This window comes from Ammospiza nelsoni, chromosome 3 (genome assembly GCF_027579445.1).
Source record: "Ammospiza nelsoni isolate bAmmNel1 chromosome 3, bAmmNel1.pri, whole genome shotgun sequence".
NCBI lineage: Eukaryota > Metazoa > Chordata > Aves > Passeriformes > Passerellidae > Ammospiza > Ammospiza nelsoni.
Window position 1 is genome coordinate 17107130 of NC_080635.1, and position 144179 is coordinate 17251308.

At 39.4% G+C, this 144179-nt stretch overlaps 6 protein-coding genes and 1 long non-coding RNA gene across 11 annotated transcripts; 3 read left to right on the plus strand and 4 right to left on the minus strand.

The window, feature by feature from the left end:
- Positions 1-10644: 10644 nt before the first annotated feature.
- On the minus strand, positions 10645-24118 carry C1D (C1D nuclear receptor corepressor). Of its 2 annotated transcripts, none has more exons than XM_059469493.1 (5): positions 23906-24118; positions 15977-16123; positions 14613-14679; positions 14073-14128; positions 10645-11287 (listed from the first exon to the last, which is right to left on the minus strand). In XM_059469493.1, the coding sequence occupies exons 2-5, from the start codon at positions 16115-16117 to the stop codon at positions 11111-11113; spliced, it is 441 nt and encodes a 146-aa protein (XP_059325476.1). In that variant the 5' UTR covers positions 16118-16123; positions 23906-24118; the 3' UTR covers positions 10645-11110. The 2 variants fall into 2 exon arrangements, with proteins under 2 accessions (XP_059325476.1, XP_059325477.1); XM_059469494.1 differs by lacking the exon at positions 23906-24118 and adding an exon at positions 20869-20886.
- Positions 24119-34822: 10704 nt separating this feature from the next.
- Positions 34823-41815, minus strand: DNAAF10 (dynein axonemal assembly factor 10). Of its 2 annotated transcripts, none has more exons than XM_059469155.1 (8): positions 41588-41815; positions 40528-40628; positions 39317-39447; positions 38755-38856; positions 37896-38011; positions 37423-37557; positions 36451-36548; positions 34823-35722 (listed from the first exon to the last, which is right to left on the minus strand). In XM_059469155.1, the coding sequence occupies exons 1-8, from the start codon at positions 41777-41779 to the stop codon at positions 35515-35517; spliced, it is 1083 nt and encodes a 360-aa protein (XP_059325138.1). In that variant the 5' UTR covers positions 41780-41815; the 3' UTR covers positions 34823-35514. The 2 variants fall into 2 exon arrangements, with proteins under 2 accessions (XP_059325138.1, XP_059325139.1); XM_059469156.1 differs by lacking the exon at positions 41588-41815 and adding an exon at positions 40761-40999.
- Positions 41782-47455, plus strand: PNO1 (partner of NOB1 homolog). The gene is made up of 7 exons (XM_059469157.1): positions 41782-42048; positions 42131-42280; positions 43887-43970; positions 45471-45531; positions 46014-46131; positions 46649-46719; positions 47170-47455. The coding sequence occupies exons 1-7, from the start codon at positions 41875-41877 to the stop codon at positions 47235-47237; spliced, it is 726 nt and encodes a 241-aa protein (XP_059325140.1). The 5' UTR covers positions 41782-41874; the 3' UTR covers positions 47238-47455.
- A 1382-nt stretch (positions 47456-48837) lies between these two features.
- Positions 48838-87524, minus strand: PPP3R1 (protein phosphatase 3 regulatory subunit B, alpha). Of its 3 annotated transcripts, XM_059469559.1 has the most exons (7): positions 66406-68327; positions 66279-66303; positions 64071-64110; positions 54760-54936; positions 53322-53381; positions 52405-52589; positions 48838-50991 (listed from the first exon to the last, which is right to left on the minus strand). In XM_059469559.1, exons 3-7 carry the CDS (start codon positions 64081-64083, stop codon positions 50944-50946), a joined length of 483 nt encoding a protein of 160 aa, XP_059325542.1. In that variant the 5' UTR covers positions 64084-64110; positions 66279-66303; positions 66406-68327; the 3' UTR covers positions 48838-50943. The 3 variants fall into 3 exon arrangements, with proteins under 3 accessions (XP_059325542.1, XP_059325539.1, XP_059325541.1); XM_059469556.1 differs by lacking the exons at positions 66279-66303; positions 66406-68327 and adding an exon at positions 87291-87524; XM_059469558.1 differs by having other exon boundaries at positions 66279-68327.
- Positions 86740-107153, plus strand: LOC132071789 (uncharacterized). Its single transcript, XR_009418197.1, has 2 exons — positions 86740-86925; positions 106544-107153. It is a non-coding gene; the product is annotated as an uncharacterized LOC132071789 (long non-coding RNA).
- Positions 107154-112028: 4875 nt separating this feature from the next.
- On the minus strand, positions 112029-121382 carry CNRIP1 (cannabinoid receptor interacting protein 1). Its single transcript, XM_059468928.1, has 3 exons — positions 121138-121382; positions 120314-120458; positions 112029-115745 (listed from the first exon to the last, which is right to left on the minus strand). Exons 1-3 carry the CDS (start codon positions 121314-121316, stop codon positions 115581-115583), a joined length of 489 nt encoding a protein of 162 aa, XP_059324911.1. The 5' UTR covers positions 121317-121382; the 3' UTR covers positions 112029-115580.
- A 7927-nt stretch (positions 121383-129309) lies between these two features.
- On the plus strand, positions 129310-143205 carry PLEK (pleckstrin). The gene is made up of 9 exons (XM_059469235.1): positions 129310-129425; positions 129973-130128; positions 135161-135342; positions 136358-136449; positions 137260-137444; positions 138680-138784; positions 140426-140509; positions 141163-141232; positions 142070-143205. The coding sequence occupies exons 1-9, from the start codon at positions 129378-129380 to the stop codon at positions 142207-142209; spliced, it is 1062 nt and encodes a 353-aa protein (XP_059325218.1). The 5' UTR covers positions 129310-129377; the 3' UTR covers positions 142210-143205.
- The last annotated feature ends 974 nt before the right edge of the window (positions 143206-144179 follow it).

Here is a 144179-nt window from a genome sequence, read left to right on the forward strand (position 1 = left end):
TTACCTGCCCTTTTAGGGAAATGCAGGGAAAAGAGTTTACATATTCTTTTCCCAGTCCTTTTCTCTGCCACTGGCTGGAATACAAGCCCAGGAGGTTTGTTTGCTGCTGCTTGAGAAGAGTTTGAGGAGTTAAAAAGGGTTAGGTCTCTGCACCTGTAAATAACATTGCAAAGTCACGAGCTGGCAAATGGCTGTTCCCCTTTGGCAATTTGCCTCATTAAAAAAAAAAATTAATTTTTAATATCCTCCCTTCTTACAATCATTCACGACAATGGGCACAACCCAGTGCTGACTGAAGTTTTGCGCCTCCTTAAGCCAAAGTCACTGGGAAATTTGCTTGGGACTTGAGATCAGAGTGCTAGTATGGTATTTTCAGCACCTACAGACAGGTTTCTACCAGTTGTAGTCCTACTCCCTCCATCACAATGCAAACCTATGAATAACAAAGATTGTAATGGATCAAAACCAGAAAAAATCAAGTCAGTTGGAGCAAAACTGGGTTTTCAATTTAAAATAAAGCAGTAGTTACAAACAGGAACAAATGGCTTGTAAGTTGCACATGGGCACATTTTGGTTTGAAATAAGAAAGCTATCACTAAACCAACAGCTTCAGGAATACAGTTATGGAACAACTTTCTGGGGGCCAATAAACCTAATTAGTTAGGGATGTTGACAGGATTTTTTAACAGAACTGGGCAACTCTAATGAAGTGCAGAAACCATGGTTGCCTAATGGAGGACTTCATGGGCCTGTCTTAAAATCCATCTTAGTTGTTACACTGATGCCCTTTAGGGTGACACTCAGGAGTGTTATAAGCAGAACAAGTCTAGACACATCATTTAAGAAGAAAAGGGAGGAGGAGAAAGAGTAAAAGCTCTTTTTTTCTCAATGGATTTGCATAAGAGTGTTTTTCCCTCTAAAAAGACGTAAGAAAAACCAAAAAATAAAAAAGGGCTAAAGAGTTTGGCAGATTCATTCTTTACAGGGTTTCTTCTGGAAGCTGAGTATTTTGCATTCACTCTCCAAGATTCAAACAGGGAACCCATCTTGGAATTCAGCCAGAATAATCTTATACCAATAGGTTGATTCAGGAACAAAATCTTCAAAGGGACTCCAACTGCTAAAATTCTGGACTTAAAAAGAGAAAAACCTATGTGCAGATAACTACATGGGTAAGTGGGCTGTGACTGAACCCAAAGGACTTGATTTTGCATTCCTCCTAAACTCGGTGGGCAAACTTGGGCAGGAGAAGTGAATCACCAGAAGGTTTGCCCATGGAATGTAAAACAGAACTCAAGCTCTATTGCCCTCATCAGGATTTCACAACCACATAACACCAGTGATTTCATTAGAGTCATACCTGGTTTATTAAAAACCAGAATCAAATTTTAGGTTTAAGGAAACCCTTAAAATAAGTCATTATTAATATCTTAATATTTTTATGGCATAAATCCACAGGAATCAGTTAGGCTACCCAGGATTTATACAGAGGTATAAGTTAAAGCAAGATTTCAAACTTAACATAGAAGTTTCTTGGACCTGTGCTGCGCTTATTTGCAAGTTTAGGCACAGGCATGAAAATAATTAGTGACTAGATGCTAAGCAGAGAAAAAACCCCATGAAAATTAGACCTTGCCTCAAAAAGAGTTTCCAGGACAAAGTCTTAAAAAAAAAAAAAAAAAAAAAGGTAAAAAAGGTATTTGGGGCTACCATTACAAGAAGAACATCTGTTTTTGCTGGCCAAGCCCTTGATCATCTTTTCCCATCCAGTGGGAAAGACACAGCTTTAATCTGGAGAGGGACAGATGTGCTCACCTCAAACACGCCCAGTGTGACGCATCAGGCCAGCAGTAACCACTGAACACAAGGCAACACCTGCTTAGCCCTTCTGATAAAATCATTCCTTCCCAAAGAAATGCAAAACCTTTAGAGCCCCCAGAGCACCAGCTGGGGTCCTGTTCTCCAGTCTGCAGTGGAGAAAAGCTGCCCTTTTCCACTCAATATTTGCCATATGTCAGGATCCTGAGAATAAAGGACCTAATCTACTTCTTGCTTAAACCACTGTAAATCAGGAGCAAAGCTATCCACATTAGCAGCCTTCCATGAGTATAAAACAGGTGAAAGTAGAAACAGGTCTATATACTCAGCTGAATTTAGAAGTCACTGTATTACTTTCCAGTTTTGCAGAGATTACATTACATTATGTGTGTACATAAACACACACATATACACACACCATCTTTAAAACCTCTCCAGGAAATCAGGCAAACTAAGCAGAACATACGGAAATTTAACTGGTTGCTCATAAAAGCTGCTAATATCTGCCAAAGTCAGAAGACATGGAGCTGTCTGCTACACGGGCTTGTTATAAAAAGGAAAGGTAAAAAAACCCAGCATTTTAAACTAGACTACCCGATGGGTGGAGCAGCAGTTTCACTTTTCTCAGAAATGCTGTATTTTTGCATTTTTAAAGACTTTCAGAGCTTGGTTTTGGGGGTTGGTTGGTTTTGTTGTGGGTTTTTCTTCTTTCCTTTTTTTTTTTTTTTTTTTTTTTTTTTTTGTTTGGGGCGGGGGCGGCGGCGGGGCGGTCTGTATGGGGTCTTTTTTTTCCCCCCACAGAACAGCGGGAGGAGATTTCTGTGACCAAAGCACTTCTCGCCGCTGCCTCTTTGATGCTCCTTTGCTGCCACCACGTGGGAAAGAAACGGGGTGGCAAAAACGTGCCGAAAGCGCCTGGAGCTGAGGCCAAAGGGCTCGTTCTGCTCATTCTGCTGTCCCAGCTATTCTCTCAGCCTCCGGGGTTACCTGCAGGGATGGGCAGGTGACCAGGGTCACCGCCGGCAATGCCACCCCGAGCAGCCTCCACTGCACTCCATTCACAGGAGAAACTGGGGACACAGAAAAGGAGACTGTCACAATAACAAATACATGATAGCACCACACAGCACCTCTAATAGACACTGTAAGGAAGGGACTCCTCAGGGATTAAATGTATTTCCTCTGTAACGAGTCCCCACTTTGCTGCTCCTCCACTAAGGGATGCAGGTGTGCTTAATGTAGATATTAATGCAAGGAAAAGCAGATGTTTTACTGGCACTTATTCTTGTAGAGGAAATAAGGTACTGGTCAACAAGTGCTGGGAAGTAAACAGCATATGAGAGGACTGCTCAGGTGAGGGGAGGTGCCCCTAAGGTAGCACCACTAACCTCTTCTGCTGATGAGATGGATAAAGAGGTTAAAGGAACAAACATCTGCTTCACTGTATCGTGAACAGATGATTTTGGGGCTGTCCATACTAGAGGGGTGCATAGGACACTGTGGAGGCTGCTGAGGGAGACAGATGAAGATTCTCTCAATGAGTCCAGCAGTTCATATTGGTTTCCAGTGATGTTCACTGTTCACTTTTGCTTTTAACTTAAACTAATTTAACATACTGTAAGATATTCTCCCCATCTTGTTTTTGTAGTAATTACTGTCTTTCAGGTAACACCACACAGACAAGCTCAAAGAGCAGAGAGATGTGAGGAGCCCTGAAGAATTTCTGGCAGTATTTCTTTCATTCAAACTAATTTCAGAGGCAGACGTAGAGCCACACAGTTGAATTATGTTGAAAGTAAATATACGAAAGGCAGCTGAAAGACTGTAAAAGAGATTAAATGGCCTTTAAGCACTAGCATAATTAAACATGAGAATTTGCCCGCCTTCTCTGTTGTGCCATAATCAAACTGGAAAAAAAAAAAAAAAACAACTTATGACTTACACAAGTAAGTTAAACTACTAAAATGACGAAGTACAAGATACACTAGATAGAGAAAAATTACAAACTTTTAAGCTCATGATTGACTGTTTCATTTTCTAGGTGCTTTTCAAAACCTAAGCTCTGTGCTCTGCAGTTATGTCAAAAAAATATTCAGATATTTTAGCAGTGTGGAGGTCACAAATGTGTTAACACACACACACTGCCTGCAAAGTCACAGTAGGTAATGCCAGCTGAGAATCAGCTTTCAGATTTTTGTTGGTTTTTTCCCTGTCGTTGGTGGAATGCTTGAGTAGGGTAAATCATTATTAATCTTTGCCAGCTGAGGTACTGACTGCCGAAGCTCCTGAAGCCAGCCAGCTACCCTGTGCAGACTTTGTCTTAAATGACTTAGAACCTCAAATTCTCTTTGGACCAGATGAACTTACCATTATGCATTAACTGAAGGCTTGGCTGAATTATAACTTACCTTTTTGCCATGAGAATCTAAGCACCAGATAATTATGCAAGTCAGAAGTCACTGTAGCTAATATTAGAATCTGACCTTTTGCATTCTGAAAACTTGTGCAAGAGAATCCATGGGTAAAATCTGGTCCTTAATTTTTCTCATAGTACAACCTCACCCAGGTGGCAAAAGACAAACAAAACAAAACAATAAGGTTTCTCCAAGCCTATTTTCTTCCTGTTAAATTGTGTAAGTGGGTAAAACGTGTGCAAAGTGCATAAGTCTCAGTCTGGGCAGTTTGCCCTGGTTTGGGGGAAAAGTACAGGTACACCTAGAAATTCCAACCTATGCCCAGAAGTTATTCACTTACCTACAAAGGTCTTCTGTGTAATTCTATATATAAGGGATGAGGTCGAATTCTTAGTCTTTAATGATCTGAGTATCTTCCAAAAATTAGGATAATTCATTCTACACATCACAAGAACATCTATTAAAAAGAATACTTTAAATGGACTAGTCTTCATTTTACCAGCTCAAGCAAGGAGCAGCTCCCACAGCTTCAAAAAATAAACGCACCTCCTTTTACAAAACAAAAAAACAAACTCAGTATGACAACTGTAACCCTTCTCTATGCTCTGAGACGAGACAAAATCAAACTTTCAGATTTTTAATACATTCAACACACTTAAACAGTGAAAAGAGGCATCCTTACCACTTAGGGAGATGCCACATGTGAGTTAATTCCACCTTAGTTTAACTGGTACAAAACTAAATCCCAGCATGATCATAATGTAAATCAATTAGATACATATAAGAGTATCTGTGGTCTACATTAAGTATTTTAAAATCTGAAATAAATAAAGCTACATTAAAACAACACCATTAAAAATGGCAAAGTTTTACTAGAGCTGCAATTCTTCAAATATACTATATTACAGAGCCCTGTCATCATTTGAGATATAGTGAACTTTAATTTTCAAGCCCATATTCCTCCCTCAGCAATTTGTGGCTTCAGAACTGTGCCGTGAGCTTCTCGTGCATGGCAAAACCAGAACATGAGCAGACTAAGGGCCAGCACCTACCAAGCAGTTTGTGAGGTTTCCCAGAGCCCTTATTTGGATAAATTTTCACTAAGTTAACTTTTCTTTTTAATCTCCTAACAACGCATTTCGAATTTTCACCTCAGTGAAGGAGAGTTACAATCTTCAGAAAAACTTACTTGGAAGTTTTAAGCTGACATTCCAATGGGGCCTGCACTTTATGTACCATGTTCTTCAGCAACTGTAAGAACTACTCAACCTTCCTGGCTTTTGGGGAATTCACTCATGGCAGAGACCAAACACGAAAAAGTCCAATACAAGTAGTTAAAAGCTGGCACAATTACAGACATCTGGGAACATATTACCATAAGAAGTTGAGGCACTGTGTGGGAGTACAAATAGTAAGCCCTGTATACACTAAAAGGTAAACAAAGCTTAACAAATACTGTCAAAGCAGGGAGGGAGTTTAACAGACAAATCAATTTCACTGAAAGTAAATACCTTAGTGCTGGTTTTGTTACACAAAGACATTCATACCTACATAAATCCAAATTCTCAGTTCTTTTGTACTGGATTTTTGCTACTGTGACCTTAATGAAATCAAGAGCTAAACTGACTTAAAGCAAACAGAATTAAGCTTGTGATGTTATACAGAGTCTCCAACAAGCATTTCAGTACATGCACTTTGTATTGTTGAACACGGAACTTCCAGACAACCAAGTGATCTATAACACACAGGTGAATGTGTAAAGTGTACATCGTCAGACAGCAGCACATCATGTGATTAACTGCCTTAAGGAATTGCTCTCTCCATGGAAACTTCACAGGAGAAAATGTTTTGTCTTGTGTCTGACTGGGGAGTAGGTCTGTCAGCCCAGCGCAACAAATTTAAAAAATTGCTTATGCTATCCAACTTGTCAGTGTTTGTTACCAGGCATTTCTCCTTCTCACCTTTCAATAATGGAGACAGAAATTTTGTTACTTTAAACAATGACTTATTTGTTCTCATGGGGGCAAAAAACCACTCAGGTGACAACGAAAAAAAGCATTCCAGAAAACAAATGCTATACCATATTCACAGAAATATCCACACCATGTGAGAGAATATCAAAGAGTAATTTTTCACTTGCAGAACTCAGCAGTTGCTCATTTACTTTAATAACAGACTCTGCTGCCAAACTGCAGCTAAGAACTTACCCCTAGAATTAGTGCTCTAATAAGGTACATTTGCAACCACATTTGAGTTTTATTTCCTTCCTGTCTCTTCTGGATCATTGTTATGCAAGATATAGCACCATAAATTGGAGGTGATCCTTCACTTAACAATTATTTTGTGGTTCATGTACTCTCTGGATATGCTCTCTAGGTACCTTTGACACCAAGGCAGTCTTGATGTAAAGTTGGAACAATATAGAGCCGAATTAAATCCATTTTCTATCACTTAGACTTTAAATTTTTCCACGGAATGTGTCCATACTAGACTCAGAAGAAGCCTCTTGGCAATACTGAATTATCATACTGAATTACTTCCATCAATTTGCTGGAGCTGCCAAATTGAAATGATACATGTCAAGGCAACCCTACACTGAAAAGCAAAAGATAGCCTCTTAAATGTTCCATTTATAAAACTTTCTATTCACAGTCAAATTTACTATCCCTTCTGAAATATATCACTTTACAAATTGATACCTTGCCATTACAATATTTCCATGCCATATTCACTCAGCTTAGTAATAAAAACAAGCTTTTGCTCTTTCCCCTTTGGTATAGCTGATGAAAATGGTGCAGTTCAAGGTCTCCTTCTTAGATCACCAGCACTAAATATTCCATAGATCTGTAATCTTCTGCTACAGGAAAGGTTAAAAGTCAGCAAAAATATACACTGTTGGTTTTATCAATGAAATATTACAAGTGTATCCCACTGGAAAGCAGAAATTGAAGGAAAAAAACCCAAACAATCACTAATGCTAAGATGCTAATAGTGCTCTACAAAACAAAAGCATTCATGTGGACTTTCTGAAACTTTGTGTAAGAAATACTAATCAAAGCAGATTTGGAGAAAGAAAATTACACTGTCCCACCGCAGAACATACATACATTTTTTAACAAATATGTATCATGTGTGATTCTAAAATGACAAATTGTATTTATTTTCTGTAACTGATGTAGCTTAACACTTTTTTTTTAGTCACTAGCAAGTGAATGTCTAATAAAGAGAAATAACAAACTAATAATGCCCTGTTTTGACATCTTTACATCTCAGTTTATGAGAAACTAATAACATGTGTACATTTGGGGTGCAATGACTTTCAATTACTTTGCCACTTCTAAGTTAGAAATCTCGTGCCACAGGAGCCACTTCTACCAATGCAACTCTACCCATGTTTCCAGTTACAGACTAGAGTTTCCTGTTGATGACTCCCAAAAGCTGATATAAATCTTGATCTAGGTAACCAAGGTCTCTCCCTCTAGTGCTGCAGAAACAGGTCACCATCACTTCCTGGGCAATGTACGTAGTTTACTATGAAAACTAGGATTTCCCTTTACATTTGTAATATTCCCAGCCCTGCAGTTAAAAACTGAGTATCAGTCTACCCTCTTAAACCCAAGAAAGTTCCTAATCCTGAAAGAATTTTGTTTGCTTAGCTTTTATTATTCTAGATAAATATGTTTGAGGAGATTTTCAATATAACTGCAACACTGACAGTTTTTGACAAAGCTCTATGCTAGCATTGATTTTCAAAGCCAGGAAAAATAAGATGACTTAATAAAAAAACAACTCTTAGGAATGCAGCTCTCCAGGAATAAAAATACTGAAGGAGTAGAAATGAGGCTCATTGATATGCTGACTTCCCAAGTCATATGGCAAGCAATTTAAGGCTGGAAATTGAAGCCCTAGGAAAATTCCCCCTTTGTTCACAGCCACAGTAAACTCTCTGTCAGATAAAGGTTTTCTAGGAGTAGATCTGTGGAAACATCACACAGCTCAGAGAACAACTCATTTCTCATGTCAGATAGTCATTTTGTTACAGTAAAAATCTCCTTAATTGCTAGGACAGTTAATGCCAAATTGCAATTTTTTATGTAATTATTTGCCACTAACTCAAGTGGGATTTAACACCTGGAGCTGCATTTTCACATCTCTTCTGAAATATATTTTTGCGAACTTGGAAAATTCCTCATGTGACCTGACACCAAATTCTAGTCCCAGCTGCTAACTTCATATGCCCTCACCAACCTCACCACTTCCTTGATGCAAAAAAAGAAAAGTTCCAAGAACTCATTAAATGTCTGAATCAAAACAAAATCTTTAACAAAGTAATCACTTCAATTATATAAAAACCACTTAGCATTCATAATCATGATTTCAAGCTTCTTTCAAATAGGGCTGTTCATGAATAATAAGCACAGGGTGAGGATTCTTCGTCTGTAGGGTATTTGTCTGTGTTGTGTCTAAAAACCAAAGCTGCAATCCACACCATTAACAGCTGTACTGAATGATGCAAGGCTTTAAAAAAAATTTACAAAATTGCACATGCTATATCTATTTAAACTGTCCTATTACAAATGTCAAATACCTGCATATAATTAATTATGCCAGATGGACTTCTACCTCAGTAAGTCTCAGCTAATAGCCTTGCATTACTCTTGTTTAAATATTTACCAATGAAACCTGTGTACTTTACAGGACAATGAATTATGATCCCTTTCAGAAATTATCCTTTTAAAACAAAACCAATAATTGAAGCTTAAGAGGAAAATAATGTAATGGAAACGTCCTCCAATCCCCCTTTAATTAACAGCAGTGCACATAAGTACAAGCTGAGCTGCTCATTTCCTCAAGACAATGCCTCTCAAAGCAGAAGATGCTATCTCCCAGAAAATTTCTACATTAAAGTGCTCTGGTTTGTGCTACTTCAGACCACTACTATCCTCCAATCGTCTTCCCCACTAGTCCAAAGAACACCTGACCTTTTTTCTTTTTTTTAGATCAGTGGGTTTGTAATTAACATTTTGAACCTCATGCTTTGTACATGCAGACCTCAACACTCACACCTAGTCCCTAAGTCTATTTAAAACAGTCTAACACTGCCATCTGCAGTGTCAGATTGAAAGGGGTACAAGACAGGGCACATAGCCTTCCAAGCAAATACCATCCAGACCTATTTAGAAGAACTGCTTCACATAAATGTGTTACTTTTGGTTAAGGACACACTTTGGGTCTTTCAAATTTTAAACCTTAACTAAATAAAACAAATCAAAAAAACAAAACAAAACAGAAAAAAAAAAAAAAAAAAAAAAAAAAAAAACAAAAACAAAAACAACTCTCCCAACGCTCTTATTTTTTTGGACTCCAAGTCCAATAGCTCCTTCATTTGACACAACCATGACATCAACCTGAAGAAACAAAGCACCGTCATTTTAGTTTTTTATAGGCTTTTGACATGTATACTCACATAAGCAGTCCTGTGGATCTGAGGCAGCAAGGTTGGGTACCCACATCTAAATAGTTCTCTTGTTAGATGGATTGAAGGCATTGCTATTTACCTGAAGAGCTTACTGTAAACAAAAATATGTAAATTCTTACCAGTCACTAAAAAAGTTTCTAGACATGTAACGAGTTTAATAAACTCGTCAATGCATTGAATTTTTTCCTTTCAAATGTGTATTTTTAGATAACAATTAGGGAAAAACCTTCATTTTAATAATTAATTCAGTTTAGTTCACACTCTGCATTGCCTGCTGCAGTACAATGCCAAGGACAACAACCATCCACTGAACATCATTCAGCTTGCAATACCAAAGCTTCATTCTTATCATTTTATACTAACAACAATTCCCAAACACTTGAATGAACTGCTACCCATACTGCAATTTTTGAGCTAAATCTTCTATTTTTCCTTTGTAATTGTTAATTCCTTGCTAATTGTTAAATAGCTTTTGGGCAGATAATCGAGCTTTGCATTGCAGCATATTGAAAACTGAACCCACCTAACACCCACTCTTCCTGAACAACTAATCTTCACATTTTGAGGAAAAATACAGCATTTCCAAGATGGAGCAGTAGTTTTTATTGCACCAGAGGATGCTTTCCCTAATGAAGACTTGAGAAACACCAATAGATGGCCACACTCTTACCACCCCAGAGCACATTTCTCCCAGCATTAGCACTAAGGGAGGAGCGCTGCAGCCAAAATTCCATCAAGCTCCTGCAAGTGCTGTTTCCTAATAGCCATTCCCATCCTGCTCCTTTCCTTTGGACCCCACAAACTGCCTTAGGGGATATGTAACTTTTCCACTGACTAGACACAGGGGCTTAGAGGAGAATCCAGGGTGTTTGCTTGTGGCCCTTGAAGCCCTGCTTTCTCAGAGGCAACAGAAGTAAGGAAATATTGCACACCTTCAAGTTGAAAAGAGTTTAATACAGTGAATAAACCTTACAAAACTCTAAAAAGAAGGCATTTCACACAATGCTCTTTCATTAATACCACAGACTGGATAGCAGTGTTTGAAATTTTTTAATATTGAGGAGATTGAGGACATATAAAAAAGCGTCAATAAATCACTTAAAAAATTGAATTCATAGGCATTATAAACAAAACATCACTAGTATTTATTACCAGCAAGTATATGTCAGGTTATTATCATGTGAGTAATGAAATGTCCAATGTGCATCAAATGGCACTTTTAGATACACATTAAATGTGATCACCACAGTGACAAATGTTCTGGACAAAATACAATCCTGTAGAATTTGTAAGTATAAATTAATCTGTTATACAGCCCTTCTATGAGATGCATGCAGTATGCAAAACATTTCCAAGTAAGTTCTAGGTGTCCGCAATTCTTATGAGGGGAAAAAAAGATTTAGTCCCTTTGTCTCTTTTTTCCTTTAGCAGGAGTTTTGGAAATATGTTCATTTTCTGCCTTTGGTTCCCAGAGTGCATTTTTTACAAATCTAGAAGCAGCTCCTTTATCGAGTTTGGATGCCTTTTTCTTGTCTGCTATTTCTTTGACCTTGTTCATGTATGTTCTTATTCTCTCCTAGGGAGAAAAAAAAAAGGGAAAGTATTTCAAACCATTCTCCCAAGACTGCTGCTAAAATGAATCAATGAGTAGAAGTTCTCCACACTGTACACTTCTAGAACTATAATACCTAGAAGAATAGTATTGCTTAAATAAATATAACAAGCCCTTTGCAAACTTGAGACTTTCCTTTAGCATGTTTTCCATCACAGGAACCTACCCCACCATCTGCATGACACCCACTATAACAGGAACACAAAGTCCTACAGAGATGCAGACTCTGCATCTAATTTGCAGAGATATGGGAACTGTCCTTGCAAGCAAAGTTAGAAAATAAAATAATGAACTCAGTTTGGAGTTTGACCTACATAAAGATGCCAAAATAATATTTAGGTATTTGACATATTTATGGATGCATTATCTCTTCTGTCCACAAAAAAAAAAAAAGTCAGCAAGTCCACCAAAGCTAAAAAGGCATCTTACACAAAATCAAAGATGGTACAAGCATCACACATGCCTGTATCCCAGAAGTTTAGGGCTTAAGTTCCTGAAATGGTCAAGAGGTCTTATTAAAGAACTTATTTAGGGCAACCTCATGAATTTCCAGCCATATTAGAAGTTCATTTTATGGCCATAAATAACAATACAGGCTATTTCCAGGGAAAATGGCATGCCTATATGACATATGTCAGCCTATCAGTTATTTGGTGTTTATGAGGGGTTTTTTTGACCAAACCACAACTTGGACTCAGCCCCCCAGAAGTATACCCTCCCAGCTTAACAATCTCATTTATGTGCCTACTCATCCTCATCTGCTCCTGGAACAAATTAAGAAAATTACTTTGAGAGGGTAGTAAGCAGCTTTAAGATGGGAATCCCCCTCTGATAAGTGCCTGCTTCTCTTCACTTACAGTAACTCTGCAAAATATTTAACAATTTGGTTTACAGATTTCAGTTCTACATATTTAGCCTAATATAGCCTTTAACTGTAGGGCCTTTGGATGTTATAGTCATACAAACAACAGTAATATATATACGCACATATATGTGGTGCTTTGATACCTGAATTATGAATGTGGATTAACAGAATATGTGTGGATATTGCCAAAATAAATTTTGATATTTTTCACATTTCTCACAGCCATTGCCACCTCTTTGAATCTGGAACAAAAGTTACAAGACTTACACTACAGAACTGATTTTCAACTCTTCAGTGATCATTTTAAGCTACTGTCAAAAACTTGGCCACTCCCTCTGTATCAAAAACACAGCTTTAACAAGGAGGGCTTTACAGGGTCTGAAATCATGATCAGACATAATATTTCTTTGGTGACTGAGATGGCTAATGAGAACAGATGGCAAACCTACATGCATTAACATGGGAAAAAGGAGCTGGAAAATGTCAACTTCACAAAAGAAATTAATTCTGACAGCCTGAGTGTGAGTCTTATTAATACAGTTTGAATACCTGTATGTACACAAGGACAGCAATTCTACAAACAAAATAATCATGACAGAACAGTCTTTTTTAATTCCTTTTCCACATAAATAAGAATATCACAATGTCTTTGGAAGGAAGAAATGTGCATTCATTCAACCTTCATACTTGCAAAAGGAGAAGAGACCTGAGTAACAAACTAGGCTATGAAAATATTCAATCTTTCTTCAGAGCTAAAACAGCAGTTGTGAAGCAAAATACAAACATAAAATACCCACAGCAGAAGAGATAAAAGTTCATAGTATCACTAAATTAACACGATATTCAAACACTACATAATATAGGAGGAACAAAAACTGACACAAAGCTCACAAAGTATTAACTGATGCATTTTTTAATATGATACAGTCTAGATTACTGAAAACCTCACCAATTTTAAAATAGAAGTATTCTTGTTATTCAGGCCAGCTTTCCGCACTTCTAGTCCTCTCTCCCATTCCAATGGTAACGTAAGGATTACATTTAAGCTAACTATTTTACATCTGCTGAGATTTAATATTTTCATTTATTCAGGAATTAAAATGAGTAGTGAGAAGTTTTGATTTCTGTTTTTTCTTCAGGCTAAATGATTCAAGTTTTTAAGTCAGCAGAATTTTCAAGATAGCTGGCTTTCTATGCTGTAGTCATGCATCTAAATGGAATATGAAGACAAAACTAAAGATTTATTATAGGTCATAAATATGTCACTAGTGCAGAATTACTGGACAATACACATACAACTGGTGCCAAAAAAGCTTTTAGCTTTGTTGCAGAACTGGATTCTTTACTGCTGAGAAAATGCATTATTGGAGGGCTTGGAAGGGGGAGGGGGCACTTTCCCGTCTTCACTAGTAAATCAACCACATTGTACTTTTGGAGTCATACAAAAGTAGGAAAAGGCAGCCTCAGAGATTAACATGATTCCAAGTATTTATAAGAAAAAAAAATGCCATACTGGAAGTTATAAATTATTATCAGGTCTGTAACACTTTTCCATTTAACAGACACAAGTGAAAAGCTGCTCTGCACAGAATCCAATTCTCGACCAAAGGTGGAAAAAAAGAAAAGATTATATCATTCATCATCCTTTTCTAATTTCAGCAGACTTACAACTTTACTTTAAACAGTACTGATTAAGAGCAAAAAAAATTACTTTCCTAATTTAAGGAGCCCAGCACGGCATAGAAGTAGTTATGTAACACCATGTAGCACATGCACGCTCTTAAAGCACTGCATCATTTTTAAATGTAGATATAAACATTTTTAAACTTCCATTTAGGCTAACCATCCTACACAGGCAGGACACATGCAGTGTAAGCAACTCACCAGCTCTTGTTTCACTGGATGTTCCTTTGGATTGATTCCCTGGGTAGCCAAGTATACTACAAGAAAAAAAAACAAGCTTGTTTTGAAACTGAAAGCTATCTATGACTGAAGACCCTATCAAGCAGTCACATAGGAAAACCAAGACTTCCAGATAAAAAAAATCAATAATAAGAATTGTTAACAGTGTCATTAAGTATCTGACAAACTATTATTAATAAATATTGCAGCTAAAATACCCCCAACAACTAAAATGGTTAAAATTTAACAACTAAAATGGTTAAACTTTCAGTCCTTTAAAGAACAGAAAAGGCTGCCACAAAGGAACCAGAAACATTCTCACGCACATACAAAATTAGCTTTTCTAAATATAGATTTTTGATTCAAAATTTCAACATCATTTACCCTATGGATGGCAATAATGTGGGTCCTCAGGGTTTTTAATTATTTGGCTATGAGATATGATTATTTAGTGTTTGTGGCTGTCTAGATGTTTGAATGCTAATCATAAATACTATGTTTTTCTTTACACCACATACTTACCCCAGAACATAGAATTTAATGTGTATACCGAAACCAGATCCAGCTTTGCTTGCTCAAGAGGATCTAACTAGAATGAAAAAAAAACCCACTATATTTGAAGATTTTTTAGCAAGATATGCACAGATTGTGGTAATGTGGACATTTTATAATTGCAAATGTATTAATAAAAGAATACACACTGAAGGACCATGTTTTTGCATCACAAGTTCACTGAGACTGTGTTTATGCCTTATTTCCATGCCATCATAGGACCATTTATTCTCTTCTCTCCAAGTATTCATGTAATTCTCCCAGTCTGAAGTTAAATGTCACAGTCCCATCCACCAAAAGCACAATCCCTTAGCATGTAGCTCTTAAGACTACTGCTCCCATAGTCAGAAATTAAGTCCCCGTTTTTTCCACAGAAACTTAATTCAAAATAGTTGTTGCTATCAATGGAAGGGGAAAAAAAAGTTTAAAAGTTGCTGAAACACAAACATCAATATACAATCAATGAACGTTAACATGACACATGGCAGACTGTCTTCAACGCATGCCAGAATACTTATGGATATAAAGCAAAGGAAGGATAAAGGTAATGAAAGGTTTTTTGTTTCCCTTAACTGTCTAAGTCAATTTATTATTTTAGTCCTACACGACTTCCAGAAACTCTGATAATATCATTGTAGAGCTCACTAGTTCTAACATGGATACTGTCAAAATATCTGTGTTGTCAAGACCATTTTCTTCATAATTTATTTGTGTAAGAAATCCTCACAGGATAAAGAAGTTCCCTCATGTGTTGCCTTTTTCTTGCCCTACAGAAATAAATTACACATTAGGCTGTAAATGTTGTAAGACAGAGATGCTTATATGAAATTCTCAGGCACTACCTTGCTCTAATAAAAAGCCACATTTTGCAGACTTATAGCATAGCTAGAGGAGACAGCTCAGGTTCTGCAAGTCTAGACTTCTGGAATCAGATCAATTCTCACTTCTGCCAGTTCACCTTCATATCCAGCTGGGTACACCAGTTCCATTCAGTTTGCTGTGAAGAAGTCTCAATCAAAAAATGTGAATGACCTCTCCATTATGGACGAGCATGTTAAGGAAGGTCAGGAATAAGCTATAATGTCCCTGAGCTAAATGTCTCACTGGTAAAGTTATCACTTAGCAGCTTGGAAGAACGTGTGTTGCATTGTTGAGCTGTTAGACCATCTGGATTTCTCAGAAACGTAAGGACTTAACAGTAAGTGTCAAGTGTAGGAGTGTCATTTTTTTATTTCTCAGTGCAGTGGCTGGCCTAACAGAACCTTTTATTTCAGTTCAGGCTCTCAAGTATTTGTGTGTTAACAAGGAAAAGTTTCAAAAGGAAGATAACTTACCTTTTGCAAAAGGTCACTCCTAGAAACTGACATCATTGTCTTCAGCATCTCATCTACAGAACCAAGGGACTTTTCAAATGCTGTGAGATAATCATGAATTTCAGTGGGGTATTCTTCCATGTTATTATCATCTTGTGACATTTCCACCTGGAAAGTGGAAACAAAAATAATAATCCTTTTCATTAAGTACCTACAGACTGTAGGTACTTAAAAGACTGCAATTTACAACACAAAGCATTAGCATTCATTCATTAAACATTACAAGAAATGCCTACATGTGAAGAGTTCTTGCAGATAATCACAGAATCACAGAAATTCAAGGCTGGAAGAGACCTGTAAGATCATCAAGTCCAACCCATGTTCTAACAATTCAACTAGATCATGGCAGCAAGTGCCACATCCAGTCTTTTTTTGAACTCTTCGAGGGATGATGACTCCACCACCACACTGGGTAGATGATTCCAGTATCTGACCACTCTTTCTGTAAAATACTTCTTTCTTAATTCTAACTTGCATCTCCCTTGACACAGCTTAAGACTGTGTCCTCTTGTTCTATCCGTTGTCGCCCGGAGAAAGAGACCGACCCCCAGCTCACCACAGCCACCCTTCAGGAAGTTGTAGAGAGTGATGAGGTCACCCCTGAGTCTCCTTTTCTCCAGGCTGAACAACCCCAGCTCCCTCAGTCGCTCTTCGTATGGCTTGTGCTCCAAGCCCCTTACTAGTCTCATTGCTCTCCTCTGGACACGCTCAAGCAACTCAACGTCCCTCCTAAAGTGAGGGGCCCAGAACTGGACGCAATACTCCAGGTGAGGCCTCACCAGTGCTGAGTACAGGGGAAGAATGACCTCCCTGCTCCTGCTGGCCACACCATTCCTGATACTGGCCAGGATGGCATTGGCCCTCTTGGCTACCTGGGCACGCTGCTGGCTCATGTTCAGCCAACTGTCAACCAGCACCCCCAGGTCCCTTTCCACCTGAGCACTGTCCAGCCACACCGTTCCTAGCTTATATCGGTGCAGGGGGTTATTGTGGCCGAAGTGCAATACTCGGCACTTGGACTTCTTGAAGTTCATCCCATTTGATTCTGCCCATGCATCCAACCGTTCCAAATCTCTCTGTAGAGCCCTACGTCCCTCTAGCAGATCTACACATGTTCCCAATTTAGTGTCATCTGCAAATTTGCTAATAAAAGACTCTAAACCCTCGTCCATGTGCCAGCAGCAACACTGTAAAAGGTTCTGCAATTTCAGGGATATCTCCTAACTCCTGTGCAAAATGGCATGACGGAGCATTACAATTCACACGACTTTACTGCCTATATTTGCAACGGTCCTAAAACAGTATTTAGCTTTTATAATCTGTGATAGAAAGAAATTATTTGCATGTTTAAAAGAGGTGTTCTATAAATCACACTATATAAAGAACTACACCAAGCAGCACGCAGGACACCAGGAAAAACAAAACCAAAACTATCTAACTAACAAAATAAACCCCCAAACTACAAACCAAACCAATGGGGATACAGTCTGTCTTCGGAAGAGACATTACTTCAGCACCGGTTACGTCATGGTCAGCTCATTTAGGAGCAGATCCAAAAAATCCCCAATATAACTCTACCTGTAACAAAGCTGAGTTGATTTTGGGATTTCAGAATACTCTTCCAATCTTGTCAACACATCAGTGCAACTAGGAAATAAGATGTGAAAAATCCCAAAGCACCCTTTTTTTGCTCCCAGAATTCACAGTAATGGTATGGCTACTGCCAAGCCATCTGCCTGCTAGTTTATAATCAGTATCTTTAATTCCTCTCATATCATAAATCAGGGATTATATCTTGGGGAGTCAATGCTACTTAGAGCTATGTTATTTTCTACAACATCTACTGAGCAACAACTTTTTGAATGTTCTAAGGAAAAAACAGAAGAAATACGTAATTTTCCTGCCTTTTTGGTGAGCTGAATCAAGAAAAGTGGGAGCACCTGGATCACTGCAGCCTTTTCTTAGACTCAGCGTGATAATCCCACCCTCCAGGTGCTGAGTACAGAGGGAGGGAACAGAAATCAAAGAGACTGCACTTTATCTATGAACACCAAGCCACCCAGTCAGTACAAACAGCAAAGAGCTGTCACATCACTGCAGTTTTAGATAAGGATTTGATCTTTCCCTGGCAAGAGCATAGGATGTGCGAGAGAGGTTTATTTTTATTTATATTGTCTCTTGGACGTCAAAAAGGAAGACGATTGGGAGAAAAAATGGCGTGAAGCTACTCAAGCTTGCCTGCAACTTCAGTTTTAACCACACCACGTGATTTCAGAAATATGATCAGGCAGTTAACAAGCCCAGCTGCACTGCTATTGTTTGCACAGTTAAGAATTATAACCCTACTCAGCTGCATGACTGCTCATCCTGCTCAGAGCTGGTTTTCACACTGAGTACAGAATCACAATGCCAACCATGCTAAAGGTCCCCTCCCCACCCCAGCATGTAACCCACACACCAAACACGTAAGTATTACTTCTGTCAGCTGTGGCAGACCCAAGGAAGAGAGCTGAGCTGGATCCACAAGATGCTGCCCACAGAAAAGCAACATACCAATACAATTATTTCTGACATTCACAATAACACTTCTTGTGTTTCATTCTACTCTACTGAACACCTGCTTTATAATCTGCCATGTTAGGTTGATTAAAAGGGTTCAGAAACAATGTTTGTTATTAACTTTTGGTCATATAATACAGCATTAAAAACCCCTCAAAACTACAAAAGAAACTATATTTTCCTGATTGTTAGTACAGCCAAGTTTGGTTAGAAGGTGTCTGTCAACACATGTTACCTACACTTACACAAACAGGGAGAGGGGTAATCCAATCCAACAATCACTTACAGATCTTTCCATCACTGCAATACTTATCCTACTATGGTCTTGATTTGACAGGCAGGCATGAACACAGTGATAAATTCCAACTTCTCTCTCTCCCTTAATCAGTGTATCCAGCACCAGCAAGAATAAAAAAGAGAACTAACAAGAGCCTATAGCAAGTATGTGTTACCAAAATTAACTGGAGCTGGTTTACTAGGATAAGCAGTCACATATTTGAAATTCTTTTCAGTATACCAAGGTAGAATTAAGGAATAAGACAGAAGAATAGGAACATAGAAGGAAAAGATAACAAATACAGTCTGAAATACATTTTGTTATCATTGCTGTCTCATGAACCAGAAAAAATTATGTTTATCCTCATATTTACTGAATATTTACTCGACATGATTAGCCAGGAAAGGGAAAAATCTGTCTTGGTTTGAAAGGCAGGTGTCTGCCAAGGAAGGCAGGAACCTCCCTTGGAATGGAAAAATAAGACCCACTTCCCTCCAAATTATTATAAATTTGAAATTAAGGGGATGTCAGGCAAACATATGGGAAAGGAATAATAGACCTTTACTAGTATGTATGCGGATAAGAAGGCAAACAAAAACAACAATGGCAGAACACAAAAACCCGAAACAACCGCTAACACAACCGCAGCCTCTCCCGGCTGCCGGACACTTTCCCTTCAGTGCAGTTCCGGCCACAGCCGCCAGGGGCGCTGGTGGCTCCCGGCCGGGCACGGGAGCTCAGCCGCGTTTCCCTCACGTGGTAATGGCGGGCGGGCGGGATGGCGAAGTGGGCTGCAGCAGGAACCTCGGAGCGGCGGCTGGGACTGTAGAGGCAGGCACACCCGGGAGCAAAAGAAAATGTAACGGAAAACCCCGCAGCTTTAGCAGGAGCTTCGGGGGGTCGGGTGGACACAGGGTGCTAGGTAAGAGTGTAGCAGAAAAAGCCCGAGGCAGTGTCAGAAAACGGAGAGTCTGGGCAGCAGCAGCCGCACGCAGGCGGGGAGACGCGCCCTCCGGGAAGGGGGAGAGGGTCGGTTCCGGGTTTTCCCCTGAGCTACCCCAGTAGATTGTGAAGGTCCTTTCCAGCCGGATCGGGTGTTAATTAGGTCCCAGTGTTCATCAGCAGCTGCTCTTACGAGCAAAGGCTCACCTGCGGTAGGAGAATCAGTGGGAGGACAAAAGCTCTGTAGTCGCTGCAAATCCTCCGGGCAGCAACCACAGACCGCTGTTCCTCTGTCCCTCCTCCGATGCCGAGAGGGAGAGCCGGGGCGAAGCCCAGCCCCTCACGGCCCAGCCAGAATCTCACCTTATCTCCTCTTCATATTTGTGTCTTTTCTGTGGTTCATTAATAATGTCTCATCTTCTGCAGACTTGATAAAAACAACTACACAAGTGACAATCAAAAGCAGTTTGCTGTAGTGTTAACATGGCTATTAATCTAAGATACCTTCATATGGCATTTAACTTGGTTGTATTTTAAATAAAAACAAACAGAATACAGATGGTTGTGGACAATACTACTAGCAAACTGTAGTCAGTTTTCAGGTGGCTTTTATGAATAATCTTTTAATATATCTAGAGGTGATTTAACACAAGTCTTAGAAAGCAATTGCCAGCTGGCTTAAAAAGCAAAACCAAACTTCCCTCCCTGCTCACACTCCTCTCTGCCCCCAGCAAAGCCCTGACACACTGAAAGATATAAACTCTAATTAGGCCATAAGTACCTCTGTAAGAGATTTTGCTGAAGATACATGGTGAACATAGTAGAAGCTACATGCATCTGTCAACATGGTAATAAGAAACCACTTAAGCAGAAAATGCTCAGTGTTAGCATCATGCACGTGATTTTCAACTGGAATTAAAACTGCAAGTTTGGGATAAAAATAGTGTAATTTAAATATTTTGTAACATGCAAACAGAAGACAAAAAGCGATTTAGCATTCTGCTAAATATTGCAATTCACTCATCATGTTAATTCTTGCGTATTCCTTAAACACTAAAAGGCCTTTTCTTCATACTTAGCTCAGATCCTTTATTTTTTCAGATTTTTCACCTAATAAAAATCAGATTAGGTAATTAGATTATTTCTTCTTTTCATGGATATTTACTGATTGCATAGAGGAAAAAAACAAACTAGAGAAAACAAAACCAAACCCAAAACCTTTCAGTCAGGACACATAAAACTGTTCTCAAATTCAAAATAAACTCATGAACGTCATCGATATGATAAACCATCTCTGTCAGCTCCTGAAAACTGGCACTGTCCTCCCTCTGTGAGTTCTGACTCACAACCTGCAGTGAATGCAGCTGATGTGCAAGTGCAGCAAAGTGTAACTTCTCCTCTAACACTGTAGTTTACCCCTGTGGCTGTAGGGCAACAGAACAATGAGCGTTTTAAAGTTACCAGAGATGAGAATTAAGTTATTTGGCCACAAACCTCCTTAGGGCAGAGAAATCCATGTTTGCAAAGTTCTGAGTACAAGAGGCTCTAATCTGTGACAGACACGTATCATTGCTGATAATAAATAATTACTTGCCCACTAGTCATCACTCTGCCCACAGGCCTGCTTTGCTTTGTCCTTGCAACCCTGCTTTGTGCAGCTGGAGAGCAAATCTAGTACAATTAGAGAACTCTTGCAATGCAAACTCACAGTTCTGTTTGCAAGAAAGATTTCCATTGCAAAAGTAAAAAAGCCTACAATGAAATATCATGTATACACTAGTAGGCTTATCTTGATCCCCTTAAAAATATCCCAGCTCAAGCCACGGTATTTAAGTGGGGCATAATTTGCACTGTAGTACAACTGGTAAACAGCCCTCAAGAAATCCCTGCCTTCAAATCCAGGCTCCAGCCACCAAAAAATCCTGCACAGAGCCATCCTACAAAACAGCTCACACTTCAGCTTCTGCAGATTTGCAAGGTTTATTCTAATCTGTTTTAAAAGATTAAAATTTTAAGGAAGAGAATAGTATTATAGGCTCATTTACACTTTAGCCAATAGTGGATATCCTATGGGAAAACAGCTTGGATTAAACATCCCTCATTCACCACAGCCCCATTTATATCCACTCATGTAAAACACTTCAACTCCATCTGCACAATTCATAAACCACTTTTACTCTCTGTAATCAATTGTCCCAAATTCCACATCTTGGATGACACAGTGGTTTCTTTTTATGAACAAATCCAATATAACCTGCTTCTTGTTCAGCTCCAACCCATCAGTACACCCAGCATAAGTACAATAACAAAAACAGCTTTCTTCAGGTATGTGCAGAACACTTCTTCATGAGAGGTTTTCATAAAAGCTCCCATACTCAGATATGCTGCCACACTTCGGTTCATGTTCACTCTAAAGTGATACTAAATTTGTGTCTCTAGACTGGTCTTTAAAACATATCCTTGTCCTGGCACTGAACCTACCAGGAACTTCTTGGGCAGCAAAAGACTGTCTCCTTGGACAAATCAGTTTACACACAGTGGGGACAACAATCAATAATGAATACTTCTGTCCTACCAAATTTCCAGCCAACAGGAAATTACCTGCCTGCAGTTTGCACCTCCTGTATACTTGTAAACTATGGAGAGTTTACTACTTCTCAAACCTGCTGCCACTCTCCACTGATATCAGCACCATGAATATGAATATCCAGAATTAAAGCCGAGAGGTTTTTCCAATCCTTTTAAACTGCTGACCTAGTTTCCTTTAGCCACTGGTTCCACAATACATGTAAAAGCACTTCCCTTTACTAGAATGCAGTTTTCTGTATTTGCAATCTGTACCATTCTGAACAGCAATTCAAAATGTATTTTTGACTGGTTCTTATTTGGCTGTGCTATTATTTTTATTTGGCTGTTCACTATTAGAAGCATGTTTACCCATTTTTTGGTTCAATATAATTTAGTAATTGTGAGATGTTTGTGTTCTTAGCATCAATTTTACTGATGCGGGAAAAAAAACATCTACCTGGAGCTATGGTGGCCAGTCTATTCTGGTGTACTGTTTATTTATTTAGAGAAAAAGCAGATCACAAATGAAAAAACTATGCTAAAAATCTTAGGCCACTTCAAAGAAAAAGGCACTTATCATAAAGGTTTGTGTAACTTGCATGCTGCTTTTGTGACATGAAGCCTGAAAATTCTACCAATTCCAAGTTTCTCACACTCTGGAGAAGAGCCTTGGGTCAAGTGTTTTCTCATTTCCTTACCAATGGTCATACTGCCACAGGACTACAATAGCTAGGTATTTTAGATTTGAAGTGGTTTTTTATACTTTTAAAACCAAGAAACGTGCCAGACACATTCCAGTGTTGATTCTAAAATCCAGTTCTTCCATTTTTGTTTGTCTCAAAATGAGGCCTTTTAATTGGCAGCATTTAAAGTTTAATTTGCTAGTGGAAATCCATTCCACAATGCTGGCAGCAACTAAGCTTGTGGTCAGAAAGCTGTGACAAAGTGTAAGGAAGGGGACATTTTGACCTTAGCAGCAACATAAGAGCTACAGAAATTTCATTACAAGGTACTCATAACTTTAAATACTACCTGCCCTTCGTTAGGTGCTGCTTAACTGTGCTCACGGCCGGTATATGCATGCTGTACTTTCTCTTTGAAAAACTTGGCTAAGCTCTCAAGACTCCTCAAGTTGCAACACTATTTTCCCAATTTTTAACAGGAATGTAACCGTTTACTGCCTACAGAACGTCCATCCTCAAAAAATGCAAAAAAAGCCTGCACGTACACCTAAGCAAGTCGTAAACATGTCGTATATAAAACATTCAAGGCCAGGCCGGTTGGAGCTCTAAGCCCCCTCGCCTAGTGGAAGGTGTCCCTGTCCATAGCAGAGGGGTTGGAACGACACGATCTTTAAAATCCCTTCCACCCCAAACCACGCTGATTCCATACGCCGCGTTTGTAACGCCCACAGCGCACGCACACCCTCCGACAGCACGTTCCCCCGTCCCCAAGGCCTCGGGAAAGGCCTGAAGCCACAGGAAGGGACACGGCAAAGGCCCGAAGCCTCACGAAGGGGCACAGCCGGGGGTGGCCGCGCTTACCTGCGGGCGGGCGGGCGAGCAGCGCGTGCGGCTCCCGGGCACAGCGACGGCGGGGCGGGAGCGCGCCCGCCACCGGCGGTGACGTCAGGGAGCGCAGCGGGATGCGGAAGCGGCGCTGTGGCGAGGCAGCCTTAAGGGGAAACGATTCCAATCTCGTTAGTGCGCTTGGTCGGAAGGGAGCCAGGCAATTGGGCCCGCAAACAACCAGAAAATTTGATTAGGAAGTCATGGACTCGTCATAGGAGTTGGTGTAAGTTAGTCCCTGGCATGCACGGAAAACGCACGGCAGGGGGTTTTGCAGAAAGGGGAAGGGGCACAGGGAAGAGAGAAAGGAGGAGAAGAATTAAAGGGGGAAGAGACAGAAAGAGAGAGGGAAAGGGAAAGGGATCCAGCTAATGTTCAGGGCAGGGATACCTTTTTATGGATAGGTTTCCCTGCCCTGAAGACTCGTTTCTCTCTTTCTATGTAAATTAGTTCTCATGCAGTCTGTTCTATCAAGGGTCTTGATCCCTCCTACAGCCCATGCCCGTCTTGGCCTCATTCCTCTGCTTGCATTGTGGTTTATTGTGCTCATCTCCAAGAACTTAAGCAAGGATGTTTGTCTGAGAAAAGTGGTACCCTACCTCCTCATGGCCCCCTTCTCCAGTCATAACTTGTTCTTCTTCACGGTGTGTTAATACCAACAGTCTTTTGCTATTACGAAGAATTCATGTCTGATGGGATTCCTGTCTGATTCATTGGTTCCACAGCCATCCAGTTATACATTGGACCCTTATCTTCTGGGATTCTACAGTGGGAAGGGAGATGCTCTTTTAAAGCAGAAACATGCTTTCCAGCAGCTGGCTCCTCTGAGTGGAGAAGGTAAACAGCCAGCATGACATATCTCCAGCTGTTCCCAAGCTCTTGCAGTTGCTTCCTGGAAAAAAGGAGACACAAACTGTGTGTAGAGATGGTCTCCTAAAGCCAGAGATTGCATGGAGTCATCCCAGGGGGTCGGCACTGGTTCCTGCCTGACACTGCACATCTTCACCTCACCCTCAAGTGAGAGTTGGTTTCCAGTTGTGTTATTTGCTGTGTTTTCCACTGTGTTTCTCCACTAGTCCAGACAAGGCTACCACAGGGATTGGAAAGACAGAGCACCTCTTCTACAAGGGAATTGGTTCAGCCTGGAAAAGTGGCTTAGGGGTGATCTATTTGCTGCCTCCAGTTCCTGAAGGGAACCCACAAGAAAGAGCGGGACATTTTACAAGGGCATGTGATGACAGGACAAGAGGGAATGTATCCAAAGCAAGTGTGGTTTTAGATTAGGTATTAGGAAAAAAATTCTTGACTGTGAGGGTGGTGAGGCACTGGAGCAGGTTGTCCAGAGAAGTGAATGTCCCATCCCTTGAAGTGTTCCAGGCCAGGCTGCAGGGGCTCTAAGCAGCCTGGTCCAGTGGAATGTATCCCTGCCAGTGGCAGGGATTGGAACTAGAGGAACCCTAAGGTCCCTTCCAACCCAAGCTATTCTAGGATTCTATAAGATTTCAGCAAATAAATCTGGGTTCAAAATGCAGTGGATTAATATTTCTCCACTGCAAGAGCTCACTGACTGGAAGATTGTACCAACACATCTGTGGCTCCAAAAGATAAGATCCGCATTTTACAGGTTTACATTCTGATAAATAGTAAAGCAGAAGTCAGTATCTGCATCAACAGTATTGCCATTACTTGCCAAAGACCTCTTAGGTTTTGAAGCCTATCCCCTCCAAGATAAGATTGCTGGAGTCCTTCATCATAGTTAAGAGGGCCTCCTCTCAGTAGGTTACCGGGAGCCTGCATGTGGCTGACTAAGGTTTGGCTGGTTGCTTGAGGGAAATGTGCTGAGCTGGCTTGCTCAGCAACAGAGTATCTAGAGAAAGAGAAAAACAGGTCCTGTCTGGAGAAGGACCAGTTCAAGGCTGGGGAAAGTAGAGCTATATCTCTAGGGGAAACAGGAGTAGAACTTGGGGATCTTACCTAGCTCCAGTGCACTTCCCTGCACCTTCAATACTTAAAAAAATACCACAAAAGTGAGCTTCCTTTTAATAAGCTGGTTTACATCATCTAAGTGCTATGCTATGTTAATTCTAATTAGATCAGTGTGTACTGCAAATGAGAGTCTTTCTCCCTAGTCCCAGTAGGAAGCATATCTAAAAATCTTCAGATGACATTTTTACTTGTTTACATCTTGCCTCCTTTTCCTGAAAGAGATTTGAAAGTTTAACTTCTCAGTTTCAATCAAAAGTGGCTGCATATGTGTATTATAAAAGCAGAAAACACAGGGATTATTTAAGAGCCTTTCAGCCATATGTGGGACACGTACAGGTGGTAGAATCACTGGGGTAGAGAATGGTATCCCTACTGTGTGCAAATATTTTGTTGTAATAATAAAATTTTTTCACTGCATTTTCGTAGACATTTCTTATTTTCAAAAAACACAGTCTTAATTATTTCCTCATGCTCATTTTTACTAGTACAAATACAAAATTATGCACTGTAAATAAAAGGGAATTTAGGAGAGTTTTCTTTAAAAAATATTCAGAAATGGAACAGTCTGAAGGGTAACAGAGAATTAGCAAGACCTGCACTCCTAAATAGAATAATACTTTGCAATTCAAGTATGCCAAATGTGTACAAGGAGGTTAGAACACTTAACATATGTTTAGTTCATTCGTACCTCAGTATTCACATGTCACAGACCAGGAAATACAGAGAGGGGATTTGATTGATAGACTAATTGATTTGCCAAATATTAGGTAGAAATTGTTGCCAGAGTCTTATTTCCTAAACACAATATTTTGTTTCAATTACAAGATCAAAGGGAAATGCAACACGTGCTGATCAATGTTCAGATTCAGCCAACTCTGTTTGTAGAAGATTGTAACCATGTAGAGCATTAATGCAGTACAGATTGTGCTCTGTATTCCCTGGTCATACAGTGTGGCTCTGTCTCCTTCTACTGGTTTACATTTGTTGTAGATTTGCTGCTACTGGCTCTGGACAGATTTAGACTTTTGTTCAGTTAATGGAGTTCCTCCACTGAGTGCCTACACTGAGTGCCAAGTCTTAGAATTTCTTGAGCCAATTCACTCAGGAGATTATTAGGTATAAAGCATTCATTTTCTGCTTAAAGTGGCTGCACTGCTTGTTTGGTTTTCTGGAGCAGTGAGTGAGGAGTTAAGAATCCACATTTATCCCAGCCAAAATCTGACTGAGATACAGCTCATATAATGCAAATGGTTTATGCTGGTGCCACTCTGAAAATATATTATTATTTTATATATGGATATCTATAGACAAGTCTATCCACAAAAAGCTGTACTGGCATCTGGTACTTAATGGAAACCATTTCATTTGAGAGGCCTATGAATGATTATTGACTTTTCTCAATCATTCCTGAAACAAGATCAAACAACCCTGAATATTTTTGCCGAAGCAGTCAAAGTGACAAGCATCTTTAAAATAATTACTGCATTATTATGATGCATCTCATCCACTGTACATACAACATAATGATTCCTGCAAAGTCTATGTTCTTTGTGGAGCAAAGTGGAGGCCAAATCCTGTAGTCTTGGCCTCACTGGAATCACTATACAGCCTGGGTCATGCAAAGAACCAGAGCCTGACATACAGACCAGCCATAGCAACTCCATCTCCCTGAAAGAACGCCACTGAAAAAGCTGTGGGAGATGTCATGCAGAAGACAATGTAAATGAAAAAATTTAGCCTATATTCTTCTGCTGTGAATCTGGTGTGAATATAACAAAGATTACTAGAAGCTACTTGTAACAAAAAGGTTAATAAACGTTTGGCAGGATAAAAATACAGACTCTAAAATCAGACTAAAAATTTGGCAAGCAGACCAGTTTGGGAGATTGTCGAAGGAAGGGGACCAGGACACCAGATGGTTCATCACAGGTCCGGTTTATTGAAGAAAGCATCAAACACTTATACAGCAAATAATAAGCTTATGAATATTCTGTAAGCCAAGCAATCTATTGGTTAAACTATACCATTAACTCTTCCTCATTCCTTAGGGCCTACGTTCTCTACTTCTCACGTCTCGCTGTCTATTTCTTTATCATACTCCGCTAGGCCCAAGGACATGTTATCTTTGCAGGTGCAAGATTTAGAATTAGCTACGGCTTTGTACTTTTCCAGTCTCTAGTCAGCTAAAATCCCAACAGGAGATGTTCATGTGTCTAGTACACATGTGTCTGAAGAGCACCTTGGGTCTTTTGGAACAGACATTTTGTTATTGTGAGGCCCACTTCTTGGCAGTGTAATCTAATGAATTAGCAATCTAATGAATTTGCAGTGTAATCTAATAAATCTGCAATCCGATGTGTGGGCAGACAGCAAGTTACCAGAAGAGGGTGTAGCAGGAATAAACTGAAGCACAAACATCCATCTGCTTGCCAGTGTCGCCTGACGTGCACTTGTTCCTTGGTGGATGAAGGGTGAGTACCCAATGTTTCCTCTGGTAAATCAGAAGACAGACATTTCTAAAAGGACAGTGACAGGCAGCTACCTGGCTCAATGCCCTGTTTGTGGGAAATTGTCTCTGCCTGAATTCTGCTGAGACCAGATGTATGCAGGGAGGGAGGGCACAGTTAGAGATTTTACAGTGATTTATTACGATGCACATGGTGAGACCAGAGAGACCAAGGTATCTATCTGGTTGCCAGATTTGTTTTTCTTACTTGCTAGATGGGGTGAGAAGGGGAAGAGAGTCTTGAGGCTAACCCACATTTTCAGCAAATAAAAATCCTATAGTGGTGACATTAGCACAGTGGAAAAGAAATGTAACCTCCAAAATTTTCCATGTTCTGTTACACTTTGCTGAACTTAGGGGCAGCATGTGTGGCAGCCGGAGCCCAAGTGAACTTAGACTCACCTTTCAGTTAAAATGCTCTGGAAGTGCCTTTTTTCTGCACTCAGATTGAATTAGAATGGCTTTAAACCTACTGAACACAGACTCTTTTCTCTTTTGAAAACATAAGATTTCTAATCAAAATACAGAATACAGATGCAAAAGTACACAGAAAGAAGGAAACTGAGATTGATGTATCTTTGGTTTAGGGAGGAAAAATAATATAATTCAATAAGACTAGCTTAAGCCCCCTAATTACAGCGTTTTTAGCACAACAGATAGGGAGTATGAGATCTACACTAAGATAGTGCTAGTTGGTACAGATCAAAAGAGCTTGTGTTCATGCCAGCTAGATTAAATTACAGGATGTGGTGAAGTACTGGGTTACTTTACACACAAAGGCTTATTTACTGAATGTATATATATATATATATATATATTAGCTTCAATACATTTCTATATGGAAACTGTAAAAATAAATTGAAAGCAATCTATCATGTGTAGAATATTTGTTCTGATACTATTCTAAGATTGCATTTCTTCCAATTAGTATGTAAAACTGTAATTTTTTTACACTATCTCTCTTTTACTAAGATTGGAAGCAAATTGTATTAGAAATTGAGGTTTATTTTTAAATGCATTAGAATTCCACCTGTCTCACTTGTTAGCTTTTGTGCCTAAATCCAATATAATCATGTATTTTATACTCTCTTTTAGCAGAAAGCCTAAGACAACTTTAGGAGTAAATTAAACTTAGGGCCCAAATTGTAGTTGTCATTTTAAAGTGTTTTTTAATATTTATTTAATATTTAATATTTATATGCACATGCCCCCTGAAGAAGCAGGATAGAAGTCTTTGGCCTAATCCAGTGTGGCTGCTGCTATGTTCCTTATGCACTCTGCAACAGCAGGATGTGGGAGGAAGGGAAAACACTGCTGGATATAAAGATGCCACAAGCCTGTGCTATCACAGTCTTCTGCAAGGCAGGAGTGACTGTCCCTCACATCTGCTGAACAGGCCACAAAGTCCTGCCTGGTTGAGCTGCGCTAGAAAGAAACAAGGAGAGTGTCTGTCATCTCTGCAGGAAGACTGATGACCTAAAAATGAAAGGTTTAGCATGGGAGGCAACTGAACTGGTTTCATTAGCTGCATCTACCTGAATTTTGCCAGTGGTGAGTTTTACTGTAAGTAGACACTCCAAAAGCAACTGGGACTTAGGGAGTTAACCAGAAATTTACTTGAAGGAAAGGGTAGTTTCAGCTGCAAGGCTGTAACAGTCAATCTAATAGGGAGCAACTGCTACAATGTAATCTGGTGAACAGGCTGAGCTACTATTTCTGATCCACTGTCACATGAAAAGGTCCCATCATGTCTCAATTGCTGTGCAGTTCTGTGGGTTTTTACTGCTCTTCTGCAACCCACACGTCCTCTCACTTCAGAATGTTTTCAATGTTTCATAACCTTAAAATTACAAGCAACCTAGGAGAGCTTGCTTGTGCTTATTTATGCTGCTGATGGACTTTTCATAGTGATGAAAAATATTCAGCTTCACTGTCATTCTGAAGAACCATATAATCATACCACTGTTTAGAAAGGAATCCTTAGGAAAGGCCATCAAGTTAACCCAGGACTGCGAAGTCCACCACTAAACCATGTTTTTAAGTGCCACATCTACATGGTCCTTTTAAATACCACTAGGGATGGTGACTTCACCATTTCCCTGGGCAGGCTTTTCCAAAGCTTGATTACCATGTCTTCACCACAGCAAAGAAAGTTTTCCAAATATCCACTCTGAATCTTTCCTGGCACAAGTTGAGGCCATTTCCTTATCCTGTTGCTTGTTACCGAGAATATCCAAACCCTCATCTGGCTACAATCTCCTTTCAGAGCAATAAGGTCTCCCTTGGGCCTTCTTTTCTCCAGAGCTGGGGCTAGACAACCCCAGCTCCTTCAGCTGCTTCTTGTAAGACTTGTGGTCTTCTACTCAGGACTGAGGCAAACAAGGCAATAAGTACCTCAGCCTTTACTTTCATCCTTTGTCACTGTGTTTCCTCTGGCATCCAATAAAGGATGGAGATTCTCCTTAGCCCTCCATTTGTTGCTAATTTATTTAAGAAGGATTTTTTTATTGTGTGGTAGTTGACAGGTAAAGTTACATTTGGGCTTTGGCCCTTCTAATTTTCTCCCACCATAAAACTTCGTGACATTCTTGTCCTCCTGAGTTTCCTGCCCCTTCTTCCACAGGTCATAAACTCTTTTTTTCCCAAGGTCTAGCCAACACTCTTTGTTGAGCTGCACACTTCAGGAACCTTCTCAACTATTTTCTCTCTGCTATATTTCTAGAAGACATCTGTTAAGTTGAAGTCCCCCACAAGAACAAGGACTAGCAATTGTGAAATGCTCAGCTGCGTAGAGTCTTTCATCTGCCTCTTCACCCTGAATGGATGATCTCTAATAGATTTCCACCAAGTTATCTGACTTGTTGGCCTACCCCCCTGTTTTTCACCTATAAAGGCTCAACCTTTCTGTCACCATCATTAGGCTCTAGAAAATCAAAACACTCCTTAACATACATAGCTACTCCAGAAGGAAGTCAGGGTGTGAAGCAGAGAGTGTCAGCCTTGGATGGCCGCCTGCACATTGAGAAGAGTGGAAAGAGACATTGTTCTGGGAAGGGAACCTCAATCCATACATTCTGCACAGGCTATTTTTACTGCTAGGCATAACAGAAGAGGGAACTTACATGTGTCCTTACATGGTTTTGCACCTCAGCTCCCTCTGCAAATCCCCAGACATGGAGATGGTGACAGAAGATTTAACTAAGATCACGGAGGCAGGGGAGTACAGGCAGGAGAAGGGGAGATCTCTTGGAAAGAGAGAAAATTACTCTTTGAAGAGAAATCTGTCCCAGAGGTTGTAGTTGTACTAAGCTAAACATCAGTGGGCTCACTCTTTGGCTCAGAGACTGACTGATTGATAAAATGTGGGCCCATACTGTGAAATTGAGCTAGTCTCCAAAGCAGGGCTGCCACACACATATTGCCTATTAGAAGCAGCTCCTGCTCATGCTATAGTCCTGAATCATACCAACAAAGTACTGGGCCAGTTGGCCCAGATCAACCATGTAAGAATGTAATACTGAAGAATACTATTGGGAAGAGATGCCCTGCTGTGATCACCTTTCCTGCAGGATCCTGCAAGAATTTCGTGACAATTGTCTTTTTGGTGGCTGAGGAGGAAAGAGACCAGAATGTGGGGCAGCTACTCAGTGCCCTTGAGACTCTGGATACTCTTGCAGCCATCAGGAAACATTAATCCAGTGTCCTCTGTGGGTCAATGTTGTGTAACTCCCATGGCAAGCTGTGCTGTGGAAATCAGGTGCTCCCAAAAAGGCCAGAAGGAATGGAAACATGTCACAGCCAAGGCTAGAACTGGTCACCATCACCAAGTCGCCGCATAGCTCTGGCCCAGATCCACAGAAATCCCATCTGGTCTTTCCTCTGGGCTGAACCTGCACTGCCAGAGGCAGTCCCACAGCCATGCTTGGTGCTGCACTCCAAGTGCAGCTCTTGGCTCCTGCCTGAGTAAACAGCTGCCCTTGCCCAATGTACTGGGATTTGAGTTTGGTACTACACAATATTTGGCATGTATAAAGGCTTTAAATACATGCTAGATCTACAGACTGTGGTCTGAACATTTTTGAGGAGTGGGCAGTTCTGTTTAAAGTGAATGCTACTGAAAATTCTACAGTAACAGCATCACGAGCAAGAAAATGCAGGATTAATAATGGGGTAAAAAAAGCAGTAAATCAGTGTATTTTCCTGCTGCTTTGTCAATACCAACTTTAGACAACCTCATTACAGAGTTGAAAATGCAGGCCACAAGCCTCTTACAGATCAGTCAGCTTAACCAAAAATCCCTCTCTGCTATCAGATCTATTTGAAAGCAATAATTTGGAGAAGATGAATCTAACTGTATGGACAAGCTGTGTCTGCTGTCTCTGAAGGAATCACTGAAGAGCATGTCTTTCTTTCTTACTTTCTTTTTCTGTGCAATTTCCAATCTTCCTTCTTTGTACCAATTCCATGATGTCCCTAAAAGAATGAGTGGCTGTGAAAAGATGAGAGCTACAGCATTGTAGCTTCCCATACAGGGTTACAACTTGCCTTACATTGCTTAAAATTTGGTCCAAGTCATGCCTCAACTGTAAATTACCTTTATTTTTTTTGTGATGAAAACTATATATTGTATGCAAATACTGACTCCATGCATGGAAACCTTGGAGGGCTGTAATCTCCAAGGACCTGTATAAATTGTGAAATTCAAAAGAACTATACTGGTGTGAAACAGAAGACCCAAACCTGATTGATGAGGATTTGGGCAGCATCTCATTAAAAACCCACAAAGCACAAACCCAAAAGTGTGTAATATGTCCCTGTACATGGGCTGCAGTCATGCCTGTAAACAGATTTTTTCTTCCATGAGCACACAGGGGTGGTTTGCACAGGAAACAAGCGAGAGCTGCCAGGCAGATACACTTGGTAAATGCAGTCACTCCAAATTTGGGAGCACATTCCATTTCTTGGCCTTGGGCGAGGCAGGGGTTTTCCAGAGCACTCCTCGGAGCTGCGTCAGAGAGCATTTGGTCTGGGCATGACATCTCAGATGCATTATGATTTTATTTAGAACACACTTCAGCTCTGCAGGCTGCAGAGGCAAGGTGCCACACTTCAGCAAGAAGGGGAAGGACTATAAATAGAGCAGGCTGGGCTGCCACAGGCAGCTTTTTCTGGTTTAGCCTCGAAGAAGCAGAAATCCAATCTGCTGAGGAGATGATGCACAGTACAGGCACAAGCAACAGCTCTTCTCTCCAGACAGTAATTGTCTTTCATTTTGCAGGTACACAGGTACAGCCACTTACCTTTAAGGAACAAGGACACACCACCTTCCATCTGTGCTTTCCTCCAGCTCTCAGTTTTTTGCAACCTCCTTATATGCAAATTGTCATGTTTTCATGAAACTATGTGTTCCCCTCATGAGTAGAGGGGAACACATTCCTTCTTTTACAAAACAAGGAATAAAATTAATCTCAAAATTAAGTGCACAGAGGTAACATACATTTTAGATTTTTGAGGCCTATGGAGCTTTAAGAATTGTTGTTTAATAGCTCTTGCTCTAAGTTGTATCCAACTAGGAGATCTCCCCAGAATTGTTTGAATAAAAAAGGGACATTTTTGCTGCAGGACAAGTACATAAAAATAGCACCAAGAGCCCAGTCCTATGCTCAGGAGATTTTGTTTTCCCTTGCAGGTACCTACACTGAGAGTTTTTTCTTCCCTCACTCTGTGGTTGATTTAGTTACTGTTAAAGAGAGAAAACTTACTTCTACCTATTTCCACAGCCTTTCACACCTTTCAGTGAGTATATTTCATTTACAGCACAAAGCTAATGGAAGCCGTCTTTGAACAGTGCATTTTAGACCCAAAGCACTTGAATTCTTTGAATTCCACACCCCCAAAGCTGCAGCCAAGAGTACAGAGTAATAGTTCCCTCTTGCTGGAATGCACCCTAAGAAGGACAACATTTGAAATAATTTCAGAATATGCTCTCAATATTACACCACACACAAAAGGAGATGGGATTACTTGGGTCAAAAAAATCAGATACTAAATATTACACTTAAAAGCAAACCATCAAGTCTTAGGGAAGACAAATGAATCTCATAAATCTTGGTCTTCCACAAAATATTTAGCCTACATTGCCTGTGTTTTCATCCCTGCTGGCCCTTGCTAAATATGAAATACAAGAACCTAAGTTTGTAGAGGAGAGTATCAGTGACCTACTAAAACCAAGGACTTCCACAGACACACTTTACTTATGGTCTACTGTAATGTTCCTCCTGCCCACTCTCTGCTACAGAGGCATGAAGGATTTCTCCATTCCACAAAGTTTAGGTTTTATTAGCCTGTTAGGTTTTTCTATACATTACTTCTCTAAATCTCTGGATGTTCGAATAATATACTTTGTTCATATTAAGAAAACACTACACAATTTTATTTGTAGAATATCAAGTTGAAAACAGATATAAAAGCAACAGAACATATAAACTTAATAGGAAACCCAACTAAAATAATAAAACAGTGTATTTTACTTGATAGTTTAATTTCAGTATGATCTTCAATAAAAACTTTACTCCTTTAAACCTGAGTACTTTAGCCTTTGTTATAATTTCTCCATTGTAGTAAAGAATCCTAAGTCACTTTAACAAACATTCTAATTAATAAATCCAGTAACACAACAAGTTTCTGTAGTGGTTCCCACTGCATGAATGCACATGGACAACACTATATATAATAAAGCCAAAGCATTTAACAAGCATGAAGAGATTTGCAATATGAATAAACTGAACACAAATCCAAGTGAACTCTACAATTACAGAGTTGTGTTAACACAAAGGCACATTTTATTTTCATTGTAAATTCACATTTCTAGAAGGTTAAATTTTGTGCCCAGGCAACTTCAAGTCATGACAGCACAATCAGCCAAACAACTCTGATTGCACGTATCTGATTTTTCAATAGAAAAATCTGGCTTCTATTTCTTTAATCCAGTTTTATTAAAGAAGAAATTAAATTAGAAATAGAACGGCTCCCCCACCCATATTTACAGACTGCAAACTATATTGCTTTCTCATCAGAAATTCTAGTTTTCTTGTCAAATTTTGTTAAGCTTTGTAACTATCAGCACCCTCACAGTTTGGTCAAAAGCCCCACAGACACAAAGTCCCTTTTTGTCAGGGCTCCAGTCCAGGCTAGAGATGGGCTGTGTTGACAGAGTCACATTCTGCAAGAGACTAAGAGACCCTGCCACCCCCATCTCAGATCCTTCTGAATCTTTCTTCGAGCGCTGGGCTGGGTACTCACTGCCAATGAGAAAATTAAACAAAAACAGCTACTTAGAAATGTATTGATACAAACACATCATAATCCTCTTTATTTCCTGCTCTACAGATAAGGCAACTAAATGTCTTAAAAGTAATGAATAATCATATCCAGCTATATCTACACTGCATACTTCAGTAGACATTTCATGAAAGAAAAAAGGATGTGGGAAGTTTTGAATCCTGACACCCCTATCCTACAGATCTTCATTTTCTAACTGGTTGGCTTTTACCACAGCCAGAAAACTTTCATCACAACTATGCTTCTGAAACTTAATGCACCAAATTAATTGCATGTAGGACTATTAAATTATTTTTCCATGTAATGTAAGAAAATGTAAATATAAGAATGGTTAAGTCAAGGCTTTCAATATTTTTCTCAGATGTAACTGACACCATATTAGAATTTTAAGAAACTCATTTTTTTCCATTTTTCACCTTGTTAACCAAGGATATAATTAGATCTTCATTACATGAAGACAACAAGGGCAAGATTCACCTATGCTGTAACATTTTTTCAGGGATTAATTCAAGGTTCCAAATCAAGTACTGACACTGAAATCACCCTTTCTACTGCATTTGTAAGCAATAATTTTAACCACATATTATGAGGTTGGAAGCCGGACCCCACTCATCATTTTCAGGAAGATTCTTTCTTAAAACATTAAATGGTTTATTTCTTAGTCCTGGCTGGAGAAGTGATCACTTACTATTTCCAGAGATGAAGGCTCCCAGATCCTCCACTTGTCATAAATATATCTCTGTTTTGTGGCAAGTGCCGAACCTGCCAAATTGTAGATTTTTGTGCCTAACAAAAGGAAATCAGCATTGTACAGAAGTCATTTGGAGATGAACTTCATTGGAAAGGACGCAGAATCTTAAAAAAGAGATCACTTGTATGAAAAGAGGCCAGCCTTCCCATAGTGGATGGTTAATTTCACTGTATGATATCTCTTAAAATCATTACTGGAAGGGACTATATTACACTGTGCAAACAAAACACAGTCAACAACTCAAACCTCAGCCAGGGAACTAAGATCATTTGGCAACAGAAACCACTTCGGGAAAAACCCCAACACGTCCTCTGACTTAATGTATATCTGTCTGCAAACGTCCACTAGGAAAAGCTTAAATGCGCTAAATGAACAACAAATTCTATTTTCACATTTTATTACAAAATTATTTATAAATAAATAAGTTAAATTTATTGTTTTATTCTCAAAAAAAATTCTTTGATTCAGAATCAAGTACCTCCAACACCTTATCTGCTCTGAATGATAGTATAGAAAATACTAAGAGATACTAAGTTGAAACTCAGCCTTTTCTAAAAAAAGGAAGTCCTAAAGAACTTCACAATAAAAGCGCCTTTTCTTGAATTACCACCAGATCTTGTTCACTAAAAAAAACAACCAACCAAACAAAAAAACCCAAATAAAAACCCAAAAACAACAAAAAAAAAAAAAAAAAAAAAAAAAATCCACAAAAAACCAAACCAAAACAGAACCAAAAAAACCCCAACAAAACAACAAAAAACCCACCCAAAAAAGCAACACGAACCAAACAAAACAAAACAAAAAATTATGAAGTAACCTGGGCATTTCTTACATATTTGTACTACACCTGTAGTAATTTAGAATTTAGAAAGTTTGTCTCTTATTAAGAAATTCTCAGTCTCCCCATACCTTCTCTGAAACAGAAGCAAAACCTTTGGTTGGATGCTGAGTTCTCATATCAAAAACATGGAATTTTCCCTCAAGCGATGTGGCCACCAGCTTATTCATATTTATATCTTTTCTGTCAAACTCCACACTGCAAACCTGGATATAGAACAAGATAAATTCAGTCTTGTAATTTAGTCACTGTTAAAAAAAATGGGTGTTTTGTAATTTGTAAATATGTATTAATCATTGCTTAATTCCACAATAATATCATCATCAAACAGGAAATAAACATGTTGATCTGAAAACATTAATCCACTGAAAAATGTCCTCATCAAGAATGAGAGGGGTACAACATGCTGAACCTAAAGAAAATTATTCCTTGGTACACTCTCAGCAGAAACATCTTCTGGGTAAGTTTCACACAGACAGAGTTCTTTTAATTTTTCCATCCTACATAGGAGCTGGAATGAAAAACACTTTTGTGATTTCCTTACCCCATTCTTAATGTTGGTCTCCCATCGTAGTGACATGGTTTTTAAGTCAAACAATTTAATGTCCCCATTGTCATATCCGGCACATACAACACGTTCCTCTTGATTGTAAGCATTACCTGGACACAGAGAGAGAATTTACCAGAAAACACAAAACCTCTTTAGCCTGTAAATTTCGGAAGTTCCAGGCCTACAGTTTCAACTTCCATTTATACAACAACAAGAACAACAACAAGTTGTTGGGATATTAAGATGTCCTGAACCGGATGCTTTTCAAACCTGAAGGGTCTAGAAAAATCTTGTGTAGGACACAAGCAACTTTGCTCTCTCCAAAGAAAAATGCAGAGCTCACATCAACCATTGCTGTTTTCTTCAATTTGCTCTTAATTAATCAAGGGACTTCTCTTAAATTAACTGCTTCATGCTTGGTAGCTGCAGCTACACTACAACAGTGGTGAGCTCCCTGTACATGGCAACATTTACGCTCCTTCCAGACCACACAGCTAGATACACTATTTTTACATTTCTAGGCACATAAATAAAGCTTGCACAGCTTACCTGTGAAGCCACAGAATCATTAATCATTTATGTTGGAAAAGACCTTCAAGATGATCAAGTCCAACTACAAATGGTGACCAAAAGTGATTAGAGAATGAATCCAAAACCCATCTATCACAAACCCACAAAACTGGTTTATTTTGAAGAAAAAAACCCACACATAAATTTTCAAGTGTAGAAAAGTAAAACCTGCTACTTATACATCCATACAAAATAAAGTATTCCATAACATCCTGAAATATATTGACAATCATCAAAACACAGTCATGTGAGAGGGAGGAATGGTCATAGTCTGATCAATTACCAAATGCCACAGTCCAGCAGTCTCTTTTGCTCTCCCCCTGTAGAGGTTCCATATTAGCCACAGGAGTGTCCTTCTGCCTTGGGTCCCACACCTTCACAGTTCCTGGGAAAGACAATAGATTTTGTATTAGGAATACATTGTCATACTGTGTTCACCTTCCCAGGAAAGCCCTTTGCTTTTCATCTTAATCATTCAAAAGACAGGAGCAACTCTTTCAACTCTAGCAAGCCGCACTTTGTTTTGTCGACATAAGAAAGAACCACAGAACTACACAGAAACAGGGTGAAAGCATTTGTTAAAGATGTATTTTCTCTGGCTGATATTTTGCATTTATTATGGTTTGTGTTCCTTCTGTCTCATGCCCAGTGACAACAGTACCTTTTGCTTATCTGTGGCTTCTAGAAGAATTAGAGAAAATGGGTCCCAAGAAAGATTCAAAAGACAGTGTACAAAGAACTAGTTGCTACAGCTTGTAACTAGTTCAGATGGCAGACTATGCCCTGCCATCAAGGGCTTGCAGGCTCACACGAACTGGGAAGACTTGCAGAGTTCACTAACTCACCATCTCGACTGCCAGTCACAATTTCTGGTGCACCTTCCCCAATTCCTAAGCCACCTACACCATCTATACTGTTTATGATTTCCTTATGACCTTTCACAGAATACACTGGTATTTCAGGAGCTTCTAAATTCCTAGGCAAGAAAGAAAAAGAACAGAAAACATGGCATTTTTCCTTGACACTCAGGATTTGTATAAAAATGAAAGGAAACTTGAGCACAAATCATAAAAGCTCAGATTAACGGTGAGAACAAATATGGATATCACCACTAAGAACCATGAGTCTTTGTTTGATTTCTTTTTTGGCTACTGCTTTGGACTGCTCCAAAAGGTCTGGCTCTGTTCTGAACCTCCCTGTTTGTAAAGGCAGTTGTGAGATTCACCACAGCAACCACTCAGGACCAGTTTTACACGCTGGGCTCAAAAATGAATCACACTACAGATCAAGATACTACAAGTGTCTTTACTTTCAGTAGGTCCATAAAATAATTTGGCTCATTGATCCTCACCTAGCTCTGACTACTGCTAACTTCAGTAATAATAGGTGACCATTATTAATGCTAACTTCAGTAATAATAGGTGACTGTTGTATCCAGCCATGAGTTTCATGATTCTTTCCCACCAATTCCCATTCTTTGAGAATCCTTCAGAATTTTATTTTACATTTCAACTAGTAGCTGTCCATGTAATTCTTGCTATTCCAACAAGAACCAGTAGCTCCTTGACACAGGGCAATATAATAATGATAATAAAAAAATCCCCTTTTGACACTACTACTTTATTTGACCATAAATTTACCTAGACATTAATTACACCAATAATTCAGGGACATAGAGGAAGTATTTGAAATGTCAAGATTAAAAATATTTATTTAATCTGGACATGAAATTTAGGTTGAACACAACCTCTTGTTTGTACTTATGCATCCATTCAAAAGCCTTTATCAGAGGATAACCTCACAGAACTTTAACAGGTTTTTGTAGCTGCACACAGAAGATGGGAGTGAAGCAGCACTGAATTAAACACGGTGCAGAATTCTGTGTTGTTTCTACAAAACAGGCATGGTCCAAATACAATAGCCAGCGAAGCCTGCACCAGGTCCCAACCACACCTGGGCAGCATGGAGAGCATCTCATGCAAAATCCACAAACAGAAACCTCTGTTCAGACAGACATGGAAAATACCAAGTAAAAATGCTTCCAGAAAATGCTTACCATATGTTAAGGTTTCCATCGAAATCTCCTGTCGCTAAGTATCTTTGCTGCAGAGATGTAGCACCAAAAGTTCCACATTTTACAGGTTTGGGCTTTTCGATCTTTTAAAGAAAGGAAATGTCTGTGTCAGCACATGGAAAAGGCAAACACACCCGCAGGCCACACAGTTTTCAGGACTGCACAGGGGCAAGGGTCAGCAAAACACACATGGGATATTTGGTGCAAAATACTACCAAAATGTTATTGAAGGCAAGCTGCACTTTGAGTTTCATCCTTGTGCACAGAAAAGCAGAGGGCCGAGGTTACTGGTCTGGAAGAAAACACTCTGCTTGTGGCCTAGTGGGGCCTTATGCACCTGAGGAACTGCTAAGTCTCAGAAGAAGTGAACACTCAGAGGTCAATCTGAGAGAAAAAAACCAACCAAACAAAAAGCAAAAAACCAACCAACCAGCCAAAAAAACCCCAAAACCCAACCAACCAACCTCAAACCTCAACAACAAAACCAAAAACCAAAAACAAACAAACAAACGAAAAAACACTCCCAAAAAAGCTAAACACAGGCAGAAACCAGAAACCCATAACACAACACATGAAAACAACCTACAAAACACAGCAGTGAACAAAATCACAGAATCACAGCCTCAGTTAGGTTGAAAAAGACCTCTGAGATGGTCGAGTCCAACCTGTGACCGGCCACTACGTTGTCAACTAAACCATGGCACTGAGTGCCAAATCCGTCTTCCCTTAAACATCTCCAGGGACGGTGACTCCATCACCTCCCTGGGCAGCCCATTTCAACGTCTAATCACCCTTTCTGTGAGGAAATTCCTCCTAATGTCAAATCGAAACCTCAGCAGCTTAAGTTCTGTCAGCAGTTGCCTGGGAAAAGAGAGACTCTCACCCGGCTACAACCTTTCAGGGAATTGTGGTGAGCGTTTCTTATCAAGAAACGACGGGGTATCAGTGAATCAGCATATTTAACACGTAAATCAGCTCCTGTCTTTTATCCCCGGGCTCTGGACAAACGTCCCAGCAGCTGTTCCCGAGGGACCGTGCTCACCTCCCGCAGCACCTCCAGACGGGCTCCGTGCAGCTCGTACAGCTGGATGATGCCGGTGCCGCGGGCGGCGCTGCCCAGGCACATCAGGCGGGCGCTGCGGGGCACCCACTTGCAATCGAACACGGTGTAGCTTAGCGCCTGCTGGACGTGCGACACCACCTGCGGCCGCTCCAGACCCAGCACCGCCGACATCCCGCCCCGCTCCTTCCCCGGCCCCGGCGGCTGCGGCGGAAGCGCCCGGCGGCCCCTTCCGGCGAGAGCCGTACCACGTGTGCTCCGCGGCCAGCATGGAGACCGAGGCGGCCGCTAGCGGCGGCTTCACCAGCGTCGTGTCCCGGCGGAGCCGGAGGAAGCGGCGGGCGGGCGGCGAGGAGCCGGCGGCGGGAGCTGCCATGGACACGGCGGGACCGCGGCCCAGCAAGCGGCCGGCGTTCCCACCCGTGGCTGCCGAGGCGCTCGGGGTACGCGGGGTGCCGGGGAAATGCCGCTCCCGCATGTCCGCTGTCCCCCGCCTCACGGCCTGCTGCGTCTCGCCCCCGGCAGGTTGGGAAAGGTGAGCTGAGGAAGATCCCTGTGCCGGCCAACAGGTACACGCCGCTTAAGGAGAACTGGATGAAGATATTCACGCCCATTGTGGAGCATCTGCAGCTTCAAATCAGGTTCAACTTGAAAACGAGAAATGTTGAGATCAAGGTAAGGGGAGCAACTTCTTGGGCCTTCCCCGGTAAGAGAAGGTTGTGTGCAGACCTCATAGCACCTTCCAGTGTCTGAAGGGGCCTCCAAGGAAGCTGGAGAGGGTCTCTTTGTCAGGAACTGTAGTGACAGGACAAGGAGTTACATTTACAAATTGAAAGAAGGAAGATTTGGTTTGGATGTTGGGAAAGATTTTTTTACTGTGAGAGTAGTGAGACACTGGAAGTGGTTCCCCGGGGCTGCCCCAACCCGGGCAGTGTTCAAAGCAGGTTGGATAAGGCCTTGAGCAGCCTGGTTTAGTGACAGATGTCCCTTCCTGTGGCAGGGGGGTTGGCACTAGATGATCTTATGGTCCACTCCAACCCCTTACCGTTCTATGATTCTGCCTCCTGAAAAGCAGGGCCTCTTCTCATGGTTGTTCTTGGTCCACAGATTAAAGACTAGAGAAGTCGTAAATCCCATTTAATGCTTGGAAAAATGGAAACTGTGTGGTGTCACCTCCCCAGGGATCACATCTGGCAGTTGTTGCTTAGAACAAGTAATTACTGCAAGTAAAATCCAAAACTACAGATCCGTTCCAGAAGGAGCCAGCAGAAGCTGGGGGAGTTTTTGTAGGAGAAAATTATGTACTATAGAAAGTTAAGTACGTGAAGGAAGAATTTTCATCCATGTCTTAGATACAATTTTGTAATTCAGTGTTTTCCAGCTATTTAAGGTTACCAAATACTGACGTGAAAGTAAACAGTATCTTTTAAGGGGGCACTGAATCTCCTAATGCCTTTGTTTGTGGCAGACAGTAAGGGCCCATAGTTTAATAGCATGTGATTTTTCTTTAATGGATTGCAATGGAATACCTTAGGGCACAGACACCAGTATAAACCTGTAATTCTTGTAGATACTCATTCTTTATCCTTATTCCTCTTGAGGAATGTTCACACCAGGAATTTTTAAGGGCATATCTAAAGTTTTGACGTACAACTCACTGTATTAGCACCACTGACATGAGAGATCTTCCAATGTAATAGTGAAAATACAACAGGAATTTTGCTTCCTAACAATGAAATGTTATCACAAGTTTGATGGCAGGAATTGAAGAAAGGTGACAGAATTATCCCTTATTTACTTTATTTCCTAGAAATAACCTCAGGGGAAAGGTAGGGAGGAGCAGGAACTCCTGCAGTTTCACTCCATAACTGTGCAGGAGAAAACCCTGGGATTTTTAACACCACCTTTTGATATGAAATGATGTCTGGTGAAAAACAAGGTAGTTTTGTTCTTAATCAAGGTAATTTTATTTTGCCCATATCCATCATCAATATAAAACTTTGAAATTAATTTCATTCATCTGCTAAGGTATATTTAGAATATTGTCATTAGAATAACTCTCCTGCCATCACCATCCTTCTCTTTTTCCTGCTGTTTGCTGTTGCCATTTAGTTTGTGTTGTTTTTGGGTTTTCTCCACCAAAAGGGTTCTACTCAGTCAGTGGTGGTATGGATTTTCAGCAGCTTTTCTCTTCTCTCCCCTCCAAGTGCAGGCTGATCTTTAAAGTTCTGATCCTAACTTGCCTGGTCTTAATTTGCAAACATAACTTCTTGTCTTGCAGACTTGTCAAGAGACAAAGGATCTCAGTGCTCTGACAAAAGCAGCTGATTTTGTGAAAGCCTTTATACTTGGATTTCAAGTAGAGGTGAGTCTCCTAACAACCAGATTGAGAGATTGCTCCAGTTTACTGGTCTGTCCCTGGCCTCTGCAAATTACCATAAGAAATAAAGAGAAAAATCCTTAGGTGGTTTTCTAGAAATCATTGTTTTCTAGAAATTGTGACTGGAGTAGACATCCAGTTTCTTAAGATAATGCCGGATAAAAAAGTAGCTTACAAACAGCACATAAACAGAAAACATAGGTTGTGTGAGACAAGCATAAAGGAATAATCTCTCTCTGAGGTCCCCTGCACTGGTAGAGACTGCTCATTTTTCTTAAGCCCAAGCCAATAACCTCCAGTCTGTGCAAAACTCACAGAATCACAGAATTAACGAGGTCAGAAAAGACCTTTGAGATCATCAAGTCCATCCTATGACTTTATCAACTAAACCATGGCACTGAGTGCCACATCTAGTCATTTTTTAAACACCTCCAGGGATGGTGACTCTACCAGCTCCCTGGGAAGCCCATTCCAGTTCCCAATCACTCCTTCTGTGAAGTACTTATTCCTGATATCCAGCCTAAACTTCCCCTGGTGCAGCTTGAGACTGTGTTCTCTTGTCCTGTCCCTGGTTGCCTGGGAGGTGAGACCAACCCCACCTGGCTACACTCTCCTTTCAGGCAGTTGTACAGAGTGATAAGGTCTCCCCTGAGGCCTCCTTCTCTCCAGGCTGAGCCCCTCCAGCTCCCTCAACCACTTCTCGTAGGACTTTTGTTCCAGACCCTTCATCAGCCTTGCTGCTCTTCTCTGGGCACATTCGAGCATATGAAAGTCCTTCTTAAATTGGGGTGCCCAAAACAGTAGTGGACATAATAGTCAAGGTATGGCCTAACCAATGCAAAGTACAGGGGAAGAATGACTTCCCTGCTCCTGCTGGCCACACTGTTCCTGATCCAGGCCAGGATGCCATTTGCTTTCTTGGCCATGTCGGTACACTGCTGGCTTGTATTCAGCCCGCTGTCAGCTGAACCCCCAGGTTCCTTTCTACCTGGTTGCTGTTGTGGCCAAAGTGTAGGACCTGGCACATGGACTTACTAAACCCTGTATTAATGGATTTGGCCCATCTATCCAGCCTGTCCAGGTCCTTCTGCAGAGCCCTCCGAGCCTCCAGCAGATCACCAGTTGTGCTTGCAGCTTGGTGTCATCTGTGAATTTGCTAAAGGTGGACTCTCATCCAGATTATCAGTAGATACTAAATAGGACTGGGCCTGTTGGAGCAAACAAACCCACTTTTTTCAGTGTTGCAGGGGCTGCTCCTTGCTCTAGACCTGTACTGGATCCACTAGCCCTAGGGAGGCAGGGCTGAATGCAGGGACATCCAAGCCTGTGTAGGGTTCTCTAGATGGAAATATTTGTATTGCTGTTAAAAAAAAGTGGATTTAACTTTAGTTGTTATTTACTAGGTTGTGTGTATAAAGAGAACAGCAGCTTTCACTGTGTTACTGGAAAAAATAACTGCTGATAACAAATCTCCTGCTCTTTTAGGATGCCCTTGCTCTCATCAGATTAGATGATCTTTTTCTGGAGTCATTTGAAGTTACAGATGGTGAGTATTTTCTGATGCAGCATTCAAGAAGTCATGTATGCATCCTGCTACTATGGATTTAGTTTTTTCTTTCCCCCTGCTCCACTTTTATCGCTTGCCCTCATGGATCAGGAAAGTCAGAAACATCTAATTTTATGTAATACTGGGACTCCTTGGAGTCCCCTGTAGAGTAGGATCTAAACCTGATCTACTTTATTTCTACCAGTGTTAGCTTGGTGCACTTTGACTCCATTTCCTCAACATAAACTGCCTTTCTCTGCAGTTCTAAAGGAGACTTCTGTGAGCCAGAAACCCCATGTCAGCACTGGCTGCAGTGTGCACTACTAGTCAAAAAAAAACTGAAATCCAGATGGATCTGTGTTGACCAGTGAAGTTGGTTTTGTAGTACTTGGCACAAGTTGTTTCCAGCAACTTGACCAAGGAAAGTATTAACAGGAATACACACCACTGCTGTTACCCTGGTCATGCTATTCTCATTTCAGTCAAACCTTTGAAAGGAGATCATCTGTCAAGAGCAATAGGGAGAATAGCAGGAAAAGGTGGAAAAACCAAATTCACCATAGAAAATGTGACCAGGACACGCATCGTTCTTGCTGACACGTAAGTACAGACTGACTTCCTCCTAGGCAAAGCACAACCCCTCAGCTAATCCATGTCCTATGCCAGAAACAAAGATAACTTAAATTTTATGAAACTATAGAGTAGTAGTAAGAAAAAATATTTAAGAGACTATTTTAATGAATACAAATTATTTGACCTTTTATTATGAGAATGATGGTGTCACCAGCGCATCTAGAATTCAGTCACTCCCTACAGCATAAGAATTCCTTCTTATGAATAATCAAAGTTGAACTCACAAACACAGCAATGTTTTCCTCCTGAAGCTGCTACACTGTTAAATCTGCAAATGGTAAAATCTATTTTTAAAGGATTTAGAAGAGCACAAGTCTTATGTTGTAGGTTTTGTGGGTTTCGGTTGGGTTTTTTTTGTTTACAAGTGTAGAAAAGAAACTAGGACACTGATAAAAAATTCCACATTTATCTCTAACCTCCAGTTCTCCATTAACTGTGCAATCTCTTCAGTTACTGTTAACTACTGCTACTTTTCTTTCTACAGAAAAATTCATATTTTGGGATCTTTTCAGAACATTAAAATGGCACGAACAGCAATTTGCAATCTAATTTTAGGTAAGTCCTCTTATTTAATCTTCACTGCATATGAATCTTGCAGTTTGAGAAACTGCTTTATGGCTCTCACCCTCTTCCCTGTCTTGTCCACACCTATATTTGGAGTAAATAGCTTGCTGGCAGTTGGCTTGTTGCTCTTAAGAGAAAAATCTAGGGGAGAAGCAGGGAATCCAGGACTTGCTTTCTGGCTCCAAAACCCTCACCACATTGCAGAAAGATGTTCTGCATTTTGATTTAGCTACAGCATTCCCTAAACGGTCTCAAAAGCCAGAGGGAGCAACCCACTCAAAGCAGAACTTGAGCTCTGCACTTGCAGTAAGATGGTGACTGACCTTGCCCATCCTTCTCACCCTTTGGCTTAGTTCTCCACTTTTAACACAGCGTGAGCACAACACATCCATTTTTGTGACAGATTACATTTCTTGAGTAGATTTGTGCCTTCTTCTGCAGGAAGTCCTCCATCCAAAGTTTATGGCAATATTAGGGCAGTGGCCAGCAGAGCAGCTGAGAGGTTCTGAGCTGCACCACCGAGGACTGGGGCTGGAAGTCCAGGTTCCTGAACACAGGAGAAACTGAGAGCTACAGAAGCCATCAGTTTTCTGCTGGATTTCGAAGCCCAGAAGAAAACCACAACTGTTTGTGGAGTCTGATTGACTTTGGACATATGGTCTGATTTGAACACACCTAATGTTTCTGTCTAGTCATTAAAAGAGGTTTTAAACTGTCTGTATCAAAAGTCCATGATTTTACTTGAACAGCCTCAAACAAAAACCTGCTCCATTACAGATTTTCTGAATATCAGACTTAAAACGCTGCTTCTTCAGAAAGCCTTGGTGTTTAATGTTTCAAGCCTAAAGGAATTGGCAGAGTTATGCATTTATAAACACACATCATGGTTTAGTATCTTCCTGAAAGAAGAAGGAGTCAACTGGAATGCAGAGTCCAATGGCAGGCTGTCCACCGAGTGCTGCTGCTGAACAATGCATCACATGAAAAGAGTAAGATGAAGGGGTAAATAACACACTTGAACTGAATCCTGAATCTGCACACATATAGATTTCTTAATTCCTACAAATTATCTGTAAGGACAGCCTAGTGGAGCCAAGAGCCATGAGGTTAAGTATGTTCCAGTGTACCAGAGAACAAACAACTGTAAGGTCCTGTGTGTCTCCTTAAAATGCTACATAAGCAGCATAATGCAGTAAAAGTAGGGGGAGAAATTAAGAGTGACCACTCCAAGTAAGATTTAAAAATGAACCCTCTTCTCCTAAACCTGCCAGGCAACCTTCTGTAAAATGTCTTGCAAAATATATAAGTCAGGTTTGGGAATGAAAACAGAAATAAGATTATCAAACACACAAGCAAATTAAGTATTTAGGTCAATGTCCAAGTTTCCAGAATAGGGCCTTCAGTTGTGAATAGATTAAAGACTTGCTGGAGTACCTTGAGCACACACAGTTTAGCAGTCTGAGTGATACAGGGGACAGTGTGTGCATTCTGAGCAGCTCCAGGCACATGTACCTGCTCACTACATTTTCTGTTTCTTGGCTGCTTATGTCATTTATTTCAATTAGCTTCAAGATAAAGGAGAGTGATGCAAGAGCACACAAAACTGACATTTATCCTAAATTAGGTGCATACCTACACTGACCCAAAGCAGTAGAAGGGAGAGGGCAGCACACAGAAGGTCCAAACACCTGCACCCCAAAGAGCACAGCACAGAGCTGCTGTGAAGGGTATACCTGTGCAAGAAGGGCTGGTGTCATCAACACAAAGCTCAGACATTTTCTGAGACATGAACTGCCTTTTATTCTCCACCTACATTAATGTTAGGGGGGGGTTGGTTTGTTTTTAAAACCACTTTCCACAGGGATTTCAAACAAAGTAGGTTATCCACTTTGAACATTTAGCAAAGAGAACCAGATGTGCCATTAAACAACCTCAACATGTCTTGAAACACTGAAATGACCCCTGGTCGTTTTCAGCAGACTGCACCCTGTGGAGTTTTGTAGTAAATCTTAATAATCAAGGAGTGGACAAAAAATATGAACAGGTTTTCTTCAGAGCAAGGTGCAGAGCTGCTTTAAGGTGAACAGGAAAGGTACTGAGCAGCCCAGCTAAGGTTCAAATATTTTATTTTATATTCATACAGTATGAAGGTTCTTATAGTTCCCACAATATACGATGTAGCATGCAGAGGAAAAACTAAACATTCAACATAAATCTTTTTTCCCCACACAAACTGAAAAAAATCCTCATCCCTCCCCTTCCAGTCCCCCATAGGAAGTAACATTAGCACTAATTCCTATAATGCCAGCCAAGATATGCACAAGCAAGAAAAACTGAAAGCATTTGCTAAAATGTTTGTAACAAATACTTATGTACAAAAAATTCACAAAAAGACTAATTCCCCCCCTGAAGCAGAGCACATGGCAGTTGACACTGGAACAGATACAACCACTGGCTGGGATTATAAACCACGTACTGATCCAGAAGAAGAAAAAAGTTACATGTAGTGGAGATTTTTGTTTTGAACATTAACATTTACCAAAGTTTGGCAACATTATCTTTTTAATTATGCAAATTATGTAAACAAGAGGAACATTTCAAATCGATCTACATGCAAAACTTCATGTCATGCAAGGACACTAAGCACCTGGATTTCTCTCTTACAGACAGAGCCCATGATGTGCAGCACTCAGTTGAAGGAACAGCTATGGCAGACAGGTGCTTGATTGAAGAGGTTCAGACAACCTGCACTTTCCACCACTCATTATAAAACATTTTTTTTTAATAGAAAAACTACTATACAGGAAAGATGTACTGTCCTAAAAAATCTAGCAAATGTTTTTCTTCCAGCCAATAGTACCACTGCAGAAAAGGGAAGGGATGATATAAAGTTGTAAAACATGGCTCGCTACTTTTATGTCACACAAACAGATCAAGTTATGTTCCATTACAAATTATGATATGGACAAATTTAGAAAAGAAAAAAAATTCTCCAGGAAAAGGACTGGAGAACTGCAAGAGGTATAAATTTAGATAGTGTGAAGTTTTCCTCCTCTATGGCATACTTTAACAAGATTCCCCCCCTGTATGAATCATATGTACATATATATATATAAAATATTACCAGTTATTTAGCTACCTGTAGTATTTTTTAAATGCAAGGGGGGAAATTATCATGGGTGAAACAACAGAATTTAAGTGGCAAGAACATTTTATAATCTAAGTACTGTATAAAATAAGTAGATGGGAATCCTGCACAGTTATGTTGATCCTAATTTCATTAAGCTAAGCACAAGAGAAAATTGTATATGCATCTACCACCTTAAGCAGCTGTATCTAAATTGAACCCAGAACAGCAGAATTGTCTTGGCTTCAGACAGCTGTAACTGCTCCCAATTCCTAGGTGATGGAATCTAACAGCCATCAAAGCATTCCACAGTCACTATATGTACATGAGGACTACTTCTTGGCAGTAGCATTAAACTATATTCTCATATTAAGTAGAACAGAACTAAGTTATTTAGCAAAGAGACACGGTCCCTGGTAATATATTAACAGGTAAAAAGAAACTTAGTCTCCTGTGTTACAAAAAAAAGTAATTAAGGTGATTTAATAAGAAGCAATGCTTTGTCAGCCATTCAATATATAGAAACATCTGAACAGTCACAGGAAAAGAGTTGACCTAAGACCCAGTTAAAACTTTACATTCTTCTACTATATATATAAAACTGTGTGAAATAAAAGTAAGGATGTATATCCACATATTGAACTGTTAATATTCTGCTTGGCACTTTGTACTCTAGTTTTGTTTCTGAGTCAAGTATATTAAATTAAAGCCCACCTAGCTACTACATATAGAAAGCTACATATATATCTATATATAAATACACACACATATATATAGATAGATAGATATTTCCTTGTTATAAAAGATGAAGAAAAATAAATTAAAAAGCCAACCCCTTCCCTTTCTCCGCCACATTGATATGCTCTTTCCATCTTTGCTGTCCTTCAGACTTTAAAGTGCTACACTGAGTTATTGAGAGAATAAAAGTTCAATAACACTTAGTTGGCTTCATGAGGCTCATGTTGGAAAATGTGGCTTCACAGAGAAAAATACTTCCATTTAAATACACAGAGAGCATTGCTGGACGTCTCGAGCAGATCTTCAGAGATGGAGAAGAAAGCAAAAGTGTTGGGTGGTGCCCTACAGAGTCACACATCTACGACCATCTTTTTGTGGATATCTAGGCCTCCTACAACCTGGGAGAAAAAACAAGGTTCAGAAACACGAGAATTGAAAATTAGCAAAGTGCAAAGAACACATTCAATAGATGCACTGAGGTCAATCATAAAGGCAGTACTTCCCTGGCCGCTCCAAACTGATTTACATTTTACAAGTACTGTGAGAGATGAAATTAATTATATACAAACCAAGGTAGTTCAGTACAATCAGTACAATTTACATGCTCAAAGGCCTGAAAACCAGTGCAAATAACACCATTCTGGCATTCCTCTCTATCTCATATTATGACCTTGTATGTTTGTGCATGTTAAATAAAATGGTGACTTCTAAAACTGTAAAACTGTAAAACTGTGAACCTTCCCAGGAAAAAGAAAGTACTTTAGGAACAGCAGCAGGATTTCTGACAGAACACACACTCAGGAAAGAATTACCAGTTTTCACAGGTGTGTGATCCATGCAGAGCAGAAGGAAAAGGAAAGGTGCCATGTCAGAGAAACATTTTATAATGCAGGAACAAAATTCAAAGGCCAAATGGTATGTGCCAAAGGCAACAAATTAAAACTCATTTTTGTAGATACATGGCACCAGATTCAGAGAGGGTAAAATGCAAGAAAAAGAATAAGATGTAGAACTAAAAAGTGTCTTGTCATGAGGTCAACAAAAACTGAAGAAATTAAAAGTAAAGAAGAGGAAAATCCCTCAGTAGCACAAGGAAAGAAGTCTGGGCAGAAGCCCAAAGACAAAAGAAGAAGCTACATCACATTTGATGGATGGCTGGAAGATGACAGCCCAGTTCAAGAAATAAACAAGTAATGCAGTAATCCAGGCATTTGCAGGCTGCAGCTCTAACTTCTTTGCAGACAAAATGTTTTTTACATGATATCACAAAAATAATTGAACTTAAAAGAAAAATCCCCAAAATGAAAACAACAGAATCTTTTCACTTTAGTAGCTGGCAGCATGGCAGATTTCTACCACCCTCCCTCCCCCGCTTGTTTTTAGAACTCACATATTTTTTGAGTAAGAATTAGTTAAGTTTGAACTGAAGTTGTAAATTAAAAGATTAGGGAAAAAAAAGCAATGCCTAAACCATGCTATCAAGTGTATCTTCCTTAGTATACCATTTAAAAATCAATGTGTAAACACTCATTATTGCAATTTTTAAAGGATCAAGATTCAATGTGGCATTTACTTTTTTTGAGAAAAGAATTTAAAACTCCCTGTCAACTAATTAAACAAATATATCACATGGGTTAAAATCAACCCTTCCAAGTGTTAAATGCTACATTTAAACATTCTGTTCAGTAAACCTCTTAAGTTCATAAAATGCACCTTTTAACTTTTTACTCTTTTTCCAGAGTAGCACTTGAGAGGTTTTTTATTTTTCCTCTCTCTGTAAATGATTCAATTTTTCTTTAGAAGTTACTTACAGCACAAAATTCTTCAAAGGATATTCTTCCATCACCATCCTTATCTGCATTAATTATGGTTTTATCTACAATTTGCTGTAACTGAGTGTCTTTGAGATTGTTCCCAACCATCATCTTCAGGACCTGGAAGAGCTCTCCATTTGAGATATAGCCATCTTTGTCCATATCATAAATGCGAAAAGCAACTGTAGAAGTAAAAAAAAAAAATTAAACATAAATAAATCAACCATTTGGTAGCAACTGTGGTTGGAAAACAATATATACTCACTTTAGAAAACACCTGAAATTGTTCTAACACCAGCAGTAAAAGCATTCTGTGAACACCAAAAAAGAAAATATTCCCCACCACAAGTAAAGCACTCAGCCAGAAAAAAAATTACAACCTCCCAGGAAACAGATGACTCAAAATCCCATCTGGTCACTTTGCTGCAAACAACTTGTCATCAAGACTGAATTTATTTTTAAACATTTCAGTCTTAGTAATTTGGAAGCCACATCCGTAACTGAATCTGTCTCTTTTCTACTCCTAAAGCCAAGGTCTGGAGATGCAGTTCTGAAACAAGAATTTAATGCTTTCCTACTGTAATAGCCAATAATTGAGTATTATTCTTAGGCCCTGTAAGTTCACAGATCTATATAGCAAGCTGTTATTAAATGAACTCACTTTTTTAAAGAAACTGAAAGCAACTGAAAATTCTTCAGCAAGCAACCAACCTCCTCCAACCTTCCCAGCAGAAAAGAGTGCTACTAAATGTTCTCAACAAATAAAGGACAAAATGTGCAAAAAGCTTACAATCTACTTTTATTATTTTCCACTCTTTACAACAATTTGAATTTGCCAATTTCTTAATCTTAACTTACAAAAGTGTATTTCTGAGGATCAGAAATTTTTTGTTAAGGAAAATCAAAATACTTACACCTCAACTTCTGTTCTTTATCTCCTTTGACACTGAACTGGGAGACTCCTTCTATAAATTCTACACAATGCAAGGAAAACATGTATAAAAACCACATTTTTAATAAACAAGTCAACATTCAGAAAATTTTAGAAATTGTGAAAGCAATCTAATCTCTAAAATATTGCCTACTTTATGATACCTAAATGTCTGTGTACTTTGATATTTAATGTTCTTCAGTGGGAAGAACCCCAAATCCAATGCAACACTCACTAAACAGACTATGTCACACCAGCATTTAAATAATTTTGTTGCTGGACCTTCACAAGAACCTGACAGAAAACTAAGATCTTTACTAAAGTTACTCCAGTTGAGACTCCAAATGTACAACTCCTCTCAATACTAATTTCTCAATGTAAAGAATTACATTGAAACCGAAAACTGCATTTGAAGAAATTCTAAAATATTTTTCTATAAAAGAAAATTGGCTTTGCCAACTTCCTGTTCCCTTCCAAGAGGAACAACTCTTGATAACTGTTATTAATCACAGCTCAATGTCACAGAAAACATGACCATCATTGCTCATGACTATCTATTTTTTACAAGGGAATTTTGAATAGTTCCATGCAAAAATTACTACTTCTAATCAAAACTCAACATTCTGGTTATACTGTAGATATCCCTATAGACATTAAATAGGTTTTGTAGAGGTTACCAGCTCTTGTATATTAATATTTTATTTAAAATGTCAGTCTGTCAGTATAAATAAGATTTAAGTACTTTCTCCAATTAAAAAAAATGCAAGACTGATTGGCCTTCTTTAGTCATAAGAAATACTAAGTTTTACCTTGAACAGAAGTTACAAACATTATAATTTCAGACACTGTTTTAAGATGAACTGGCGAGGAAGATTTTAATCATGGCCCTTTTAATCATGAATATTTAAAATCATTGAGAAGTGTACTAAATCAAATCTTCTGTGTTGTTTGGATTTTTTTTTTCTTCAAGTGTCTAAGATCTACATAAAAATAACCCCATAAAAGAAATATCAACAGAAAAACCTGGGCTCCTTCCTATTTTCTAAATACTCCAAAGGAGAGATTTCATTTGGACAAATACAACTTATGCAGAAACACATCACTTAGCCTACCACAACTTTCTTCAGTCTCTCCTCAGCATCAAAATTAAGAGTCTAAATTGGTGTACTTTAAGAGATATTTAACAAGTAGTCCTCAGTCAGCCTGACCTTAAAAGCTATTACTAAACAACTTGGTCCTTTAAACATTTCACTCAGAAGTGCCCTAATGCAGAGAAACTAGTTTTACTGGTATTTAGTTCCACTAGGATTTAGCACCTTATTTTAACATATCTTCTCCTGTGTCAGATGAAGAAAAACCTGAATTCTAAAGCTCTAGGAATTCTGAAGTACCACCACCTATCACAGAACACTGTGCCTTACCTTTAAAATCCACTTCTCCATTGCCATCTGTGTCAAATATATCTATTACTCGCTGTACTAACGGGTTCTGTTGCAATTCAGGTAAAGACATGAACTCTTCCACGCTCAGAGAACCAGAGTTGTCCAAATCAAGCTTCTTAAATCTCTTTCCTAGTCTTTTTATCTCATCAGCATCAACTGAAATGAAAAACAACCCCATATTTACTCTCAGAAAGGCTTCAGTAAATCCTCTGCAGTTAAACACAAGGCACATTTCATTGCTTTCCTACAAGATTTTTCTCCTACTTTAACTATAAAACACCTATAACAATAACATGAAATTCTGAAGACAAACACAATTTTATTTTAAATAAGACTTACCTTTATTCCTCCCTGCACCTGCCATAATACAGTTATTAGCATTGTGACTCACTGAATACCACATGCTGACACAACATTTTGAAGGATTGAGGATGCTTAGCTAGTTACTTAGTCAGCTCTTACAAATACGAGATGTGAAGAATTTGAGGAAGAGACCAAGTGTTCTCTGAAGGAAACAGCATTATGTTTACACTGGACTAACATAGTATGTCAGAAAGACAATTATATTCAACTTATTAGCAAAACTAGTGCTTTTTCAGCACACTGAACATGAGATCTCCTGGGATTTGAGTCAAGTTAAGCAGGTTAACAGTCCTACTGGTAGCCAGTTAACTCTCACCTACTTAAAACACTCCTCTTACTGACCTAAGATCATTCTTCCTCTCCATCTCAGATGGGAAATAGACACACCTGTAGCCACAACTTGCATACAGCTTTTTTTTTTTTGTCCCAGAAATTAAAGTAGATTCAGGTTCTGCAGCAGCACCTCTCCATCTAATCTGTTCAAATTTATAGAGAATCTCAATTAAAGCATATACCCTAGTACCCTATTTTACACATCTGATTATGCCAAGAATAGACTAAACCTGTGAATCTATAAAAACAATTAAAAGCAATCATGTACTTTGCTACTGCTGAAAAGCTTGAAAATTTCTCCATAACAACCTGAAAATACCCTGTCAGCAGCCTCATTTACGAGATCCAAGTCTGTTCACATGTTGCTCACCCTTTTTAGCTACAAAGGAGCAACTGAGGTTCTTAGGAAGCCTAGAAGGGGCTCAGTACAGAGCAAACCACAGCAAACACACCCTGCAGAACCTAAGACTGCAAACTCGCCCTACCAACCTTCTCCTTAACATGTGCAGGTCCCTCAATATTTCTTAGCTCCATTTAGTAGTGTGTTTCCTCCAATAGTAATAGAAATTTTATCATATCTTCTACAAGGCACATACATCCACCTGATCCATTTCACATCACATCAGTACCTTCTTAGGCTTTTGTAAAAGTGCAGCATAAAATCAAACAGCTGAGTCTTCCAATACATAAGGTCAGCCAACCTGCAAAGCCTGATGTCTTGAAATTGTAGCTAACTCAGAGACCTAATCCTCTACCAACAGTAACCAACTACCACTTCAGTTTCTTGATATCCTTGTCAAAAACCAGAGAGACACAAATAGAGAGTCCTCAGGACTGCACTATTTCAGAATGAAAGACAGCCTGACAGAAGTCCAAAGGCACAAGATGATTTTATGCCATTCTGCAGTCTCAGTTACTGCTTGCAACTGCAGAGGCAAAGGGCAAAAACCAGTCTGCAGTCTCAGAATAATCTTCTCTTTGCTGTGCCAGAAAGGGACAGACCCGATTCTGTCTCTAGGGCTACAAAAGTGAGACTAAATATAATTCACTTTCCTCGGTTTCTAGTAAGCAGTGTGGTATTTCACACAATTAACCTCTCAACCGCATTGAAATATTCCTTTTACCCCAGTTTGTGCAGAAGCCTTGACCGTAACTGGAGCTGTGCCCTGAACAGCACAACAGCACAGCAGTGGCAGCAGTACATTGCACACCTACCCAGGAACTCCTCCAGATGACACAGAGGGAGACACAGCACCATACAGTAACCTGGATGTAGAACATCATCATGGGACTAGAAGAATACAGTATTAAAAAGGAATGGCAAAGCAGAGCTCCATGGGCCATTTTATGAGTTCCATCAGCACAAAATGCTGCTTCTCCCCAACACACTGAAAGGTATTTGCCAACTTTTGCTTCTGTGCACAGAAACTCTTTTCCCCCTCTTCCAGTCCCACCACTGGACAATCACTGGGCCCAACCCATTTTAATGCAGACAGCACATTTGGCAAGCTACAAATGTGGGAACTTCATTTTAGTGCAAGTTCTACTTCCAACTCCCATAGAAAGAGCTCATACCCTCAACAAAACTTCACAGCACAAGCATTTGAAAAAGCATAAAAATATTAAGGGTGACTTATCACACTATGAATGCACACTTATGTAAGCACATTTCCCCTTGTAAAATAAGTATGTGAACTGACATCATTTATACCTGTATTGCTTCACTTTAAAATAACTAAACAGCAAACTAAAAATATTGTCTATCGTGTATTTAACGCACTGTCAGCTTCTTACCAGATCAGTGGAATCACACTTCCAGTATTAATAGAAAGACTAATCGTTCCATTTTGATCAGTTCTAAAGCCTCCTAAACAACATGAAACACTTCATAGTTCTGCAACTTCACAAAATCACAATGTGATTTTAAGAAGCATTAACACAGCTGGATTTCTTCTCCCTTGCCACAAAAACTAATGAGTTAATGAACTACAAGTTCTATAACATTTCTAAGTAACATGTAAGAAGCTCCTAAGTACCAAAACACAGCAATGACATTTTCACAAATTAGGATAGAAACATGGAGCTGCTTGAAGCAGGACTACAGACCTCTGATCATTAGGTAACACCATTTTCTCACAACCCAGAGGTCACATTAAAGAAAGTCTTATTTCATTACTTCAGTTCCATTTCCTGGTTTGGGAGCTCAAGTCCATGCCATTTTTCCTCACGAATACACAAGCAAAGACTGAAAGTGACACCCAGAGTTCTGTCAATGTTCTGCTATGAAGTGGAGTTAATTAATTACCACATACACAAGTCACTCACACATGGCTACATAGCTTGAATTGGCACAAGCTGGCACAAAAGATTGTCTCTGCCATTGCTAAGAAATGTGCTAAGAAAACAAACTGTTGTCAGAAAGGTATTTTATCTCAAGTTATTGTATCTCTAGCAGAACTACCAATATGAACTATTAAAAAAAAACATTTTCTTGCAGCATTCAGAAACTGATCCACTGGACACATTGCTTGTATTACCAAGCAATGCTGCTCTGTCACCATCTGCTGGGCACAAGAACCACTGTTGGGTTAACTAGCCTCACATCTGCAGTTAACAAAGTCCTTACATTATAAAACTAACAAGCGTAAGAGAAGAAATTTTTGTTTTGTTTTAGAGATGGTGGACAAGGAGGTCAAGATTATGGATGATAAAGGTACGAATCAGATCACAGGAAGGGGAGGAGGTTGCAAAGGAATGTAAGAGTATTTCTCAACAATGTTAATGTTTTGCTGAACTGTAACAAAGCAACAGCTGCCACAATTATGAAATTAAGGATATTTGAAAAATGTTAATTACTCTTTGTCCACATATACACACATCTCATTGCATAGCCCATACCAGCTCAACTTCAATGCACAGTCCAGGTACAAATATCTGGCAGCAGTTTCTACTAGAAATGAGATTAAAATTTCTCATTCCAAACCTTGAAACATTCAAGCAAAGGGTTTCCCTGCAGTGGAGATCTGAGAGAGGTTTTTTCTTAACAGAAGTCAAAACAAATTAAAAAACAGTACTGAAAAAATATTGGCATCTCTGCCAAAAGCTGACCAAATAGCAAACTCTTCCTATATTCTGTTTCTGGCAATTGATACAGCACAAATGACAGTACTTGGAGGAGGAAATAATGAAAAAGCAAAGTAAATGCAGGGCCAAGAAAATTTTCTTTAATAGCTAATCAGCATATAAACCTCTGTTCCTAATGAACATATCTGGATAAACATGAGATCACTGTGCTCATAACGGACTGTATGAGAATCTAATTTCAGAATTACATTATTTTCCTTAAATATATTGCAGGCACCTCACCTACCATTAAATCCTTTCCACAAGCTTAATTTTAAAAAGTTGGAAAATTGTATTTCAGTAGTATCTTTGTCTTCATAGAATAGCTTTAAGAAATAAGAACACAAATATAAAATAAAGGATGAATACATCACAGTATAATATGCCTTAGATTGGCATATCTTCTGTCTATTCTTTCTTCACAAGTCCTCATTTCTGGTGACTCTCCCTGCCTATGCTGAATTTACCTAAAAACTACGCAGGTTTTCTGGAGCTTAATGTTTGTTTCTTGGTTATCCTTTGGATTTTTTAAAGGAAAACAGCATACATTTATGTATAACAGCAGATTTCAATAAGATCTTAGTAATTTTTTGCTTTATCTCCCAAAATGCACACACACAACAGTTTCTAAGATGGATGCTCCCCTTTTTTACAATGCCTGTATTTTCCTTGTCCTTATCAACAGACTTTCTTAAAATTCCACACAGCTCTCACTGAGAGAACAGAGCACTGAAATTAATTCTCAGTGTCTGAACAAAAAATATTACTTCGTGCCCACATAAACTCTCCTAAGTTCTGCTGGAAATGCAAGGCACAAGATAGTTCAGCTCAAGGGAAAGCTGAGCTGAAAGGACTGATGGTGGCAGTAGCAGACAGAATTTAAGAGCAGCTCAGGAGACCAGGCCAGATAAAAACACTAGGAACTCCTAGGAAGTCCAAGTTCATAGTAGTGTAAAAAGGGCGATACCACCACTAAGGAAAATCAGGACTGAGCTTTGTTTACACTGTTTGAAGCAGAGTTTGCCGGTAACTCATCACCACACTCCCAGCAACCCTGAGCATTCAGATCCAAATTAACCTTTTTTGTGCTATGCTCCCCAGCTGATAGGGGGCTCTGTGCTTCCCATGCTTTTCGGCAAACCAGACCATGTCCCCTCACCTTGGCACTGATGCCTGAGCTCACAAACTTACAAACTGGCTGGAAATAGTAACTGCTAAGTGCTTTTCTTTAAAATGCTTTATTGGCAGCCCTGCTCAAACATCAAATTCTGCACTGTTTTAAAACACTTAGAATTATTTATGTTTATTTCATAATCCATTCAGGATTTTGTTCCCCTTGTAATTAACATAAGGCAAGTGTTAAGTAGTTCTGGTACTAAGGATTTTTTTGTTAAAGAACTATCAGTACTTTCAAGACTCCTCTTCTATCCAAGTATTAAAATTCTTAGAGCCAACACCTGCTTCATCTCTTGAATTCATTTGCATACATCTAAAAATATGATGAAACAGGTTAAAATGCTTCCAAGAAACTACATGCAAATGCTTTGCCTCACTCCCATTTTATTGCAGGAGTCTTATCTCAGTTGCTCACTTTCTAATATGCTAATCCACACTGCTGAGTTCCTCACTTGTGCCCCTCAACACAGCAGTAGAGGATCATCCATTAGATTTTAAAACAATTCTGTTTCAAATTGTTATGCATGCAACTGATGCTCAGATAAGACTGTAAAAACTATTCAAGTGGCAACTCAAAAAACTTCATTAGAAGCCAACTGCAGTGTGCTTATCTTGAAAACAGTAATTTCAGAAAAAAAATTATATTTTCTACAGTTAACATCAAGGTACATAGCTAACTTTTTATTAATCTGAGAGCCAAAAGTAAAAAATGCCCTAAACTCACAGATTTCTGAAATTCACTACATTCAGTGATGCTTTAACAGGATAACTGCATATGCTTTAAGAAGCATGGTACATCCATTGCTGCAGAGCACACAGTACACACACAGGCATCTGCAAAGGGTACAGACCTTAGAAAAGCTGTACATCTCTCAGCAATTAGGTGCTGAGCACTTCTGAAATCTAAATGTTTACCCCTGTATTTAAAAGACTGGCTTTTCAGATACTCTTAGAATACTGGTTCAAAGATTTAACTAACAAAAGCCAGATCAGAGTGTGGTCACAGAGAGCCCTATTTCCCCTAACTTTTCAAACATGAAATCATTATAGACAAGAATATTGCAAAGGTATTAGGAAAAATTTTGCAAATCAAACATGTTCTGAAATGAATTTTAAATGTTTCCAGACTAATTTTCCCCCAGAAGAATGTATTGCAGAGATCTCAAAATAAAACAGACCTTCAGCAAAATTTGCACCTCTACCTACAGCCTCATCTGATTCACGAATATAACGTTTCAGAGTAGCAACCACGTCAGCCATTTCAGTTTTGGAGATCAGATTTCAAAAAGATGATACCCTTGAGAACACATTCAACCACTCATCTTGTATATGCTTACACACAGCTGGCCTAATCCTTTTTATGACTTCAGATGTGTCAATTACAATTTCCTAAGTTAGGAAAGAGATACTAGTCTTCTTAACTTAAAATCCAAACACACTACAAAAGAGTATTTATAAACTATTCTTTACTCTATTACAAAATGGTCCTCTCTACATCTTTTTGCAATAATAAAATTTTCTTATGGACAATTTGACAGATACTGGCTGACATCAAATTTTCATCATGGAAAGCAACGGTAGGTTTTCTGTAATTTCTGGCACAGCATAGCTGAGAAACAAAACCAAACCATTCTAAGGAGTTCACTCATTCACCCACTGAGAAGAACTAATGTTCTAAAATGAAAGGTTAAAAGAAGATGCTTGACTATCTAATGGTGAGCATCCTCTCTGTGGTAGCCTGAATTTGCTTCATGTAATTGCCTACTTTAACACAAAACTATTCTTATGAGACACCAAAGTAGCAACTGTAGCACCAAGCAGAGGTTATGACCCAATGTCTCCATGCAAACAGCATTAATACATTATTACTAATTGGCAATCTCCAAAAGGTGAAAATTCAAAATCTGTACGCCCTAGATTGCAAGGCAACATGTGTATTCTGTTTGCCATCTGTTAGAGGTGTGGCAGTTATCTTCTGTTAATTGGGCAGTTTTCTTTATCTCTTCCACAAACCAATCCTCTCTCCAGGGAGGTATCTGCTGTTAATGAGATATTGAGTGTCACGGCATGACTGATAAAAATTACAGCATCCCATTGTGAGATGCTCCACCCAGAGGGAGGAGCCAAGCATTCCTAACTGGATAGAATCTGAGATTTTGAGACACCAGAACAGCCTTTCCACTGGATTCCCAGAGGAACAGCTGCCTTTTCCACTGGATCTTCAGAAGACTATACCCTGCTACAGGATCACTGCTCCAACAGAACCACACCAGCCACTCCACGAGGACTGCTACCAACACCCTGACCAACAGGGTGTCAGGTCGTATTCTGATTCTGTCAGTGTTGTTTTGTACTACTGCATTGTTTCTTTTATTTTTTATTTTCTTCCTTAATAAAGAACTGTTATTCCTGCTTCCACATCTCTGCCTGAGAGCCCCCCTTAATTTCAAATTTGTAACAATTTGGAGGGAGGGGGTTTACAGTTTCCAGTTCAGGGGAGGCTCCTGAGTTCCTTAGCAGACACCTGTCTTTTCCAACCAAGACACTGTATCAGATGATCTTCAAAGAGATTGTCTGGCCTTGCCTTGAAAACTTTAGACCTGTAAGTAACAACTTCTGGAAGCAGGAGGGACATTTAACACTTAAAGAACAATGTGAACATCTACTTGCAAGCTTGCTTCCAGACATGCAGCTGTGCACACCCGTGCCCAAAACCCCTGGCTTTCAGAATACTGAGGCACTCAGGATCTTTAAGCACAGCACTATCATTGCAGTGGCTGGGCCCATCCAAGCAAAGGGACATTTTCCCGGTGTGTTGAGTTATGCTGCCCAGGATACAGCCAACCTTCTGCTGTGAGAAAGGCCATCAGAGCAGAACAACCTTTAATCATGGAAAACTTCACATTTGAACAACAGCAGCCTCAACATATCATTTAACCACAGAATATTATGCAAAAATCCTCAGTTTCTCTGCAATAAAAATGAGCAAAGAAGTGTAATAATAAACCTTTAGGCTGCCCATTGCTATCAATGATTATAGTTTGTCCTAGACTCAGAAGTTAAGGATGGCAACACACTGCTCTGACACTGACACGACTAGCTAAAAAAATAATTCTTCAGAAACCAGTTTGTCCATAACAAAACACTGACCAATGGAGCAGTAATGTAAGATTGAGAGACATATATGATTCAGGAAAACACTACTGAAGTCTTCATCAAGTACAAAACTCCAAACACGTATTTGCATTTAACAAAATATACAGAGAACATTATACAGCTATGCACTGCTGCGAATGATATTCCCAAGTGTTTGCAAACTTATGACTCAAATTAGAATCCATGTAGATGTTCCCATTAGGCACACAGGACTTGCAAAAATTACCAGGTAAAGTCTCATTTCTCTGAAAAAACGTATTTAGACAAAGATTTCTCCATGACCATTTATTTTCTATTACAGTTTGAGTTACAAGAGCCACAGGCCAGCACAAGCACATGACAAGCACTGAAAGGAATTTGAAAACATCTGATTCACCCAAGATAAGGAATTTTATCAAGTGGTTCAGAAGACACATACACATGTCTACACACACTTTAGGGCTGAAGAAAATCACTGAATAGAAAACGCAACTAAGAATAGGTACACTTAGCACAACACCACAAGGACATTTCACAAGACAACCATTTCTCTGGTCAGCTTCAGGCGAAAAGATCATCTGATACCTTGTCATTTTTACAGGGCAGACCAACCCCATGAGATGGAGCAACAAATTTCATTCTCACATAGCCAAAAGTAAGTAACACCAAGTGGGTTTTCACCTAACTGCTTGGCTGCACAAGAGGAAAAAAAGCTCATTTAGTCCCAAACCTCTCCTTTCCTCTGAAGGCACAAAGCCAGTTTAAGCAATATACTTCACTCCTAACACAGCACAGACTTCACCATGACTGATCCACACCCCTGAGGAACTGGCACAAGGACTGATGGAAAAGCCCTACTTGTCAAACTAAACTTCACCCTACAGACATCAAGACTATCATAAGGGTTTTTTTTTTTATATTCTGATGGAAGACTCGAAGAAAACCCTCAAACCTTTAAGTGATTTCTATTTTAAAGACAGACTAGGTTTTGACTCTACAATCTAACAGCAAAAGCTGTATTATTTCCAAAGGTAATTTTTAACATTTTACTCTTTTAGTTAATATATAAACTGCATAACATACATGAAAACTGTCCGTATCAATCCCCAAACAAAACTGACTTCTGTAACAATACAGAGTAGCAATTAAAAAAAACTTACAGTGCGAGCACATTTCCAAAGGGTAGCTTGCCTCATTTCCCTGAAACACAACAAGAAAAAAAGAACAAAGTTGCAATTACTCCCAGGTAAGCTTTAAGTAACTGTTTAAATTTCAGCACTGTAAGAATCTCTGGCAATACAAGTTACATTGTTATTTAAAAATAGATATTTCAGACCCAACAACCACAGACTGTGTTTTATTTGGACAGATCTATGTTACCAAAACATACAAAGAAATATAAAACCATTAAGAGGTCTCCTCAAATAAGAACTCCCATGAAAATGTCAGTTCACATAATTATGACAAGAACTTCAATCCCGTATTCTAAACTCAGAAAAACAAACCCACTACTTATATATTGAGCAAATGTTACTTTTCAAGTTAAAAATATTTAATTTCAAAACTTCACAAAACCTGCTTTACCATTTTATTTCATAAGCAGAAACAGACATGTCCTTATAAATTCCGATGACAAATCTTACTCAATTTGCATAAGACAACTGTTTTCTTCCCTGAACCACCTGCCCAATCCCCCCAAAAAAGATTCACACAGCAAGAATTATGCAAAAGAAGAATTTTACATGACCAGAAACTCAGACATAACAGCTTTACATTTAAATATTTCTGTAATGTACTATGTTAATATGTTCCTGCTTTGTAACTGAATGGTAAGTCAAAGTGAGACTTTAAATCCTTGCTACACAACAACTGAGTAACAGCACAAAAAACTTAAAACTTTGACAGTATCAACAATTTAAATGTACTCAAGGAAATCAGCATGAACTACTGCAATATGAATGCCAGAAAACACTTAAACTTGGTATGTTCCCCCAGATGCCCCACTTAGAGCCAGAGATCACAATGCACACATGCTTAATGACTTTTCTGAATCCATTAGCCAAGGAGCAGGCAGATAACTGAAGAGATGCATAACCATATTCAAAACAAATATTTTAAGGGAGTGTATTACACAACAAAACATATTTCAGATGAGTCTAAGATATTCTATTCAGCAGCATATTCTCTTATGGTGTGGAGCATAAGGGATTCCACAGTTGAGCATTTGCAAAGAAAGGCTCATCAAAATGATACAAAATCAAACAGAAATAGAGAGACTACTTGACAGAAGGGGAAAAAAAAAGAAAGAACTACGTTTAGCCTAAAAGCTAAAATGTGACTGCATTTCCTAATTAGAGCAGAAAGGAGCAGAACAAACATCTCATGAATCTAAACATGTCCAAGAGGAGACATGTTGTTGTTGTTGAGGGGAGTTGCTTGCATTTTTTTATCTCAGGAAGTTTTCACTTCGCTTATCATCCCCCACAGTCCACAGGCTCTCCTGGTTCTTTAAAAAACGTTCATGCATTTGCTTTCTAAGTAGGGCAGCAAAAGGTACAGCCTTAATGTCTTCTCCAATGTCTACTTAGAGCAAGACAAAGCAGCAGAACAGAAATGTAGATGAGAACAATCAGGCCATTATAACCTCAAAAGCACATTAGGGATGTTCTTCAGACAAACTAACTGCACTATGGCAGGGGATCCAGGAGAGCAGTGCCACATGGAAAATACTGCATGGAACCCAACCAAAGTCTCAGGATAAATAGCAAAGACCAAAATAGGTAGCAAAAGGCTAGTGTATGCATATGAATATAAAAAGGGTAGGGAATCTAAAATGGGAGAAAGCAGAATTTTGAAACAAGAAGAAACAGGAACCAGGGGATCCAGCTAGGCTGCTCAAGACACGAGGTCATGAAGAGGCAAGAAAAACACCAGACTGGAAGGCTGCAAATTAAAGGAGAAAGTTGAATTAAAACCAGTGCATTTATGCACATGCACACAAATATACAATCTTAACTACTATTGTTCTGAGCATTTACATCCTTGTTCAGGTCTTGGGAGAAAATTAATTTCTGGTACAGGCTACCAAAATCAATCTGCCTAAAGACACATAAAATGCTTCTGAAAACTAAGCAGGACAAAACAAAAAAAATGGGAGTAACTGTTTTCAGTTCATGAATTGAGTAAGTGTAATGTTTATAATGAACCTTACTATGCATTTAGATGCACATGCTAAGTCATAAGTAAGTTATCTAATTGGAGTAGCCTAAAAATTATTTGGAGATCAGGCAAAAAAGTGAATAAACTTCAGCTTAGCTTTTCTTTGAAACAGGTACTGCTAAAAAAAAAAAAGTGTTCAGAATACTTACCTATCCAGGACTGGATCTTGGATATCTAAAAGGGTAGAAAAATGTAGTAAATTACAATGTAAAAATTACAAGATTATTCAATATTTTCCATATAGTATTTAAGTAAAGTATTTTAAAAAGCAGTTACCTGTTATTGATGCGTTGAATATTCATCTTCACAGGAGATCCAATATTCTTGTAAGGGTTAAAAGGATGTTGGTAGGGAGGTGGATTTTTGGAACAAATAAAAATCTGAATTACTCATGCCAAAATTCCTATTAAACACTGCTGAGACCCAGACAAACACAAAGATGGTGCTCTATATGAAAGCCTTGATCTTCAAAGATTAAGAGGAATGATTTGGTCTGAGGAGCAGGCATTTTTAATCATATTCCACAAGCATCAGTACAAGAAGTTTGCTTACTTGTCCCCAAATACAATCAGAATGTGTATATGCTTTACGAGACAGGAGATAAACCCTGAAACATAAGCACTAAGTAGGCTGAATACTCTTCTTGCTTAAGAAGCAAGGATTGTTTAATAGGCGGGCTGTAAGTAAAATGGAGAGTCTAGAGCTATATCCACATTCATGTGCTCAATAAAAAAGCAGGGAGCAAAGCACAGCTATGAGACATCATTAAGTATCAAATAAACCCTCTAAGAAAAGGGAAAGAAACTGGATACACATTTTCATCTGTACAGTTTTAATGCAAAGAATTACTTAATTTTAACACCAGATGAGGAAGCATTCTAAAGAATGCTGGAAAATATTCTTTGTGATTTAGTGCACCAACAGAAAATTTGAGTTACTGAAAAAGATCATTATAATTATACACCTTATTCATTAATATAATGCTGCATTTACACTTTATAGTTTTAAACTGTACTAACCAATAAAGACCAAAGCCAGTGTAAAACTCCAAAGATATAATTTTGATTTATATAAAAAAGTTCATTCATACAAATGCATCTGTAGAGTAACAAGGTCCTGACATAGCATAAGACCGTCAATTTAAAAACCTCATTATAATCTTAGTGTCTCCTGCCAGATATATACTTAGCATACCTCACAAAATGTCCAAGTATCTTCTCATATACACTGTATCAACACATTCAGAAACCAGTGACACATGGTTTGTTGAGGAAATGCATCTTTTACAAAGTCAACACTCCACAAAAGATCTACTTGCACCTACGCCCAGTGTAAAACATGCCTTCCCCAGCTGCATCTGGGTATCACTACCAGGCTGCTGGAACTCTGTTCTCTCTCAAGTTGCACCGGCAGAAAAAGAAGCTGAAATATTACAGATACTTTGAATATCCTTATCCTTTTAGAATAGTCTTGAAATTTCCTTAAGTGCTGATAGGAGGCTATAGGTTAATTCCTAGTTAAACAGGCACAAAATCATGATTTGTTGACAGAAATAATTACAGATAAGGAAAAAGTCCAAAATCTACTAACAGAAGGTTGACCCAATTCTGAATACTGCAGAAATGCCAGTTTCCTAGAGAAAAGTCAAAACACATCAGTAAAGGGGTTGACATGACATGTAATGTGTTCCTTTAAGAACAAAATTGGGTTTTGCAATTTTCTACTAAGTATTCTTTTTTCTTTCAGCGGCTGTGCCTTTTTGCTAGGTAAGGATAACCTCTTCTTGGACTTTAGTAATTTTATATTCTGTAAATTATAAAAACAAGAAAAAAGTTTTTCCTGATTTTTTTCCCTGGCAGCTATTCCAAATACTAATGACTCTTTAGTCTTAAGATCAGTTTTGTACATGCTGCTCCAAGGTACAATAGTTGAGGCAATTATCTTGACAAGTGTCCTCTTAGTGAAAGACATGAAGATCTGTGGATAGAAATTAAAAAAGGAAATTAGCAATTAGCAAAATTAGTAACAGAATTTCAATTCTTATCTGCATTTGTTTATACAGAACAGCTTGTACACAGACATCACACTGCAAAGCAGTTCTTCAGCATATATTAGTAGAACACTGTTTCTAGGTCTGATTATGCATAACTTTTCTGCATGGAGTGCATCTTTTTGTAAACAGTTCAGAGAGCTAAATTACAGCATCAGCCCTCAATTAGTTTTCTGCTTTTATAAAAAGAGAAAATGTGTTTAAATGTCAGCAGGCCACAATTTCATCCTAGGACTAATCTCAAATTTAGTTCTTCAAAGGGGGTGAGGGGTGTGTGAGTCACTACAAATGAAAATTAATCCCTGGACAGTTTAAAACATTAGGTTCTTTCCACAGACAGGCAGTAAATTCAGCAAGGGGCAAGAGACGTCTCCTGATCTGTTTAGTACATGTACAGGAGTGGCTGTCCAAGATTTGCAACCTTCTGTGGCAGCATACAAAAGCAATGTAAATGTTCATCCTTGTAAATGGCCTTAAAAATGCAAACCATCTTGTCACAGCCCCAGCTGCTCCAGCTCTGCACTAGATGTTCCTGCATTTGTGTTGTTGATGCAAGGGCACCTCCCGGGGTGCTGGCAACACAATGTATGCTGTGCTTCTTGCATCTGCTCCTGTACCTTCTACACTTCTAATTATCACTGTTAACAAAAGCAAGAAACTTCAGGCAAGTGAAACAGTCATGTCAGCTGGGGACCAGAATGAGGCATTATCAAGATAGCCAACTTCAATTCTTAAATTACACAAAAAGCTGTTTTCCATCATACCCCTACCACAACTTTAAAGAATGGGAGTATTAAAAGGAAAGATGGAAGCAGCTGGCAGCTCACATTTAGGAAAAGCCTACACGTAAGACCCTTCTCCCTGTTCCACAAACATGTAAAATGCTTCTGTTGTCTTTTCTCATTCTTCTCCATACCACCAAAATTAATATTGATGACAATTACCTGTTGCAGAGAATTCTTCCTCCTCCTTTGAGCTCATTTTCCACGTATTGTCACTTTCATAAAGCTTTAACAGTGAAGAACTGCTTGGTGAAAAGAAGTTTGATTTGGGTGGGGGTTTTTTTGACTGTCAGAGGTTCGTATTCCTCATCAAAAAACAGCAGGCAAGTAGTCAAACTAAAAAGGACGGTATGTGTTTTCAAGGCTCTAAAAATTTCTGCATGACTAGAACATGCCACATAGACACAACTACAATGGTTTAAAATAAATTTCACACAAAGCCCAGGAAGCTTAAAGCTTTATTAATGTTAATATTTGAATTTCTGAATTAAATGTTGGTCACAAAAATATGCAAGATCTCACCTATTGTAATTTATACATTTTATAAGGAACATATCAGAGAATTAAACACTAAAAGGAATTTACCAAAGTGCAGATGAAAGACATACACAAAGTTTCTGCAGACACTACAAAAAATATGGCTTAAAACAAGAAAAGCAAGAACAAGATTTCAGTGCAAAAAAGCAGCAAGAAAAATACTTTAATCTACCCTGTTCATAAAGAGTATGAATATACATCTATTTGGCCTTTTTTGTTAAATTCTATGAGAAGAAAAAACCCTCAAAAACCCTTGAACAAACTACTCAACACAATAATGTTGTTGTCAGTCCAAGAGGAATCTATGAACTAAGAAAAATAGTCACTCATCTTCTATTTAACAGGAATATCCAATTTATATACTGCAAAAGGAAACTTGTAAAGGAAATGTTATAGATAAAATCACCAGGGAATTTGGCATTTGTGTTTTGACTTGGAGTAATTAAGGAACCTTTTAGGCTTTTTATTGCAGGCAGTGAACAAACCAACCTAAAATTGGAATATCCAAATATAGTTACCTGAAAGCAAGACTTAACTGAAGAACTGATAAAAGTGCAGACTAACTGCCAAAATTGAGAAAGTAGAACAGCTTGGTGACTTCTGCATTGTTTTATACAAACCAGCTACTAAGTACCTGCTTTGCTTGAAAATATTCCAGGCAGAGAGAGTGCAACTCTCCTAAATACTTCCTCCTCGAATTAGCAGTTCTTCAACACAAGACTTGTACTCAAAGAAAATAAATCCACCTCTGAAATTCTTACGTTCATACTAATGTTGAGTTGGATTTTGTGATGCAAAAATTAAGCAAAGCCAAGAAATTAGAAGACATTGAATAAGAAGGCTTGTGGAAGTTCAAGAAACTTAACAGCGGTGATAGTTTCACTGCTGACCCCAAATTATCAGCTTGTTTTCTAAGATCATGTCCTAAAGAAGGAATTAAAGACATACATAAAAATTCATGTGAGGTGACACCCACCTCACATTCAGTAAGATCAAAAATTAAATATCTCCTAGCAGTGAGCTAGACTACACTCATCAATCTTGCATTATGTTTTCAGGTCATCAACAAGTCCAGTCTATCCTGAAGCTAGGACAGCATGACAGTGGTTTAAGATCCAAGACTTCCAAGCTGAATCCAGCTCAAATGACAATTCATTGAATCTTGAGGACTACACTACAATTTTCACCACCTCAACTCTGCTTATGTTCCATTCATTGTTGTAACCAAAGTCCACGACATTCCATAGTTATTACCTTGGTTATCCAAAAATCCAATATATTTTCTGGCACTGGACTATCCTATCTGGGCACCTTGCTACCCTTTGGTGTGAGCTTTCCACATGTACAACAGAAAGAATTAAAGAGGGTACAAACGAGCAACAAATTCTTACAGGTTATTCAGAAAAGTCATGGATTAAAGTAAAGTAAATAAGTAAGGAAAGACAGGAAAACAGAGAAGCAACAATAATGATACCAGGTAAGTAGCACAGACAAGAAGTACAACAGTAAAGGACTTGGGCACTCCACTGGTATGTAAGAGTTGCACTTCTCCGAGCAAAACTTGCCATCAAAATCAGTAACTCTTGTTATGAACACAACTTGAATAGCTAGAAGTAACAACATATATTGAACTCACAGAATGGCACAAGTCATGAAAGAAATCTGTTTTAGTATTTCTTAACCAAATACATCTTTCAATGGTCTACATGGAAAAGAATGAACAGTATTCTTACGGAAGAGTATCCACCACTTTTTCTTTAATTCTTTAGTCAACCAGCAACAAGATGCATATTGCAGCAATATATTATAGTTATTTTCTCCTGGACCCCTGAAGATATAGCTACAAAACCAAGCCATGAAAATTATGAACTGACCTTTAATGCTGGTATTTAGATTATCTTGGGTATAACCACACAGTACATGCAGGACAACAAGAGCAATCAGTGTCTCTATCAGCCTCAGTCAGCCTGGGCTCTTGCAAGGCAGGCCCTGCTTGACCAATCTCATCTCCTTCTATGGCAAGGTGTCCCACTGAGCACATGAAGGCAAGGCTGTGGATGTCATTTACCTGCACTTTAGGAATGCCTTTGACACTTGTCTCCCACAGCATTCTCTCAGAGGAACTGTCTGCACAAGGCTCAGGTGGGCCAGGAGTTCACTGGGTAAAAGAACTCCCTGGATGACCAAGCCAAGAGTGGTGGTGAATGGTGTTGCATTCAGCTGCAGGCCTGTCACCAGCTCCCCAGGGCTCAGTTCTGGGGCAGGTCATATTTAATACCTTTGTCGATGACATAGACAAGAGGATCGAGGGTACTCTCAGTCATTCTGCAGATGACACTATGGGAGTTGTGTTCTGCTGGAGGGTAGGAAGGCCCTGCAAGAGGGATCTGGACAGGCTGAATCAATGGGCCAAGGCCAATGGTATGAGTTCAACAAAGTGAAGTGCCAGGTCCTGCCCTGGGGTCACAAGCCCAGACAGCACCACAGGCCGGGGGAAAAGTAGCTGGAAAGTGTCCCAGCAGAAAATGACATGGTGGTGTTGACTGACAGCAGCTGGACACAAGCCAGTGTGTGCCCAGGTGGCCAGAAGGCCAATGGCATCCTGTCTGGATCAGGAATAGTGTGGCCAGCAGAACCAGGAACCTCATTCCTCCCCTGTACTTGGCACTGGAGACACCTCAAAACCTATATCCAGTTCTGGGTCCCTCACTTCAAAAAGGACATTGAGGTTCTGAAGCATGTCCAGAGAAGGTTTGGAATCTAGGTCCCATGAGGAGCTGCTGAGGGAGCTGGGGAAAAAGGAGGTTCAGAGGGGACTTTATCTCACTATTCATTTGAGATTAAAAAGAAATCTTACAGTTACATTTAGTTCACACACTGCTGTCCAAGTAACTTAAGGTTTCCTTTAAATTGGTAGAGGATTTACTGGCAGGCACAATTTCGAAGAGGCCACACCTATCTAGCATAATACATCCACAACTCCCTAACATCTCTGTTACAATTCCACCCAGTAGTTTAAAACTAGTGATGCAAGCCAGTCAACATATTCTTCCATTCCACCTTCACGTTTGGAAATAACTTCCATTTAGATACATAAACTGTGTTCTCCCCTACATCTGCCAACCATCATCCCTTGAAATTTTATAGTAACTTTTTCTGGGTGCATTCAGATACATTTCTTGTAAAGGTTACCAGAAATCTGATAAACAATTGAACTTGTATCAGCGCTCAGCTTCTATGTATGATCTTAAAGGTGAAACCATAAAGGTACAACAGACAGGTCCTACTGTTGTTAACAGGTCTTACTGTTATTGTCAGCTGTTGTTTATAATCTAACTCAATACCTCACCTGTGAATACTAATCAACAGCAAACATCAAGGAAGGCTGTAAGCATTTCACATAGAGAAAAGAGAACACCTCAGGGGGAAAAAAAATCATAAACAAAACCACAAAACCAAACACAGCTTCTTTTAACTTACCTTGGAAAGAAGATTTCAAGTTTTAAATGTGTTACCCGTGAAGCAGCCTAAACTTTTAATCCTGCCTCTAAATAAAATACTCTGTGACCTTCAGTACAGAAGGAACTCAAAAAAAGATTAATACCTAATTCTTCAACATATTTAAATTGCAGACATCAGAGATAATGAACCAGGGCAAAGGGGATTGGTGGATTTGGGATTACAGTAGAGATCAAGTCAGGTTAAAGCTGTTACAGCATTCTGGCATTGCTTCTTTCAAGTATGCCAAGCGTTATAATTCCCTTTGCCACAATAAAAAAAAAGTCTAATTTAAAAAACCAAACAAACAAAAAAAGCAAAAAAACACCAAAACACCACCCCCTTATTTTAAGTAAGTGATGATTCCTTAGAAGAGTCTCCCCTTTTGCATGTATGTCAGGTTCTACCACATCCCCTTTCTGGATACAAGAGGCAAGAAAGACTGTCCAAGTCTTAGGGAAAGCCCACAGTTTACTCCTTAGTCACCATCTAATCCAGTCATGTCTCTGCTCAAGCTTCATCAGTCATTTTAAGGGAAGATACTTGTCCCCTGGCTGGCAGTTGGCCAGTAACTTCTGCTATGCTTTATTTAAACACTTCACTGTCCATGGGTCTCCTCCAATGTGAGATATTAATGGTTTAAGGCCATCACAGTCAAGTAACCATTCCAGGATATCACAGGGAAGCCCTAAACCAATGAAGCACAAAGCAAAACCAATGTTAGTGATGGCTCCTTTTGCCAAAGCCTCTAGCAGACAGAAAAATTAAAGGAATCAAGAGTGTAACTTACAAGAGGATTCAGCCTTTAATACACCATCTGGCTTTTTTAAGGGAAACATAACAATAAAAAATGCATCTACTCAAATAGGATAACACCAATTTTTAACATTTTCATGTTTTGAAATTCAAGTTTTCAGGACTGGAAAGCAATCTGTGAAGTCTGTACACTCACAGCAGGGATTATATGATATATATTCATATACATCATCCTATAGCATTCCCTATCTGAACTCCATTACACTTGCTCAGCTTCCTACAAAAATCTAGAGTTGCATGATATTGAAGGTATGATTAAGTAGTTGGTTTAATCATAGATCTCTACATGCAGACACAAACAATAGTTACTCACCTGCAGCGTCTCCCAGAAAAAAAAGTCACCCAAGACAGAATGAGACATACACAGACTCAGCAGAAACAACAAAGCAGTTTGCTAAATTGCTTAATAAGAAAGAATGACCAAAGATAAAAGCAGTTTTACTGCGAAGTCCTTTTCCTGAACTTGGAGGACAAAAGAAGCCATGAGGTCAGAGCCTACATTGATAATATCATTTACTAGGTATGTATGTATTCCCCTAAATCACCTCACACAACTTCGATGCAGACATAATAAAAACCTAAAAGATAACTAGATAACTAAAAGATAACTAGATTACTGTAAACTTAACTCAATTGTCTCATCTGTAATATGTGAGACAACTTATATTTTCTGTTCCATTTTATGATCACCCTAACAGAGTTTGCAGTATGTCAGATGGATAATAAAAAGTGCTGGAAACAAACATAGTGAGTTTTTAAAACTAGGTATGGCAGAGAATAGGTTGTGCCACATTTAGAGAACTAACAAATTAATCTTGTTATTTGAAGGAGAAAAGCAAAACCTCATACGTATGAAAAGCCATAGAAAACAGTAAGAGCTCTCACTGTAAAAACCTGTAAAAACATCACAATCTGTAAATAAAACTTAAGAGAAAAATAGTGACAGGAAGAAAAGTGTTAGCTTTATGAGCTAAGGTACATTTCACAATTTCATCTGGCAGTTCCCAGCTGCCACTCTTTAGCAGCAACCACCCAATCTGCGTATCCAATCACTTCAAAGCTCACATTTCTTAAGCTTGCATCACTCTGAAAAATTCTCAGAACCCTGCAATTTTAAGTGCATAAACGAATAATGAACTCTCAAAAAGCCAAGGAAAGGAGTTTCCCAGAAGGATTCTGAAGCAACACAACCTTTAGTAGGGGAACAATAAAATTCTGCCACTACTAAATTAAGTCCTGATGCAATTAAGAGTTCACAATGGGAAGGCTTTGGGATTAACAGTTTGTTCCTCCACTGCTTCTAAAGGAGTCCCAGAAAAATTTTCAAGATAATAATTTATTTGTTCTATTTAGCTTAATATACTGGTTTCACCTACAAAACTTCTTTCCACTTTTACAACACAGAGTGAAGTTTATTCAATTCCCTTAGCTAAAGAGCAGACTATGGCAACTGGTCCTTTTCAGCTTTAAAGACAATTGCAGTAAAGTTTCTCAATCAATCCACCCCATGACCCCATGCGCTGTTATATGGACTAACCCCACACTAGTCAAAATGAAACCAAGACCACACCGTCCAGAACATTTGTGATCCAAGCACAAAACTAGGTAGAAAATGCAAATTACTGCAAAAGAACAGACACATCATATACTTTGGAAGTACACAGTGCAAAAGTTTTTCTAAGGAGTATGAGAGGAAACATTAAATGGGACTGAAGACTTTATCAAGTGACTGAGGCGTCCTGGGATTTTCAGTTAGGAGCCAACATCTTAACAAAGAAATTGCATTAACTTACATTTAATAAGATATTAAAGAGAAACAAAAAATCAAAGCATATCACACTGATCTTGTTTTCTTGTTTTTTGGGACAGCGATGGATATAAACTGGACATCAGACACTTAGGAACACCAATTTAATCACTTCATTAGTAGGAAGGACTGTTTCCCCCTTTGTGGGTGAATATGAACACAGAAAATCCAAGCAACTGCAAACAATAAATTGTGTCACATTAATGTGAAAGAACAACTACAGATTTCAAAAAGTAAACTAACACAGAGGAAAAAGGGAAAAAAACTTCATTCAAAAGCTTAGGGCAAAACATGTAAGCCCCACCAAGAACCTGGAGGTACTACAGAGTCCCACAATTTTGCCAGAAATTAAGATTATACCCAAGCTGTTATTTAGCACATCATACTCTGTCAAATGAAGAAAAGACAAAAGTACCCAGAAGAGTCAAAACACTCATTTTTGAAGATAAAACACTCAGTAGGTAATTAAAGCTCTTTCAGCTTCTCTCTTGATTCACAACAATTTGAAGATAAAACAAATTTTTCCCAGAAAACAGACAATGCTCCAAACTTCCACTTCAACACAAAGCAATAATGACCTCACCCCTGGCTGACCTACATATAAATAGGTACAGAACAATTACTTTACAAGAAGATATTAACTTGATCTAAGCCATACTGAAATACAATTTGCTATCTATATTCTCATGAGGTTGCTTTTAATTAGGCCAATTAAACTCTCAGCATTTCCAGTGACTATAAAATGAAAAAAAAACCAAACTAGGAAGCTTCAGGAAGCAACTCTACAGACTAAGTCCCGTAAAAACTCTACCAAGTTAACTGGCATTTCAATATCCCTCCAAAATTAATAGTCAAAGAATTATATTCTCTGTAATATTTCCAAGTCAAGCACTCTTGCCACTAGATTAATGAGGAGCATGAAATACAGGCTTTCATTTCTCTGCATTGTTTTTCAACTATGTCTAGTAGATTGTGGAAATCACAGTCACTTAAGGTATAGGACTTGCTTGCAAATTTAAACTTCTTTTTGCGTAATCTTCAAAAACCCAAAGGCTATCAATATCTATAGAATCAAAAGTTACCTCTTAAAAATATGAGTTGTGATACTCCAAATACAAGAAATGAGTAAATTAAAGGATAGCTCAGTCTTTTGAAGTTTCTGAACTTCTGGATTGGCTTGTACAAAGAAGACATTTAACTCCAAAAGCCTGAACTCTACAGGCAGAAAAAAGCACAATATCCATTAGACCAGTTTCCTATTACTACACTTCAGCAATGCAGCGAGGATTAAAAAGGAGTAAGAACATTTCTCTTTGCAGAGGGTTTTTCCATAAAGCAGAAAAGGAGCTACAGCAGTCACAGAACCCCAAGCAAAGAAAATAAATCTCAACCCTAATTTCTGCAAGAAATGACTACAGATCCTCAGGCCTGATTAGGCTGAGACAAATATGAAAGATAAGAATTTAGCTAGAAATGAAATGTAGCATGTTGTTCTCTGACAGGAAGTAACGAACATACAAATTACTATATTTGTTAAATATATAATTCTGTAACTAGTTACATATATCCATTCATGTCACATAATTAATGTGTTTCTTCCTCATGTAGCTAGCAAAGGTCCCTTGCCACAGACTGTTAACAAACTCGAGCAAGGAAAGTATGGAAGATCACTATCAGTTACAAAATAAGTTGAGGTGGCTTCTTTTTCTAGGGGAGTTTAGACAGTAGATTCACTGCAAGTGGTATTTATAGAGGGCAAAGAAAATACCAAAGATATATTAACAGATTATACTGCATCATATAACAGCATTATGATACTTAAAAGACTCTACTGCAGTTCAACATAATTCCCTATTCACAGAAACAGTGAGGTTAGAAACAGTCAAGAACAACATGACCTGCATATCTTTCTCTACCAATTGATTTTCCTAAGTTTTTAGATTTCAATAGTGTATTCAGTCATGTGTAACTGCAAAGGGAAAGGCTTTAGGAACAGTTACACAGGTATTATAAATTAATCTGAAAAGGCCTGAAGCAAAAAAACAAGATGATGCAGCTCTACTGCATAAAACAGTTTAGTGGCAGTTTTAACAAACGTCCTTGAGCGGGAAAGTGTAAGTACCAATGCAGAAAGTATCAGCAATTCACAAGGCTCTACCACAAGGGGTTAGAACAGAGTCAGAAAGTCACACAGAGTCAGGAAAGTCAGCACTGCACAGAAACAGGCTGCACAAGCAGATGCTGTCACCGGCCTTTCTTCCCATGTAAGAAATGTAAAAACAGTTCAATACCACTTGGGAAGTCAAAAAGGGAAATCTAAGTTTGAAAGGAGATAAACGTCTTACAGCCCAACAGCTGCCCAACAAGAAGAGAGAAAGAGGAAACAGGATGATTAAAAAAAAGATCACATAGCAGGCAAAATGTCATTCAGGCTCCACCACAAAAGAGACTGAAGAACATTGTGAAGAATTTTGAAAATGACACATACCTCAAAACAAAAAAGACAGTTCAAAAATGGGATTTGATTTCACAAACTGACATGAACAAAAAACAATCAAGGAGGCAAAGATGCAGAACTGAGCAAGATGTGCAAATCAAAGGAAGAACCAGTTTGTGCTGAAGGGGAGTTGTTGCATAGAAACACAATCTGAAATATTAACCTTTTTTGTATTCTCAACCTGTTAGCACTAATCTTGTTTTATCTTTTGCTTTTTTACTAAAGGAAAATAATCAGAACTTGCAGCTGTCAGCTAATAAATGGAAACATTTTAACAAGTTCTGGTTTAGTTTATGCTATTCAAGGATTCACAAAGAATAAAAATGAATCATATGGTTTGAAAACAGGTCCTACCAACACTATGATCCAAAACAGAGGGATCAAATCCACTGTAATTATCAAGAAATTTACAAAACATTAAACAGGTCTTTTTGGCATCACCAGCTTCTATTCTAAAATGAATCCTTAATTTCCAGCACTCAAGAATTTTCCACAAATTAGAAATTGGTGTTCTGAAGATGCATTATAAATTTCCAAAGTCTTCCAATTATCACAGATTTCCCAATAAAATTAAAGCAAAATGGAACATAATAAAGCACAACCAAACAAACAAAAAAAAAAAAACAAACAACCACCCCCCCGCCAAAAAAAAAAACAAACCACAAAAACCAAACAACAACACAACTGCTTTTTCAATTAAGGTTTTCCCCACTACGAAATATTTGAAACCTTCAGACAAGTTTTCTTTTTATGAAATGCATCATAGAGAAAGTACTGACTATTTTTAGTCATAACAATGAGGTGATGTCCATTCAGGAGTTTGTTATATTAAGTAATATAATACTCAAATGCTATTTAGAAGAATATTTTAGGTTACGTTCTTCAGGACAGGAACTGGTTTATTTCTTACAAACAGGAATGCAAATATTGAGTATCACTTTTCCTACAAGCTAGTAATAGGGTACTAAAAGGATTACATTAGAAGTCCAAACCAATTTCAGTAACTTATAAACATTCATGTCAAATGTTTGAAGAATTATCCAAAATCTCATTACCAGAATAGTTCTAAGATATCTAAACTAAAAATTCACAGCATTTACTAAAGATTGCTTAATCTTGACAGAACTCAAGGCTTATTAATTGCTGTAATTGACAATACAATCATAAACTGCTGTCCTGAAGAGCCATAAATTTTCTTAAGTAGTAAATGTACATAAAGTTGTAAATGTATGTAAAAGCAAGCACAAGAGTACACACAGTGCAACACTAAAAAAAATTACTGGTATTTATAGGGTCTACAGGTTCCAAAAGAAGTCCAGCAGATGCACCTCTGCAGAGCCCCAGGGACCTCCAGTCATAATTACCAGTTGCTCACAATCAAGAATCCAGTCCACAGCGCCATAGAAAGACTGACACAATTGTGCATGTAATCTCAATCACAGAATCACAGGCCACCATTTTTCTGCTATTCACCATTTTATCTCTTCATGTGCCATACCTTCAAAAACTTGCAGTTTGCAAGCATTAAAGGCAGTATATAATGCATATACATTTGCATACTAGTCTGTAATACAAACTGCAAATCAAAGAACGCTTTTAACTTTAAACAAAGCCGTTTAGCAACTCTTTGTGAAACACTGGGCAACAAGGCTTGACTTGACACAACATTTACTGCACTGCACAGATGCTACACAGCATCCCTGAGAAAGTAGGTAAAACTACTAGTAAAACCCATCCTTTCTCCAAAAACAATTTTTCTGGAATCTTTAGTTGTTCTGCCCCCTGCTATAAACCAAGTACACTATTACTCCCTAATTACATAAAAATGCCTACATCTAAACCCACCATCTTCTCATTCTGCTCCATTTTAGACCCCTTTACTCACATGACTTGTTTTCTCACCACTAAAGGGCATCTGGCCACCTTTCAACTCATCATCCCATTTTTTCAAGGCCTCTCAAAAGAGGATTTTTCAGAACTGACCTTCAGCAAAACTCAGCTGCATCTCTAGAGCTGCACTATAATATTCAAGAGTACACAAGATTCAAACTTACTAACCTTTCATATTTTACAAATTACAATTATCTGATTTTTCAATGCATTTCAATCAAATTTGTTTGTCTGAAAACAAACAAACAAAAAAAGCCCCTAACACCAGCGGTACCTCCTGCAAATGCCTTATTATAATTAATAAAATAAACAGTGTTTTGAATAAAATATTTCAGGAAAACTAACACTGATTTTATAACAATAACTCAACAAATTTAATAGGTGGCAAACAGGTATTTTAGTTGATACCTCTGAGAAGAAAAGTTATTAGAGTGCCAAGATAGTCTACTTGAGTCAAATATAAAAATCAAGTCTATTTATTCATCTGACATTTTTACTACTGCTGCTTAGAAGTTCTCCTATTTATCATAGATTTTTTCCCAGACTTTTTAGTAGATCTACATGCAATCAAGCTTTAATCTAAAAAAATCTGTGAAGTGTCACTTTAGCATTATCAACAAAACTGACCGATGACTGCTCAAATACCACAGTGCTCAAATACCACCTGTTAGCAGTGGCTCAGTACTAAATTAAACTTCCCAAGGGAACATTTTATATACACAAAACTGAAAAGCTGTTCAGTCATCATGCCTACAAGATACATGAGTTCTCCTTCACATGCTCAGGTCTGAAGCATAGCCATGGAGTTTATTGAAAAAGAAACCCCAACAGCAAACCAAACGAAACTCCTTTTAAAGTCCTTTCTGCTAGTCATAGTGTCATTCAGCAGAGGGAATTCCAGTGACATTTTTCAACTTCAGAGATGCTATTCAGAACCTACACAGTCAGCAGTGAAACAAGTTGGTTTTGTCCTTTACTACTTATTACAAAAAAAACCCCCAAAACATCTAATAAATGCACACAGAGGAGATACTCACAGGGTAACAACAGAGAAGAGGTAGAAAAAGAGTCCTGTAGTTTCCAGCTGATTAAAATAAGGGGTAAAAATCTCCGTGTTTGTCACAAATACATCAGAGGAAGAAAATGTTCCACAGCATTTAAAGATTATACTAGTCTAGGGTTGTATTCTAGTGAGAATCACAGCAGAATCCACTTTTCCAGTAGCTTCGTTTCCTCACAGAACATATCAACCCTGGGTTTCATTTCTGGGCTTCCTATCTGTTGTCCCATTGATTCCTCTCCTGCCACTCACAAATTCTGACTGAATTGCTTCCATAAATGTCTTAATACATTTTTTTTAATTCCCCTTACCTAAGTTAAGAACTATTGTAACTTTAAGCTGACTCAAGCTTCAGTTCTGTGCCTTAAGTTTGCTTTAAAATGTTCATCAACACAGACTTTGCAAATATGCACTGACACAACCTGTTTACAGCTTGAAAGCCAATATTTTTAATTGCAGTTCCTAAGAAATGCTGCCTTTAATCCAACACATTTAATGGGTTTCCAAGACTTCTGTAATGCAGTTAAGGATTATTTCTATCACTAGATTTCTTCCTTAATTGTGGAATGGAGTATCAACAGCAGGGCCAAATGACTGTCAAGTTACAAGTGAGTCAGATATAGTCTCCAGCCTGTTTTATATCATCAACACAGTTTTGCCCAAACAGTTAAACTGCTTGTAGCAACATATAAAACACTGTCTACATGGAAAAAGCCTAATAAAGTATAGCTATCAAATTAAAATTTTCAAGCTACACAAAATGTCAAAATTAAGAAGAAATGACACTCCAGAAATTACTTCGCTTGAAAGATGGTGGTTTTATTCTTAGACACACCTGAAATTTAAAAAAACTCCAACTCTCCACAGATTTCTGCCATTCAAATTATATATGTAAGACCTGAATAGAGAGACAAGACATAATTTAATCTTAGCCCTCGTTAAAATAATCTCAATATTACTAAATACATTATTTCATCCAGCGACCAAAAAAATCTAGCTACATCATTGCATTGCATGCACAAATTGTATGCACAAATTCTACCCCAAGTAGAATATGCTGCTTCTAGTCCTGGACTTTCCCAGTATACCTGAACTGGTTTATCAAAAGATCTATCACAGATTAAAAGATGTTGGTGCATGTCCAAGGCTTTCCCACTTCATTCAGCACATTAAGGCAATCTCTGCAGCTGATCTTTCTGACACTGCTGGTGTCAAGATTACTTGAGGCCACTGACAACTAAGAAACAGAGTAGCTTCTGCAAGATATTAAAGGCCTATCTCCAGCTCTAATCTCAAAAAGCAGTCACTTTAAGTAGCTAAACACTGTTACAAAGATGTTGGAAGAAGGCAGCCAGTAACTACTGAACACCATCACGTGCCTTAAGCCAAATGGACAATGTACAGCACATTGTCTAGTGGCTGCATTTCAACTCCAAATCCCAAGACCCCTAAATTTTGTAACAGTTTATTTGATTTAGACATATTTCTTTTCAAACCTACAAACACACATTGCCAGTACCACATACTAATGCTAACTTCTAAACAATAACAAGGACCTAGGATAAGTTTATTACCCTGCCATGACCTCGACCTGTTCCATTTACAGAACAAGGTCAATATTTACCAGCTTCACAAGAGCATAGCAAGTTAAATTCTTACCGTTTTTGGGAAAGAAAGAACATATTTAAGTAATATATATAATCATGTCAGCCAAAAAAATTCCAACTGTTTCAAGAGTTCCAACTTTTCTATATTTTAATTAACATAGGCCTGAGAGTCAAACAAGATGCTTATTTTCTAATGTTATCCTGCTCAGAGGTTCCAGCTGCGTAACCTTTAAGCACAAGCACTTTTTATGCCGACATATTCCTCTTATCATTCCTTCCCCACCATCTCAATTTTTACTCCCTCATCCTCACAATGCTCACTCCTTCCGCAGCAGAAGACTTGGATCATGACAAGGACATCACACAGTAGCAACTTCTCTGTTTCTGCCGATTCTGGCAAAGAAATAGCATGTAGGAAGTATGGAAAACAGCCAGTCCCCTTTACTCCCAAGGAACATACAGGAATAAACAAGGTCAGGAAAACAGAAAAATATATAGTCCAGAAGAAAACAACAATGGAAAACTGGAAAATGTGTCACTATATGAACTGGCTGCCAATGAACAAAGAACTATTCTAATTCTTTATTAATCTGTCTCCTAATTGCAACTTGACAAATGATATTACACAGAGAAGGGAAAACAGGCTTGGCAAGGTAGACGAGGGGCAAGGAAATCGAGAGCAAATTGTTTTCAAGAAGTCACATATTAGCTCAAATTACAAAAAATGTTTTTTCATTAAAACAGTTTTTCATCATTTCATATAGTTACACCAAAGTCTTTGGAATCATGGAATCAGTTCAGTTGGAAAAGACTTCTGAGATCACTGAGTCCAACCTACAGAACTTTACGCTCAACTACCACTCAGATTTAAAATGTTTTAGGAGAGGATACAGTTTTCTGTAGTGAAACACTGCTAAATACAGGCAGCAAAAATGGGGAGGGAAAGCAAAACAATTCTTCAAACTAGAAGAATAAAAATAGCAATGTGAAAAACCTTATGCAAGATTAGTTTATGAATTACAGTAGAAGAAGAATATTAAGGACATCTACAATTAAAAAAAGCTATTTCTTCTGTAACACTGCCAGGTAAGCACTACTTCAGCACCCAGATTAAGGGGCTGGAGTATCTCTCTTAGAAGGAAAGGCTGAGGGAGCCAGGACCTCATCAATGTGTCAGTATCTGAAGGGAGTGCTCCAGAAGGACGGACCAGGCTCTGTGTGGTAGTGCCGAGCAAAAGGACAAGAGCAATGGGCAGAAACTGATGCACAGAAGTTCCACCTGAAGGTGAGGAAGAATTTTTTACTGTGTTGTGTACTGTGCAGCGGAACAGAACACCCAGAGAAAGTGCGGAGTCTCCCTCCGCAGAGATATTCCAGAACCATCTGGGTACAATCCTGTGCAATGCGCTCCAGGACAGCCCTGCTTGAGCAGGGAGGCTGAACCAGGTGACCCATCGTGGAACCTTCCAACCTGACCCATTCTATGAGGTGGCAGAAGCAGACAGAGAGAAATGGTTTGGCATAAAAATGTGCATTTCTGCCTCATCTCATTCCCTCGGAAATACCAGAATTACTGAATTCTCTTTTTCTGGCACTGATAGACAGAGGACAGTCCCATCTACTTTAAGATATGAGCAAACCCCAAAATTTAGGTGTTATTAATCCACTCCCTTAAAATTTTCCTTTCACCTGCTAAGCCAGATGCTTTAGGTCATGAATATACTGAAGATTCTGAGGTATGCCCACCACAAACTACTTTCCCTTCAACTACTCAACTGTCATTCTCCCTATTGTTAAATTAATAGTTAAACCACATAAAAACAGAATCATACTTCTACCACAGGAACGGTGAAAAAATATAATTACTTTTTAAAAAGTCTTTTTTCCCCTCTCTACCAACAGGCTCTATCTCCCTGTTTAGGAATAACTAGCTTTTTGTTCAGCTAATAAGCAAAGCATGTAACACCCTCCCCGCTAAATAGTAAAGAATTGTTTAAGATGGTCTTATGGGGTTGTTTTTTTTCATTTTATTAAAAACCTATTTAGGAGGTTCTTTACTCCAATAATTTAGAACCAGTGTCAGATCAGTTCTGGAAAATGCACTAGAGGCTCTAGTATTCAAGTGAAGTGAGTCAAAACAACTGAATAAGAGACTAGTTAAGACAGATGCATAATGTAACATGTTTTGGGTGATTCCTGCAGAATTCTGGGGCTTCTGTACTACATCTATGAAGTTCAAGATCTGGATATGAACCAGAACACAGACCATCCCAAGAAGACAGAATTTATCTAAAACTAAGATCATTTAATACCTTTATCTGTGCTGTTTACCTTTTCCTAGAAAACACTACTCATAGGAAAAACTTGCTAAGTCAACTCTGACAAAAATAGCTTATCAACATTACTTCCAGCATTATGTAATGGACTCGTCATCGTATGCTCTGACAGATTATTTTAGAACCGGCTATACCTAAACATCCAGAAGAACATTCTTTGACTCACTACATGTTTTTTGTTTTATCTCAAGCTACCTACTACAAACACAACAATACATTACCTCTTTTTTCATGATTACTGTCAGCTCTCTCATTCTGCAAGAGCATAAAGGAAATGTTGTTCTAGACTGTGAAAAAGGAATTTCTCTAATACCATAAGGGTTGAAACAAGATGTACTCCATTAAAACTGAACTCTTTCAATTAGTCAGGAAAACATTCCCTGACTAATGACAAAAAAAAAAAGAATAGCAACTTAAATTAAATGCTGGGTGTGGTTTTTTGTTAATGCATCATTTTATATTGATTTTCAGACTAAAAGGCACCTAAGATCAGGTGGTACCAGAACCAGTGTAGTGATATAGCTACAGTAGTGCTATGCTTACTTGAGAAAACAAGCACCTCTACTGGCAGAGATAACATTCATAACATATTTTTTCCCCAGCATATATATTTCTACATTGCAATGCATCATATACAAACACTATTCAGGAAGCAATGAAGTAATGATCAACATGATTACATCATCAAAAGATCATAAGAAAGCTTTAATTACAACAGAACGGATGAAAAAAATAGTCAAAGCTAATAATACATTAAAGTTAAGTTCATTAAAGTCTCCTGACATGCATATGGGCATCACAGTTAAATAATATTTCTTTCCATTTATATATGTTAGCGTGTCACATATGGCAGGTCTTTGAGAACAAAATTTTCACACAATATCCAACTACTGGCAGGATGAACACAACTGTTGTGTGGAAAATGATCACTGTTCATGACGATCTATACATTCAAAGTAACTATCAGTACTGCAACCATGGCATAAGTGATAATAATTTTTTTAAGCCTCAAATTCATTAATACTTTGTTCTCAAAAGATGAACTTTTCTTTCCCCCCCCATCTTGATGTGCTCGCAACCGAAACCAAAGATTTATACACTTCAAAACACTTCTCCAAATGCACATCTATTAAAGTGTACACAAGAAACCACCCTGAGCATGGCACATTTGATTCTGCCACAACTTTATTTTTTAAAGGAAAGATTGCAGTGCCTGCTTAAAAACAAAAGGAAACCTATTTTTGACTTCCAGGCTCTGTGAGGTCTAATGTGCATTGTAATAACCAGCTGGCCTCGCTCTGAAAGGGCTAAAAACAACAACAAAAAAATTTAAACTACTTGTATTTCTCCAGCGGTAAAACCAAAATGTTGCCAGGTCTTTCTGCAGCCAGGGTACTGGATAATTTAGGTTAAAATAAATGTTTATTAAAAAACAGGGCGTTGATTTCTTGGCAGCGGTGAAAAGCAGCAGACACCCCTAGTGTCGACGTAAAATACTACACGACTCCATACTGTATCTCCAGGTTAATTTTACAGCAGAAATAAGGAAATTTAAACCCGTCAGATTGAAAAAACAAAGCGACTCTCGCGCACACACACACCTGAACACATCGCACTCCCGCAGACCCCGAGTACCCATCGTATGTGAAGTGTCAGCTTTCCGCCCCAGCCCAGTTACAGCGCACATTATCCCGTCCATTGGGCTACGTGCATTACAGCTTTCCGGTCCGCATACGAACAGCTATTGCTGCTGCACCGGGGGCGGGGGGAGAACTCCGCGGAGCTGCGAAACAACCCCCGCACGGCAGCGCCGCCGAGATCGCCGGAGTTTCGCTTGGAAACGGCTTCGGGGACCGACAGTGCCTCCGAGGAACAGACGAGGCGCAGCACGGGCAATGCGAATCCCCAGACCACGGGTAGGGTCGGGTGGGGGTGAGGTGAGAGGGTGCTGGGGAAGGGAAGGGCCGAGCCCGACTAGCGCTCCCAAGGCGGTGGAGGGAGGAGGCGGAGAGCCAGCGGGGTTCCGTGGGCGGCGGAGCAGAGCGGGGGATGCACCCGCCGCCAGGGAGAGCCGAGGAGGAAGCCCAAAGAGGAGCTCGCCCGCGGGAGGACGTGGACTGCCCGGGGGCGGGAGGAGCCGGGTCAGGGGCAGGGCAGCGCCGAGGCGGAGCGGTGGTGGGGCGGCGGGGGTGGGGGACCCGGCCCGGTCTGGAATATTCCAGCGGGACGGGAGCGGGGAGGGGGGAAGAGCTAGGGAGTGGAAGCGAGGGAGGGTCCTCACCATGGCGGCGGGTGGGCGTCAGGCGTCTCCCCCGCAGATGAATCCGCCGACCCCGGCCTCGCTGTGCGTTATCCGGCGTCGCCGCCGCCGTTGGCACTCCCAGTCCGCTCCTGATCCCGCTGCCGATCCCGCTCCCGTCACTGCGGCAAAGGCTCCGCTGACCCGCGCACGGAGCGAACAAGCGAGGGAGGGGGCGCGAGCGGCGCTGGCGCGGGGCGGAGGGGGTGGGGCTCTCACATCCGGGTACTCCTCTGCGCCGGGGGGCGGGGCGAGGTCATGACATCATCGGCGCGGTGGGGAGCTGGGAGCGCAAAATGGCGGTGGGCCGGTTGTGGGGTTGTCAGGGCGGAAGTGATTTTTGGGGTCATTGAGTCCAACTGTCAGCCCGGTGCTGATACTGTAATCTCTAAACCACTAAACTACATCACCCAGTACCAAATCCAGGCGCCTCTTAAACACCTCCAGGGTTGGTGACTCCACCGCCTCCATCGGCAGTCCATTCCAATGTCTGGCCACCAGACCAGTAAAAAATCTTTTTTCCTACTCTCTAATCGCAATCTCCCCTGTCGCAGTTTGAGGCTGTTTTCTCAGGTCCCCTCACTGCAGGCACGGCAGAAGAGGCCGGACTCCAGTTACTCGGAGAGAGCAATGAGGTCCCCCCTGAGCCTCCTCCAGGCTGAGCCCCTCAGGTCCCTCAGCTGCTCCTCATAAGCATGTGGGGGAAAGGGGAATTTTGGGGCTGCCCGAAGGTCCCTTTTAGTAGGCCTTTTGTGTTAAATGTTAACTACAAAACACAACTCTCTCTTTTCTTTTTGCTACTAAACCAGGACTGATCAGGCTGATGGCATACACTTTTTTTTTTCCCTTGTATGATTTGACCGATGAACGTGTGATCATTTTCAGTGCTGGGCCTGGCTAAGTGTGATTCTGGGTCTGCAGTGAATGGCTTGAAATGTCTTGAAAAGGACTCCAAAGATGCAGATTTCCTGACCTGGGCAGCAGATATAAGTACAAAAATAACTTAATAAACTCAAAGTTTATTGCTGCTACAGCTACTGGTGCTAACAATTATTATCTTTGCTCGTTCAGTCCTCTGCCCAGGGAAAGGTTCCCTCAGGGAAACTGCCAGAGCTGCTGGTTGTCCTTGTTCTCCCAAACACCCTCTGCTTAGGCTGGTCTCCTTCAGCTATAAACTGTATATATATATATATATATACACACATATATATACACATATATATATAATTATTATATGCATAATTATTTTATACATATGTATGTGTGTGTGTTTGTGTGTGTGTATGTATGTATTTTTATAAGCTTTGCTGCTTCAACTTCCTCATGTGACTTCTGTGTTCTGCAAAAGGGGAAAAATAATCTACAGGAGGAAGCTCTGTGCAAGGAAGCATTTGGAAGCAAGCCTTTGAGAGGTGGCTGCTCTCCCTTTGTTCTGGCTGTTATTTTCCTCAGGTTTTTAATATTGTACTGCAAGAGGATATCAAGGCTCAAAGCTGCTTGGTAAAAAATCAGAGAGTATTTAGTGTTGGAAGGGGCCTCTAGAGATCATCTAGTCCAACTCCATATTTAACAGATTTTTAGAGTATGGTGTTTCAGTACTGCTAATAGTTAATTTTACAAAACTAAATAAATTGTGCAGTGATGAGATAATCCTCAAAAGTCTATGCATGTATCTTTGTTTCATGCCAGCTTTGTACCCTGCATAGTCTACAAAATAAAATGACTGAGTTGAATGCAAACTCAGATGAAGGATGTAGTCTCAGTAACTCCTTTGAGGCAAGATTTAGGGCAATGCAACTGCTTGCATAAGTAAGGCTTACCCTCAGGGAGTGATCTCTATATATTGTGAAGTTTTAAGTAGGCCAGATGACACCTTCAAAAACTTCTGTAAAGGGTAAATAAAATAGTTAATAAAGAGGGTGTGGTTCCACATTTCCTTCGGTGCTTTTGCCTTTCTCTGCTAAATGGGTTTATTTTGGAGCACCATGACACAGCACATAACACTGTAACAAATGAGGTGGTGATGAGAAAATAGTAATTGTGTATAGTTGGGTTGATACTGCCAAAGAGAAGAGTTGGTACCATGTTGATGTTTTTCAGGTGTTTGTTCCTTGGCTCTCAATAGCTAGACACTTTGCCAGGGAAATGCAAATTAATTCTCTCCAGTTCAAGGTGAATGGTGAGCTAACTCATAGGAGAAGGGAAGACTAGATTGTTGCTTTAAAACCAGGTTATTTTTTAGGACCACAGCTGAGAGCATGAACTTTCCAGTCTAAAATGGAATATCTTCTCCCTTCAGCTCCTTCTGGAAGAGAAACTGCCTCATCACTGCTGCCCTATTAGTGGGAGTCTGATCTGATCTAAGATTAGCAAAGATTACCTTTAGAGTGCATGGAGAAACCTGGAATCTTGAAATTAAATGCACAAATGCTAAGAGGAATGGGAATCTCCCATAGGGAGGTCTGCTCAGGGACCTACATAAATGAAGGGTGACTGTGGAGTTCAAGAATAGATCAAAAGCTGTTCTGTTCTGTTCTAGAAGACTGAAGCAAAGCAGAACAATAAATGTGCAGTTCTTAGAAACTGTTCATGACTGATGAATGTTCTGTTCCCAAACTGATATGCAGCAAGGGGGAAGTTTTAGCCGGAAGAACGAAGAGTGGGTCAGGGAGATTGCACTGAAAAGCCTGGCAAAAGTAACTAAGTGAAGGTGGTGGTGATGAGTGAAACTGAATGGTGGTGATTTGCACCAGAAGAAAACAAAACAAGCACTAAAACATAAGTGTAAGATGTGAGTTAATAACAAATCAGCAAAACAGGCTGGTAAGAACCTGGGCCTGGCCACAGTGGGAGGTTATACACCAGAAAATGGTCTGGTCCAGGGAAGGAATTTTCTGCCTGTTTTTATTAACAAATACGGATGGTTAGGATGTCTCTTAAGGGGAAAAAAACCTAATTGATAAGATGTCTAGGGATAAAATATTCCTAGTTTTCACTAAAAGCTAGCATTAAAACTGATTGGCCTCTAACCAAAAAATAATAACTTGAGATCTCCAAGAGGAAAAGGAATTCTGATATAAAACAGTCTTGCTCCTTGCATCTCTGTCATTGCAGCTGTATCTAGCAGAGGTAAATCTGGAGTAAAAAATCAGCTAAATGAAATAGAAGGAAGCTAGAATTTCTATTGAATAATGTAATGAGATTAAAAGAAACAGAAATGAGTAACATAATACCTTATTTGTTACTTTTTTGAGTTCCAAGTAGACAGAGCCAAGAACTTAGGAAAATACAATTTTAATCTTGCAATGCAGTTATGTCGCTGCTAATAGTTTTGAACCTCTAGATGCAGTACAAAGAAGAACTAGTGCACTTTTAATTCCCTTCTTTTGTTTGAATGTGTCCAAGTTGCTTTTCTTTTATATCTAACTTCTAAAAGAAGTTAAAAGTGAAAGATAGTGTTTATTAGTGTGTAGGTATGAGTCTGTAGAAAACCATGACTTGCATTTGATGATTTGCATTATGGTACCTGTATTTCTGACTAATGTTTTTAAAAATATTGATATGTGATTTTTTTTTTAGAGTAAGAGTCAGACATCGCTTTGTCATTTTTTGCTGGAAGTAAAGCTCTGCTGCAGCATAATTACAACCATTCAAACTAGGATCATAGCATCATGGAATCATTTGGATTGTAAGGGACCTTTAGGGACCACTTAGTCCAGCCAAGGGGCCACCTATGTCCACCATAAGCAGGGAAATCTTCAACTATGCCACGTTGTTTAGGGCCTGGTCCAGTCTGACCTTGAATATTCCTAGGGATGGGCCTTCCACCATCCCTCTGGGCCACCTGCTCCAGGGTCTTACCACCCTCACTGTAAAAAACATCTGTCTCCATGTAGATGGAAACTGATAAGGCTACAGATAGGTAAATATGTAAACTCTGTATCAGTTTGGGATCTTCAATGTTGTTAACCATTGTGATGTGGCTTGCACAGTGCTTGACCTTATGCCTGGAAAACAGTTTCTGTGCTGCTGCTTATATGTCTGAGCTCTAGCTCATTTCATAGCATGTTTCTTTGAAAGTGCTATTTGTGATGCTCTGTCTCAAGTTTTTGAGGATTTTTTTAATATCACATGTGTCTTTAATGTCCTGAGCATATTTTTCTTTGTCTTGCCTTGCGCTACTCTTCATATAAAAATTCCTGACTCACAAACTTTGCTGGATGCAATTTGTCAGCATTCCCCTCTCTGTTATCCCAGGGTTAGGGCTGCCACCTAATTAAATAATCTTCTGTCCTGACCCTTAACAGGCTGTAAGCAGCTTTCCCAGCAAGGCAGGTAAACTCGTGGGACTGCGTGCAATAAAGCTTGAAATACAGTATTTTAAAGCATGTTTGTGTGTTTGTATGTAGTAGTGTTTTATAAAAATCAATAATCTCTTGTTCTTTTGTAGTTCTGTAAAAGGAAGAAAGGAAAGCAATTTATGAACTGGCTTTGAGAGAAAGTGCTTTCAGTTACTGTGGGTGAGGGAGGATGTACTTTATCAGCAAAAGAGGAAGCCTTTTCAGATAGAAATGAAAACTCTTTTCTCAGCATGTTTGAATTGCCCTATTAGTGCAGGTCCTGATCTGTAAAACCAATGCACCATATTGATTTATCATTTCAATTGCAATAAACCAATAATAAGCACTTCTAAAGATACAAAACCAACTAGAACTGACAAATGGTTGGAAGGATAATGTGCCTGTCATTGATCTCTCTTACTCCTACATCTGTCTTTTCAGGTGAAAGAAATCGAAGGGAACCTATCCTTATTTTCTGGCATATTTGTGAGAGCATGTATAAAGTACCAAGACTTGGGAGGAAAGGGAGATGATATTTTTCAGATTCAGTAAGGCACAGCTGAAAAAACTATCTAATGAAAGACCAGAATAATGCTGTGGGGCACAGAAGCTTGTGAAGCTGTAGGTCATAAGGTGAATTTTAGTTACCCATTCATTTATTTTGTGTCACTGTGGGATGCTGGATTTCAAATTGCTAGAAGGGATGGAGATGTATGGTTGTCTCTTGCATATGTGCATTTACTGAAACAGTGCTTGTTAATGCTTCTGATCTGTGGATCTTGCTGCCCTAGGTGCTGTGAATTAAATCACCTGGTAGTAGGATTATTTGTTTTCAACTTTTGTTTGTCATTAACATGAATGGGCTGACTGCTCAAAGACCTTGCAACAAATAGAAGCAAGTGCTGGAGTAGTGTTTGATTTTTTTTTTTCACTTATGAGCTTGTTTACAACCTTTGCAAAGTCTTACTTATTTTGCTTAATTCTGCTAGAGATTTATGTGTGTCAGTCTGACTTGTGAAGTTCTTACCTTCCTGCAGTAACTCACAAAGGCTGTAGAGACTGGCTGGCACAGATTGTTAGTGAGCTATTAATGTATGTAACTCCAATATTGCAGAAACAATCTCTTGAATTACTGTTTTATCACTGGTCATGTATTGGCTGACTGGTTCAGGTTTGGGCCAGTGCAAATTCTGAAGGTGATGACTCAGGCAGTAAACTAGACCAATGATTTAATGGTAAAACAACAATCTGAACTGAAGCTATGCCAAAAGGTCTTTGTTCATTGTCTTTCTTGTAGCAAAGAGAAAACTAGGGAACTGCTTTGTTGCTGATCCTCTAACAGTTTGAACTGGGGACAAATTTTGAATACCTGTTAGTAACCTGACAATTTCAAAACTAATCAGCATACATATTTTCCTGTGGAGGACCTTTTAGCATATCAGTATGTGTTGTAAGAAGTTAGTTAGTTAGTGCTAGGTTCTGTGTCTATGATCCTCTTTTTGTTGTCATGGAGGACAAAAACAATGGCATTAACAAATGCTGTCTGTGGTGTGATATGTTAAATTGCATCTAGCTTAGTTGAGCATTTATTCTACAGCTTGTGCTGCCATGATCTTTTTGCTCATGTAATCTGTTTTCGTTTGCAGTGCTGTCAGCAGTATGAAAAATTAAGTAGCATGTTAGAGTTTTCAAGGAAAACGTGATGCAGCATGATCACATATTTTAATGTAAATGTTCAGAGCCCTTTAGCTGAGGCAATGAGACCACACTAAGAGTCACTTGTGTGTGGAATTCTCTGCTTAGGGTTGCTGTTCCATGCAGAGGCTCTTGGAAGTGCAGATTGAGGACTGTGTCATTTGTCATTGAGGCAGTATAACCCTCTATGCCAATAAGATATGTTTGCCACAGGATGGGATTTTTTTCTTTCCTAGGGAATTCAGAAGGTGATATTCTTTTCTCAAGGTGCAAAGAACCTGGCCTATCAACTGTGCCTGTCTGTCAGTGTTTGGATCAACATTGGAGACCACCTTTTTCTTTTAATGGTAGTATTCAGGTATTTTGCACCTGCAGCACAGCACTAGAAAATCCCCTCAGCTCTTTAGTGGTGTGTGGAAATTTCCATAGAAAGTGAAATTGCACTCAAGCTGCTGGATGGGACTTCTGTGTTTTGTTCACATAAAGCAGGTTCAGGTCCTGAATCCCAAGTATTTAGACTTCCTAGGCTTTATGCTTGCTCTTTGTGCTTGTAACATGGTATAGTTAACCTAAGGAATCATAAATAGATTTAGCTTCCTGGCATCCTCTTCCTTCTTAGAGGTAAGTAATAGACTGCCGGTAACAGACTGCAACATTTTTGCAACGTGTGTGTGTCACCAAAGCTACTGGGAGCTCTTGCTTTGCGCTGAAGTTAAAGAATCTATTACAGGAATTAAAAATTGGCAGGACTTGCTGTTAATCTCTGTTAATCTGCAGATTTTGAGTGATTTAAGTCTTTGTGCCTTCATCTCACAGAAGACTGTCTAATTAAAAGGGGCACTTGCCAGGGATGGTGTGCAGCTTGTTACCCTGGAATGGTGTTAAGTCATGGTGCTGCTGCCTCCTACTTATTTGGCAAAGTACCATCAAGTTTCTGGTGTGGAATTGATTTATAGCTGATTTAATATCAGCTTCTGATCCATCCTGCTGTTTCTGAACTCTCCCATAAGAAAAAAATAGAAATTTTTCTTTCCTGAAAGGACCTGCAATGTTTCTGGACAAGATTTCAAAAGTCAGAATAAAGACATTTTCTCTTATTTTCCTATCAAAATTCCCCCCAGTTTTGTCTCTCTGCAGACAAAATGTATGCATAATGACAGTGAGGTTCCTAAATAAATACCATGAATTTTTGGGTGTCTTAGTCATACAGTGCTATTTTTCTTTCCTCTGTCAATAGAGAAGAATACTGCTCTCTGAAAATTGTGCATTTTATTTTGCAGCCTGCTTTGCCGGCTGAAAACAATTTCAGATTTTGTACTGTAAAGTACCACCACTGGAATTTTGCTGAAGGCCAAACAATTTTCCACTGGATGATAATACCCTTAAATGTACTGTCCTTAGTTTATGCAGCATGTATTATACAAGAAGAGATACTCCAGGCTGTCCTCAATATGAAATCTAGTTTCAAAAAACCCACTTCTGTAAGCCTTGTCTGTGGCAGGAACAATAAGACCAGTAATGATTCTAACGCTTTTCAGCTAGCAGGGAATGCAATGGAACATTTTGGATGTTCCATGACCTTGGATCATGTATTTATGCATAAATAACTTAAAAGAGGTTTAAGAGAACAATGCCAGAAAAAAAAAAAGATAGTGCAGATTTAGTTATTAGGATAGTACTAATGAGATGAGACTGTGTTGGAAAAATGGTATTATCTTTTAAAGAACTTCAGGTTTGTCTTTTCCCATTCAATTGAAGTTGTCATATGACTCCTTCTGCAGATTTAGAAACAGCTGGTAAATTTGCAGAGGAGAGTTAATGCCCAGGAAAGGAAGATTTACACTTAAACCTCACAGTGCCATGAGACCTTTGTACTGCATGTAAATCTTGGTATTAAAAAAAAATATGGAAACTCGTTCGATGTTGTAATAAGCATGTTACTAATGCTATGACTCCATGGGTTAGAACTGAAAATATTTACTGAAGTGTATCCAGTTCTGCTCGACCCCTGGGTCCCAGTGTTCCCAGGGTAAGCACAGCCTGTGGATGAGGCACTACTGCTGTTCTGACAAACCTCAGTGGAATTGCAGTCAGTGTATTTTCCTGTTATAGCTCACACCAATTTTGGACTAGAAGAAACAGCACTGTAGTGGCTTTTTGGTCAACATAATTTGCAGTTTTCTCGCTGACTTGTGCTCACAGGAGTATTTTGCTACCTCCTCAGAGCTAAAAGTGTAGGATGTGTCTGGGAAATGTTTATGTTGTGTCCCTCTTGCAAATAGAAACCATTCTGAGCAACACCATCATGGCACAGTGAGGCAACATGCTACTTCCTGATTCTGACATCTGTAGCAAAGAATAAACACAGGTTATCAATACTCTCTTGTGCTGCTGGATATGATCTCTCCAGCTCTAGCAGTAGTTAAACCAAGACCTCAGGAGCAGGCAGCTGAAAGCTTTCATTCTCTGTGTCTGCATCCTGTAATCATACTCTGGGATGTAAGGGACTAATTAATGCCTGAATACCAGGGAATACATACCCAGTCTTTTGCTAATCCAAATGCAGCAGCAGCTAGCATTGGATTTAGCCTAAGGTCAGCGAAAAGAGAAGGGATGCTGTTAGGGTGAAGGAGTAATCTGTAATCCTCTTGGTGCTGGTACCCAATCTGCCTCTCCTGAACAGGTCAGTCTAGATGGGTAGCACACCAGGTTTGCCCACATCTGGTACAGTGAGAGAATTTCTCTGGTGTGTATGAAGGATTCCACTTTTTCTCACACTTGTAAATGAAGATCTGCATTTAATGTTGAACAACCTGAGCCCTTCTTGTGTGGGCTGTTAGCTTTAAGCACTGCTGTTCTGAGTGCAATAAATAGAGCATATTTTAGATTAATTCTACAGAGAAATAAATTTCAGTATAACCTGGTTTTCAACACTCAAAAACCTTTGGGTATACCCTAAAGCTGTTGCAAACCCTGGAAAGTAAGAGCCTTTGAAATAGCTTTGTGGAGTAAGCAGTGTTTTAAAAACAAAACAAACACATCCATCATTGAAGCAGTTAGGATTCCCCCTTTAAGAGTCTATCTTGTTTTTACAGTGTTCAATTATGTATCTAGTTTGTATAATCATTAAGAACTTGCCTCACACTGTAAATCCTTTGGTTTTTCAGTAACAGACAGCACACATCTTATGGCTCAAATGGTTAATTTGTTAGTGATGATGGTTCTTTATCTTGTTCTGAACATGTGGGTGGTCATTCTGACTGAATGCATACACATATAGATGTATGTTGTAGGATAAGATGAAAGTTTACAGTACTCAGTTCTTGACATCACAGTAGCCAGTTTAAGTGTTTGCTCAAGATCTACATTCATAGTAGCCAGCTTTGAGGGTTCTCCTGTGTATCTCATGACAGTTTTGGGATATTTCTATTTTGAGAGAGTTTGCATTGAGGTGACTCTGCAGATAACTTCCAGTTAAGATATAAAACCAGTTTCCCAGGAATTTCAGTGGCAGTGAGTCTAGTTTCACTGAGCAGTGAGGCTGAGCTGGAAGCATGCTGCATCCCTGAGGAGACCAGTGAAAAGCTGTTGCTGTGGGCAGCCTCTCTTGCTCAGTCCCTTAGAGCTAATGCATAGGCTCCACAACATCCTTAATTGTCCCTAGGCGGTGTGTGGTCTTGTTTGTGAATCACACCTTGATCAATGGTGTCCTCAACTGTAGTAAAGTGCTCTGGCCTGCTGCTGTTGTGCTGAAGACCAGAGATCAGGTCCAGACATTGTTATCTGCACAAGGTTTAGCTTCCACCCTGTTATTTCTCTTCTGGTTTATGGGATCACTAAACACTTGAGTATTAAGTTTCTTGTGGAGCTTGGGATGCCAAATCTTGGTCATGACCATAGTGATTTTTTGCTACAACTATGAACAAATCTATTAGTTAAACATCAGTGAAGTTGGTAAATGCACATGCTCTTTTGGATGTCATTTTGGGAACACCTCCACTAATATTCAGTTTACACCAGTGAGCTGAAATAGAGGATTTTTAACCAATTTGTCATTCATTGTCTATGCGACCTTACACAGTATCTCAGATGGATGTGTAGACTTTAGGCCCTCTTTTTAAATGTCCTTTTTGAAATGCAATAGGTGGAGGATTCAGAAATTCTCATACAAATGCATCGTGTATTTATATGTGCACTGTTATTTACATAGTATAATCTATATTTAACTTACTGAAAAGTACATGATATTAAAATATGGTAAATTCAACCTTGCTTGGTATGTCCAGCCTAAATACTTTTTTGTAGAGGAAAAATGGAAAGAACAAAAGGATTCTTAAGACTTATAAAAGTTTCAAAATGCAATGTCATCAGTCTTAGCTAAACTTCTGTATCTGATTAGAAGAAATAAACAGACCAGCTCACTAATGATATTTCAGGTCTTAAAAGCACAACAAATCTGAAAAGCTGCTCCTTCTTTGCCTTTTTTTTCTGTTTTGGTTTTTTTTTTTTTTTTGTGCTACAGCTTAAATTGACAGTGGTTCCAGTAAAGGTATTCAACTAAACTCTTTACTGTCTTTACTTTTTCATGTTTAAATGAAAACAGGATCCTTAAGACTGTGTGCCACAGAAGTTGGAAACAACTCAAAATAATAAAGGTATTGATAAAAGAACCCCCACTTTAAAATTGCTTTGCTGCATAATAGTCAATTTATCTGGCTATTTATCTGGCACAACCAACAGCTCTAGTGTCTGTGTTTGGGGATGTCTGGTTCCTTGCTGTGGATTATCTTGTAAATGTAAATTAATGTTTTGTGAATTAATAATAACACATCGTAATGATAAAAGAACATTTAGTTTGACTTAATTATCTAGTTACTGCCTTTTGCAATAACACACTGCTTCCTGCAGCTAAACACTCAATTGAAAAAAAGATTGCTTATATAAATATGTAACTGTTTATCACTTAGAACTCTCTTGATGCTAAAGCTGTAAACGTTGGTGTTTGAGGGGGTATTTTAAAATTTGGGCGGTTTCTGAAGAGATAATCAGATTCTAAGCTGAGTTTCTTCCCTCAAATACCTGCATTGTCTTCAGTAATACATTTGCATGCAAACTGGAGGAAGGCATTTGGCCTATTCTTAGAGCAAGTCAAAATTATGTTCTGCTTCTTCATGATCAGCTGTACATCTTCCCTTTATATCTTGTGTGTCAACAAGTGCAGGGCACTGAAGAAGCTCTTTGCCTTGGAGGAACTTACAGCCTACATGTAAATGATAACTAAATGTTATTCTATGAGTTTATTAGGGTTAGGAACTCACTATTCCTTACCGGTAGGTTGTAGTGCGTGGGTAGATAGCAGGTGTGTGTATTGGCTCCTGCCATGCTGAAAAAAAGGGAATATACCATTGGTTTTGCCCTCCTTATTGGGAGTTTTCCACGTATGATCTGCTTGTATGAACCTGCACAGGTGTGCTTCCTAACTCAGTTCTTAAAATTTTATCCCTCTTAGCTTAAAGACTTCATGTAGTTGAAGTTTTTCTAAAGTTAATTTATCAAGCAGTTGGGCTGGGGAGAGAATACACATGCAGTTATGTTGGCAGACTGGAAAATGAGTAAAAATTTCTGTAAAAGAAAAGAGCTGTATTAGGTGCTAGAGCTGTATTAGGGACTAGAAGCTTCTTTAGTTGCCCACTGTCACCAAAAGCCCATCTCTAACCACCAGTCAGTCGTTGATGCCCATTGGGTGGATAAAGGTTGATTTCATTATCACAGTTGAGACAAGGGCTGGATCTGGGTCAGGCTGAGAGAGGAGTGTAGTAGTGTGTGTGGATAGGCGAGAGCTGGCAACAGTTCCCCTAGTGGGAAGAAAGAGACAGCTCACCAGCTGGCAATATTTCTACAGCATTTTGTCAATTGTTTGTTTTTCTTTGGGGAAGAACTCTGTGTTTGGTTAAGTTTTGTTGTTATTTTTTTTGTAGTTATTGATCTTAAGAAATCATACTGTCTATTCTGAACTTAGTATTCCTTAAATTTAAGGCCATTTTATATCCTAAGTAATATGATTAGTGCTCACATTTTAGGGCTGTATTTTCTTAATCAAAAAAACCCCTCAAGTTACACATAAATATTTTGGCAAAGGGTTCTCCAAAACCATGAGCAGAATATTCATCTTTGTGGCAGATGGTTCTACAGTAATTGCTGATTCGTAGTCTTTTGAAAAAGGAAATAATCTACTCATGATTTTATGGACTAAGCATTTTGACTAAATGAACTTGTTTATATCAGCATATGGCTTTTGCAGTAAGCTTAGAGTTAGAAAATACTGCTTATATTTTACAAGTAGGATTGACTTAAATTAGTGATTGCATGGATGAAAAGGATTCATACATTAGTTTTTCATTCAGTAAGTATTTTTAAGGCTTTGTTAAGCAAGAAGATAGTTTTATTATTCATTGCTGTTTTTCTTAAGCAAAACCCTAAAATGTTTGAAACCAAACATTAGCTTATTTTGTAGGGCATTTAGAGTGTAGTTTTCAGAAGAAATGGATTTCTCATAGACTAATTTTTATCTTTTTTTGTAATTCTTATTATAGATTTAAATTTTCATTAGCTTGTGGATGAATAGTAGTGATTCTTAAGCTTTAAAATTTTAATTTGTTTTTATATCTATTTAATTTTAAAAATATGAGTAGCTGCCTGTGAGAAGGACGACTGCTTTCTTGAAGGGATAATTTAACTAATTATGTATAAACATTTATTCCATGCTTGTCACCATAGTAACTGAGGCCTCAAGTCAATGTGCTTTGCTGAGCAGGGTTGCAAATGCTGTAGTGAGCCAAGGCCTGAACTTCTGTGTGACAATAGAGTTTCACGTTTCATTGAGGCACAGCTAATCCCTGTTACACCTTTTTGACCTTGTGCCATTATTTGTATTCCTAGGGCTGCAAGCATGGTAGAAACCTGGGAGTTAATGTGTCTGAAAATTAACCTCCCTGAAAATTAGTGTGCACCAAATCATCCTTCTGATCTGCTCAAGCATGTGATTGTATGGCCACTAGTAAGGCACTGGGGAGAGTCAGGAACATGTGATTGTGATAAGTATGGAGAGACAGCTACAAATTAAGCTGATTACAAAGCTGCTCTGGAAGCCACTTGTTTAGGGCCTGACTATGCTGTAGCTGAATTTGTTGAAAAATTGTTGAGTTAGGAGTTAAGCCAGTTTAAATGAGGAAATTATCTAACTGATATTAATTTGAAATGCTTTTCGTGACTTTGGAAGTATATCCCTGAGCCAAGTATCTACTTGGTGCTGTTTTGAGAATGGAAGATGCTATCAGGATTGACTTTTGATGTCTCTTCCATATGCTGACCTCTGATAGCTGGCCGCAGAATTTCATAAGAATGTTCACTTCAGAGATTCTGTTGCAATTAACTTAATTGCATCTCTTTATTTTCATCTTGTTTTCATATGTACTAGACAATTGCTGTCAGAGAAACCTCATCTTTTTACTTCAGTTTTCATTTTAACAGCAGCAAGGGTAGTACTAGCTATTTCTGTAGCCTGTTTGTAAGTAAATCTCATACATATTCATGCTTCTGATGCTCCCTCCATCTTATAAAACACAACCATGTGTTTTATAACTACAAAGCTTTAGAAACTCAGACTTTAAAACTCAGAAAGACTTTAAAACATTTATCCTAAAAGCTTGATGAAGGCTTTTAATTTTTATCTGTTACATTAACGAGGCCATCACTTTGAGCCCTAAAAATTACACTGCCATTGTATTTTTCCAGTGCACTTTAGATCATCACTTCACCATCCAAGGTCCTGATCCCATGGAGACTTGCACACTTGTTTATTAATGCATCTTTCAAACAATACTACTGATTTATTACTCTTCATTTACTATTACCTGATTTGGAGACAATCAGATATTGGGGCATCAGCATTAATTCTGCAGTATTTGTAAACCGAGAAATGATTTGCAGGTGTAGCACAGCACAGCAGTTAAGCACACTTGCAAACTGCAGTGTGAAGTGTGATATTGTATAGCCATTTATAGCCTGAATTTTTAAGAGCTGTAACTCTGCTTTTGGCTTGGCTAACTTCCATGGCTGTTGTAGATTATATTTGCAATCAAGTTGTTGCCAAACTTCCACTCTGTGTTGGGGTCATGTTTACTACTGCGCAGCTGCATAGTGAAGAGTTGCAGTAAAAACAAAATAAACTTCAGACTATTTGAGGAGCAGCTCTCTATGGGACTGGAGAGCAAGTGGATGTTGGGCAAAAGCTCAAATTGACTGCAGACCAAAGCCAAATATTTTTGGCAGCATTTAAATTTTACTGTTTCATTATAGCTGACGTGTTCTTGACTGCAGCTCTAATAAAAACAACTTGTGCATGTTCTGAGTACTGTTTAAAATGAGCATAGATGTAAGAAAACTCGAGTCTGCTGCTCTCCATATGTGGTGTTGGAATGGTGCAAGGTTTTCATCTGTTAGCCAGAGTAAGGAGCCTCCTAAAAACCCCATGCACATTAAATTTCTGGCACAGCTCATGAGAAGAGTGCTGTTGGAACTCTTGAGGACCTGGCTAAAGGCTAAATGTGGTCCTCCCAGATGAGGCGTAAAGTATACTTCAAATGAACTGCAATGAAGCTTTCATTATGATTTAGCTGGTTGGGATAAGACACCCACACCTATATCCCCCCCTTTTTTTTTTGTTTTAAATTTGTGTAGATAGATGCATTTTTGCTGGTGTGAATGCCAGTAACTCTTTGAGCTTAAAAACCCCCAAACCCAAAAACCATGGGTGGAGAAGGGCTATTACTGCCACTGCCATTTTGACAAGCTGTTTCTAGCTAGCTTTAAGTAATGAGGTATATGCAGTGATGGTCATCTGCATTTTACAAGCAAAATTCTCCAAAATACTACATTTTCTGTGTGAAAACAGACTACAGAGCAGAGAAGGATTTTTGTATTACATGTATTCCTTACATGAGGAAAGAGATAGGTTTATATCTTTTCTTAAACACCAAAAATCCATAGAAGACCCACACCTTATTGTCCCACTTGTATAAAAGCTTCAGCTGGAATTCTCAACTTTTTAAAGACTGGTCAATCAAATACAGAATATTAGCGTGCAGGAAACCAAATTTCTTTATTTCTGGTACTCTAAACATTTTTTTTTCTTTTTCTGAAAAGTTGATTTTGAAGCTGGTATTTGGGGATATGATCATAGTAGCTTTGTGAGGTATTGCAAATACACATGCAAAAGTTCACAGAACACTGTTAGAATTGGAGATGTAATTGAGTTTTGGCCTGACTCAGTATGGGTTGTGTGCTCTCAAATCTCAGTGAACCTGGGTGGGGTCTGAAAACTTTTTCTCATACCTGGAGTCAGTTCTTTTTTCTACTGTCAATTTTTGCTGATCTATTTTTGTTTTAGTATTATTTCTCTTTATAGACATGATGACAACTAGTTGAAATAATTCTTATTCTTATTGCAATGAGTTTACTCTGGCTGAACACCAGGTGCCCACCAAAATTGTATTTACAGCCCTCCTCAGCTGGACAGAGCAGAGAAAAATATAACCAGAGGCTCATGGATTATAAGGATAAGGACAGAAAGAGATCACTCACCAGTTACTGCCATGGGGAAAAAGACTCAACTTGGGAAAAGCAATTTAATTTATTAGCAATTGAATCAGAGTAGGATGATGAGAAATAAAAAATGTTAAAACACCTTCCCACACACACTCCCTTTTCCCAGGCTTAACTTTTCTCACAAACTCCCAAGATGCAGGCAGTTTTGCAGTCTCCTGCTCTTATTTGCTGTACTCCGTAGTATTGAAAGTATGAACACTTTTGTGTCCATTCTATTTCAGATACAAATTACTCAGACATGGCAGTGCATCACATAGACTGTTATAAGTCTCTTTTACCAGACAGGACAAATACCTTAAGGAAAGCCATTTTGGATTGTAAAACTCTTAAAATTATTTAATGAATTTGGTAAAGCTCAATGTATGTTGCAATAACATCCAGGGATCATACGAGTATTTCATTTTCCATGGAAGTGAGCTTCCAAAACAATGTGTTTATTTTTCTTCTGAGATGGAGGCACTGTAGTTGCCCAAGTTCAGGTTTCAACTTCAAACAGAAATCTAACTGAAGCAGCAGAGTCCTCATATCCATTCTGTTTTTCTGTGCTTGCTTCTTGTATTTGTTTTGCCATGTACTCATGTCCTCTGTAGACTGTGGTTCAACTCTCCAGTCAAAATCCTGATATGCCTCCTATGCAAGAGTAGCACAAAAAGGAACCATACTGGGATGAAATATCTGGGACACATTAATGTTCAGGTTTAAGTAGATGTGTAGTTTAGGAAGGATTGCACCCTACAGTTTATTTTCACTAATTTGGAATAAGAAAGGGTTGAGAGCCAAATGATTATTTTAACCCTTCATCTTGTTAGAAAGTAATACTTTGAAGGGAAAAAAAAATCACACTTGATGTATATCACTTATGTCTGTGAGCCATAGTAACTTTACAGATATGATAGAGGTAAGTAGTTTATATAATTTACTTAGTTATACACAGTCTTACTTATTAAATACTACTTACAGAGCTCTTCAAATCAAAACAGGTTTTCATAGAAAAAAGTTTTGTCACAAAATTTCCATCTTCTAGATCAAACAAATTAAGCATCCCAAAATTCCAGCTGACTCTTTGTGTGTATATATATTTCATTTTCATTAGATCTGCTTGAAAATTAAAAAGTTTTTTGGTTAAGGTTTTTGTTGGCATGTGTTTTTCCAGTCTGTATTTGAAAAGTAATTTTTGAAGAATCTTTCATATCTTTCATCTTTCATATAATGTTCAGGTAATGCTTTTAATAGCAAGAGACAATTTTCCTTTTTCAGAATGCTCCAAATTTTTCCTGTTTCTTACAGCTTCTAATATTCTTTTTTTCTTTCAAGCCAAGTAAAGCAGTTAGATGCTTAGCAACTCTGAAATTCAAACTATATATCTGGGTATCTAATTTTGGTTAAAACAGTGTGGATCACTTTATAATATTGGAATTTAAGTGAAACCAAGTAATTCTTGTTTCCCAGACAAGTTCTAATTAGCTACCTTATACTCTGTCCTTTGCCTTTTTATCTTTGAGTAGACTCTAGCATTTTGTGTTTCTCAATTACAGTTTCAAGTTGTAAGAAAATGACCATTTTCAGAATTTTTAAAAACTTCATAATTTCTTTTCACATGCAGGGAAAAACAACAACAACAACAACAACAACAACAATAAAACCCCAAACAATCAAAAACCCCAACTTAAAGAAAGAAAACAGAAGTCATAGAATGAATGTAATTATTGCCATTAAGTGACTACAAGTCCTACTGGACAATTTGATGTCAAGTTCACTTTAAGTCCTTGCAGTCCCAGTAAGTCAAGTGAGTGCTGATACACAGTGTTCCTCAGCAAAGATTTTACTGGACCTAAGAAATGTATTTCCAAAATGTATCTTTCAAAATGTATCGCTGAGGATGCTTTTTAATCTACTTCCTATGTCCAAGCTTTATCTGTATTCACCCTGAGCTTTGAAAAGACTCTTCAGACATTTAATTGTATGGAACATCAGCAACAGATGTAATTACAATGACAAAAAAAGGGACAGCTAAGGTGGCTTTACACAGCTGTCCCATTTCCCTCTGGGACTTATTAATGTTAAACAAACAAGATTCTGGTTGCCTTTTCAAACTATGCTATCTGGCTTGTATTGTTTCATTATTATTATTTGTTTTTTAGATTTACATTTACCATATAGCATGATAATTTTGCAGGGTTAATTACTGGTGAATAGGAAGAGTTTTGCTCAGAAAAGCAAGCACAGAGTGTGAACTGATGTGATCTGTAGATTGCAGATATTTTAGATAAAGCTTTGATTAATGAAAATTTAACATTACAAAGTTATCAGTCAGAGCTGGCTTTTCTGACTTGATGTTTAGCCTTCTGTGGAGCTGACCACAGCTTGCAGCTGAATCTGTTTTTACTAGGTGTTGATTATGTGTAAGCCAAACACAGTCTGCATGATTATATCATAGTTGGCTATAAAATGGTAGCAAGCATTTGAAGACAAGGAAGATTTGTAATATTATTTTTCACTTAAGACTTTAATAGGAGGAAGGGGTTCTGAGCAGCATGGAAGACCTTTGGAACAGAAGTTGTATTTTGTCTAATCCTTTCTACCTCATTTTGCTCCACAGGGCCTTGATCTGGGATTAGATCTGTGTGTATAGATCTGTGTATATACAGCAATTGCTTATTCAGGGCAGAATGGTTTCTTGAAGTTCCTGCAAACCTGGAAACAGGGTGGGTAGGGTGTCTCTAGTTCTCTGAGTGTGCAAACGCCTAATACACTCTTCAACACTGAAAATGATGCCCAGACTTATTACGTATCACATATGTTTCCCCTGATATTTTGAAGTTTGATCCTACAAGAGGCCTCAAGGACTCCTTGTCCCCTTTGTGTACTTGTGTTATTCCCACTGTCAATGATAGCAGTTAGCTATACACATCAGGAGGATTTACCCATTGGACTAAACTTAGCAGGGAATATGAAATTCTCTCTTCTCTAAAACTGGACAGTTTAAGCATCACTCTTCTCTGCATTTTGTGAATTTTTTTTGCTAAGGAAACAGTTGTGGAAGTAGCAGCTGGGAAATGTGATGATAGCACAGTGTTACCTTGATGGAAATTGCAGCTCAGAGCTGTTTTTCTGGAAAAAGTAGCCATTAAGGTTGACCCCAGAAAAAGCTGACTGTCACTTACTGGCTTCATAAATAGTGGGCCAAAGAGAGGATTCCTTCTTTTTGTGTTATATAAGATATATTTTCAAGTATTCAAATATTATTTTCAGTGATTAGGCCAGATGTTAAGTTCTCCATATTATTGTGATTTATTGTTCCTCTTACACTACTATCTGGATAGCTGATACCTTTAGTGACATTTATATATCAGATACATCTGGACATAAATGGTGTTGGATTTGATGTGTGCTCAGGTTTTTCCACTAAGTAGTTGCATTAGGGGATAGTAATAGTGTGATATAAACAAGGGTGCAAGAAGGGTTTAGTTTATAAATGCTCAGTCTTTCATTTTATGGGGTTTTTGTTTGTTTGTTTGTTTTTTTCTTTTCCAGTTTTTGAGTCTTCTTTGGTAATCCTCTGTGGAAGCTGTCAGGTGTGGGGCACTCCAGCTTGTTTAGAGCTCCTACGCATTTCCAAATTGAGAGCTGCGACAGACCGTCATCTTAAGAAGAGAAAAGCTCCCTCCTGTGGAAGACATGAACCTCTGCTGTGACAAGGAGCAACCATAAGGGCATCACACCGTGATTTATTTTAAATTAGCAGGAAAAAAGGTTACAAGCACTGTGGAACTTGGCAAATATTGGAATGAAAAACCCTGGTCCCTGTTATTTTTTTTCTCAAAGTAATTTTTTCATTTTTTGTATGATTTATAACTGAGATACGGTTTTAGAAATAACTGCTGTAAGTAAAACTGGATCATTTAAATACTATAATGTGGCCACAATGGACTCTTTAATGTTAAAGGGATCTAAAGCAGCTGATATTTTTTCAGATTTTGCTTTCTGTAGCTCTTTGCTGAAAAACCATAGTATTTTGGACATTTCTGTCAATTTGAGTTTGTAGAGCTTACTTGTAAAACATTTGTTTCCTTTTTCCTTTTTTAAAAAAAGTTTGATAATCTGTATATCTCAATGATCTGTATTAAAATGATTTTGAATCTTGCTGTGATTGGTGGTCCTTGGTAGAAGGTTCTGCTGAGCTCAAAGCCCTGTGTGATTTGGAAAAGAAAATTGCATAGAAGGCATAAAGATGAAATTGTGATGGAGGGGCTGGAAGTAGAACTTGATATAAAATTCCTGCTAAAAACAGTATTTTTACCTTTGAGCTGAATATGATTCATGCTTATGATCTGAAGGTAGAAGGCTCTAGCTCATTAGCACATTAATAAAACCTTGAGGCATTTACTTCCATAAATGCTAATGTTATTCCCCTGAGAATGAAGCACTTTTGGGGAGGGGGAGATGGATCTTTAGTATTCTAATGGAGTTTTAATTTTACCAATTCCAATTCATTGCCAACTAGAGCAGACTGAGACAGCACCGAGTACTCTGACCCACTGCAAAAAACTGTTGTGTTGAGATTGGGTATTGGGATCCTGTCCATTGGCCAAATAGTAAATTGTCATCTTGTTCAGAGAGAGCTGGGTTCTAGCTTGTGCCACACAGTAGCTTAAGTTTGGTTACAAAAGCATGGGATTAGCAATGGCATGTAATGGTGAAGTGAGATTTAGTTCTGTCTTTAGAAATGTTATGGTGGACCTGCTTATTTTGATAGTTTGGAGACATCTTTGAAGTAGGGAATGGTTGCTGTGTTAAGGTAGTATTATCTTTATTTATGAGAACTGTTAAGATGTTATAGTTTGGGTGAGCAGTCCTAATGATTGTGCTTTCAAAGAAATGCAAGCTCCCGAACTTGTGAGCAAGCAGAAATTCTCATGAGTCTGCATGTAACAAAGGCTCAAGTCAGAATCATGAGAGTTGTTGGCAGAAGTGCCTTATCAGTGAGGTTCGGTGCTGTGTGAGCTCCCTTGGATCTCTCTGATCTCCTTCTGGACCACAGAGCACTCGCTGGCTGCTGCTCTTCAGGTGCCGGTTTGGATTAAAGAAAATCAGCAATAGCAAAGGGGAGGCCCTCTCACATAGAAGTACTTGCACTGGGTTCTGCAAGGCTGGAGTGTTTGTGTGGGAGGGGAAGTGGTCTGTGCAGCTCATATGGGGATGGGGAGGCTTTTACATATGGCTTACAGCTCACTAATGGCTCCTAGGATTGAAAGTTCCTTCCTGGTACATATGAGTCACCATGCCTGGAGGGTTTAAGATGTGTGGACGTGGTATTTGAGGACATGGTTCAGTGGTGCACTTGGCAGAGTTAACAATTGGACTGGATGATCTTAAACATCTTTTATAACCCAACTAATTCTACAGTTCTGTATTTCCTGTTAGTAGCTCCATCTATCGATTGGCTGGAGTATTTCTGATTGCTGCTTTTTTCCCTATGGCAATTTTTGTCTGCTTTCTTAAGAAATTGAAGCTTGTATCGAGCACACTTTGTCTTGCTCTTCCCCTTTCTCTGCACCCCTCCACTCCAAATATTAGACTTTTTAAATGAAAATTGACTACTGAGTTGCTTTAGTTTATGAAATTACAAATCTGAACACAGTACACTGGATGAAATTAGTTTCCCTAATGATAGAGGGGCTGCATCATGAGTTGAACTCTAATGTTATAACACCAGGGAATCCACAGGAGATGGACAGGAAATTAGTCTCTATAAGTCCTATGTTTCACTATGACACACTAAGAGAACAAAAATAAAAGTTTTACTGTTTTTAGTATTCATATGGCAGTGATTTCTGCAAAGAAGCTGTGACCTGGAAGAAATGGCTTTAAATCTCTGAATCCTCAGCAGTTAATTTTCTTTTACGGGACCTGTGGGAATTGAAATAATTGTAAAAATACAGAGGAAAAAACTTACCAGAGCTGGACATTTACTCTTGACCGGAATGACTACTAATTTGCACTTGCTCATTTTAAATGAAGTCTTGTTTGATAACCTGTTGACTATGGTTGAAACAATTTCAGAGATGTTCTGATGTTTTTGAAGTAATTTAGAGCACTGGTTTGGATAATCTTTTGCAGATTGCATTAAAGCCTTTTCCTCCTTCCAGGAATTCTGCATTAAAGGGGCTAAACAACAGGTAACTCAGAGCTGGTCTGAGTTGACAGCCAGCCTACTTTTTTCCACTGCATCCTAAAGACTATTGTCTCATTTAATTTTTCATTTCTATGAGATGTTAATAAAGGCCGAGGTGGCAAGAAGGAGGTGGGCTAAAACTGATTCCACCCTTTTTTCTCCCCAATGGAAATTTTTTGTTAAGTAGTATAAAACTAGCTTGAATGTTGTTCAGTACCATGAGCAGCATGCTTGGCTTGGCTAAGCTGTGCCAACTTCTACTTTGGAGTATTTCCTCTAATGTTTTGAGGAGAGCTGCTCCACAGGGTACTGATGTACTCAGTTGCTATGGCCCATGCCCCTCCAATGTTTTCCCTTTAGATATCTGGATGGAAGCTGGTGTCTCTGATTAAGGCATGGTTCCTCATGGATTTGTAGAATGGAGTATAAGGAAAAAATTGTGTACTTAGCTGTCCTAGTCATGGTTCTCCAAGAATAAAGGCTATAGGCAGATGCAAGGTGGCAAATAATCTCCCTTTCTTGTACTGTTTGGATTATCTCTCAGTTCTAGAGCTAAGTATATGGCAGCATTACCTCTTTGCTTACTTAGCTGTGTTTGAGGGCTGCTGCTGGATTTGCAGGGCTGAAGCAGAAAGAAGTCAAAATTGATAGCTACTTTTATTAAAAGAAAAAGACCCAACCCTTCAAAAAAATTTCCAGCTCTGTAAGTTCATTGTACAATTGATTCTGTACCTGTTTCCAGGTGCAAAATGTTAGTTCTTGCTTCCTGGAGAAAAATAAATATATTTTCTAAGATAGGGTAAATGATCTGTAGAGGAAATCTTTTCACAGTATTTATAGCCAACAACCTCCCTGGAAGTGTTTCCTCAACTTCTTTAAGTTATACTTAATCTGTATTAAAATGATTAGGTCTAAATTCTTACAGTTCTGTTTTAAGCAAGGGAAGTTCATTCACATTTTAGCATATTAGGGCAAATTTGTCTCTCATGTTTACTCCGTATGTTTTGGTGGAACTTTGTAGCAGTAGTGCATTTGGGACTTTTGTTTTCTTAACCATCTACCTCTTACCCCCTTAAGGTAAGCAAAGCTCAGTGTAAACATTGTGAATTTAATTCATTGTGTAACCAGCACATTTCTATCTGGCTAGTACCTTGTCCTGATACACAAAATGCTGCCAGACTTGAACAGAGTAGATGCATGATACTTTTTCATTTGTTTGTTTTAATGCTTTTCAAATCTTTGGAGGGTAGTCATATAGTTTCCATACAGAACAGAGATGTCTGCAGTTGTGTTTTCATATCCTGGTGTTTCCTACATTTGCTCAGCTTACCTGTAGCATAGTATTTAGCCAGAGATGTCTCAGAAGCCAGAAGTGAAAGTTATACAGTTAATTTTAAAACTCCAACACCCAGCAAATTAAAAAAAGGCACCAACTCAGACTATATATTCTATGCACAGAATTGGCCACAGCTTGTTCTCTCCAGTAAGTCTGAAATGTGGGAAGTGCCTGAGGTGAATCTGTTGGCATAGCAACTTAGTGAGCAGGAGAATGCCATCCATCACAGTCAGAAAAGAGTGTATGTCGTGATATTGTACTACTGCCACTTGTTTGCAGGCCCTCTTTATAAGTTATTAAACTCATAAAGATTCAGTTCAAACTTCTGAGAACTGTAACACATATACTGTAGTTTCATGTGGATTTTACTGACAATGTTGTCACAGTCACTCGTGTAACAGCAGGCTCCCAACCTTGTCTTTACTGTGCTGAGAATGAGCAGAAGGTTCAGTTAACCATCAGGACAGTCTTGTAGTTCTTGCCTTCATCATCATGCAGTAATAGTTTGCAATTTCTTCTCCCAGGATTGTTCAAAGGCTGCAGATCCTAGATGGGATACCAGGCTGTTCCTCACTATTGGAATAAAGGAAGTAGGAGTGCCTCTTCTCTGAGGGAGGGAAACAAAGGTGTTACAGAGAGCATGCAAAGCACTCGTACATGGATTGTACCATCAAGACTCAAGTTTGTCTGAGTGAGGACAAACAGAATATCAGAACCTTGCACCTGGTCAATGCAGATGTGCTGCCATGAATTATTTCTTAAAATTTAATATTTTTTAGCATAAAAATTGATGGAGAGGCTGTCTGTCACTGATTTTAAGCCATGTCTCCAAAGGAGATCTGTTTGTCCATGTGCTCACAGTGCAATTCACTGTGTGTCAAAAGGTAACAAACTCCAATGACTGCAGTGGGATAACTCACAAAACCTTACAGTAGTCACAGAGAAACAATGCAGAGAGAACTGGTTTGTCTCTCCCTAGCTCGATGCCACCTTGTCTTCCTAAAGCTGAAAGGCAAGGCTCATAGGGATTTGAAGCCTTAAATCTTGCTATCAGGGAGAGGATGAAAAGGAAGCAGTCCAAGAAATGCTGGTGACAGCTGCCAAACATGCAGCAGGGAAGGCCTATGGGCAGGAGTGGGTGTCTCTCCTGGCCAAAGGTCTGGATCTGCTACACCAAAGAGGACTTTGCAAGTCATTGCTTGTGAGCTTTGTAGAGTTCAGGGAAAACATGAATGTTGAAGGACTTGTTTTTCTGCTGCTTTGTGCATCAGGGTTGACATAGCTATTAAAGCGATGCTCACTGCTTTGAATTTTGAAAGTCATTGCATTTGTTTCAGATCTCAGATAGAGGTTAGCATTTACAACATACCACGTCCTTATTTAATCAAAGCTTTGCATGAGGCTTTAGAAGAATGGAACACACAGCACATACATTAAAATTTTACATAGCAAGTGAGGGCTGTGCTCTTAACCAAGTGAAAAAGAACCTCTCCTGGCATGCAAAAGCCTTGTATTACAAAACTTACACCTTTATTGTACAGAAGTTCTGTTCACATCTTTTATACAAAGAATTATATAAATGAGGTCCTCTGATTCTTTGCTAGTCTGGAATCAGTAAGGGTCACTGCATTTGCAAACCAATGGACAGAGCTTCAGCTGAAGCCAGTAAAACCTCTTTACCATGTGGAAGTTGAAACTTGAGGTGTATTACTTCTGTTTCATACGCAGTCAGATGGTAGGAGATACCAAAGTCTGTAGTAGCTGCACTAAACACAAAGTGTTGTGCAAAATCTAATGATCTAATACTATAATAATAATAATAATGTGCAAGATCACAACTGTAATAGTCATGACTAATGACTTGCTTTTGAATCCTGTTACTCAGCAGGATCAAAGAGCTATCTGCTACCTCTAAATATAGATGAAAAAGTGACACAAATATTTGGAATGTTCATTTCATTTTTCTTATGAGAATGACAGCTGGACATTTCATTACAAAAATCTTGAAGTCTCTTATTTATAAAACCTCCAACTATGAGTGCTTTCTGGTTTCAGCTGGATTGACACATTGTCAGCATTTTCTGACATATATATTTGATCCTAGTGTACTGTGTCCTGAATTATAGTACTGAGTTCTGTATAAAAATGGAAATATTAATTAGAAAAAGCTGTGTAAAGAACAAACTTGTCTGGAGATTTAAATGCTGCTGACTGAATAATGCATCAAGCTGTCACAGCAGCAGTTTTGTAGTGACTCAAATTCTATGAATATTCAACAGAGTTGTCCTGGATGAAAGCAATGAAAAACATTACTTTCAGGAAACAGCTGAAGTCTTGGGTCTCCTTTACTAGGAGCAAAAGTTTATTTTGTTAGCAAAGCACTTGATGAACAAGAGGAAGTTGATGGGACTATTTTGCTTTACATGTGTGGAGTATCAGAGTTGGTAGTATGGATACTCAAACAACATCACATGAATAATCTTCTATTTAAGAATAATGCAAATCACATTTCTGTATGCTTAAACCTCACCCAGGGGAGGATATAAGAGCTGATAAATGCCATTTACACCTTCCCCAGAGAAGTGATTAACCAATTCTCATCCTTTCTATTCCTGCTGCTGTCTATGAAAGGGGTGCTGCAATCCTCTGCAGAAATGTTCAGTCTTTGAATATGGGACCTGTGCAACAGTTGCTCTTGCTGATCTCTCCTTTCTTTTAAAAGCAACTCGCTCCATCTGCAGCCTTTTTCTTCAGCATCCTTTTCTTCAGCATTTCTTCATCTCAACTGAATTGCTACAGGACCTGCTAGGTTGTAAGTGAAAAGATGCCCTATTTGGCATTAATGTGGGCATGAGAATTTGCCTTAGGAAGAGTATACTTCCAGCTGGCTGAGAATAACAATCCTCCTGTGCCAGGATTGGCTGGATTTATTCATTGCAGCATTTTTTAAATGCTGGAGAGCTAGGACACTGTGGATCTTACATGTTTTTTACTAGGACAGAAGTCTGTGAATTTATGTGTCACATGTATTGTGTGCCAGTGTACATATGTGTTCATATGTAGAAACAAAATGAACCAAAGTATGCAAATTATGGGAGAATAAAATCACTTTTCTAGCAAGGTAGAGACAGAACTGATTCACAGCTGGAAGTCTAGAATAATTAAAGCATGTTATCTGGAAACTTCTGCTAAAATGCTGGCAGTAGTACTTCTGCCTGAAGTGCAGATTTCAATTTGGTCAGTTTTTTTCATTTTGAAGAATTCTTGCTAAGAAAAGTCTAGGAAAGAAGTTAATGGAGAAGATTATTTCTAGATTTTCATTTCAGTAAAATTTGCCCATATAATATTGCCTTAGAATGGAGATGCAGCTGACTAGCTCACCCTTACACAGCTGGATTACATCAGTGCCACTGTCAGTTCTTTTGGCAGTAGAAATCTAGTAAAGCTAGAAAACTAGTAAAGCCTTTTGATTAATAACTCAGTGGAAGAAAATATTTGTTTGCTAATTCAATTCTGTCCTAAGTCTTTACTTTTCACACTGTATTACTGGAACTAACTGCATATTAATAAGCTCTTCTGAGTGTTATCACATTAACCATCTGCATTTTGGCACACTGGATCTGTGTTTCCTAGAAACAGTAGCTTTGGGTGAAGAACAGAAGGTACTTTGGACTGCATTCTCAGAAAGCACTGGCTGCCTACAACCTACTGTCTGATTCTCTAAAACCACTGCTTTTTTATATACAATGTTTTCAGCTCATTTAGATGGCCATAGTAGAGAAGAAATTGTTTAGGTCCTTTATTACAAAGATCAAAAGTCATGTTTACCATTTACATATACAATTTACAAATTATTCACAAAGGGAATAACAGATATGCAGGAACTGACAGCTTACTTCAACCCAAGCTGGGGACAGGACAAGTGTAGTTGTTTCCTTCCTTCCCTGTCTTTACAGAAATTAAAGATACATCTGTTTTGTGTTGTCTGTTTGTGTTAAACACTGATCTAGTGTTTATGAAGCACCTTTAGTTATAACTATGCAAATGCTTGCATGCTTATCTTTATTTGAAAGACTGCAGTGCATGTATAAACATGCCCTGGGATCTGCACCTTCACACTACTGAGTGCTTGTTGGTCAGAAATCTTGTCAATGAATACAGTGGTCAGGCTTATAAATGTCAATTTGTAAGATTTAACTGATCTCATCAATGTGCAATTAAAATAAGAATGGAGTTTGATATCAGAACTCTTACTCTAGGAAATAAATTAGGTATGGCTGCTGTATCTCTCAAGGATACTATATGATCTTAAGATAGGTCATAGCCATGTTGTTAGATGTCTTGGATAACACAATGGACTTACTGCTCTTCCTTCATCATGTTTTACACCATTTCCTAATGCTATTTCAAAGACTGGAAAACGTAACAAAAAATAATCCTCTTTAGGAGATTTGGTAAATTAGCAAACTTCACAGAATATCTTACAGCACTTAACAAAAGGGAGAATGAGTTCCCAAATCCCTTGGTATGAAAGCATAATACGAACAGTGCATTAGCTGCCATTTAGCTAAACCTACAAGTAACCATATTTTTAATTTTTGGTGTCCACTGGGAAGACAGTACAACAAAATGCTTGAAGGAACACACCGATTTTGGAGCAAACACAAATGTAAATACAGAAATCACCAATGTGATGTTAATCCAAATTCTAAGCAATGAAGCAAAACACTTCACAAAAGTTGTTACATCTAGTCAGAATAATCCAAATACTTACAACAGTATTATGATATGACATCCTACCAAACTATCAGATAATCCTTTACCATGAACCTTTCAGGATTCTCAGGGCGACAGATAAAGAATGTTGCAGGTGCCATGGTAAACTTAAAATACAGTAATAGGCAAATATTTTAGTGGCACCACCTGTATATACAATGTAGTTGCTGGTACCTCATGGACAAAGCAGTGTTACAGTATGCCTTTATTAAGGCTTCTTGCTGGTTTAAAAAGGTAGATTTTTTTTTAGGGAGATTGTCCAGCAGTATTGGTTTCCCATCTCTTCAGTGGAAGGTCTCTTTATTGATCCACATGAGACTGCGTGTTTCATTTGGTTTGCATTCGTACTCAATACTGCCAAAGCTGTTTCCCCACTGGCAATGATCCCGTTTGTGGTAGTTGTAGAATTTGACTTGCCAGACTGTCTCAAAAACTCCAATGTCATTAAACTGTGAGGAAGAGGGAATACCAGTGTTAGTGAGCTGATTATTTTGTTGGTTTCTCTCTCATCCTGAGAAATAACACTTATGAAGCTGCAGAACATAAAACATCTGGTATAAGGATCATTGTTCCTCAGATCAATAAATCGAAGACCTGTAAAACCTGCTCTAGCAATCAGAAAGTCTTTTATGTTTAGCCATACATAATACATGAAGGATCAGATCCTGCATGTACTGTCCTCTTGCACTCACATCTGGGATAGGGAAGGGAGTAAAAATATTCAAGTTGCCACATGGATAAATGTTACTAACAACAAGAATCAAAATCATAATCTTTCGTAAGATGACACAGCTTGTATATACTGTAGGTCATGTACCAGTGATCTGCAGTGAAACAGACCATCACTTTACCTTTATACCATACCTAGAGACTGCAGTTGGGATTGGGAAGATTCTTCTTTTCCTCAGTCTGAAATTTTTAATGTATCTGCATTTTGGAGTCTTGTATTTGTAGTGTATTGACTGAGATGTGCTGCTCTTGCACACCACTTACTACTTTCCTGGGATTCTATTGCACATTTTAAATGAGACTTGAGCAAGAGAATTTCTGTGTGTATATCTGCAACTGTTATTTGGACTGTGATAGTTGCAGCTGAGTAATAGGAGCAAATAAAATATAATCAGCCTGTTAAGCAGATAAGTGTCTAATACAGTGAAGAAGTGAGAATTGACTTTAAATTTTCTGTGCATGCCGCTTTGAAGTGAATGAGACTGTGGCTACAACAAAAGTTCTATGGCTATAATAAAAAAGTTCTGTAAAATGAAGTTGTTTGCTGTTCTTTTTTTCTTTAAGTCACTCCTAGATACCTGTACAACATCACAAAAACCTCAGTGAAGATTTCAAGCATAAATTGATTTCAGTTTTAATGGTAATGGAAAATTGGGGTTCCTATGCCTTGAGACATTGCAGAGAATCTCAAGTGTGGGTGTGAAGCCTGTATGTATTGCCATTGGCCTTAAGCCAGTATGGCTTGTTGATTGTGTTATGTTGTTAGAAGATACTAGATAGTGAATTAAGTGCTACTGAATGGCACCATTCTTCAGTATTTTTTCCCTTTCAGTATTTCCATCACTCACTTTAATGACAGCTTCTTCATTTGACTGTTTTCCATTCCTATCATGTGCCTGGGAGCTGATCTTTGATCATCTGCCTGCTATAATCACACTTGCAAAGTCAGTAGGAAAGCCCTTTTACAGAGAAATTGTTACCGATTTACAAGCAGAGTCTTCTGTATGCAGATTTTTCAGAAGGACACATTTGTCATTGTTTTTTTGAAATTAAAAATGTGGTTTGTAAGGTGCTTCTGTGTAACAGCCATTACTTTAAACCTTCCCTCTGCCCACCCTGGTAAGTTAAATTTAGCCTCGACAATAGCAGAAGTTGCTGTGTGCTGTAAGCGGAGGGCTTTTATTCGGCTCCAGTTACAAGTGTTACCTTGAAGAAGTAACAGAAACATTTCTGCCACTTCCTTTGACTAAGAAAGAATCAGATGTACAGGCTATTTTATCTCTCCCAGCAACTAAAACCTTAATTAAGGACTTTTTTTAAATCAATCATCTTTGATAGTAGTCCTGTTACATTCATAATGCAAGACAGTAAAGGTTAAGCACATTGGATATTTCTGTGCACAGTCCACAAAACTTGTCAGAGAGAAGAATCAGGCACCCTCACTGTGGAAACTAAGGAAGAAAAGGCATTTCTAGTAACATTTTTAGAAGGTGATATGACACAAGTGCATAATTTCATTTCATTAATGTATGAAGGATCTGAATTTCAAAAAGATAGATAAAGAAAGCAAATTTAATTTTCCTTAATGACCCAGTTTGCTGAGCTACCCTGAGTAGTTTGACTGCTCAGGGTTTCCAGGAGAAGGAAAAAATTAATTGCAGAGCTTTTCTACTACCATGTGCCTCCCTCAGCCCAGTACTTAACACATGCAGAAGCTATGTGGCATAATGAACATTCTGCATCCTTAGAGCTCCCCTGAATTCCCATGGCTCCTACAGTTGAATCCTGGCTACTCCACTGAGCTTATATATGGGCATCCCCAGGGAGGAAGAATAGCCCTGCCCTTTGCAGGTCAGGCTTCATATTAAGTATATTTCCCTGTCTGCTCTTCTCTGTCATCTGGTGCTGTAGGAGTAAATAGTTAATTAATCACTCCCTCTACATTTGCATGCTGAGATGATTTTATAGTTATTACTGTTAATACACTTCTAGCGTCTTTATTCAATCTTAGACTAGTCTGATCAAGAATAAAATGAGGCCCAAAGGCAGGCTTCTAACTTAGTTTACACCATTTGCTAGACAGTTTAGCAGTTTCTGGATAGTCTGCATGATTGACCAATCAGGTAAAAGAAACATATAATCAGATTCTGGAATTCAGAAACAGGATTGCTATTCAACATGTATAAACTATGGCTGTCATGGGTCAGATGTCTACTAGCCAGTTAAAGCAGCAACACAAAGAATTATTTGTTAAAAGTTTCAAAGCAGATAGGAAAGAAGTTCTTATGGATCTTAATGGACCTTAAGTTATTCAGACACTAGATTGGCAATATCAGACTTGTTTTTGACTGCAGGACTGATCTCACAATCTATTTCTAATGTGAATTCAGTTTTTATGCTTAAAATAGTGTCCTTATCACCATAGGATGCATCAGGATTCTGTCTTAGAAAAGGAAGTGGAGGCAGAAGTTCCTCATAGTTGAGGGAAATAGGAAAATCTAAAGCTGTCTGCAATAAGCTCAGTTTTGAAGGTTCAGGAAGTAGGTATCCAAAGCAGTTTTCAGACTGAGGTATCTGAGGCTTGTTCCCTAAATCTATTACAGCTCCACTTAGCTAAGCACTAAATGATCAGTTAAACATATAAATCCCTGTTGAGTTGTCTATATTTAATATTTAAAAGTATCATTTGTGGGTATCTAAGTCTGTACTGATGAACCTATCTATCAAGATCAGTTCCTAAAAGGAATTAAGGACTTGCTTAATGCTTGAAAATCCTATTAGCTTCATGGTTAATATCCCAGGATCTGATCTGTAAGAGCAGCTCTTTGGGCAAATATTGTGGCTTCTCATTCTGATGCTGCAACAAACCATGTCAGAGCTTGTCACTGAAAGTCAGAACCTCCTTACATTTTATCTGTGATTTGACTTGGTTTTCTCCAAAGGAAAAGTTAAATTTCTAGATTTTCAGAGTTCACATCAGTGCTGCACTTAAGGGTAAAGGTAACCAGCAAAACAGGGATGCCTGAGTCAAAGCAGATGTTTTTTTGGGAATGCTGTCCTTTCTCCTCCTGGTGCAAGGTGAAATATAACTACAATGATCAACAGTAGCATCCAGCAGCTATGTTCAGCTTTTTGTGAAATAATACTATGTTTGGTTTTCCTGGGTGGTGGCTGTATATAAAAGTGATTAACATATTAGTCTTAATAACCTACTATTATGAAATAGTAATGTGATGTTAATCTCCAAAATTAAGTTAGGCACATTGTAATTATTAGAAACACCAAATGGAGATGTTACAGTTCTTATTCAGAAGAGGATTACCATCCTGAACTATGATTTCAGAAAAGAAATACTGAAGAGCAATATGAAATCTTCTGTGCAGTAAGCAAACGTCATAAAATTCTGAAATTTGGTGGGCTTGTTTAAGCTGGAACAGACTCTTGAGAGAGCTTCAGGTGAAGATGGCTTACTGCCTTGATTCCTTTTTTTGGTAGAGAAGACATAGAATAAACAGCAGGAATCCCTCACAGCTATAATCAGGAGAAGAAAAAACACTGCCAAAACTGAGCATACCACCCAAAGAGTGCTGTGGAAATCTGCCTGTCTTCATGTTTTCTGTTAGCTCCGCTGCCTTGTGGGCTGGAGCTTTTGTCATCTCACTGTGGGGCCATGGAGTGTCTCTTTAAGATTGGGGTGAGGAGCCACTTAAATATGAATTTAGATTTGTGGGTGCAGATAATGGAAACATATGGGAAAAGAGAGAAGACAGCCTTGGGTGTTCTTCTGCATGGTTCTAGTCTCTAGCAAGTCCTCAGGCATGCTGAAGGTGACAGATTGAAGGGGAGAGCAGTCACCCCTTGTGCTTGGGACATGCTCTGTGCCAAAAAACATGGTGCTGCCAGGCAAAAGAGGGTCCCTGTATGCCAAGGGATTGGACCTCTAGCCAAGAACCTCAGTGGGAGCTACCTGATATGTATAGTATGTCCTATAGAAGGGGTGGGATGTTCAGCACACAATTCTTTCTGCTGCAGCACACGAAAGGGTTTTGCAGGTCTCTAGAAAACCTTATACTTCCTCCTGGCCCTTGCTGTTTTCTTGGGAGAGAAGGCAGCAGGATTTGTCTTTTCCAGCTATGTTCTGGCCAGCAACCTTAGTGACACAAAGCAAAGAGCAAGGCAGCAGCTGCAACCAGACTTTGCCCTGGAACATTTCACCACCCTCTCTCTGGGAGTCAACCCCCTGCTGCCCTCCCTCATCCTCTCATGCCAGGTTTGGAGAACCACATACCTGCATGTTGACTTGGATGGGCTGTCTCTCCCCACTTTTGGTATGGGGCACCCCCTCGGTATCATAGATCCCTGTGTAAGAGGCCACTTGTGCATCACGGGATTTTTCTTCCAGTGGGACATTAACACCGCCGATGCCCATGGTCCTACAAAAAGACAGGATCCAGCCTTTCACAGCCCTGAATTCCCCTTTCCTTGGCAGTTTGAAGCCAGCACGTGGGTTTGCAGTTTGGTAGCCTCTGTACTGGGAAAAAGCTTCAGGCATTTTAGCAGACCTGCATGTGCTGCTGACTCATTGGGGCTCCTGAAATATGCCAGGGCTCTGCAGTCACCCAGGGAAGGAGTAGAAAGGAGTGGCAGGCGGGATCTGATTTCGAATGGATCGGGAGAGGTTAGTCGAATCTCTTCGGCGGGGCCGCCCCTCCACCCAGAGCTGGTTCCCCATCTGGTCCCTGTCTCTGCTTTGCCACGCCGCAGCGAGGCTTGGGCATTGTGTAGGAGGGGCTTCTTCCTCCAGCGAAAGCCGCGGGGAAGGAAGGAGAAAAGGAGCTGGGCTTGAAAAATCTCCGGGAGAAGGTGGGGAGGGAGAGGGAAGGCAGCGATTCCCAAAGGTGGCCGCCCTCAGGCCAGCCAGGCGGAGCACAGGGAACAGCTGGCGAGGGAGCCAGAAACGGGGCCACCCAAGTAAAAGGGCGGGGAGGGAGAAATCACGGGAACCCCGCGCTGACAGCCTGCCAGGAAAAAACATTAAACGTCTAAAAATAAAGCAGCAAGGAGGGAGAGGAGGGCCGGGGGAGCCGCCCTGAGGAGGACGGCCGCACTTACGTGGCCTGGACGGTGCCGGGTCGGAGGGACACCTCGATCTTGTACTTGGCCCCGGTCAGCAGCTTGATGGTGCGGTTCTGACCGAAGCGCTGCCCGTCCACCTTGAAATACACGGCGCCGTCGTTGGGCTGGATTTTGAGGGAGACGCTGATTTTCACGAGGCCGGGGATGTCGCCCATCGCTTGCGGCCAGAGGGGCCTGTGGGCTCTGCGCGCGTCTCGCCCCTCCGAGAAAAGGCGGCTGGCCGGGAGCGAGGGAGAGGAAGAGGAGGAGGGAGAAGGAAGAGGAGGGGCTGCCGGATCCCAGACAGCCCAGCCCTTCCCAAAAGCAGCGGATGAGATACTTGATTATTTATTTTCCCTCCCATTAATCACGGCGTAGCATCTGGCGGTTGATGTCTTTCCCCCTCTTCTTCCCCCCCCGCCTCCACTTCATCACCCCGCCCCATATCCTGATTTGGGGGACATTTGCAGCTGCTCAGATTGCTGCCGGTTTCCAGGGAGTTAATCCGGCCCCGATTACTGCAGCCTTAATCCCGCAGCTCGTCCCGGAGGAAACGAGACGGCCTGGGCCGGGCTCCGCGGGTTCAGCACCACGGGCGCGGACAGCGGCAAGGGCAGGGAGGGGCCCACGGGCTCCTCGGTGGGGTCCCGGCCGAGGGGAGCCCCCAGACCACCCCCGACCCCTCACCTGGGGGAGCCCCCAAAACCACCCTCGACCCCCTCACCTGGGGGAGCCCCCCAAACCACCCCCCGACCCCTCACCTGAGGGAGCCCCCAAACCACCCTCGACCCCCTCGCCTGGGGAGAGCCCCCCCAAATCACCCTCCGATCTCCCACCCGGGAAAGGCCTCCTGCGGGTTGATCGAACCCTCTGGGGTGGGCTGAAACATCTGTGTGGCGGCACGGAGGAGCCAAAGCTGCCCGAGAGAGAGGGGAGGGCGGGCAGCAAAGATGTGGTTTTCTGGTTCTTCTCTTTCCCGGTGCAGGAAAAGGTTTTGTTGAGTTACCATGCCTGGACTGAGGGTTGCTTTCTTGACTGTCAGAGTCACCATGCCTGGATTGAGGGTCGCGTTCTTGCTCCCTGAGGTCAACAATCAACATCAGCAGGCCAAGGTTTCTCTTGGGATTATTTTAATCACTTCATTGCAATCCTCTTATTTAAATAGAAAAAAACCCCACCCTACTCTGTAACTGCACTATAAGATCAGAATGTCTTGTCTTGAAGTCTAATACTACTCTCTACATATGGCTGGTGCTCTTTGTTCTTGAACAAAGATCCTTGAAACTGAACAATTTACCATAATCCAACTCAGCCTGTCTCATTCCCATCTCTAAAGAGATTACTTTTAACCCAGGCAGGTTTGTGCCTATTCTTTTTTATTTGTTCTTGTTTGCTGTTAAAACTGTAGCACCCTTATGTCTGACACAAGCTTTGGACCACAAATAAATTTTTTGCTTGGATATTATGGCAGAGTTAATGGTTTTGTTATGAGAATTTCATAGGTCCAGGTTGTACTGGACTAACCTGTTCCTTGTTTCTGTAAGGCTGGGATGTACATGTAGTGGTGCAATGTGAACAAAGCCAAATTGTAGATACAGCATTGCCCAGCTGCATTTTCTTATGCATGCCTGTTTCAGTGATTTTATTAGGAACTTTAAGCAAAATAATATATTCTGCGGAAAACCTATGGAAAAAAAAAACCCCAACACCCAAAATCCTACTGAATATCCCTTGCTTAGTGTCCAACTAAACACAACCTTCATAATGTGTTCAGCCATTCAGGTTTTCACAAATATAGGGGCAGGATATGACCCCTGCTTCTCAGAACTGTGTATCTCTGCAAAAATACTAAACAAACCAAAAATAAACAAACAACACCCAGTCCTGGTGCATTTCTCCTTATCTCTTTTCATTACTGCAAGAGAAATCTCATTTTGCATTGCATTCTGCAGAAACTGCTCCTTGGTAGCTTGTTGGAAGTTTTGCTGGCAGTAAATGCCCTTTCTGTAACTTCAAATGTAATTCCATATGAAATCACAGAGGTCTAACCTGTGGAGAATGTGATACTACCACTTAAAGTGGTGTGTGAAGAGTAATGGCCAGGGATCAGATTTACTTGCTTCATGACATGTTGTAGTAAATTGTGTGTAGCTGAAGTCATTGATTGCAATTAGCTTCCTAAGTACATGAGAGGTCAGATCTATAATGAAGGGTTTTTTTCCCTCATTATTTCTGCCTGAATGATTGTCTTTCTATGGACACAGCTCAGACTGGGACTTTATCCCCTGACCAGTATTAGGCAAACATGAGGGATAACTAAAAAAGCACCATATTACGGAATGTTTATGCATAGTAACTGTCTTACCATATGCAAGTGTAACATGGTGAGAGTAGAACATTTCTGAAGAAGAAATTATTAATTTAGACAATGACCTTCTTTTGACTGATCTAATAATTTCACTTGTGTTAATACATTTACTTATTTGATCCCACCAGATGCCCTTTATCAGTATAGATCAAGGGAAGGGGTTGCCATTGTTAAGTCCTTCTGGGAGATTAGTTTTGTTTCTGCCCACCTTAATGGCCCTGACCAGCATCACCTGAGGCTGCCCATGTTTAGTTTTGGTTCCCATGCCCTTCCTGAATTATGCTTAGGACGGCTGTTCTCCAGCTCCGCCACTGATGTCTCCAGCCGTGGATGCCCTTGACCTCACCCTGCATGTTGAGTACCTGGCTTGACCTCAGCCCAAGAATGAAGGTGCTTGATGCTGTGGAATGGGCCCTGGCTAGAGAAACCAAGCCCTTCCAGTCCCCATGGGGATTTTCTATGGGTCCCAGATCGCAGGCTGCTACATTACCTGATGTTAATTGCTTGATATTCTGTAGGGAGCAAAATATCTGAAGGAAGAAGAGTAGGTGTTTTTCCAGGAGCACAGAGTAAACATGCTGACGTTTACAAGATTCAAAGCTAAATAAATAATCATAGACTTAGGACAAAGTCCTATTTCTCTAAGCCACAGCAGCAATTTGCTTCTGGGAACAAAAAGATAAAATTGTGTCAATTCCTCCATTCTCTACACCTACATTTGAAGGGTGGGCTACAATATTTAACGTCTTTCTAAACTGCAAAACTGTTTTTCTATTTGTTTGTTTGTTTGTTTGTTTTGAGGTGGTTGTTTGGGTTTTGTGTGTGTGTGTGTCCGTGGTTTGGTTTGGTTTTTTTCAGTCCTTCAAATCTACTTTTCATTCCCCTGGCAGCTCAGGTTTCCCAGTCTCTTCTGTGGAGTCAGCAAGGTACATTAAGCTAATTCCCTTCCCTTGCGTATGAAGATTGGAGCACTCACCTGTGCCCTGGCAAATGCCTCAGTGCTTTTGAAGGGAGTGGTGAGTGAGTTGTACCCAGCAGTTCTATACTTCTTTTTCTTCCTAAGACTATGAAAGTTTCATACATCCTGCAAGATGTGTGAGCTACATACAAGCTACATCCTCCAAGACCTCTTTCTTATGCATACACCTTCCCTGCTGCACCAGCATAACCTGCGTGCGTTACTGATGGGGAGCTACTGTAGGGGAGACGTGAGGGTGGATGTGTTCAATGAAAGCTAAGAGATAACATGCAGATGAACCATGACCTATGCTTTAAGCAGGTCCGAATTATCTAGAAAACATTCTGGAGAGATGTGTTCAGTCTCTTGATTGCACCTACTCAATATGATCTCTCTAGGCGTGATATGTCAACTGCATAAGCTTTCAAGTATTAACATTTATGCAGACCTCCTCAATAATGCTCTAATCCTGCTGCAAAGCTCAACATACATTAAATATATAAAATGTACCTCGAGGCACAACAAGATGGTTCATTTAAGATGGCCAAACCGCAGCATTTAGATTCTAAGGTGCCATGTGATACTTGTATTAGCCTTTTTATGCTTGCCCCTCTTTGATTAATTTCTTAACACAGTGCTAAATTTGGAAATGTTGTGGTTTGGGGCTTCTTTTCAAGAAGGGCAGGCAAAGCCACAATCTCTCATGCTCTAAAAATAGCCATATGTGTGATTCTGTATGTAGGGAATTGTGCTAAGGCTTACACCTGCCAGCTCTCAATTTAAAACTTTGATTCTTTTGAGGCCTCTACCTCTGTGCAGAATTAGAAGTGTTTTTTTACTGAAAAATCAGCTGGACAGTCTTTATCTTGTTTGGAAATCACTTCAGTATATCATCTTTCCCATAGAGACAATAATTTTGAACATATAACATTTGTTATAATTTCCCCTGCAAATGCAGCTTGATTTGCTGTAGTGACATGTACTTATGGATAGGTCGTGTTTTGCTGCAGATTAGGTGAGTTTGTGGCATTTACAGTGCAGCAAACATGTTAGAACCATCTCTGCAAGGGCTTGTGGAGCAATGGAGCAGGTGTAACTGAGATTTTTGCCTTCCTTGCAGCTGCTTTATGGTTCCAATTTTTGGTATAAACACGTCTTAGTCCCACTTGCTTAGATAAATGTGGTTGATCTTTTTTTCCCAGTGTTTGCAGGAACTTCTATTCTGAAGTAGCAGAAATAAAGAAGAAATTTCTGAAGAAATACAGCAGAGTGTTCTCCTGTACAAGAAGAGTAAACTGAGCTAACATATTCAGTTCTGCTGCAGATGGTGATATTGTGACAAATTCTGCTCATCTGACATCATGCACTTTTATGTACTTGAGACAGAAATGGAGAGGACATAGTAAGTTATAGCAGATTTCCACACTGCAGGTTATCTTCTCTTTCTGACAAAGCTCTTCCTCCCCTTTGTGGAGAGGTAAAAGAAATGCAGCTCCTCCTCTCTTTTATGCCTGGTGCTGCTCTTTAGGAATGGCTGGACAAAGAAGACTCACATCCACAATCCATACTCCCTTGCACCCGCCACAGCTACTGTGTTTTTAAGGACCATTTTGCCTCACATGAATGATTCAGCTACATCAGCATGTTTCTGTATGGGGGGGGGTATGAAGTGCTGATTTCCCTGCAGTAGTGTGTGGTAAATGAAACCAAACCTCAGCGTTAAAGAACAAGTTTGCACCAGACTTGTAAAGTGGAACAGCAAATGCACCAGCTGAGCTTTAAAGATGCAATAGAAACAATATAGAGAAGTGTTATAAAGTGGTTGCCTTCAGCTAACATTAGATGGAAGTTATTTTGTGTTTTGACACTGAGTAGCATAAGTAGTAATGGTAAATTCTGGAGTATTTGACTAGGTGCCACTGTGTTTAGATTTACATTTCATACCTCCAAAGGCTTTTCACACAGATAAGTGAGAAAAATGAGCTTTTGTGAAATTGTGGAGTCACCACCCCTTTCTGTTTTCATTAAACTACTTTTTAGTATAGGGATATATAGATATTCTATTGAGGATTACCTATCCCTGGTCATCTCATATCACCAATTTATTTTGCGGGGCCCTGTCATCTTGATTCAGCACAAACACTGAGTCAGCAGGAGCAGGTAAGCAGGGAAACCTGCACAAAGGATGCCTGCACGGGGCGAAATGCTGGCAGGTTCTTTTGTCTTTGCTCCCCATAAAGCCTTCCAGCTCAAGAGGGGTCTTCCTTTCCTCAGACCTGAGGTGGGGGAAGCAAAATAGGGACAGAAGGAAGAGCTAACTGTGATCCTGTTCTCCGTCTTTAATCATAGCTCCAAGCTCTGAAGCATTATGTCCTCAAGGCAGGTAATAAAGGGATAATTTGGCTTCCAAATTACACTTCGAGACTTACTGTTGCCTGTGACCAGTATTTTTGGTTTATCTAATTGGAAAAAGGAAAAAAAGGTATCTTTTTCTGAAGACAAAAGCACAGACATGAAAGGGAAGAGAAGGAAACAATTCACCTTTGTGGAAGGATTCTTGGCAGAACAAGGGCACGCTATTCTCCTACAAGAATTGGACAACCCTGACCTGCAGATTACAGAGTTATTTTGAAGACCGTGTACTGTCCTTGGAACAAAATAGACCACGTACCATGCTCAAATAGATACAACAAAGAAAAATGAGCATTGTGCCAGGATGAGGCCAGATGCCAGGCATGTTATGGGAACTGCTAATTTAGCACGCCTTAGCTAAAATGCTTATAGCATGACAACCAATCAGTAATTAATTCATGTATGTATGAATGCAGCCACTTAACCAATGAGCATTAAGCATTAGTGGCATGAGGCAGTGTATAGAGAAAGATAAATATGCCAAAGCTGCTTAATAAAGTAGAAGGACATGTATCCCCATTGGTGTGATTGTCATTACTCGACTGACTCTGTGGGACCCTCTTCACGCCTTCTTAAAGCAAAAAGAATTAGTGACCAAAAAAGACATTATACAGGAGGATTCTACAAGCTCCTCAGTCCATCAAACGTCCTTTTAAAACTTCTGGGAAAAGAAGAGAACCTTCACAGAAATATGACTCAGAAATCCCATTAGATCATCTCTGCTCTGGGAATCCAGGGCATCTTCAATTCATTCCAAGTCCTAGACCTGGTGGGCAAATTTTCTGTTGTAAATGTTAGACAAGGTTTTTGATCACTTTTTAGTGGTAAATGTTTACTTTTAGTTCCAAGGACCATGAAGTTTTACTAGACCGGTTTGAGTTTCTGTCTCTAATAATTTTAAAATCTATTTGTTGAATTCAAGTATGCTTCACAGCTAGAGAATACATGGAGTCTTTCATTTGAAAACTGATGGATTATTTTCTTCATCAGCAACTAGTGCCTCTAATAGCAATAAGATCCTTACAACAGTATGACTTACATGAGCAAAGGAACAATGTACTGGGACTGCAGGTTTTAGAAACCCCAAACTATATAGTGATAGATTAAATTATCACAAAAAGGTATGCTTTGGACAAAATGCACCATGACACAACCAGAATGTTTCAGGTTAAAGTGTTTAACCTGAAAAAGATGGTACATACAGGTGCTCTGCCTGCACAGAGACTGGATGTGTCATTTGAGCAGCAACTCATTGAGAAAGACCTGGAAAAGGAAAATCTCCATTCAGATATTGAGGAAAAACACCCAGCAGCTGGGATAGTGAAGCATTGATACTGATAACCAAGGAAGGAGCGGAGTCTCATTTGTGAGACTACCACTAAATAGGCATCAGTGAGGAATGTCTAAGAAAGGTCTCTGAAGGCTCTGCTAACCCTCTGGTCCCCTATCACAGACCTTGTCAGACTTCTGAGTAAGCTTCCTTTGGAGTAAAGGCTGAGACAGAGAGTCATATGCAGAACAGGAATTTCTGTCTGTGAAAAAAGTCCCTGTTTAGGAATTTTTAGCTTGGCAGAGGTAACAGATGGAGTCACTCTGGGCTCAATCAACACTTATCTGAATGAGGTTAGCTGCAAAAGTGACCTGGAATCTTGTGCTTGAAAGAACACAAGAGGCTGCTTCAAGACACCATGAAGCAGCCTCTTATTGCTTCCCATATACCCCCACTTTTTTTCTATATGGGGAAGAGGGATTGTGACTCTGGTATGTATAAAAAACTATGGGTTTGCCTTGTCTTTTCCCAAATAAAGTCAAACAAGCTCTGCAGCAAGTAAAAGATGATTGTAGAAAGCATTTTGTGGTCAGTGCTCTATGTAATGCACAGGTCTAGTCCATTTGTGCCTATTTGACAGCTGACATCTTTGAGAGGCCCTCAGCATCAAAATCCAAATCCTGACCAAATTTCTTATGTCAGCAGAGGGCGCATCCTTGTTAACCAAGTGAGGGTCCTCCACCTTCCTGCCAGACTCCACATGCTTGCCCTCATGGAGCCAGTTTTGGAAGGCAGGGTGAAGTGAAAGCATTGATGCATTGAAAACCTGTCTCTGAAATCTTCTGGCACACGCCAGGCAGCAGCAGCACCATGCCCTGTGTGTTTTGGTAGAGCTCATGTATTTGCAGAGCAGGCCCCGTTTCTTGTGACTGAGCACTGAAGTGCTTATTTAACTTCCCAGGACTCTGTCATCAAGGCTGGCTGTATTTGAGATAATGAAGTGTTTTGTCAGGCTGTTGTCTGTGCTGTCAGAGACAGACTATAAATACACACGTACTTCTGCATTTCCCTATCTCTCACTCTGTAAGAGGAAATGGTCTTGCGATTAGCATTGAGAGGAACTTGTGAAATGACACAGTTGTACTGTAAAAACACCATCCCACAGACTTTGCTGCCAGAGGAACTTGACAGCCAGCACTGACAGAGCTGAGACCAGGATTGCCCAAGCCATGGAGCGAGAGCCAATGCGCATAAGGGAGGGCTACTTGGTTAAGAAGGTAAGTGGGGTAGTTTTGGATTGAGTGGAAGAGAAAACTAACTCTGAACAGGTTGGGAAGACGCAGGGAAACTTACTGTGGAATCTTGGCAAAGAGGCAACAGGAAATAGACACAACCTACACAGTTGCACTTAATTGGGTTAAACATCAAGGAAGAATAGTGAGATTAAAGAGGTCACATCACCTTGCCTCAAGACAGTGTGTAGGCCACAGGCACATCTAGTCTTAGGGAAGGTATTTGCCACTCCACAGCAACCCCTGCTTTGGAGTCTTTTGTAGTACAGCCCATAGGATAAAGCCTTTACTTTTATTTAAATCCACAGTGGCTTCCACTGGCAGAGCAACTACAAGGGGAAATAAATAGTGGTCAGAAAAATAACAATATTTAACTGCATAGTTGGATGGGTGAGGTTTGTGGCATGTTCCCCTTGAAACACAAACTGTAGTTATTTTAGCATCAATCAGACACTCCCTGGAAGCTCATATCTTCCTTGGGTATCACATGAAGAGTGCTTCATTGAACATAATTTGTGATTTATTGATGCAGGGCAGCATGTTTAATACCTGGAAGCCAATGTGGGTTGTGCTCTTAGAAGATGGAATTGAATTCTACAAGCGGAAGGCTGATAACAGTCCCAAAGGGATGATCCCACTAAAAGGAAGCTCTATTCACAGCCCATGCCAAGATTTTGGCAAAAGAATGGTACGTACTTTTTGCAAAAAGAATTGACAGTATACTTATATTTCTGGAAGTACTGAAGAGGCAAAAGGGTGATGGTTGCAAATTCCTGACACTCATCCTAGTGGAGATTCTTACTTGCCTTAGGAGGCCACAAGCAGGCTTGGAATTGTGCACTATTTGAATTCAGGACACTTCAAGAGGAATAATTCAGAAAGCACTTGGGGGTTGGTTGATTTGTTTTTATTAAACTTCTGAATCTCTTAGAGAGCAGAACTAAATTTTATTGGTATGAGGACGTTTTGCAGCTGAATGGCAACAACTCCTGTATGAAATGTAAATCTAAGTGCCACAGAAAAATGGTAGTGGGAAAGTATTTTGTGAGAAGGAGAAACATTTATTTTTTGTCAAGGAACAACTGTCTTGTTCAGACAGGAAGGAGATAAATGCTGTGACACACATATTTTGTTACAGGGTTCCTGAAAAATAGTTGGTAAAACAGGATTTCTCATATGAGCAAAGAATTGTATCGTTAGTAATTTATTATTTTGTCTACTCAGTTTCATCAAATAGGCATGACATCCCCATGAATTCCTCTGACAAAGAGGTCCCCCAGAATCTGGAACATTATTCCACCACAGTTAAAAAAATATTACCGCAAGGATACCGGACTAAAGATAGAAGTCTCTGTGAGAGTTCTAGAAAAATATAAAGTGTGAGACACAGCTGAGATGGTGAACTTTACTTTTTCACATGAGTAAAGTGAGGACGCTTAAACCTGTCCTTAGGTTTGGTAGTAAGTGGAATCAGGATCCCTTGTGTCATATTTGGACGTGCTGGCTTTGCTTTCTCCTTCTTTTTCCTTCTTTTCTTTCTTCTGCTTTCTTTCTTTCCTTTTTTTTTTTTTCCGGGGGGGGGGGGGGGGGTGTTGGTGGTGTTGGTTTTTTTGTTGTTGTTGTTGCAGAACCCATATTTATATGAAAATAACCCACCCTGATCCTTACTTAGTCTTTTTAGACTTACATCTGTCAAGAGAAAGGGCCTGTTAACTTCCAAGCTGTCTTTAAGACAGTATAGAAAAAGGATGAGGCAGAGAACAAAGATTGCTGTTAATCCTGTGCTGATTATCTTATTAACAAGCCTCAGCACAACACTCCTTACTCTATACATGAGGTATGAAGGGTACTATGCAAGAGTATCACAGACCTAGATTATAATGGTAGAAATTGAGCTTTTCTCACAAACCATTCTTCTTCAAACAGTTTTGTGTTGGGTTTTGGCTTTTTCCTTTAACTTTCAGAAAGGCACTGCCATCAATATTGTTTCACAGTAGTTGCTTGAAAATGTCAGTAACATATTTACAATAAATGAAAAATAATTCACCAGCATATGTGCATTCAACAAAGCAGGCACAGAGTTCTGAAGTATCTGATGTCTGCTGAAGGCAGAGTGAGAGAGATCCTCACCTGCCCAAAGCCATCCTTTGGGATGCACCAGTCTTCAGGAGATGCATTGTATCTTTATGGAAGGGTGACAGTCTCTGAAGATCATTCCTTTGGCTGCACTGGGTTTTCTGTTATGCTTCATTTTACATTGGGTGTTTACATAATGAGCTTTACATAATGTTTCATTTCAGTTACTGGGGCCTTTTCTGAGGGATAATAAAGACAAAGAGAGACCCAGGGGTTGAGGCACCCAAAATAGCTTTTCATAAATGAGATTTGCTGCAGGGTTTGCTGAAGTCAGTGGAAACAATCCAAATTACTTCAGCAGGCATTGGAGCAGATGCTTCATATTGAGATGATGAGATTGTTCTGCAAGTCCATAAACCAGTAGCCCTGGAGATGGATTTTCGCTTAAAATTTCAAATAGTCAAAAATTGAACATGTTTATTCATATGAGCAAAGCTATCACCAGGATTGTTCTTACAAGTACTGCCAAATATGATTATACCTAAGTTCCTACATGTATTCCCTGAAAACATAGTATCTTTATTTTTACATCTTGCATTTTACAGCTTTACAGTACTGCTGAATTCAATGTTTCTGCATTCTGTTCTGGCTTCTCACTAGTTACATGTCAAAGCACACAGTTATTCCTCTTATGGGAATTACTCTGATTCTTAAGTTTATATGGCTAGAAATGAAAGTATATTTTTAGGACAGGAATTCTGTATGGTGAATAGTGGGATAATTCTCATTGGGTCAGTTTTAAGTATAGTGTCATCTTTCTGGGCCCAGTTTGGAACAGGGACTATTGGGCCACAAACAAACTTCCATATTTCTCTGGTTAAATTTTTAAATCAGCTTGTGTATCTGCACCAGGACTTCATTTGAAAGCTCAGAGCACATCACCAACATGCTTTGTTTACTACATCAATTGCAAATTGCAGGTGCTGAGGGGAAAAGAACCAATCTTGGATTTGTTAAGCACAGATAAAGGCTGTTCAGAAGGGGCTGCAACTGCATATTTTGAGATTATATTTCAAAATGCATTCACCACTGTCTGCTGTCCTTGATTTAAAGTTTGATCATTGTTTAATGTAACATAAATTTTGATATTCTTCAGCTTTTTCCATTTTCTCCATGGTTTTCTTGTGAACAGCATTATCCTGTTTGGTTGCTCATTGTTAGATTCATCTCTCCCAATTTAAATATGTAAAATGTTGGTATTTAGTTTAGTCTAACAGTCTAATTTTCTCAAAAACACAACCAGATGTACATCATCAGAGGGAGGCTTGGTCATATCTAGGACTGGAGAATCAACCTCTTTACCAATTTCAGAGGAAGCCTGGAAGTCCATATAACTTACTGGCCTAACTTTGTAAATGCTAAAAAGAAATGGCTTTGCCAGTCTTTTCTGTGTGCTGGAAGTAAAAACTCTTCTTAGCATTTCACACTAGGTTGCTTCTTAGCTCTTTGAGAAGGCTATTTTTTTCCTTTGGTAATAAATCTTATCAATGCTTTGGTATTTCATTCTATTAATCTGGGTTGTTAGCTTGACTGTTGAATATTGGGATTTGGATAGATCTGTCTGTTTGCTTTTGTCATACACTGTGCATTAATTTTTAGTATGTAAGTCTTTCCTGCATAACAGAAAAGGTGAGTATTGCTGGAAATATGAACATTATCAGATAAGAAAAGGCTACTTTTCTGTCTGAGATGGACTTTGAGGACTTGTTGCTTTATAAGTTTGAAATGTATCTTCCATGAAATTCAGTTGGACTTCTGCACAATTTCAGGGTGTCAGATTTTTTCCTGTTGGCCATAGTTTGGAAAATGCTCATAAGGGATGTTCAGAAATGTATCATTTACAAACATGGGCTTCAGCAGACTCATTCAGAGTGCTGATTTCACTGATGTAAATTTGCTGCTCTTTGACAGTAGCCTTTGCTTTCCTTGCCCTAATCAAGTTGTGCTGCTGGCTTGTGGCTTAGCTTGGCATTTTTAGACACCTGCTGAGTCAGAATCTGTGATATTTATTATAATACAACTACAGAACAAATTAGTGTCACTCATGACACTAGAGGAAGTGGAAACATGATTAATTAGATCCTGATTTTCCATCCAGAAGATCACTGGATGGAAATGAGTTCAAACAGTGTGAACTTTGTTGGATGGTTTTGGGGTTTGTTTTTTTTTTGTTTTGGTTTGGGTTTTTTTCAGGTTATTGTTATTTTTTCTGTTTACAACTACCTCTAGATGATCTATTCTCATTTTTTGGGAAATACAGTCTTTCCATTGTTGTCTGGATAGGTGATCCTAAGGTGTAGCCAAGGGTTGGACATATCATCTCCCTACTAAGCCATTAAAGGTTTACTAGGCTGCAAATATACTCAGGTACTCTCTAGTGTATGACCTTTTCTCCCCTTGTGAGACAGTAGCTGAATATGATGTGAGGTATTTTTCCTTCTTCAGACTGCTCATGTGTTTCTAAACATTAAAAAAATTTACATCCATTGTAGACCTGCAGGGGCTGGGTGCTTCTGATGCCTTAGGATTTTATATTTCATCTTTTTCAAGTCCCAGTGTATAACTGTAAAACTCCATATAAAGTGTTATCTACTGCTTCACGTTTTGGTCAGACAAAATGATTCTCTAGGCCTGAAGCCCAAGGACGCCTCACTTCCAGGCCCTGAAAGTATAAATAAAAGTGAGTTGGGGGGAAGAAACTGGGGGTACATGACTTCATTACCTGAAGCTGTAATAGGAATATTAACTCCTGATATGTAAATGGACCAAACTTATATCTGTCTGAAAAACTCGTGACCATTGTCCATCTTGGGTGTAGCCCCTCAAAGGCTTCTGACTGCTCAAAGTGTACCTATTGAAGGCCTTCAATAAATACCCACTTTTATTCTCTTAATCTTGTCTAGCCTCTGTTCCAAGTAGCCACTCCAAGTAATCACTTCAGCCTTTCAGCTGTGTTGAATTTCTCAGCAAAAGTTAGAATCAGCAGCCGTACTGGTGCCACATGCTGTTGATTATTGAGTCAGAAACAACACAGTGCCACACTCCATGCATTCACAGAAGACTAAATCATTTTTTTAAGAAACCCATTCCTTTTATACTGTAGTTCACTACAGGTGGACCGAATTGGTCCTTTAATTAAAACACCGTCACCATCGGCTAATTAAGAAACCACTCTTCTGGTAAACATATCTCTATAACACATTCCACATATTCACAAGACCAGGTGCAGCAAGTTAAGATAAGAATTGCTTGTAATTCTTCTCTCTGAGCTCCTTACAGCCTTTCCCAGAACAATGCCTGGGAAAGTTATCTGTTTCTCTTTGTGACTGGATAACTGCCTCCACAGCAGACCTTGGATGTGCTGATGATATCAGCATCAGTGATGGTGAAGTAACAAAAGGATTCAGTTATGTGCAGTGCTTGTTCATGGTTTTCTTCAGAGTTTCTATCATTTTACTGTGTCTCTAAGACACTTTCTATAGTCCTTAGGCATAGGTATGCTGTATGCTGTGGCAGCTTAATTGTGCCCAACTGGCTACACAAAAGCAACTTTAAAAAAAACCTCCTGTAACTTATTATTCCAGTTTGTCTTCAAGCTTACTGTGGCCAAGCAGCAGGACCACTTTTTTCAAGCTGCCTACCTGGAGGAGAGAGATGCCTGGGTGCGGGATATCAAGAAAGCAATTCATCACATAGATGGAGGCCAAAGATTTGCCAGAAAATCCACAAGGAAGTCCATCAGATTGCCTGAAACAATCAATCTGAGGTTTGTTCTCATGGCTCTGCCCTCCCATTTACTTCCATCTGCAGTCAGTGTGTCAGACATGTAACCTTGGCCAGGAAGAACAATGAGCCTGTCTGTCCATGGATTCTCTCACGGCCCCTTCTGCATGACTAAAAACTTCAGTTTGTACAATGTGTCAGAAATGAGCTGGCAATCAGAACTGGAAAGATCTTTTTGAATATACTATCATTTACCAAAACATGCTTGTTTATCAAAGATTTTTTGCTGATAAAGAGATTCCTGGGCATAATGGAGTGCAAGAGGATGTGCCAGCCAAAGTGTGACTCTTCCAGGAGAAGCATTTTATACAATAAATCATTTGTTACAAAAAATATTTTAGACCTTTTGCTTGCTCTCTATCTTCTCTTCTTCTGATGTTAGCCTAGTTTTTGGATGGTGAGGGGACTGTGGTACCTGCCAAAGAACATGAAACTGGCAAAGGGAGAAGAGGAGATAAAGGGAAGCAATCTGTTAGTACTTTTCAAAATCAAGGATGACTTGTTTTCTGCCTCTGAGCTGTAAATACCAAGACAAAAATGAGCCTGAAGTGTTCTTATAAGACAGTAAAAACTGCACAGAGCCAAGATAATCTGAGAGCATGCAGGCTTTGGGACAGGTTTTCTGCTCAGCCCAGGACCTTGGGGTGAACACAGAGCACAGCAGTGAACCCTCCTGCTGAGTCTGTGGGGCCCTGTGAAGATCCCTCAGCAGTGGGTGTTCCTCTCTTCATGCTACAGTCACCACAAGTAGTTGCATTCTCAAAATAGGGGGATGTGGTGAGCCCTTTGTGCACTCTGCCCTCTGCTCCTACAGCTGTGAAGTAATGTAGTGAGACCTCTAGGCTTTTGCAACTTGAATTTTTCAGGAGATGCAAGAGATGAAACTAAGCCATATTACAGCTCTGCAGAGAGCTGAACATGATGACAATGATATTGTTGCACAAACTGGAAAAACCTTTTTATTTGCTAACAGTTTCTGTGGCTCTTTTCATGCACAGTGCTTTGTATCTCTCAATGAAAGATCCTGAAAAGGGAATAAAGGAGTTGAAGCTGGAAAAAGATAAAAGAGTGTTTAATCACTGCTTTACAGGTAAGGAGGGCCTGTTCCTCTATTCTATACAATAAAGGGAGCGCAGAGTGGAAAAACTAAAGAAGTGAAACAGCTCTAAACTCTGTAGAGCACATAGAAGTTTGATATTTTTCTTGACTAATCCAGGAGATGCTCAAAGATATATCTTGGAAAAGTGTTTGGTTATGGCCACAGTAAACAAAGGAGAAGGATGAAATTTTACTAGAGTTAGAAAGATTAAAGTAATCTTTTGAGTAGATTGTAGAGTGAAACACTTAAATACAGAAGAATTATTCCATTCTGGATTTTTCATTACCAAATGGTGTCCCATTGTAATTCCTGTTTCTCTCAAAATCAAATCTGTATTTGTGCTCAAAACACATAGATGTAGCACTTGAGGACATTGCTTATGGGGGGACATGCCAGTGTTGGGTTAATTGTTGGACTGATGATCTTGGAGGTATTTTCCAACCTTGGTGATTTCCAACAGCATTATGTTAGCAGCATAGCAGCCTGGATCCAGGCTTGGCTATCCTCTGTATATCCCCAGTCTCTGCCTTTGAGGCTTCCCAGCTCAGCCCTGTGTCCCCTTCCAGCTCTCTTCTCCATCAGAAATGGTGTTTGAGAGCTGTCCCAGCCCCTGCCATCAGCTGGAAAGGCTGTACCTTGCTGGGTGGCCAGGAACCTCCCTAGATTAACTCCCCATATTGTTGCTAAGAACATTTTTCAGGAAATTGATGAATACATGGAGTAGGCTTGTTTCCTGTGTACTTTTAGGCTTTTTCATGTCTCTCTTGGTTTGTGGCTGATATTTTGTTCCTTTGTAACCAGGCACCTGTGTGATTGACTGGCTGGTGTCCAGCAGCTCCATCCGAAATCGCAAAGAAGGTCTCCTGCTTGCCTCTTCCCTCTTGAGTGAAGGCTACCTACAGCCTGCTGGGGACACATCCAAGGCAGCTGCAGAGGGACTGTCAGACACCCCCTTCCTGGATCTCAGTGATGCCTACTATTACTTTGTGAGCATTGATTCTGTTTTTTTATTGTCTCACTTACTGATGCTCTGCTTTTCTCATGCTTCTTGTTGGGCTTCTTAAATCCTGGAGGAAAGATTGTACAGAAGTGGAGAAATCTGTCTTAATTGTCTTTTTCCTGTGATGCTCAGAATGAGTCTGCTCACGTTAATAGTTGTAACCAGGACAGCTTTTTTTTTTTTTTTTCTGGCACCTTCTAAGTGTGAATTGAGTGCTGAGACTAAGTGTGGGAAATGAATTTGTAGAGAATTCTCAAAGCGTGATAGAAGGCTCACATAGTATGCAACTTTAGGCTGGGTTCTTTTTAACTTAGACTTTGTTCCTGTTTTTGTACTGGTGACCAGAATTTAACCATCTGTTTCCCTGTTGATTCAGTGGAAGAGAAGAGAGTAAATCATTCTCACAGGGCTTCAAAGAGTTGCAGAAGCTACAAACCCATTTTTGTGCAGATCCATCAAATCTGACTCAGTGTGAGCGTGCACACACACAGCTTGCCCATGAGCAAAGAAGTAAAAGTTTTTAATATCCCCCAGTAACCTGTTCTGGGTGTCATACCCAGCCTTCTCTATTTATTTTTTCATATTGTGTGGCCTGATTTGGAGAACTTGAAATATCACATCAAATACTGTTTGAAAGATATTTGGCTTATGGGCTTATGCTAACAAAAAAGTATGCCTTCTATAAAGTGAAAAAAAGTAAATTGGTATTACAATTCTGTTTATATTTACCACATGGAATCACTTCGCTTCAGCAGAATGACTCTCCCACTACTCATTTGTTTTCCTAAATATGTTTGTGCTAGGGAGACTTTACCTGCTAGCAGAGACACTCCTGGTAAAGGCAGCCTTGTGGCCTCCTGGGGTGCTTCTTGTAGCAGCCCATGTGTGACCTGCTTGCTTTTGGATTATTTTTAGATTGATTCAATGACAGCGTGGTGTGAGGAGGCCACAGAAAGTCAATGCCTTCACTTGGTATCTTAGAAGTGTGGTTCCACCTCACATTGAAATGTGTCCACGGTGACTTGGAGAGCTCCTCAACTTCACCGGGAGGCTCTTCCACTATTTAACAATAACCATAACAACAACAACAATAATAATAATATCTTCTTTGGGGTGGCAAAAAACAGCATGGAGGGAAGCAAAAAGATGCCATATTGGTACATGTACATAAGCATGCAGCAGCTGTGTAACTTCTGTAACATTTCTCTTGTGGTCTTGCAGCCAGACAGTGGATTTTTCTGTGAGGGATATTCCAGTGATGATGATGTGGTCCTAAAAGAAGAATTCAGAGGCACAATTGTCAAACAAGGATGTTTGCTGAAACAGGTCAGTGCTGCCCATGTTCCATCCTATCACTAGGATGATGTTCCATGGGTGCAAGATTACTCTTTTACACTTAAAAGCTTTACATAAGAGAGAAACTACCCTATGGCATCTCCACACTTGGCAGTTTTCTTCTCTGTCTCTCTTGCCTTTGCACAAGGAACACTTGCTGCAGCACAGCAGCAGGACTCTGGACAAATATTGCAAGGTTAATTGCTCTTACCACAAAATAAAACAGTTGATAGCTTTAATTAGGAAAGAGTCCTAACACAGAAGATGTAACAAGTCATTGGTACAATTCAGTTGCCAGTTTTCATGGACTTTTTCAGCATGCTTGAGCAAAGGAGTTGTTTCATTCACTAATATTTGATGTATAAGACAGAAGATAATGGGATACCTTCATTTCCTGCAAAACTTTAAGCAATACAGTGAATGTCATGTTTCCAAGGCCATTGCAAGCAGATATCAGTGAACTGAAGGCAAAATCAGGATTCTTCAATGAATAAAATGGATCAGGTGGGAGGGACTTGCAACAATCCTCTGGTCCAACCGCCTGACTACTTCAGGGCTGACCAAGGGTTAAAGCACATTAAGGGTTTTGTTGTCCAAAAGCTTCTTACACATTGACAGACATGGTGAATTGATCAACACTCTAGGTAGCCTGTTGCAGTATTTGACCACCCTCTCTCTAAAGAAATGCTTCCTAATATTGAGTCTGAACCTGCACTGTTAAAATAGTCTTTGAGGGCCTAGGAACTTTTTGGTGGTGCTAACAAGTATTTCTCTTGTTTAAACAGTTTACTCCATGGAAGAAATTAGACCCACGCCTTGCTGCTCTTTTACTGTCATGTTTTTATCAACCTAGTTAGTAAGAGCTTCCATGCAAACAGGAGGTAATTGAGAAACTTGTATTTTGAAATGCCAGAGGAAGTGGTTCATGACAATCTTCCACCAGTGTTAGTCTGCACTTGGTCACCCTCAGTGAGTTGAGGGTCATTGCTTGGGAGGGTCCCTGCTTCTGCTGAAAATGCTTGCATACCCATCCTTTTCAGTCATGAAAATGGGCCATGAGGCACTTATGTCCATATCTCTGCCTGAGCTTCTCAGCCATGAGCCCTCCAGGGTGTTTAAGCCAGATAAGCATTTTTTTATTTTTATCTTTGCAGGGACAGGGACTTTCAGCTCATCCATGCCAATAATTCAAGGTACCTTCCTGCAAGGCACTTTGCAGCCATGTTTTCTAGCAAGTAGTTAAACCTAGTTCTTACAGAATTCACGTGAATGTCATAACTACCACACTGTGTGATATGTTTAGACAAATATCCCATGTTGAAGCTCCTCTGTTTTGCACAAAACAAAACAAAAAAACCACCAGAAACAAAAAACCAAACAAAAAAACAAACAACCAAAAAAAAAGGAGAGAGATAAAGCAGTTTGATAGCCCAGTTCTAGTTTGATAGCCCAGTTCTTGTGCAGAAGATTAGAATGTAGAAAAGGCAGATTCAAGTCCTACTCCAGTGAGTATTTCCTGTCCACAATATTCAGTTTTTTTCCCTTTTGTATTTGCCTGTCCTCTCACGCATGGGTAAGATCTGCATGCAGGCCAAGCAGTTCTGTGACATTCCTGGTTTTGAATTTTCCTAGGGACATCGGAGGAAGAACTGGAAAGTGAGAAAGTTCGTTTTAAGAGATGATCCTGCATATCTTCACTATTATGATCCTGCTGGAGTAAGAGAGATTTGGTTCATTTCCCTGTTTGTTTTGAATTCAGTGCCCTGTAGAAGTAATTGAAAGGAGTATTTGCATGAGAATGTGACAGGGAAGATCAGGCAGGACAGTGGGACTGTTCTTTCATGGCCTAGCCATCCTCTGGAAAAGCAGAGTGAAGGATAGTTTCTGGGGCTGTAAAGTCAGGGTGGCAAGTGCCCCCCAGACCTGGGAATAAGTAACATCAATCTGTATTTCACCTCTTATTTGTGATTGATTAGAATTAATGCATACTCTCACTTGATCAAAACAAATTAGGTCCTAAGTGCAAATGAACACAGTGCAGTAATTTTGCAATTTATATTTGAGGTATTTGCCATGCTAGGCTGAGACATGGCATCCTATTTCTTGTGTATTTCTAATGGGCCCATTCCCACACTACATAATCTGTAGATCCTGAATTCTAAATCACAAGAGATTCCCTATTTATTTAGGGTATTTAACCACAACACTAACCCTCCATGTCAACACCGACTGAAAATTTTCTGTTCTCTCAGGTGAGACATACTAAGTAATCAAATGGTTTTGTCTCCATTCTGGAAATGTAGCCATATGTTAACATGCTACTGGTTTCAGAAGCGTTGCATTTAATTTTGATTTCATGTTCTCCCCAGGGAGAAGAACCACTGGGAGCAATTCACTTGAGGGGCTGCGTGGTGACAGCAGTGGAAGATATGCCAGACAGTAAGGAACCATATTGAATGAGCTCTCTAATAAATTTTTGATACCAACCCCTCCTTTCAATCTGCCTAAAATCACAAGTGTTTTTTATTCCAAAGCAATCTATGTACAATAATTCAGCAATTCTAGTAACTGATCTCTCTCCTTCTGTCTGAATTACTGGGGAAGGGCACTGTGGTAAAAGTAGCAATAGGGAATCTTTTATATTGTCAGCACTTTGGGGAACGCTGATCAAAAGGATGACACAAACCTTGTGCTAGAAGAACTGGCCTTTAGGCAAATTAAGCTGAGTTTGATCACTTTAGTTAATGAATTTGGGATGGAAGCTTCATGTTAGAAATCGTTATGCCGAAAAATTGTTACTGTTCATCCTCTCTTCCTTCCTAAAGCTAGAAGTTGTGAGAACAGAAAAGGTGTTGGTGCAAGGACCAAGAAACATTAATTTCATGCATTCTCCTCTCCACATGAGAGGCTGGCTATCATATCCAGCAAGAGAGTTTGTCGGCATCTCAGAAAATAAACAGATATGACATAAACATCTTATTTTTGTAGCTGGCAAGGCATGGGACGGTTTGGGGAATAGGATCTGTCTGCAGGATTGCAGATCCTTCCATGATTTGAGACCAACAAACCTGTGACTCCTGAAAGTGAAATGTGCAGAATTCATGAGTGGTTTCACTGAGAGAGAGAGACTCATGTCTTGGACCCAATGTTTGTGAAGGCCTGATCAGGCTGAGCTGTAAAAAGAAAGGAGATCGCCTTAGAGTGTGTAAAGGAGGAAACATTGAAAGTACAAGACTTTATTCTCTCATACCTGACTTTCTTACTTTTTTCCTGTAGCCAAGAAGTATGATGCTGACAACGTCCTCTTTGAAATCATCACAGCAAATGAAATCCACTATTACTTGCAAGCAGCCTCATCCACAGAGCGTACAGAATGGATCAAAGCAATCCAGTCAGTTTCTAGGACTGGTAAATGAAGATGATCTTCCAACAAGACAGACAAATTAAATTAGTTATTTAAAGCAAAATTTGGCATTTCCCTAAGAGAAAGCAGTATCATCCCAAAGTGATTGTATATTGCAGTTGAGGACTGGGTGGAAGTTTCAATTTTATAGTGGGCACTAACAAACTAACATTTTTTCCACTTGTGTTATGGTAATATTTTACTAAATTATACCATAGAATATGCCATATTAGTGTGTTGCTTAGAGTAATCAGTTGACCTTGACAAGGTTGTACCTGTTACCGCAGCTGATATTGGGAATCTCACCATTAACACAGTCATGTCACTGACAGAGAGTACCTCAATTAATCACTCTCCTCAGCCTGTGATGTGTTTCAGGATTTTCACTGTCTTCTCCACACAAGTTTTACACTTTCTTCTTTACCAGATCTTGTTGCTGCTTGTTCACTTATACAAATAATACCATAGATATAAGGAAAAGAAGTCAACTCATTTGGAAACATGATCCACTCCTTTCCAATCTGTCAGCATTAAGGGAGGGAAGAATGCAGACAGCTATGGAAACACCATAGTATAACTCCTTGGAGTTATATATATGCTATGGAACCAAGTGTAACTCCATGACAGCAATATGAGGAAAAGTCTCTTCCCACAGTATTTCAAACACAAAGGAATCTCACTCCAAACTCTATATCACCCAATTTTAAACCTTGCCAAATTTCTTCACAAGAATCTGTCCCGGGACCATTGTTTCCTTTTATTTATGTCTACAAAGCAGATGGTGGGTTGTTAGGTACAGCACTCTATTTGAATTAAGAATCTTGCAGGAGAAGGGCAAGGATGCATGGGTTGGTTATTTGAACTATTGATTGAAGTGGTTTTGATTAGGTTTTCCTTTTTTAACCTCCAGTACCATACTCAGTCCTTGATTCTGTGCCTTAGAAATATAAGAGAAACCCTGTGCTTGTAACTGAAATAAATATTTTTATTTGATAATCAGTTCACCTGATTAATCCTTGCATTTTTGTCTGACTCTATATCAAACAAATTTCTAAGTCTTAAAATCTAAGGAGGAGTTGAAAATCAAGTTAATGTCAGACTGTGCATGTAGGCTGTTCCTGGTACAGACTGATGTTTGAGTGCAGGAGACTTCAAAATCTTTAAAACTCTGTTCATAGATCTAATGAGGTACCTTATACTTAAGAATTCTTATTGGGATCTCTCCCATCTAAAAATAAATGCAGACCTAAAGCTTCTCTCCAGTTGTGCTTAATTATACCTGTAGCTGAGCTAATGGAGCCCTGTTGCCTTGCATTTCTTATCCCAAAGAAAACACAGCCTTGAGGAGCAGCAGGCTGAGACACTGCATCATCATGTCCACTTCAGTTGGCCAGCAGAAATCAGTTTCTGGCAGGCATTTCCTGTCTCCCATGCAAGCTATCGGGATCGTTGAAGTCTGATGTGTCATTTTGAGGAAGGAAGACTAATGGTAAAAAGACCCACTTTTTGCTCAGCCTGCTTTCTTGATAATTGCTGCTTGTTGCTGCTTTTTTTGCTTTCAGAGCTCACTAACCCAAAAATACCCAAGGGCACAGGAAAAGAGACAAAAACACCCCGCACAACCACATAACAGAAACTTGTCCAGCTTACCAAAGGAGAGATGTGGCTGCCAAAATTTAATAAAACTAAAATGTTTTATCAGTCCATGACCTTAAAATTTTAACTTGTGCTCAGTCCAAGTTATGGCAGAGCAGATAGTCAGGCAGAGGATGATAGTCAGTGTATTTATGGAAGAGCTCTTATATTTGTACCATCCTATATTGATGGGGTCTGTGATCTCATAGCTAGTGCTTCAGAAGACACATTTCAAGGGTTTGTAGGTGCCTCTGCTTCTTGGCAGCAGTGAGAAGATCTTGTCCAAGGGAATTCAGAATTAAAAAGCAGATACATGTCAATCAGAAATGATAAGGCCAACTCAGTAAC

Coding starts and splice junctions, on each gene's coding strand:
- C1D (XM_059469493.1), bottom strand. CDS start 16,117: ATGTCACAAGATGATAATAACATGGAAGAATACCCCACTGAAATTCAT. Junction 14,680..15,976: donor GGAGTGACCTTTTGCAAAAG/GTAAGTTATCTT, acceptor TTTTCATTCTAG/TTAGATCCTCTTGAGCAAGC. Junction 14,129..14,612: donor ATTAAATTCTATGTTCTGGG/GTAAGTATGTGG, acceptor TTTTTCTTGTAG/TATACTTGGCTACCCAGGGA.
- DNAAF10 (XM_059469155.1), bottom strand. CDS start 41,779: ATGTCGGCGGTGCTGGGTCTGGAGCGGCCGCAGGTGGTGTCGCACGTC. Junction 40,629..41,587: donor GTCTGGAGGTGCTGCGGGAG/GTGAGCACGGTC, acceptor TTTCTTTAAAAG/ATCGAAAAGCCCAAACCTGT. Junction 35,723..36,450: donor AGCCTTCATCTCTGGAAATA/GTAAGTGATCAC, acceptor TCTCATTGGCAG/TGAGTACCCAGCCCAGCGCT.
- PNO1 (XM_059469157.1), top strand. CDS start 41,875: ATGGAGACCGAGGCGGCCGCTAGCGGCGGCTTCACCAGCGTCGTGTCC. Junction 42,049..42,130: donor TGGCTGCCGAGGCGCTCGGG/GTACGCGGGGTG, acceptor CGCCCCCGGCAG/GTTGGGAAAGGTGAGCTGAG. Junction 45,532..46,013: donor GTCATTTGAAGTTACAGATG/GTGAGTATTTTC, acceptor TTCTCATTTCAG/TCAAACCTTTGAAAGGAGAT.
- PPP3R1 (XM_059469556.1), bottom strand. Junction 54,937..64,070: donor TTTGGAAATGTGCTCGCACT/GTAAGTTTTTTT, acceptor TTTTCATTTCAG/TTGATGCTGATGAGATAAAA. Junction 52,590..53,321: donor TAAAGAACAGAAGTTGAGGT/GTAAGTATTTTG, acceptor TTACTTCTACAG/TTGCTTTTCGCATTTATGAT.
- CNRIP1 (XM_059468928.1), bottom strand. CDS start 121,316: ATGGGCGACATCCCCGGCCTCGTGAAAATCAGCGTCTCCCTCAAAATC. Junction 120,459..121,137: donor CCCGGCACCGTCCAGGCCAC/GTAAGTGCGGCC, acceptor GTCTTTTTGTAG/GACCATGGGCATCGGCGGTG. Junction 115,746..120,313: donor CCATCCAAGTCAACATGCAG/GTATGTGGTTCT, acceptor TCTTCCTCACAG/TTTAATGACATTGGAGTTTT.
- PLEK (XM_059469235.1), top strand. CDS start 129,378: ATGGAGCGAGAGCCAATGCGCATAAGGGAGGGCTACTTGGTTAAGAAG. Junction 129,426..129,972: donor AGGGCTACTTGGTTAAGAAG/GTAAGTGGGGTA, acceptor TTATTGATGCAG/GGCAGCATGTTTAATACCTG. Junction 130,129..135,160: donor AAGATTTTGGCAAAAGAATG/GTACGTACTTTT, acceptor TTATTATTCCAG/TTTGTCTTCAAGCTTACTGT.